Source organism: Acanthopagrus latus, chromosome 6, assembly GCF_904848185.1.
Source record: "Acanthopagrus latus isolate v.2019 chromosome 6, fAcaLat1.1, whole genome shotgun sequence".
NCBI classification, from domain to species: Eukaryota; Metazoa; Chordata; class Actinopteri; order Spariformes; family Sparidae; genus Acanthopagrus; species Acanthopagrus latus.
The window spans coordinates 12,989,754-13,114,759 of record NC_051044.1 but is presented as its reverse complement, the minus strand read 5'-3'; the positions used below and the strand labels follow the sequence as shown (position 1 = coordinate 13,114,759).

The 125,006-nt window shown below is 40.1% G+C and overlaps 3 protein-coding genes across 7 annotated transcripts; 1 reads left to right on the top strand and 2 right to left on the bottom strand.

Moving 5' to 3' along the window:
• Positions 1 to 294: 294 nt before the first annotated feature.
• pparg (peroxisome proliferator-activated receptor gamma) lies at positions 295 to 33,130 on the bottom strand. Of its 5 annotated transcripts, none has more exons than XM_037100874.1 (9): positions 32,844 to 33,130; positions 15,338 to 15,634; positions 14,865 to 15,031; positions 10,724 to 10,862; positions 6,437 to 6,636; positions 3,575 to 3,692; positions 3,084 to 3,244; positions 2,722 to 2,965; positions 295 to 1,727 (listed from the first exon to the last, which is right to left on the bottom strand). In XM_037100874.1, exons 2-9 carry the CDS (start codon positions 15,627 to 15,629, stop codon positions 1,480 to 1,482), a joined length of 1,569 nt encoding a protein of 522 aa, XP_036956769.1. In that variant the 5' UTR covers positions 15,630 to 15,634; positions 32,844 to 33,130; the 3' UTR covers positions 295 to 1,479. The 5 variants fall into 5 exon arrangements, with proteins under 5 accessions (XP_036956769.1, XP_036956770.1, XP_036956767.1 ...); XM_037100875.1 differs by having other exon boundaries at positions 15,338 to 15,631; XM_037100872.1 differs by lacking the exon at positions 32,844 to 33,130 and adding an exon at positions 32,296 to 32,428.
• A 6,396-nt stretch (positions 33,131 to 39,526) lies between these two features.
• Positions 39,527 to 124,483, bottom strand: syn2b (synapsin IIb). The gene is made up of 13 exons (XM_037100797.1): positions 124,035 to 124,483; positions 78,036 to 78,093; positions 75,383 to 75,474; positions 70,199 to 70,355; positions 69,867 to 69,956; positions 55,829 to 55,891; positions 54,174 to 54,316; positions 52,797 to 52,871; positions 51,056 to 51,158; positions 48,221 to 48,397; positions 47,951 to 48,017; positions 42,843 to 43,725; positions 39,527 to 41,728 (listed from the first exon to the last, which is right to left on the bottom strand). Exons 1-13 carry the CDS (start codon positions 124,481 to 124,483, stop codon positions 41,575 to 41,577), a joined length of 2,511 nt encoding a protein of 836 aa, XP_036956692.1. The 3' UTR covers positions 39,527 to 41,574.
• Positions 57,408 to 69,536, top strand: LOC119020971 (metalloproteinase inhibitor 4-like). The gene is made up of 5 exons (XM_037100798.1): positions 57,408 to 57,852; positions 66,031 to 66,128; positions 66,493 to 66,607; positions 67,012 to 67,136; positions 67,425 to 69,536. The coding sequence occupies exons 1-5, from the start codon at positions 57,714 to 57,716 to the stop codon at positions 67,620 to 67,622; spliced, it is 675 nt and encodes a 224-aa protein (XP_036956693.1). The 5' UTR covers positions 57,408 to 57,713; the 3' UTR covers positions 67,623 to 69,536.
• Positions 124,484 to 125,006: the final 523 nt, after the last annotated feature.

The window sequence follows — 125,006 nt, the reverse complement described above, 5'->3', positions numbered from 1 at the left end:
ACACCTCCCTGCTTGCTGATCAAATCTGTATCCACAGACTTTGGCCTTCTGGCGCAGTTCAGCAGAGTTCACATGTTGCAATTGTTCCAAATGGGCGTGTTATGTGCATTTGTGTGTGTGTGTGTGTGTGTTTGGTAAGAGACACTGAGGACAGCTGATGTAATGACTGCAAGACAGATTTCCAAGAATTTGGGTGACTGGAATGCTTTTAAGACAAGACGTTATTAAGACATGCTCCTTTTGACAGTACACGTGTTAAGAAGGCCTGAGACAAGAAAAGAGCCAGAGATCAAATAAAAAGTTAGAAAATATTTTATTTACATCAAATTTATTTTTCTCCCCTCGCTGGTATTCACCTGTTCCCTTTTTGTCTGCCGGAAAGAAGTAGATATTTATACAAAATAATTTCATAGTAAAGTTCAACCACTTTTTCTGCAAAGATTTGAAATAAAACTTAGACTGATAAGTCAAATGTGTTTGACAATTTCATCCATATAAAAATTATGTACATGAATATATATTTTACATTATACATGTGTAATCTGATGTTTTTTTTAAATGGCATTAATTTCACAAAAAGAGATAAAAACGGCAAAAAGAAGAAACAGCTCTTAAAGGCACTATATGGCATATACTGCTCCGTCACGGTAATGTGCCTTGTTGGCTTCACACTTTCTCACAGTTTCTGCAGGTGACCGACAGCGAAATATGTTACAGGCGATAATCTAATTTTTATCTTTGGATAAAGCTGATTACAAAGAGATAGCACCATCACCCTGACGCCAAAACAGAAAATGTTCTGTCGGTGTTCATTGTTTTGTGTATGCGTGAGCCTGCGTTTGTGCGTGTTTGCAGAGGTATTGAAACACGTACACACTGCTGCTGCCTGCGACCGTTGTAACTCAGCGTGTAGATAAGCTGCACATGAATAACACACACTCTTGACACACTGTTTGACACATGGTGTAAGATATTCACAGTGATACATTTCTCCTTTTCGCTACTTGAAGCAGGCTGTGTCGAGCGCTCACAAATTTAAAGCTCTAGCTCGCCAATCAGAAAGTCCCTCGCACTTTCAGTTAGTCACAGCCGCTCGTCCCCGATTGTTGCAATACGCGCTAGTTTCGTATTTAAGTTGGCAGCCCACTTGTTCACAAAATGTCCAGGCTCAGCAGTGGCTAAATGACTGTGCACCGCAAGTTATTCACATGCTGCTGTCTAGACAAGATCTAACACTGAGATTCTGGCTTTCTTTCCTTGATTTCTCTTTTCCTGTTCTTTCGCATCTCTCTCTCATTTTCAGTCAGCCTGTCTGGCTACCTCCCCTTTTCTTTTTAACACACCAGCAGCACAAAGTGCTTTCTCATCTAATTTCACCAGACTTGATTTCAATAATAAAATCTCTCTATTCCCTCTTTCACACTTTTCGTGGCTTGTCCTTTTTTTTTTTTTTTTCTTTTTTTTTGCTCTTGTTAAAGTCTAATACAAGTCCTTCATGATCTCCTGCAACAGTGGGTGTAAGCACATGTCAATCTCTGTCTTCTTCAGCAGCTGGATGAGGTGGACGTGGTCAGTGACGATCTGACGCAGGTCCGTCATTTTCTGGAGCAGCTTGGCGAACAGCTGCAGAGAGTCTGGGTGGTTTAGCTTCAGCTGCAGCTCCAGAGAGTGAAGCACCGTCTCCTGAAGCTGCTCGATGGGCTTCACGTTCAGCAGGCCTGGACGGTCTGGATGAGTGACAGAGACATGGAGGACAAATCAGTGAAAAAGGATGTGAAATTGTGAGTGAGAGGTGACGACTACTACACATTTAATATCTATTGGCTGAAATCCCCTAATTTAGCCGTCCTTTATGACCAAACCAAGCTGCAATATTGCTATTTATAAAAGCTTTCTTATCTTTGTTTCAAGCTGTAATCTCAGTCATTTCAGGTTAATTATTGACTTAAATGTCTGATTTGAACCATCATCAGGTCAAGGCCAGACTTTTATCAAGTAGCCACATGCACACCGGCAATATTAGACCACACAGTTTGGATTTTAATACGGGAGTGCGTGAGAGAGGAAAAAACATCAGCGATTACATCCTGTGCCTCCATATATAGCCACCTGACAACACATCATACTCACAGTGAAATGATGCAACATGACACGTAAAATGGGGTATTGATTGACAAAGGAAATCTGAAAATCTTTTAAGCCTCTGTTAACTCCACATCCTGTTTCAGGCATCTAACCAAAAACTCATTTTAAAAAAATATTGACTTTGAGAGCTGGAGGTACAAAAAATGCGAAGTCATCGCTGTGTTTTCGGGTTCATTCTTTCAGCTTTTGTTATGCTTTCCAAGAAGAAGGAGAAGGTCTACACCAAGCTCAAAGTTTCCTTTCAGTAAGAAGATGAATCCAAGAGATGGTTAACTTATTAGCTCAAACACCAGAGAAGACTAAATTTGCAAGACTTATTTACTTAGCACACTAACATGTTAGCTTGTATGTATGTTGTTTGTTTAAATCGTACAGAGTATAAATGACAAGCTGCGGTTTTGTTGGGGGGGGTTTGTGCCAGTTTATCGGATGCTGTTCCCCAGTGTCCACTCTCAACGCTAACCTTAGCTTACTACCACATGCAGCTTTGTAGTTGACATTTAATTACATCTTTATTAAGACTCTTCCTCGGCTACTATGATCTATAATATCTATAACACACCCTACAACACTTACCCCCGCTGAGGATAATGACAGCCAGAAACAGTGCCATGTCACTGTCGTCCAGCTCCAGCACGTTGAACTTGACTGAGAACTCAAACTTTGGCTCCAACATTTGACAGAAGGGTTTCCTGAGACTCTTGAGGAACTCTCGCGTCATGAAGATCTGCCCGTAGGAGATGAGGGTCCCGTCTTTGTTCATCAGAGGCGCCATCATGATGATTAAGACCTCAATCACGCCGTACTTCAACAAAGTTACCTGTGAAAAGGATTAAGGGTTGTGGTGAGGAGCTGATGCTGAAAAAACAAAAACAAAAAAAAAACGACAGACTGGAGCGAACAATGGTAAATCCAGCAGCAGAATTCATGCCTCTCACCTGATCATTGAGATCCAGATCGATGAATCCTGGGATACTCTTGGCGAACTCAGTCACTTCTCTCACCGCTTCGGCTGAACGTGACTGACAGCTTTGGAAGAAACGCAGCTCCAAAGCGTCCATACCGCTATGCTCCAATCCCAGGTATGCTCCTGTCACACCTGAAATCAGATGAGACATGCAAAGAAAAAACTTAATATTCCCAGTGAGGCAGTTCAGTCGCAGGATTAAAAACTAGATCAGCTGTGTGTATTATTTTAAATATCTTCAGAAATTTAAAGCCCATTCAACAAGGAAGGGAACTTTATGAGATGATATGTTGATTTTAAATAAAGAAAAAAAATTGTGTTTTTGCATTTGTGACTTTGATTCCATCAAATCATCAGGTAATCTAAAAACATGTTATAGTATTTATAGTAGCTATAGTAGATAGAATGATGGAAAGGAAAATTATGCAAAAACAGACATCAAGAGTATTATGCACTTCTAACCTCCATGTCCAAATGTCAGAGCGGATGTTTGTTGGTGGTGCTCCGGGTTGGGTAGCTGCTTGCAATTAATAAACTGCTCCCCTTCCATCAGAGACTTCATGTCATGGATGACAAAGGGCTGCAGGAGGGAAAAAAGAATATGGCAGAATAAAAAAAGAGTGGGCAGAAAGAAACGGTGTAGACAAAAAAAAGGAAAAAAGAAACAGCGTCAGCTCCTCGCAGGTCCTCTGAGGACAGGTGAACTAGAAATGTAATCACATATACTGTGTGTGTACTTGGCTCATTCGTCAGACCTGCAAAAGCAAACAGTGCACATCCCATACGTCTGATGGACAAAGTAAATAAATCTTAGCTGCAGGCCGAGGCAGACAAAAACACCATCTCCAGGTAAGTGAAGCTTAACTGAGTTAAAGTCGCGCTCGCTGTTAAAACACGGGCACAGACATGCACCGGCCTGAACGATGAATGGACCCATTCACATGCCTAAATCTTCCTTTTTCATACTGGTAAAATGAATAATGAGAGATCCTACAGGGCAGTAAAGCAATTCTCAGCAAATGTTATGATGTGAAAAATCACTTCTTATGTAAGTGATTCTTTTTTTTTTTGGTTCATGTGCTGCCTGTGCAACAATTTATTAGTCTCAGAAGGAAGTTCGAGGTTGCCAATTTTAAAATAAACCCATTCATGTGCATCATAACACACCCATTCTCCATTAATTACACTTTTGTTGCTATAGACTTAGTGAATAGTAGAGAACCTCTGGATTATATTTAACTACCCAAACTCGTTCTACTCAGTTCTCATTTTGGATCCACATTTCCCCCCCTCTGTGGCTCTACCTCAGGTTTTTCAAATTTTTTCCCCCCGCTAAGTGTTTGATATTTAGGGAGATTCTCCTTACTCAAATCAAGGATCTACATCAGCAACGTGATTTCTGATTTTGAGTAAATCAAATCAAATTAACTTTACTTGACTTGACATCCATGAGCACATCAGTACATTTTCTTGCTTAAAAATTAACCATTGCTACAAAAGTTGAATCAAACACACACGTCAAAAACACTTTCCTACTACTGAGTTATCTGGCCAAGGTTGCCATATCTCATGGCAATTAGGCTTGTTTATCTAGTGAGTCAAATGATAGTTGTCTGGTTGAAGGTTACACGTGATCAGGCAAATCACAGAAACATGACGGTTATCCACCTTTAATTGCTAATTCATTGTACAAAAGAAAGGATTCTGGTCAAACTAACTTTTCAAGAAATATGTCATTATTTAGAGGAAGAACTGTGAAAGTTTTTCTTTATTTTTTACACTCTGATGTTGAGTCTTGAGTCTGATTGTACATCGACTGATATTAAGGCCCCACATGTGTTCGACAAAAGATAAAAATCATTGACTTTAAATTAGTTTCAGGAGGGTCTTTGTGGTTTTGTAAATAATCCAGAATCAACAGAGGATTCAGAGCCATTTGGCTGCTCTTGGTGTGTCATGAACAGTCATAACAATCAGATGAAGGAAGCCTTGAACTCATCCGACCTAGCAGAGAGAAGCAGGAAACAGTAGAAGCAGGGAAAACGCTGCTTGCACAGTTGGTCTTCAGATATTGGAGCACGCAATTGACACCTTCATTTGAAATTTTCTGTGCATATGAGACAAATTAACATGATAATTGATTTAAATGTAAATATATTTTTAAGCGCTTGATCCATGGGCTTGGATGTACCTGTCAAATGTCATGACATTTCAAAAGGGTCCAGTTGGTCATGTGAGACAGTTATGTAGAAATAATCCCATATATTTATTTGAATCAGATGTTTGATAACATTTAACAGATCGCTGAATTATCTGATCACTTGCTACTTTCAGATTGAGTTATCAAGTTGGAATAACGACGACTATATTCCGTGTTGTTCTTATTGCTTGCTTTTATACACACTGTAGGTCATTATAATACATTCACTACAATTTTCTTTTATCTGCCAACTGTAATTTACTTGATATGAATTTCTTGATTAAATGTCTTTTAAACACTGAGATTCAATATCTCAAGACTTTAAGTACAAAAACAAAGATACAGATGATATCTCACATGTTCATGGTTTTGGCCAACACATTCGCTGACAGTCCACTTGTTTAAATTACCAAATGTCTTAAAAAATTAGCTTGACATTTTAAGTCAGAATGTTGAAGCGATTACTGTAAATCAGACTCCTGAGAGGTCGTATTATTCTGTTGCATAGCTTGACCACTGTAACCTGAGATGTTTCTAACAGCCAAGACATGTAAAAACCAGTCAGCCTACTTTTCCTGTTGGAGCAGCAATAAAACACCTCGTTTATCTAAACTAAATGCAGTAACATGAAGCCAATGCTCGCAAAAAATACAGTCATAGTATTCATGGTCAATTTGTATTGTTTACCACTAAATCCCAAATTCTATCTCTGATTTAATGCTTGTGTACATGAAGATATTGTCATTTAACATAATAAAAAAGGTATTTGTGTAATATTATTAGAGTCTTGGAAGCATTAAAAACTATGTGATTTTTGCTCTGCTACATAGCTCTTTTTAACTGTTATATTTAAGTATAAATGGGCAATATGTGCTGTCTTGTGGTTGGATTACTTGTGATATTCTAAGACTGAAAATCATAAAAAACATACAGATTTGCACAGTACACATTTATAAAGGTGGAGAAAAGGCCAACAGGGTCAACAGCCAAGAAGAGTCTAAAATGTGTTGTACAGTGCACACTGTACTGACAGTATCCTGTGAATATAAGAACTGTGCAGTATTCTCCCTCATTATACATACAAAAATATAAAAGTAGAGTAGAATTAAGGCAGTGCTGCCTACCGCGTTATCTCCGGTCTTCCCAGAGAGGATGGCCCTGGCCTTGGCCTTGGTGAGGGGGAAGTATTTCAGATAGGCCTCGTACAGATGCCGGGACAGAGCTCTCAGATCTGCTGCCTCGGGGTGCATGTGCTCCATGTCGGACGAGAACTCAGCCAGCAGTTTCTCCTTCTCTGCCTGGGGCATCCGGCCAAAACGAATGGCTGGGAAAGGAAACGGACAGACAGAAACAACACACATTAGTGCACGGACGGACACAGGCAGGCAGATACAGTAAAAAAAGAGCACATGTATCCTAAACACGCTCATGGACTACATGCCCACGACACATACAAAACATTAAACAGTCATGTCCATCTACTGTGAAATTTTACAAGACTCCACTTTGGATTTTTAAGGTAAACAACAAAGAAAAGCAGTGATTCATAACAAGTATTTTCTGAACACCTATGCAAATTTGATATATCTGATTTTAAGAGAACATTGAGATTCAGTCTCCAAAGTCCCATAACAGCAATCTATTTGTGAATTAACAGCAACTATTCTGACATCAGTCTTTCAAGCAGAGACGTCATGCCTAGCCCAGCTTTTTGAGTGAGACACTTTCCCTGTTTTACTTAGTTATAGGTGATACCAAACTGAATGTCTTTGGATTGATCTACAACTTCTACCAATGACTCACACGGCTTTTTCCAACATACCAGTCAATCAAAAGGGAAATTGCCACCGGCACATGACACATTTTTCCACTTGTGGTTTTATGACGTGTATCTTATGAGGCAATTACAAGTTGTACTTTCCTCTAATAATGCCTTTACGTATCTAATTAATTGGTAAAATTCGCAAAACCTGAAAAACAATCTCATACATTTTAAAGCAAAGTTTCTATTCTGTGTTTTTTTTCCACCTGTTGTGCCTGGATTTGTTACATTTAACTCACTTGTACATTGTTACATCACTTATACTATAGCAATGTCATTGTTTTATGAGATGTGAAACACTTTCTCTGTTTAGCTGCTGCATTGATCATTAAAGTAGATATGCCACTTTAATTTGTGGTTCTAAAGTTGTTTTACTTCTTCCGATCAGAGACAATAGGCTACATATTATGTTATTTTTCCAATTAGATTCATTACTCAGGTTTATCTTAATTTATTCAAGTAGTATTATACTTAACAAAAATCTAAATCTAATCTAGATTTTATGGTCAATGTGGTGAAAATGTTCTTTATAATCTGACTGAAATCTGATGCTAAGTTACAAAATGTTTTTTCCTGTTGGTGGAAGTCATTAATTATCCCTCCATTCAAACCTGCACTCTGCATTTACTGCAGTGTTGACGTGGTTGTGTAATGCTGACTGTGTGATAAAAGCACACCTTAAGCAAATGAATACAAACTAAAGTGGACCTACCACCAGCTGGCAATGAGCCCGCAGCAGTGACACAGCAAGTTGGAGAAATCAGTTGTGGTCTATGTACGCTGAGATGTCAATCATTGATTAAATAAAAAAAAAAACCCACACAGAGCTGACCTACAAAGCTGAACCTCGTGAAATAGCTTTAGAGTGACATGGGGGGAAGGACGAGGCAGGGAGAACAAACAATTAAGTGGATTTTTGTGAGATAGCATGCTGTAGATACAAAGCCTCCAGTGGATACCACAGAGCCATAATGTCCCTTGAAGGACTAAAATAGCAATACTAACTTCTCAGTAAAGGGCAGAGAATGACATGGGTACACTCTATGGATAAAGCACAATTTTCGCATTGGCAATGATTTTCTGAAATAGATCTGAAAAAAAAAAAACCCCCCAAAAAAAACAGTTGTTGGATGGTTCAAAACTGTCAGAAATTCCAGTTGATGCTCATGATAATGAGACCACACACTGTCAAATACACAGGTCAGCAGATGAACAGAGCACCTTAATCTGCTGAACATTTTGACAATTAATTGATTACTTGTGAGAAAAGTGTTGAAAAAGGCTTGTCAAAAATTTCAGACCACAAAGTGATCTCTTGAATTGCTTTATCCATTCAACAGTCCAAAACCCAAATATTCTTTGTATACACGTATTCTTTCTTTGTTTGCTATCATAAATAACAAAGAAAAACAGCAAACCTTTGAAACATTGATGGAGCTCCAATCAGAAATGTTCAGAAAATCACTAGGGGATTGTCAAAATCGAAATGACAAACTGTCACTCTGGATTTCAATCTTCATTGCGGAAAAGTGCGATTAGTAGGTGTTAGTTCCTGTCTAACTTCCCTTCAGCAGGCTGAGTAACTGAAGTGAGTAGTTGCAGATTTAAGTAGCATAAGAACATAATTGGCATTGGCATCTCTGCAAATATTTTAAAATAATTTAATAATTGTCTTTTGCTAACTTTCTCTTTAAATGTAGTATGTTACAGACTGTATGAATGTGAACGGCCAGCCAATAGAAACTGTGATGCACCGGAGATTTATGATGTCAGACCCATCCACCAGATATTTCTTTAGTGCAGAGTAAGAAGCACTTTTGTTGAACGAAAGGTAAATATGAGTTTCAGACTCAAGTTGTGCAAAGCTATGCTGATCATTTTCAGAAATCCTTCAATGTTTATGCATAAAGAGTTAACACAGTCCCACCCAAACAGGTGTAACAAAACTAACAGGCGAGTCAGGGAGATGTCAATCAACCACAACATGTGCACGCCTACACAGTTGAGACATTCATGATGAAACTCACCTGGGGAGGATCGTCATCAAGATATAAAAACAGACTCGAGTGGACAACAAAAGCTAACAACTTATTCTGCAGCTGAAAAATCACGTTTTTTAGGAAGTAAAGGAAGGGAAAGTTTAATTTGAAGTCATCAGAGTTAGCCATGATTACTTCAAACTAGAGGAGGAAGACACAATGTATGATGGCAGGCAGTGCAGAGGGAAATGTTTGAATAATTTCAAATAAATACATAATGCAGTTATAATCACATCAGAGCACATACAAATACTGTACATATAAAGTGCAAAGCTACTGAAAACCTTAAATACAGCTATTGATGCTAAACAGCAGTAAAGCAACAGGAAACTGCAGATGGATTGATGGCACAAATGATCATCCCACAGGTATGTGAGTGTGGGAGGTCACGGCAGCCTCGCAGTATTTGGCGCAGTTCTACCCAGCCATGCTGTATTACTGTAGGTGAGAACATCTGTGTGGGTGCATCATGGCTGAACAAGGTTTCCACTTTTGCACTCACAAATTGCATTATTTATTTGTTTTTCTGGTCTTGCTTGTAAACTTTAATTGAAATTTACACCAGTGTATATTAAAACAAAAAAATGTCATGGACAAAGAAACTTTTGGGATTCTGTGAAGTCCTGACCACTTCTGTCATATGCGACCTGTATAAATTGTTCCAGCACACTCAGGTTGTAGTTATGAAATTTCTGACAGGTCCATGAAGGCAGCACAGTGAGCATTTGACCAGAGATTACATCACTGATGCGCAAACTTATTGTAAACAATAAGCGTATTTCTTGGGTGCTATCAATAACTTTCCACACATTCAAACAGCAGTAAAGACGAGAGCGCCTTGTACTTCATTCATGAATATCGCCATATCCACCATCATAGCTGTCACTACACTCCAGATCTATATATCTTGACAATGTATTGATTGAAAAAGGATTTTAGCTTAAAATATTCAGGTGAAGAAAAGAGAACCAGTCTAGTGATTACTGTGGCTCGATTGTTCAGTTCAAGAGGTTTACCAAACAACTAAACACCTGCTGCCGTTTCGATTCTGGTGGTCTGAACTCTGGAGAAGAGGTCTTAAAGATAGCTCTAAACCACAATTTAATTTTAAATCTGTTGGCGGGGCAGGAGCATTGCACATGTGCTGGGAACTGAAGCACGAGGAAGCAAATGACAACAAATAAGGCTGTGGTGCACTTGCACGTCGTTGCATTTATCAACACCACACCTCAAAGACCAAATTGGCAGCAGTGTGGTGAAAATGTTGCTGCTGTGCCGTTCTCAGAGGGCATCAGCAGAGGTGGTCTGCAAGGAGGCGTTTCCTGAGCCTCAGAGAAGAATTCGTCTTAAACAGCATCTGCTTATTTATAGTGAGCAGGAAGACACCTGAATGTACAGAAACATTTCAGCTTTTCATGGCCCAACTGAAACATGTTTTATATGCAATGTACATCTTCTTATCTTACTACAAATGAATCAAGCACAACACACGTATGGGATTGTACATCGACTGTTTCTTAAAGGTGTGTGCAACAGTTTCACTATCTTACCGTTGTGTGACATGCCGACATTGAGGCACTTCTGGAAGCGACAGTATTGACACTTGTTGCGGGACTTCTTGTGAATGCGACAGTGGAGATCACAGTGATCGTACACCAACTTTAACCTGATTGTGCGTCTGAAGAAACCCTACGAAGAAAAGAAAAAAGAAAGAGAGAATTACTTCAGATGTTGCCACTGAAAACATTTGCTCTACACTGCTGATCATGCTCCTTTATCTTGGAACTGGTAAGCGGTTTCTGACACATTTCAGCAGGAAATATGCATTTTAATGTTTAACTATTATCTATAATAAAATGGAAAAAATATGATTGAGAGACAATTTGTGTTGGAAAATAAGACAATTAAAATATGATTCATTGATTTCACTCTTCTTCTCCTAATGCTGTACAAACCTTCTAAATACTTAAAATAAAATTTTTTATCTGTATTCGGAGAAAACCTAAAGGCAAATGGGACAGAAAAAATAATTGATTAAATGGAAAACTAGATCCACGTTCTCTTTAAAAGCAAAACAAATAATTTTGGTTTGACATGCTCTACTTCAATATTCATCATATGGTTCAATTTTCTTGTTAGCTCCATGCATCATCTACTGACTGATAAATGCAGATTAGATATCTGGCTCTTTCTAATCTGTTAGGAAGTCAATCAGTCTGTTTAAAGGTAATTGTGTTTCAGGGTGGATTCGTGCTTTGATGTTTTCAACCTTAGGACCAAAGGAGCCATAAGACTTGCGCTTATCTCAGCTATTAACTATGCAGCCCTGGTCAAACTCCCAACGCTCACTCCTACGCTGCACAGTCACGAGTTTGTTGACAGCTGCAGTGTTTGTCTATGCTGACTAAGAAAGCTAATGGGGAGATGAATTGAAGACAAATAGACTCAAAAAGAAAAAAACTGAGGGCTGTGAGCTTTATGAGGAGAGTTTTTTCCTGTCAGCGTACAAATCAACATCTGGACTCTATGTGAACACTGGTGTGTATGGCATCTGCATTCCTGTGGTCCACAGATGCTCCTTTTTTTAATCGTAGGTTATTTAAAGAAAGAGGAAGTTAAAGGGGGTCAAGACTCCACCTCAATAAAGAATGTTTTCTGTTTTGAAACAATTAAGCGTTTGCCTGCTTGGCTGACCCCCTCTTCTGGTGAGTCTCCCCTGAGACTTCAGCAGAACAATGACTTCTGTACCTTACCTTCATTCAGCCTCTGGAGGTACAGTATGACTTAAACTGAGTGGACAAAAAAACCCCAGAAACCCCTGTGCCTTATAGTAAATCCAACAACACAGTCCCTATAGTGTCAGAGAGGTGCTAACTCTGTTGTAAAGATCAAGGCTGTGATTGGTGTTGTTGTATTTTGTTGTACTAAAAAAAGAGATCGGTGATTATTTGAAGGGAAAACAAATAGAACCCGCCCACCCTCTGGAACTCTTCCCATTCTCCCATTCATTTCGTTTCTACTCTCATTAAACCATTCAATGCCTGCTTGTGTCCTGTATGAAAGCATGTGCACTTCTCTTTCTGCTCAGTCATTCAGGCTTTCCCTTTAATTTGTTAACTTTTGTTGTGAGGTTGTCACAATCTTAAGAAATTCTTGAAATGCAATGCAGTCCATTATAATTCCAACACAATATAAAGCTTTGAAACATATTGTGTAATTGAGTAAATGCTCAAACAAAAAGCAATATTTTTGAAGACAGTTGAGCATTATAAAGGGATAAGTTGGTGTCCTGTTTATGACTTATCTCACTTTTAAACTTCCATGTATTGATCCCTGTGTGTGGCTCTCAGCAAGTGAAGGTAAGTACATTTACTCAAGTACTGTACTTGAGTAAAATTCTGAGTTCCAATACTCAGAAAAAAAAGAATATCAGTTCTGATAATCGACTGTATAAACAGCACACACGTGTATATATTTCTTTACTGTAACTTACTGGAGTCCGTTTATTGCCAGAAAAATACTTCTGATACTTTATCACATGTATTATCAGACATTTATAGACATTTATTCTACTATTTGTGTGGATGACTTTAACTTTTGTTATATATCATATTTGAACACAAAATCTTTACTTTTTACAACAGTGGTCTCCTCTTCCAGTCATAAACACATACGCTCATTTTCAAAACTAGGCTAAAAGGTTGCTCACTCTATTTTTGAGAAACTGCTCCTTAAACAGGAGTAAATGGCTCATTTGATAATAAGCATCACGGCAGAAGATTGGTGTACGTGGGACAAAAATAAAGTCCTTGTTCATGGTGAAACGTGTCGTAATTATTTCACTGAGTTACATCATGCAAGTGTTTCTGTTTTTTTGGCCCCTACATGAATATCACACTTTCCTATCTCTTTGATGATATCATAGTGAATGTTTTTTTCCTCCAGAATGCAATGGAAATTTTCATATTCAATTATTAAAAACAAACTGTTGTAACCTTAAATAATATGTAATGTAATGTAACTTGTAAACATGTAATTAAGTTGTCTTGTAAAAATAAAGTTTCTAATCTAACAAAATCTACTGTATTGTATTCAAAGTCTTAACGTTTTCTTATGCTGCAGAGACTTGCTGAATGAGACAGAAACAGAGCATGTGCTTTTGTTTTTGTTTATCATCAGTCTGGAGTAAATTCACACTTGTGGAAAAAAAAAGAAAAAATTCGTAGTAGCACTGCTGCTTTTGAGAATCCATCTCATATGTCTTCAGAAGACAGTGTCATAATTTATAGCTCCTCTTCTTATCATGTCTCAATATTTCAAAGAAAATGGAAATAAGTGTGAAACTTCACCCCCACTCTATTAGTTATTTATACTCTGTACTGACAGACAGATAGACAGACAGACTGAGGGTTGCACATGAGCCTTGATGGGCTCTTGCAGAGTGGAAAACAATGTATGGGTCTTGTGGTTAAAGTGACAGACATCAAAAGGATGAAAAACTGTACCCTTGTCTCCATGCAGTATAGAATTATTTATTCCACCAGCATGTTTCACCGAAGAGTGAAACACGGTGACAAAAAAAAGACACTGGCAGTAGAAATGGCAACACCCTTTACCATTTCCTGACATGACTCTGAAGTGGTACGACTGTCAATTGTTTTCCCTCTAGATCTTGAGCATTACTTTTTGAGAGTGATAATCAAATTATTTTCCACTGCTGTGCACTGCATTTTAAACCACAATATGATCTCTTAACTGATCGGTGGCCAAAATCAATCAAACAAAGAGAGAAGAACTGATTTTGTTCATAGACATATATGTGGAAATAAAATAACACTGTGACAGCGGAGCTCTGCTTAGGCTGGCTGTGTGATTTCAAAACCAGGGCACCCAGTCAACGGAGACAGTATGGGGCCAATAATGTTGGATTAGAACTTTTGGAGCGGAGCGGACTGCACCAGGTGTTGAAATGTGTCACTGATTGTTAATTGAGGAATATATAAGCATACACGTTCAACTTTTAGGCAATTTATTTTTATTTACTAGGGAAACTGTGTTTTGGTCAGAGTTATTAAATGATACTGTTGTCAGTGTTCTACAACAAAATCCTATGAAACGACTTTTAGGCAAACATAGCTAAACATAGGCTAGTTCCAGGCTAATAACTGCAAGGATTTCGTGCTCTTGTATTTGTATTTGAGCACAGGTTGAAAAAGTACTCAGATCTTGTAGGAATTCTCTGTTACAATCATTTATTCACATTTTTAGTTTAGTAGGAAGACAAAAGTTTAAGCAGAAAAATAGCATAAGTACCAAAATAATACTTGTACAATTACAAATAAATAATATCACATTATAATTATTGATTCATTTGCCTCTTAAATGTAGTGGAGTAAAAGTATAAATAAAAATAAAAATATCCAGGAAATACTCAGATAAGGTACCTCAAAGTACCTCTAACTTGAACTCACGAAGCTCCTTCATCACTGCTTTTGAGAGAGTAAACCGAATAACTCTAGGTTCTGAAGTGATGTTCACCTTCATTAATTGAGGACATAATCTGCAGATATATTGATAATGAAAAAATCATTTGACGCTGCCTTCTCCTGGTGTAATGCAGTGTTTAAACACTGGCTATACATTCTCCCCCAGTACACCTTATTTACACCACATGATACATTTAATTCTTACCTTACAGCCCTCGCAGGCATGGACGCCGTAGTGAAACCCTGACGCTTTATCTCCACACACACGACACTCGATGTTCAGCGTTGACGCTGGAGTATCGTCCTGGAGCTTGGAGAACACAGGACTGTCGGAGAGCTGTGGAGGTGATTCCGGCTCCCGTTTAATCGTGTCTGATAAAAGAAACATCATTGGGTAGGATACTGAGTAGGTAGAACTTTCTTACTTGACCTCTTATGCACAGGTCCTCAGCACAAGTCAAGATCTTGATCGACTCTTCTCTAGATTATAAACGTGATGCATTTTTGCATCAAAGATCTCTTGTGCGAAGACTTGATGAACTGAAAACAAGTTGCAAATGACTCATTTTCCACCCCTGCAGAAGAATTGAGCTTTAAAGCCTGGTGTACGTGCATATAATCACCATAAAAAAACAGATTAAGCTCTGGTTGGCCATCAATTCCACAGACTGGACTTACTGTGTGTGTCCAGCTCCGTCCTGTAGCTGTGCATGTTTGTGTAGTCCATGTTGGTAAGGTGTTCTTCACCCTGTGGTGGACTGGGGTCATAGGCCACGCCGGCAGGGGACATGCAGGATATGACCGAGGGAGACAGCGATGAATGGATGGAGGAGGAGGAGATGGAAGTGTAGTCCAACGTGGACAAATGCTTCATGTCAAGGGAGTGGGAGCTGTCGTCCAGCTCTGACAGGTCCACGGCGTTGAGACTGAAACCGACAGGCCAGGCGAGGAGCTGCTGGGTGTCCACCATGTCTGCTGTGGGGAGAGAGATGAAGCAGTGACGAGACAGCTGATGCAATATCCTCTGTTGACTGTATGTGGCCTTGTTAAAAGAAAACAGCACTTAAAAGATCTTGAGAGATGAGGGGAGGAGGAGGAAGAGTTAGAGAGAAGGGAGGATGAGATAGAAAAGGAAATGTGAAACATAGGAAGAACGATGACTGTGAAAAAACTCATAAACAAGCCAACATGCTGAGTTTGTCATAATGTTAATGATTAAACATGTCTGCTCAGAAACGCCCAAAATATAAACAATGTATACACACATACACACAGACACACACACAACACCGGACCCCCAGCTCATTCCTGCAGTCTCTTATCTAGAAGGAGTCAGATTGTGTCACAGAGAGTACAAGATGAACCCTGAGGAACGTCTCTTTAGCTCAAAACACTGTCTTCCTCTGTTGCTGTTTGGGTGGCACGACGTGTGCTTGCTCAACCAAAGCACCCAGAAAGCAGGGACGGCTTGAGCCTCCGTCTGTCAAGCCAAGGATGTCAGAGATTCATGTCACACTGAAATGTTTTTCAACTCCTAGGGATTTTATTATTATTTCTTAGGAAGGCTGTAGTCAGCATTATTAAATGATTTACTTAGCTAGCGACCAACAACTTTGATACATGTCAGTGGCTATCAGATGCAAGCCCATTTATTCCTACTAAATATATAAATCTTTCACAATTATATATAAAAGATGGCTAATTTCCTCAAAAAGCTTGGCTTTTAGTCAACGTTACTCAAGTACAAGTCAAGTTGCTGGGGCCTATTTTTAGCCGTGGATTTGGAGAACTATCAAGAATTTACAGCAGCAGGCAATGTTTATGGGATAGACAGAAAACAAATTACAGGGCCTACATATATTGAGAAGCTCTGATCACACTGAGACTCATCACTTCAGGCACCGCTGCTTCAAAAACGCATCAGATGTGGCTACATGTGCCAGAGGGCGGTCAAATTTGATTAATGGGAAAAGCAGAGCAACTCTGTGCTTTGTGCTGAACACTTGGGACTATTTTATTCACTTCATTACCACAACAAAAATTAGCTATGCACACTTGTCTTAAGGGTCAATTTATTGTTTGTTTTTGTGTTTCAATCAATTCTGTTGACAAAAATACATTATTATCATTCACTACTATTCTACTTCTCAAATACAAATGGATGAATGCTCTACAGTCATTATAATGTGTAACTCTGACATTGGAGGAGAGAAATCTAGCGAGATGGTCAAAGTCCAGTCACCATGAATGCAATCCACACCACACACACAGCTCTTAAATCAGGGTTTGTTTGGTTTTTTTTTTGGTTTTTTTTTTTTTATAATATCTTGTTCATGGGATGTATTTAATTGTTAATGTGGTATTGGAAAACTACAGGCCTTACAACTAAGAGTGTTTCAATCTATTACAAACTAAAGGCAGAAAAAGATTATATTCTTGAAATATGGCAACATAAAAATTACAAATGTAATATCAAAGGATAAAGCATCCAGAAAAATACAATCAAGAGTCCAAAACCAACACTGTGTCACCCAATTTTTCTATTTTCACTACCCTACTAAAATATGGCAATAGAGTTCTGCTTTTTTAGCAAACTTTATACCATTCATATTAATGAGTATATTTCATACATATCTGATGCAGAGAATTTACTGCAGCAGACTGGTTTAGGTGGATCGACTAAAATTCACCACAGTGTCCATGTTTGTTGTTATGACAGAACGACTCACCCAGTGCGGCAATGTGGCTCATTTTGTGTATTTCTAATAGTTTATGCACATAATTAAGATGTGTGGAACACTGAATAAGCTGTATCAGGGTTTGGATACTCGACATCAGCTTGTTGGTTCTGATCTTAGTTGGAATTTGTTGACAAGAGGAATAAAAAACATCACCAGAGATATCCTTTAGACACATCAGAATTTTTGCTCTCTCATTCTCAAATCAAAACTCTTTTCATGTTCATAGTTTCTCCCCCGTAGCAAAGGAAAGGCTGATCCATTTGTTTTCTAAATATAAATTCTGGGAACACTTCTGTTTTCCCACACTTCTTTTTTGTATTTTAAGAAGGCGAAAGCCATTCCTGAATTCTGACCTTGTTTTAAACTCAAGAAAAAGGAAGAGACAAACCAGCAACAGTTTATAAATAATCAATAGAGTAAAAGGTCTTTGCACTGAACCACCTGGCCTGCCAAACAACCTTTTGTAACCAACACTGATTCTTAAAATAAACCTCCGCTAATCAACCTCAAGTACCCGATTTGGAAAAAAAAATGTAACAAAGAATGCGATGAATTATGCAACAGGACAAAACTAAAATAGCAATACTCCGATGGCACAGTAGCACCAGGTATAGAAACAGCTTGACTCGGCTCCAAATTACTTGGCAAAACATCCCCGCGGAGCAAACATCCTCCTTTTCTCAACTACTTATTGTTTCCTTTTCACTTGTTTGGACTGCGGCAGTGAAAATTAGCGGGGGATCCACTTAAAATTCGACTCTGACATTGTTTCAGAACAAGAGGGAGAAAGAGGAGTGTGTGCTCATATCTGTGTATGTGTGTGTATCTGCGTATGTGTCAGCCAGCTGTAGCTTCCACTGCCTTGGAAGCTGCTACAGGGGAAAATGCTGACTATTTATAACCAGAGAAACCTGGTTATTTTTCCGTGTGTTGGCCGGTAGCCAGCTGATCCGAACCTAATATAGACGGAGCATTGGAGCAACTTGTGTGCTGGTTGGCATCAAGTACATCTGGAGACAGAAATCAAGTGGGAGAGAGAGCTCTAGAGATATAAAGTGAAAGGGGGTGACAGAGAGCGAGTCCCCAGACCACTTCAAGAAACCAAAGTGCACCCGAGAGGCCTCAAGAAAAACCCCTTATCTTAGGAAATTCATGTTCAGTACTCAGCAGGCTCTTCAGCACAACTTAGAAAGAGAAAAAAGGAAGGCAGCTGCAGCCTGGCAGTTAAACCATGGTGCTTAAATCATGTCATTAAAACAAGTTTGTACTGTAACTTGTCCTTTAAGCGTGTAGTACCGACTCTACTGAATTCAACATGTTTGTATCTGTGAGTGCTATGTGGGCAAACAGCCTGTCAGACATTATAAAAGGTGACAGATGATTAGTAAGGTTTAAGCAGTATGTACTGTGTTTGCAAAGGTGTGTGTGTGTGTGTGTGTGTGTGTGTGTGAGCACGTGCGTGACAGTTGTGCCGGCGTCTCCTGCCGGGTCGGATTTCCACAGGACAGAACTTGTCTTCCAGGTGAGAATACAACGTGTAGGAGGACTTTCTATCAGCTCTTGCCTCAATAATGACATAATAACAATGGGCCAACGGCAAACGGGCAGGCAGGTCTGGCAAGCTACTGCACCCACAGGCCGGACCGACAGTGTGTGTGTGGGCCGACACACACTGTAAAGATCAAGGTTGTCACAATACCAGAAGATCTGGTAACTTCGCTACAATACTACTGTGATGAAACTCCTCTATCTCGTTAGATATCAGCGCAAAAGGAAAAAAGTCTAAAGAACACAAAATAGCATATACAAGTGTGTATATATATTTCAAAGAAACAAGCTGCACACAATGGTATAGAAAAAAGTCACATAACACAACATAACACATTTGTTATAATGGTGGTATCTCTGAAGCATGGAGTTAAAAATCTTAATTTTAGATCAGTTTTTTTTTTATAGCTTCCATATTTAAGCAATTAATTAACTGAATGGACACAGGGGTGAAATGAACAAAAGTACGGACAGAACCAAAAAAGCTGGAATATTAAAAGACAATGTAAAAACTTCAGGAGAGAGAATGAAGTTGCTCTGATATTAGGAAAGCAGGAAAAAGAGGTGAAACTGGGAGGTCATTCAGAGAGATGTGAAATCTTTCCTTCGGGGACAAAGTTGCAAAACCAGTGAAATATGTTTTAGTGTTCGTGTTTCTTCACAGCAGCAACATGTCGGTCCAAAATGGACTGAAGCAAAGCTGGGGTTGAGATTGCCTCACAGAAAGTGGGTGAAGTCCTATTAATACCTGGAGTTTAATGCATAAGCTTTTCATTAGATTCCATGCAAAGAATTCCAAAGAAAGAAATACAATTGCGGAGCTCAACAATACTCAAAAAAAGACTATGAAGCTCCGAATGATTAAGCGGAAAATATTTGGCATCATCAGAATTTTTTCTATCGGTGTAGAAGCCTCCTCCACCCCTTCACAGTAAGTAAGTCCAACAAAGAAAATACACAAGGTGAGAAGCAGTTCAGGAAAAAGCAGTCGTCACAGAAGCATGCCTGGTATACTTATAGGACACAAAAGGCAGAACCTGCCCCACTGCATTCAGAAGCATTAACACTCTTATCTTTTTTGTTTGAATGAAAACTATGCTCACTGTCTGAGGGTGAGAACCACAACACTTATGCAACAGCAGAAAAAACATTCAATCAGAAGCACTGACAGAAACATGTGCTGATATTTGACTACATTTTGTCAGACACTAATTGGGCTGCTACATGAGAACTACATTCATAGAAAATGGCGTTTGAATGCAACTTATTTATGTGTCAATATGTGCCCTCTTGCAGAGCTGTGCATACACTTAATTTAGCTCAGTTCAACACTTGGCAAGTTTCCTCGTAGTTGCCTTTAGAACATCCTTTATGCTGCTTCCTCTCTAGAAGAAGGTGTGTATGTGTGTGTGTTTTTTTTTTTTTTTTTGCACAGTAAGTCATTTTTAAGATGAAAGTCATCTCATGTGTATGACTCTCTGTGTGTGTGTGTCTGCGTGCGTGTGTTACAGAGACAGAGGGAGTAAGTGCACAGAGCTCTGTGACTTCCTGACCTCTTCATGTAAAACAGCATGTGGTTCTGTGTCACTGACTAAAACAAAAAGCTATGCCCGCCTGCACTTCTGCCTCACAGTCCCCACAACATTTTTGAAAAAAAAAATGAAGTGGGCCTGGTTCTCGTCTGGTTAGTCCAGCATGAGGAAACTGTGGGATATATGGTGGAAAGATCATGGGTTGTCATAATGCTGTTCTTTGTTTCTACAGAGCTGATTTAACACATTTAATTGTTGAGACAACCACACGACACACTACTCACACCACACTGACACGCGGATGTCACTTTATACTTAAGTAATTTATGCTGCCACTACTTGTACTTGTACATCTCACTTATTACTACTTGTGTGTAACCGTACACATCACATGACATATACTTATTTTACTCCATCACACTATATATTCATCCTGTTCACATACACTGTATATTTATGTACATACATAATTACCCCATGAGCTGTTCACATTATAGTTCATTTTACAGTATATTTCTTAATATTACTCACCTGGCTGTCAAAGTATCAGCCTATATTTTACATTTTATCCCTAAAGTGCTGCTGCTCTAATTTGAGTCTCAGAGTCTATTTAGATTTTGTTCCACTTGCATGATTTTTCTTTCTCCATATTCTCTATATGTATACGTAAATGAACAAAATGTCATTATATTTTCATTTTGCTTCATTGTAATTGTTGCTTAAAAGTGAAAGGGTCTGAGCAGTCTGTAAAAAGTTGCATGAAGTGTTGAAAAGCTGAAAAAGCAGCCATCCTCCCTCACTCTTCAGGAAATTAGCACTTTTTTGGTGTTTGGTGGTGTGAAGCCACTACAGGCACCTGAGAGGGCCTTCCCCTTTCTGCACCTAAATGATCAAACAGGAGAGTGATGGAAAACTGCGTGCACACGAGGTGTCAGCTAGAGGTTTGGACTGCCCTCTTGACAAAAACGAGAGTCTCCTCGTGTCTGAAAACCCACTTGCTCGGTTGGTAATGAATTTACTCACTGAACTTCAAAGCTCGACACAACAGGAGGTTAAAAACCACACAATCTCTGTCTGCTTGGCACAGCTCTGAGTATGACAGCGCCTAGACAACCTCTTCTTTCTCTCTGATTTCTATTTGGTTTATCGACTAATTTTGAGCTTCAACTTCCAGGAAAGAGGATCACTGAGAAACATAAGGTGAACCTGAGGTCAACAGGACACTTCTCATTAATGGGACTCAAACTAAAGAAAATGCGCTTTTCTGAATTTTTGAAAAAAGCACACGCGGCTTTGATTTCTTCTTGACTTAATCCTAAAACAATCTGAAGAAGGCTATGGCGATGCCTCACATGACCTTGTTTCAGATTTTCAGTTGTTTGGCCCAATTCTATGAAATGCATGTTTTTAACCTCACTACAGCCAAACTACAACACAGGCTAGCTTGTGACCTGAAAATGTATCTGAGAAAAGACTAACTGCATATCAGACAAGACTGGTTGGCACACAGTATCTCACTGATAAAGCACTGATGTCTGCGCGTTAAAGACTAAAAGTGGAAATCGACTCACCACACAACTTTTGGTAAAAATTCAGTTGTATCACTGCATCTATCTGACAACCTAAAGCCTTTAATCAGATGTAGCTACCCACAGCTCATGCACTGATTCAACGTGATGAACTGAGCGACACACACACACACAGGACAGTCCACTCACCCTGTTCCTCCTGTTTCAATTCAGAGTGTTCAGTGTCAGCTCACTGAACAGCAGCAAAGTGACAGTGGCAGTGACAGTAGATAGAGACAGTGTGTGTGTGTGTGTGTGTGTGTGTGTGTGTGCGCAGGCGTGTGTGTGGTCATGCTTTTCCTCAGGAAGTGATGACCGATAGAAAGGGAACTACACACATATTTTCTCTCTCTGACAGAGTCTGGGCTCAGCAAAAGTTCAGACAGCTAACTATCATGTGGTCTGCTCGTTTGTGTGTGTGTGCGTGTGTGTGTGTGTGTGTGTGTGTGTGTGCGCGCGCAAATGTGTGTGGTTTTCATGACTAATTTCTTTTTTAGGTCTAGATATCTCTTCTTAATCATACAGTTCAAAGTTATGTATGTATGCCAATATGCGTAAAAGTGTATTTATGCTCTCTCCAGTGTAAGAGTGTGTGTGTGTGTGTGTGTGTGTGTGTGTGTGTGTGTGTGCGTGCGTGCGTGCGTGTGTGTGTGTGTGTGTGTGTAGGGTGGTAGACATCAGATGCAGATGATTTCCTGTTGCTTCATTCTGACAGGCGACCTCATCATGCCTCTCTGGTTGCACTTCTCTCCCCCTGTTCAGTCACTCAGTGTCGATGTGACAGCCGTGACGCACTCACTTCTGCCTCCTCATGCAATACCAACGCGATACAAGCATGCTGCTTCTCTGATTTAATTACAGAGAAAATCATAGTAGCTACTTTCTAACTAAAATGTGAGAGCTGCTGGTTTAAAAACTGGAGAGGAATGCTCACCATGTCCCTTATTATTCTAATTTTATCTGAGAGTGATCAGATTTCAGCAGTTGTAGCAGCAAGTTGATCCTTCTTGATTTTATTTATACAGATACAGTAGAATAGATACTGTAGAATCTGTCGAGGGCTATTTATAATCTCACATGATTGATCATCTGGTTGTCAGACAACAAAATTGAGTCTCTTTGGCTAAGTCTGATACTTCACAGTGATGTTGATCTATTTGCCTTATCCTTTAAAAATAAATAAGGTTTTCAAAGGCACAACATCCAGTAAAACTCTGACTGTAAGCCTCTTTCCATAAAAAAGGTTCAAATTCTACTGAAGCAATGTTCACTCATGTTTTCAAGTCAGACTAGAGAGAAGTGGTTTCTTCTTTCTGGACAGTGACAATGTGAAGATTCTGCTTGCATTTCAGTTTGTATTTAAGTTACGTGACTTTGCAGGCATGCACAAAAAAAAAAAGGCAAAGTAAAACTAGTGTCACAAAAGCGCTTCCGTTGAAGGTCAAACAATTATCAAGGGCATGAGATGAAGGAGACGGACCAACTGAAACAAAGCCTCCAGGAAGAGCAGCAAGCTTTAAAGCTAATTTGACATAGTGGCAGAACCATGTAATTGCAACACTGTCACATGATGGACACTGGCCAAAAATACATCAATCAATAAGCTTCCATTGTAAAGGAGAAGCTGTAAAACAGTGGAAAGATTTTTAGCTTTTCACTGTCAGAATTTCATCCATTTAGTCTGGTTAAACACATAATCAAATAATTGTATCCCCATTAAAGTCTTTAGAGTGCATGCTGGACCTTACGATGCAGAAGCTGTGGGGAACATCCGGTTCATGTTCTACTTGAGCTTTTGTGACTTCATGTGCCACTGAGCAACTTTCATAGTAATGCAAACCTGTATCCAGCTCTCATCACACATCCATGGTCTAAGCTTGCCTGCAAACGTCAATGATTGACTCACCACTGTGTTATTTTGGTGGTAAAGGTTGGACAGGTAGGGTCAAACTTTCAATCTCATTCCACATATGTGCACTTAGAGAGTAACCAATCCCTTCAAACGATGCAAAGACATTTAGAAAAAGACTGAACAGATGAAGTGACTGCTAGGTATCTGATATGTTGCCCCAGCGCTCCTGAAACTGCTATCAATCCCTACTGTACAGACATAAATCTTCATATGTAAACAACTTCTTGCTTTGGGACCGTTTCAAAGCCATGCAAATGTTAACTTAAAGGCTCACGGAAAGTGGCAGTCCACACCATGACAAATCTACCACCATGTTGAACAGTTTGACAAAGATACAGTAGGGTACTATAGGTTGAAAACCTCAGGTTCAAGTTGAAACTTCATCTGGAAAACCTCAGGTTTGACAAACTGACTCATCAGATCATATCATACAGTTTGTTTTTCAACATAACAAGAAACACGTTTTTTATGTTGAAACTGATCATGCGCCTAACATTACCCATCATCAACTTATCCACAGTGTGAGACCCGATAGCCAACGAAACATCCTGTAACAAGAGCCAAGAAGCGATTTTCTTCTGATCTGAAAACTCAGCTGTACCAAACGAGCTAAACTCTTACTTTAGTGTGTTCTCACTAAAAGTTTCATAAGTGGGAGCGCTCTAGCTGTTGTCGCCAAGGGGCTGCATCATGTTTTTTCAGTGAGCCAGCAGAAATGTGGAGCAGTGACGAATTGCTAAAGCAGAACAGAAGTGAAATCTGGCTGAAAGGTTTGATAACTGAACAAACCACACATGATGACTGTTTCAACCAATGTCAAGAGTGTTTTAATACTGACAGTCATTCTAAGCAACTGAGTGAATAAAGAGATAACACTTAAATCTATGATCACATATATGTGATGAGATGATCAATTTCTTGTGACTTTGCATTAAGTATGGAGCTAGAACCAAAAGGTAAAATGGTGACATGGCTTAGAATAAAAACTTGGAATAGCTAATTTATAACTTTACTTGTCTTGCACTCCCATTGGTTTTAGGTCATCGCTGCTGTCATACCTGGTCAAAAACGAATTTCACATTACAGTATTTGGAGTCACAGGCAAGTACACATACTAAACCTGCTAGATCTCATCGGTGTCTACAATGAATCCTTAAATCTCAAACCCAGACCTCTAACTTGTCAATATACAATAATAACAAAACGACAGGCAGAGGCCAAATAAGGAGACCAATGACTAAACACCACACTGTATGATTTTATCTTCAAACTGTCAACAGTGTGTACAGACTCAGACAGCCTGAGTTTGTTTAGTCGTCACACCCAAATCAAAGATATAATCAGCTCAACAATCAGAAAGTGAGTCCCTGCTCTAAGCTAGAAAAAAAACCAAGCCAGAATCACTGCCTTGTGGTTTTATACCTCTGTGCTCAGGTCAAGCCATGGCATTGCCAGAACACTTTTTGCGAACACATTATGAGGTCCCAGTGTAGTTGACCTTTGTCACATAATTTAATGATCCATTGTGATTGTGATGGAATGGCTATTCTTGCCAGATTTACACTGAAGATCAGGATATGTTCTACACCGCTGTCAGAATCATAATGTGAATGGGACGTGAGGTGGACCTTGTATTACAGGCGGCATGGTGACAGAAGTCCAGTGAACAGCACTCTGGGGAATTGTAAAAAAAAACATATCGAGCCCTTTCATGCTAACAAAGACAAACATTTAATGACAAACACACACATGCAAGGGCATATAAGTACACTGAAACTATTCAAACTCAGCATGAGCAGGTCAGTATACAGACGCATGTAAAAAGGGACACTGAGGGTAAGAGAAAGCACCCACAGTTGTAGTATATTTTTATGTGTGTGTGTTTGTCTGCGTGTGTGTGTCTGGGAATCTGCCGTTTTAACAATAATCTGAGGACGTGAACTCTCCCCCAATTCCTTGAAATAGTTATGAGTTAATAGTTGATGAGTCTCTCGAGCTTCAAGAGCTTCCTTGCTGGATAAGGGGAAGGACCGCTGCATGCTGTCAAGGCCTCACACTTACTTGCTCGCTCACACACACACACACACACACACACACACACACACACACACACACACACACACACACACACACAGATGTACATACACACTGTCACACTGAAAGACACGTGTATGAGGACACATGTGTACACAGCATAAACAAAGCAGTATTCGGGGCACTCCTTCCATTTATGACAGGAGAACCAAATCAAGCCAATCTATCTTTGTCTCACACACCCACATACATTAACGCAAACATGCACACATCTCTAAGCCTGAGAGGTGTTGCATTGAAAACGAAGCATGTGGCTAGAAAGACAAGGAGAATGATTGTCATTTATAATGATGTCTCCTAAGTTAATGATCATGTTGCTTGAAGATGACCTTAGGAGCTGAGTGAGAAAGCTCTATGGCTAAACTTGTGTTTGGACAGAGATGGGGAGAGGGGAGGAGGGCAACACGGTAGGAAGAGGGAGAGGTACGGAGTGGGAAGGGTCATGCCCTGTTCCTCGAAGCGGAGAGGAAAAGACCGGAGTGTGCTGCCTTCAGCTGCTGTTTAGCAGGACAATAACAATACAACACATGACGTGACTCTCATTCACAGAACGTACAGTAAACACGTATGTCAGGAAAGGTGTACGCAAAAGAAACTGACTTGGAATTGACCTGAATGAGTGCCAGAGTTGGCCCAACAATTGACCGTTTGCTCACTCCCTCCCTGTCATTGTCAAATCAATTGTATTCACACGTTAAACACAATTTGCACGGGGCTGTAGTGAGGAAGATGAGGGAGTACATGTTTTATTCCTTTGCAAACCACATTTACCTGAGCTAAGGTGTATGGAATGGATTGAACATTCAACATGTCTTTGTAAGCTGTAATGTAAGTTTCAGCTGGGGATGGGCAATATCTTAACATTTTCCAACTGGCCAACATCAGCTCAACAACTGACAATTCTTGAAATATTCATAGAGGTATGTCTGCAGCATGCACAGGGTGGCGGAGTCCTCTCTCCCCACACTTATACTATAAATTGTGGTTATTCAAGTAATCCAGTTCATTTCGTTACCTGCCCCTACCTGCAAACTGACTTGTGAACTACTCCCACCGCAGATTCAACAGGGGGGTGTGAACAAAACAAGATGTCCAACAATCAGCTCTGATTTGGTTGAAATACAAACTTGATTAACTGAGTTAGATGCTGAAATATTCTGGCTCTACACACTGACATCCTGCTTTTGGATACCAGCAATGTCACTCTTTGGCTCAGGGGGTGTTCACTGTGCTCCTGAATTAGCTCACTCAATGAGACTCTGCTGCCGATTTGTCTCTCACTTGCTCTTCAGCAGAAGACCGTCAAGCTAGTAAAGCAAAATGATGGAAATCCCCCAAGAAACCAGCCATCACTGGACTCTAATCGCCAAACCCTAGCTGCAATCTTTAGCCTCCTAGCATTACCTAAAAGCCAAGAAACAGCATTTTGCTAACTATTTACATGACTTGTAGGGTTGCAGTTTATGTTAACAAAGGAAGAACCCTGTTAATGACTAGCATATCTACTGTGTAGTGGTCTCCTATTGAGTGACAGCTGGGCCTGCTCGCTACTATATGAGTGTTGATGGTAGTGTTAGTAGCCATGTCGTGTTTGCAGAAGTCAGATCTGACATTTTCTCTTCATCATACCGTATGGTACTAACTACCTCTAAACTGCAAGGACAATGTTGTGTCTTTATTTTCATGTCCTCTGTGTGGACCATCCTTCAGTGAGGATGCAGACTTTATGCCTTACAGCTTAATGTGAGCCAGCTGTAAACAATAATAATAATAATAAAAAATAAAAAATAAAATAAAAAGCCAGTGTTTATAATCAACCAATGGACTTGTGTGAGCTTAATTAGCTGGCTACAACTGACAAAATCTGTCAGCGACAGTTGTCATTTCAGTCGGAAAGTTGCCTGTTTGAAATCAAGGACCTTTTGCTTCAACAATGAACAGGAATATGGAAACGTAAATCTCCCGCCCTATCATTATTGAAATAATATCGGTGTGAGAAAGGATAGTTCGACAGGTGAAAGAACAGCAACTAAGGCAAACGGGACTGAGAGATCTGTCGAATTATCTAAAATCATTAAAGAACAGCCAATGACAAGAAGAGGTACAAAAAGTTTCCAGGAAGAGTGAAAGCTATTTATAGTCACTGTTCCTCTTTCATTTCCAAGATCATTTGGCATTTAACCATAATTAACCAATTTGAAATTGAGGGGGCAGATTCATCATCCTTAGCAGGACCTGAACTACTAATGTCTCAAGCATTAAACCCATGGAGAACCTTGTGCACATTAAGTCTGAGTCAGTCTTAGTTCCCATTAGAGACCGAGGTTTTGACCTAAGGAGCTGCTGTTTGCTCCCACATGTTTCTAAAGGGGAATTTAGGACAAAGGTTGCTCGATATCCCTGTCTGTTGAAAAATATATCTATGTTAAAGTGCATTGGCAAGGAAAAGTCTTCATTTTAGTGTTTATTTGTGTCAGTTGACGTGCGTCTTTATGTTTGTGTGAGCATGGGTGAAATCACGACTAGGGAGCTGGCCCAGACCCCTACAGGTCCTCCAAAGCTTCAGCTTCACTGCGTGTCGGTTGTTTTTCAGTAATTCATTAAATTGTGAATTGGTTTGGGAGGACGCAATACTGAAGCACAACGGCAGCTGAATTTTGGCCATCATTTCTTTTAGTAACGATAGAATTTTACTCACATAAGATGCTGCCATCTCAAAACATGATGAGATCGATACGACAAAGTCTGACAGGACAAAAGGCCCAATTTGGTTAGATGGTCACATGATTTGTAACAGTTCAGCCAAATTATCTAAACCTGTTTATTTGAAGGTGGAAACAGGATGTGTTGTATCTCAAATGATGGCAATCAATAATGGTTTACATGGACAATTACAGTAATTAAAAAGTTGGAATAGACTTGTTTACTCAGTAAGTAATTAAACTATATGATAGCAAACACAATTTCATTTATACAACAAAAATGATAAATCAAATTACTTATCAGTGTTGACTTCCAGTGTATATTGTATACCAATATGTATAGTGTATATACACATCACTTTATTCCTCTAAAAATAAAAATGCATTGACAGAAACTTAATTAGCAACTGTTTTGGATTATCAATCACTTCTAATTTTCAAAGAAAAATGTGGAATTCTCTACAACCAGCTTCTTAATCTGATGACAAGATCAATGTCACCTTAAGGAAAGCGTTATGGGCTTTTCCCACTATTTTAAAGACTCAAGAATGTTTTGATTCGTCCATCAAATCCAAGTTAAAAAAAAAGAAACATGCCTGAGAAGAAGTCATACTCACACCTTGCGTTATCGTGTGCTCTTTTCTCATCAAGACTGCATTTAATACAAAGTGTGAAGGGGTGAGAAGTGAAAATGTTCTTTGATGTTGTCATGAACATGAGTCACTTCTCAGATGCCAGAACGCGTTTGTGACAAAAGCACTTTGTCTCCACCGCATCTTGTCATTGTTGAGAAAAAGAGAAAATGTGATCAGGTGTAACAGTAACAACTGATTCATGTTGAAAAATGTTACGTAGGCTCTGTTGACAATATGTAACTAGAAGAAAAAAACAAAACATGCGGCAGTCTCAGCTTTTGAGTCAAGCTAGTTGACACACATTTGCCCAAGAGAGTATTTTAAAAGCTAAAGATAGAATTAGAATAGGATCCCTTTGTTCAACTCCTACTCACCATTACAGACTCTCCAGTTTTACTGGATGTGAGATCTAACGCTACAACAACGCAAAAAATAAACACAGTGAAAAGATCTTGTATCTGTCTTAATCCCACTCATCATTAATTAAAATACAATTTACATAAATCCAGGAGGACACTTCAAATATGATATTGTGCTTAAACAGAGTACGATGGAGACAAGATTACCTTTTCATCAGCAAACAAACTGGTTTATTTGTAGTCAAAATAAATCCAAGTCTGCAGCAAAAAATGTTGCTTCCAGAATTAAATGATGAAATGATTAGTCTTTAATAATTAATAATTACACCTAATATACAAACCAAATTGATGACCTTAAGGCTAAACTGTGTCAACATTGCCCCAATGTCATCTGATAAAATTCAATCAAAGGTGGCCTTTTTGAAAAAGTTTGTGTTAACCATAAGAAAAGCTGAGTAAAAACACCAGGATGTCAGCGGTGTAGAGGCAAGAGTGGTTAACTATCTGTGGGCTGAACCTAGTGCATCACTCTTTATATTTCTCTGTGCATTTGTAATGATATAAATGTGCATTTCATCTTCCTTCCTTTCATGCAGTGATTATGTTTAGCCCTTACAGGGGTTTCATATACATAACTTTTTAAAGCCGCTGCAGACAACTTCTCAGAAGACTGGAACCTTTTGCTTCCTGTACTTTAAATAAACAGATTTTCAAAACCAAGACAAATCCTGCAGTGGAGGCGTCTTCGAAAACCTGACTTCTGTCTTTATACCAACTCAAACAAAGCATTGCGTGGAAGCGTGCTGTCTGTAGAGTTAGACATCGTTTTTGAGTCATGCGAGGGACAACATAAACATAGCATGGTATCTCGAGACACTCCTTCCGTTTATGACAACAGAGCAAAGTCCAAATCTGTCTCAGTCATTCACACACACTGCTATTTAGCAATTATATAACTTGATCAGGTATAAATCACCAACTGGTGCTGTATCAACACTTGGTCAGACAGTCAGACTTAAAGCACCTCGTGTAGAGATTACAAAACACATATGATATGTGTTTTCCTGTCTCAGAAGATTTTAATCAGATATTGTGCTAGACACAAGTTTCTACATCCAGTCTGTCAATGATCAAAAACTCAAACAGCTGCCAAAAAATTTGCAATTGATCTACACATATATGGTAAAGAGCACACAATTGTGCCCAATGCCACATAAATTCGTACTTTAAAGTATGAAAAGGATATTACGACATTTATCCAGATGAGGACTGTAAACCAGAGAAATGACCTTATTTAACTTCTCCAAACCAGAGATTATTTCTCAACCACAAATAAATCACAAGTTCCCCAACTCTAAAATAGGCATATAACATTTGTGGTGACATTTTAACCTTTAATGAACCTAAAACACATGATATCACTCTGGCAAACACTTAAACATTCATGGCATTGGTTTGATGAGTAATGTCGCTGCTATCAAATCATTATGGTATCATCTGTAAAAACCTGTTACTCAAATTCAAAAATTCAACTTTTAAGGAAGTGTGAACAGTTGATTTGTACAATTACTTTCTCTTTTTTTAATGAAATTTATTTTCAGCATCTGGTCAGCTTTTGGAGAGCATCAGAAGATGAAAAACTACGATTTATCTTTTGTTTATCTGACATTTTGTCAATCTTTTACATTTTTTGTAATACACATGTGGCTATTGGTATTACAGATTACTGCATGTCTTTCAAAGACCACACAGTTGGTTTGGCATGTCTAAGCACATTTATTACGAACAGCGTTTACTTTACGTAAGTGGCAGCTTATTTCAAAAGATGCTGATTGGGATAGATAGATAGATAGATAGATAGATAGATAGATAGATAGATAGATAGATGGATAGATAGAACATAAACAAGCAAAAACACTGCATGATTCATAAAGTGTCAAAAGACTTGTAGGACCAATGAATATCAAGAGTCAAAAGTATCTTACATAGCTCTATATACGGTATGTTAAAATATCCAAATAATTCCACTTAAGTTTTCCCAGATTGTTGATGTGATATTCACACAAAGTGATCGAGACAGACGTCCACAGATTTGGTGCACATCCAGACCCACCATCGGTAGTGAAAGTCTGAGCCTTGTACAACTAATATTTGGTGTTTAAAATTCGCCGTCCGAGTGCCATCATTACATCATAATAAAAAAGCTACAGGCCAGTTCAAATCAGCCACCACGGAGCCACAAAGCAACTCTCACACAGAAGTCAGTGTCTGGCGCTTGTGTCCACATTAGTGCTGAGTCACGACCAAGACTTTCCAGTCAATTCACAAAACACAGAAGTGCCTGGGCGTTGTGCAATATCTGATGTTCCCCCACAACAGGACAGATGATCGAAAAAAAAAAAAAAAAAGTCACGAGAGAGGAATATATAAAATACACAGATTAAATAAAAATCTTTGTAACTCATACAGATCCACCTCCTTAATGGGATTGCTGTTTAAAAGTGTGAGGCATGATAACCTCAGAGGGAGTGCGCTGGTCTCTTACCTGAGCAGTTGTGACCATTTTGATGGCTAAAATCTCTGCTTGGTGTTTGCATGTCAGACTCACACTCACACTATGGCCCACAGGCACACTATGGACCAACACCTGACTGTGTGCCAGTTGTCAGTCCTCTGACAGCAACCCCCCCTCCTTCCCTCCCCTTCCCCTCCACCCCAAACATAACCACCCCCTGACCGTGGCCACTAGCAGCCTGTCACTCTCCACAAAGTGTCCACCTTAACAAGATGATCACATCCGGCTGTGTCAGGGCTGACAGGAACATTTGACATTTGATATATCAATACGTTTTCAGTTTGAATGCTTTTCACCAACTTCAGATAAGTTATTCGTCATTGGTGGTAAATTTCCTAGATAGCCTGTACACTTAAACAAACAAAAAAAAACCAAACAAACAAAAAACAAACAGACTATAGTGTTGACAGATTAACTTAGTTTACGAGGCGGTTATTAAGCGCGTTGACATCCAACCAGCAGCCACAACACTGACATCGCACTCAAGCACGGTGTAAACCGAGAGGAAGGTGACTGACCTGATCAGTGTTTTGAAGCGGAGCAGACGGAGTCCGCTGGCGGTTTTTTTTTTTTCTTTCTTGGTCTTGTTTCTTTCTCAGGGTTGACGCGAATCTGACAAAAGTGTGTCAGCCTCGAAAAGCTGTGGCGTGTCTCACTTCCACAGGAGCTGCAGTGTCACACTGGTCAGGTCTGTTTTACTGTGGAGGTTTCTGGTCATGCTGCTGCTGCTGCTGCTGCTGAGGTCGGTGCCTGCTGGCTGCCTGCTGCCTCTCTCCTCCCTCCTCTCTGCACAGTCCTGAGGACACACGCGGAGGCATCGAATTACCGTTTAACGTCTTCGACAAGCTAGCTGTGCTGTAACGTTACTTCGTCTGAACTCTGGTTTTCTGGAGGAAGATATGGTTCAAAATAAAGATATCTTTGTTTGTTTATTTGTTTGTTCGTTGTTAAAACACACAAAAATAGAGTCTAAAGCGAATTAAATGAAGGAGTAGTTCAACAGAATGAAGCTAACGTTTAGCCGTTAGCTAAGATGTCGTTCTCATCCCCTTTAATGTTTTGGTAAAACTAAAAACTAACACTGGAATATATCACACAAGCTACAGCTTTAGCCTTTAATTTGAGCCAGCTAGATTTTTAAAAATTACTATGAAAAAAATCCAGCCAGTGTTAATAATTATCCAAGAGACCTATCTGAGTTTAATTAGCAAGCCAACTGACAAACCAGCATGATGTCCTCATCCCTGTAACGTTATGGTAAAACTAAACATAACACTGGGATAAGGAGAAAACTGCCAACATTGTGTAATATATCTGGTTCTGTTATATATCTGGTTATGTAAATGTATGAAACTGACCTACCAGCACGCCCAAGGTTCACAAAATAAACTGTTAAGTCTTATTTGTTTCACCCATATGTAATGCAGTAGCCTGTATGAGTCACTAGGTGGCAGTGTTGCACAGACTGTCTCTTAATAATACAGCAATTCTTGTTGTTTGTACTTCGCAGTATGCTGTAGTTGAGTTATGCTAGTTCTATATATATATATATATATATATATATATATATATATATATGTGTGTGTGTGTGTGTGTGTGTGTGTGTGTGTGTGTGTGTGTGTGTGTGTGTATATATATATATTAGATTATTTTACGTGTCTTGCAGTGATATCAACTTTGACTTTGGACTTGGCGTTGGACTCCATCTGCTGGGTGCCAGACGTTGGTTGGCAGTGGCGTATTCCTTTTCGAAGCTAACATTTGCCAGTGTTGCACACCGTTGGAAATATTTGAGAGTGACGAGTGGCAAGCCGCTCTTGAGAAAGCATAAACTTCACATCCTTCTGATTTTACCTTTACATAGACATAGCCTAGAAGTACTCTGGAATCGTTCATAGGCAACCAAGAGATTCGGGAAAGGTTTTCATCTTTTTAAAATTCCATTATAATCCCTTAACACATACAATGTTAATAATACATCAAAATTCTTGCATAGTCATACATGATTTTACCTTTCAAGATGTTAGTTTGTATATTAATGATAATTAATGAGGCTATTACAGTCACAGTTACTGGTATCACAGTCACATTTGCAGACATGCTTTGGGCTCCTAAGGTGTGACTAAATATACCTGCTGTGAGACAGTGATAGTGAATGCAGCACAATTAAGTAGTTAAGGAAACATTAGAAGATGGCATTGATATACATTTTTGTTGTAGACAGAATGATAATGTTTTTATTAATTTTCAAAGTAGTATACTAAGTTTAAAATAAAAAGGAAGTAATAATTATTTCATAAGATTTCATCTGGACTAAAAACCAATACAACTCCGCTAACTATCAGGTGCAAAAAAATGGATTCACAGCAGATTGTCATCTGAGTTCGTGCTGCTTCTCTTCAGTCTCATTGTATAGTCTGTAAATTGAAGGACCTTGGTCTAACCCCAACCTAAACCTCACTCTATTTTTAACCCTTAACCAGACACTCAAATCTGCTGTGTATTTTCTCTGTTGACTGATCTTAATCTTATTGTATTGTGTTTTTTGTTTCTTCAAATAACATCTTGTAATCTTGAGGTACTGGATGTTTGTTTTAATTAAGCCTACTAATATCGTTCTCGTGAAATAAAATGAATAATTGTTGTTCCGAAAGATTACAGATTAAAATGTTCATCGTTAAACCTATTTAGGTCACTTGAGATGTAAATATTGATAAATGTTCACTAAAACATGAGACTGTGAGGGTGTGTACATTTGAGAGGCGGCATCATGTGAGCCCTTCTGCTCCCCTGACTGCTGACAGCTTGTGGTAAGATTAGGGTTTGAACTTCCGGTAGCACACAGACACATGCAACGGGCAGCATGTCAGCCTGGCAAAGAAACTTTTCCACTATCAAAAAGTTCAGCCCATGAAGAAATAAATGTTCCTGTTTTTAACTTGACCTGACCTCCTCTCCAGTCCAGTGATACAGCTCCTACATAATATGGTGGCCTGGTATGTAGGTGAGAGGACTTCAATATTCCTCTTCAGTTTGGATTTTTTTATACGTCATGATTTGTATCCATGGTTTTGACGCAATTTAATCTCATAAGAACCGGCTATTATATTTCATTCACCACAGAAACCTTTGTTTAAAAATGACATCAGTGTTGATGACCTAATTATGCTCCATGGTTTGGTGGTAGCAGTGAATGTGTCCTTTGATTTGCAACAAAGAAATATTAAAACGTGTATTTTTATACAGACACAGACTCCACCTTTTGGAGCAACGTTAAGATTCAATTAGTTACATAAAAATATCCAAAAGTGCCAGTTAAAAACACACAATACAAACGAAATAACTGCAGAAATCAGTAACGATGTCAGTGGTACGTGTGAAAAATCCAGGCAGAGTTAAGCTTTTGCATGTAGCTCTTCAACCCGTTTTTTTAAGCATTGAAACACAAAAAGACACAAAAATCCTGTTGCATGTGTGATCATCACTTGTACAAGCAGTTAAGTGTAGTTCAGTTAGTTCAGCACTTTGACTGTGCAGCAGTCTTTTCACCTGCCTTTGAACTCGAGACCTAAACTAAGACAGCTGGCACACTGACACACACACACAGACACACACTCACACACACATTTTCCTGCTCTCTCTCACATGCTGAAACGTCCCCCCCACGCAAAATTTCTATGTGCTCAACAAGAAAAAAAATGACGCCCAGGAGAGTTTTGCTGTAACAAACAAAATGAAGCAATATTTCCTAACTGTTTATGCAGTTAAATCCCAGGGGACGGGAGCTCTGGTATCTGAAAATGTTCATCATCAAAGCACTTGTGTCTCTTTACAAGACTCCCCTACACGGTCACGGCATGCTAATTATTATAAAGTAGAACTGAAATAACCATTTTTCAGGCCTGTGAGGAGAGCAAGCTGTTTAAAATCGATCAAAATGGCTTGATATCGCCCTCAATCCTCAAACATATTCCATGAAACTAAATCTGGACATTATAGTGTTTAACCAATGTAATGATGAGCCTTCACACGTCCTCCCTCTGTCTGGCTCCAGAAGGGTGGGATGAGCACCAACACAAACAGGGTTTGGCTAGTATAGGCTTGCTTTGGTGCGTTAGCCACCCACGTCCATGTCCCTATGAGCAATCTAATGGAGACGTTCCCACAGATCTCCAGTGACGTGGTCATCCCGTGGACCAAGAATCAAAAGTAGAACGTGCTTCCTCTGCCTCAGCTGTACATTGATGCATATGAAGAGTTTGCGTGCGAAGTTCTGTATACGTGTTTCACATCATCTGTCGCGGCAGGCTTTGTTGGACAAATGGCTCCGTCTGTCAGATTTGTGGTATAAAGTATAAAATCTCTTATACCTTTTAAATTTGGTATTAGTATGCATACATATGCACACACACACACACACACACACACACACGCACACACACTGTTGTGAGTGTTGTGGTTTAAGTTAAAGATGTTGAACTGTTAGAAGTACATATTGAAAGGGCCTCTTTCCTCACACTTTATATAAACTTTCATGAAGTTCGACATCAAAGTTAGGACATGAAAGAATTTGAGTGACAAAACATGAGTGAAAAGGTTGAATCGAAAAAAAGTAACCTAAGGAAAAAGCTGTTATGTGCGGAGTAAACTAGATTGTTATTGTGTGGATGTCTAAGATCTATGTTTGTAGGTTCTGTGTGCCTGTGTGCATGAAGGTGATGTTAAGTTAAGCGTGTGAGGGGTGAGCAGTATGACATGAAGGAAAGAAAAAAACAAAAGTAAGAATCATTACTAAGGATCATCATTACTGTCTCCACCTTGTAGATGTCATGATCAGCACCTCACAATCATAATCACAGGGCCAGTAATGACATCACTGATGGTTTGTGCCTCATACATCCAAGATAGTCTAAAGGGTGTAAGCGATCTCTCTGTGGTAAATATGTGTGCAACCAAACAAATTGAATGGAGAGAGCTGTTAGCTCAGGGCTCATGTGGCAGCCTTTAACAATGACTGGGAGCACTGGGCCAAGGTGGTCCCAGTCACCAGAAGTAGACAGCTCTTCCAGTTTAAATCAACCTGCGAGAGAAGAGCAAATAAGTTTCATTCAAATGAGCCAGAAGAGTGTAAAATGTATTTAAATGCTGCTCAACAAGCACCAGTCATTGCAGATGAGAAGCTTTCTCATGTATAGTGTTTCCATGTGTCTATAGTGCCATCTGCTGTCTCAGCACAGGCAGTTTAACTCATCCCTCATCCCTTCATTAAGGAACTCATGAATGTATATTTGAGGCGTTTTTTTTTGCTTTAACTTTGAAAGGTACAAAGTTATGACTTTTCCCTCTCTGTATTATTAATGAAATATATTTAATATGGAAAATGATTTAAAACCATATGGGTTGAGAATACAACAATTACTAATTTCTTCATGACCATCCTGTGGCCATACAGCCATGGATGTCTTCATAATTGTCAGAATGAGCATCGGCTTTATCGGTGTACTCAAACTAAAATAGGAATTTGACTTTGGTATTTGTATAGACTATTCAAACAAACAGGGCTGCCTTTGACCTTACACTGTAAACTCTCGATAAAGCATTCAATGATGCATTTAGTAGATGTGATGACATCTTGAATTTGTCGGCAGCTCCAGCAGTTTTCAGCTGGGCTAATGATGTATCAGTTGAACATTTAAATGTGTGTGTGTGTGTGTGTGTGGAAGCCCCTCCTTTAATAGGTAGACGCCGCTGAAGGATGCAAGTCCCCTCTTGGCAATTTCTTTTAAAAAAATCAAAAGAACACATTTGAAGTAATATTATGGTGAAATACCTTAAAATAAGCTTTTGTACTTATTTTTTTTTTTTTTTTTTCAAAATGACCAGAAACAGAGGTCCCCTCTTAGATATTGGAGAAATCAAGTGCCCTGTTGGCAATATTGATGTGTATCAGTGTGTCCTCCCTCATGACACTTTAAAGCTGGAGTGGGGATCTTTATGTTTCTTTGCCTTTTTTTTTTTTTTTTTTAAAGTACTTTTTTTTGGTTTTTGGCTTTATTGACAGAACAACTGAATAGGACAGGAAACAGGCTGAGAGAGAGAGGGGGAAGTGACATGCAGCAAAGGGCCCCAAGCCAGGACTCGAACCCAGAGCTGCATTGTGTAAACTCTTTGGCAATTGCTTGAATATAAAAGAATTTCATTTGTACTTTACACTTCCATACTCAAACTTTTAAACTTTTTTGTGACTTTACATTACCTTTAAGTTTGTCCACATCTCCGAATTTGCCATTGCAATCTTAATATGCTTGTTGTATAGCATTAGCAACAGGTACATGTATGTGCTATATAAATCAACAGGGTACTCAGTATTGCACATCCATCCAATCAGGGGCTATTCAGAAAAGAATGGTCATAATTGAAGCAGCAGAGACTGAGATATCTTTACTTTCTGTCCCTAGTCTGTCATGCTACGAAACACTGAACCCTATGTTTCCCATAATATAACTCAATGCACTCTTTTCATAAGCTCTTCCTTACGTGGTATGTAACCATATCACTCTATGTCCCAAGTCAACTTAGTTGTCAGAATAAATGTTGGCAATGTATGTTCTGCATGCTGTATGTTGTACTTCATGTTTCTTTACACTATTTTTTTTCTTCTCTTTTCTATAATCACAATGCTATAGTTAGGTTATTGTGTTTTGGCATTAAATACCTGTTTGGAACTCTGCAAACTCAACTGGAGATGTCCCAAGGTGTCACTGAAAGCAGCTGTTGTTGTCACCACCAACACGGCTCGAGATGACCCGTCTTCCCATTAAAAACACCCTCTTTGGTTCTCCACAAAATAGTGCGAAATTGACAAAAATATCCATTTGTTTCACATGCAAATGTTTAAATGCAGCCTTGAAGCGCGGCCATTGGCCCGGCAACCTTGTCACCTGTAATTCCACCACCATCCCCTCCACTTTATGACATGAGAGTTAGGTCATAAGCATGTAATGTGAACATGATATGACAGGTTTCATATGAATGTCAGTAAGTAGCACATGACGTGGCCAAATGGTAATATATGCCCCTGTTTGCAACACAAGCTTTCTGTTATGTATCATGCATTCGTCAGCACTGATAATGTTATTCATTGCTTTCACAACATCTTTATGCGTCCCTAAAACGAAATGCACAGCCGCCAGCATGAATCTTACTTAGTGAATCAGTGGAATGATGGAACCACATCTTTATTAACTTTTTATCTGTACAGAAAAAAACCAAAAACATTACCAGTCACCAGATCATGCAAAGCAGTATTGCGTTACAAATAAAAACACAATACAAAACAAACAATATATATACTGTACCATAAATATGGAGCCTCAAAAAAATAAATAAATCGATCAATATATTACAAAAAATAAACTCCTGAGATGACACATACATACATACGTACAAATACAATATGTTATAATTTTACTTTCAACATAGTACTGGAGGTGGATAAGCAGACAGGTTGATATGCGGTTTTTAAGTTGTTTTTTGTTTTTGTTTTTTTTTACTTTTTACTTAACTTGAAATGCAGCAACTCAACTGAAACTGACCAGTCAAGGTGCTGGGTTCATTCCAGGTTGCCTTAAATTCAGTCCCACGATAAAAACAAGGTCCGTCAGAAAAAACCAACAGCTTAATATGGCGTATTAATCTGAAAGTCAGCTTCTGACTGCAGCGCAAAGCAACCTGGAAAGTCGCCACTGAACGGAACCTTAAAGGGAATGTAAGAATAAGGTATTTAACAGATACACATGTCCTGTATGTATGGTCATACTTATATTTATAATGGGGTGACAGCGCTCAACAGTCATGTTGAGGTGTTATTGCACTACTGTCTCAATGTCTTTTTCATGAGAATAATCAACAAATTACAATACTGTTGATAGATCTACACAGAGGTGAAACAAGAGATCACCAGTTACAGCGACAGACATGAGTCTTTTTTACTCTTCGAAATTGCATTCACTTACTTTTAAGGATTGATTTATTCAGTCTGGTGCTCTGGGCCAAATCCCCAATGCACCCAAAGTTACACGATGCAATCAATACTTCAGCATTCAAACACTTGAAGCAAATGAATGGATTTCGAGTTGTAATCGACCCAGGCCTGCACAGCTAACACATGTAGCTGTGATTTGAAAACATGTTCACAATAAGGCTACAACATCTAGAGAGAGAGAGAGAGAGAGAGAGAGAGAGAGAGAGAGAGAGAGAGACAGAGAGAGAGATAGAGAAGGAGAGAGAGAAGGAGAAAGAGGCAAACGGAGGGAAAACTCAACACTGATAGAGCTCCCACCTGCTCCAAAAGTCACACCGAGCCACTTGGAGGAGCCATGCATAACAATTGAACACAGAGGAACATACACATATTTCCAACTCCCTCACACGACAATGAACTTCAAGGCTTGTAAGACAGAAAAAAGGGGGCAGCAATGATGAGCCCAGTAGACAGTGGCCAAGGACCAGACACACAACGGCTGGATTTACACAGGAAAGATTGTTTTTTTTAAACTTTTTTTTTTACTCACATACTTTCACTTAATGATCAAAATTGATTCACTGTGGGAGAAACCATCAAATGTCAAATATCTAATATATTTTTTTAAAAACGTGTATGAATCCAGCCACTGAATGAAAGAGTTATGTCACTGACAACAGCTGATTGAAACAAGCTACTGGATTTTTTAAATTATTATTATTGGCTTATTTCCCATTTAGTTATATATGCTTGTATTTATATACTGTATATATATATATATATATATGTATATATACTGTATTTACATTCCATCTATACTGTTATACTTTCCATATACTGTGATTCTTAAAGTGTGCTCTGGGAAAAATAGACATTTTTTTCATCCGTTCTATTCTATTCTATTCTATTCTATTCTATTCTATTCTATTCTATTCTATTCTATTCTATTCTGTTCTGTTCTGTATCAATGACGTAACTCCTTCAGTCCAATTACTCTGGCACAGCATCATTAGCTGAATATCCCAGCAGGCCTCACTGTTACTCACACAGTGAGGCTGAAAAGGGAGGAGAAGAGGGACGGGAATGGAGGGGATACAGTACAGTTAACACACAAAGTTTAATCTCAGACTGGTTCACATTTAATGTCAATCAAGTCATCACTGGCCAATAGTTAAATGGGGGTGGGCCAGAATCAGTAAGGAGCTGACTACGGGTTTCGGCTGTGACTAGTCAGAGAAAAGGCTGGCGAAGGACTTTCGGAGGTTGCGGATGGTCTCGGCCTTCGCCTCTTCTTGGCCATCACCTCCGGAGCTCGAGACCCCGCGGAAGAAAGAGGAGTCGCTGAAGGCGTTGAAGGCATTGGTCAGGGACTGGGACTTACTGGGGAGGGAAGGGGAGGAAGAAGAGATACAGGAGAACAAAGGGGGGGAGAGGAGGGAAGGAAGGAAGGATGCAGGGAAGAATGAAGGGGGGAGAAGAGGATTTTATGAATGTTAGTAAAGGAAGTTAGGGGGAATGATATGGAAGGAAGACAAATAGGGAAATGTGTAGGGGGGCCAAAAAGTCACAAAAACTTTATTTGTACAATTATCTTTGAAAAACATCCCAAATTGTCAACATTGTTATTCATACATAAGCAGTTTATGAACATAGAATAAATGGTTTATAACACATCTGAATGTAGTAATGTAGTAATAAGCAGATATAAGGCAAAATGGTCATTAATGTACAGTATTTTAAATAATTCAGAGTTTCCTATGAAGATATGTGTTTCATAATTAATGTTATGTTGTCATTTATTATTGATTTATAGTCTGGTAGACATTAATATCATCAATGAACACATAAAGGGTAACTCCACCTGTATTAAGTATTAAAGTGTGTGTCAGACAAAGCTAAATGTACTCTTACAAGTGATGTGACTCAGTGGCTACATTGCATTGAGGGTAATGTAGGCACACTTGTCTAACATTGCACTCCTAGTGCTATTTGACTCATTATGTAGAGTTTAAAAACAAAACGTTTTTCCACATATCTTTCCTCCTTTAAAAACATGGGGCCTACATTTCCCACAATGCATCACAAAGCATATTCCATTCAGCTTCCTCCGGAGCCACAAAAGGCTTCGTACTACTTTTTTCACATATATATGGTAGTACTTGAGACAGTTTAATGGGTAAAAATGGTGGCGTTGCCCTATAAAATCACTGTATATGTGCCACATATCTGCTTACAGCTACATATTAAATGTTTATATACTGCTTATGAATGCTAAATAGGGAGCTTTAATAAAGTGTTACCCAAAGACTTAGCAGTTGGACTGACACTTTGAAAAAAAAAAATCTATTGATCATGATTGGAATTAAGTGACAAACATTATCTTTCTATAGAAGAGCTGATCTTGAGCGTAATTTTGTATCCTAAACACAAAGTATGGCCCATTGAAATGCATGTCGTTGCATTATCAACAGTGGGTTGATAATACGGCTCTTACTTCAGCAGAGGATGGGTCTTCTGCTGGGATCCTGGCTGTTCGTCCACAGGGGCCTGACCCTCAGCGGGGGCAGCGGCTGCTTCAGCTGGGACAGGCTCGGGGTTTGGGGAAGGAGAGGGCGGCTTAGCCTGGGGCTGAGCCTTGGCTGGAGACTGGACATTAGGTGGGGACTGGCTGACTTTGGCTGGGGACTGAACCTGTGCTGGGGCAGGGGCTGAGGCAGCATCTGAGGCCTGAGTGGGTGCTGGGGCTTCGACGGCAGGTTGAGGTTTGGGCAAAGCTTTGGGAAGAGGTGGGGTTTGTGGCTTTGGCTGGATCTGTGGCTTTGAATTCCTGCGTACCGGAGGGATTGGTTTTGCAGGTGGTGTGGGTTTAGGAGGCAGCTCTTTGGGTTTGCCAGGAGCTGGGGATGGGGAGCCCTGAGGCTGGGGCTTGGGCTGCTCTGTGGTAGGAGCTGCGGCTGGGGGAGTAGCTGCAGCTGGTGCTGGAGCAGGAGGGGAGGCTGCAGGTGGTGCTGCTGCTGCTGCTGCTGGTGCTGCTGCTTTGGTTGGGGGAGAAGCCGGAGCTGCTGCGGCTGCTTTAGGGGATGATGGTGAAGCTTTAGCCGGGGATGACGGTGAAGCTTTGGCTGGGGCTGTTGAAGAAGCAGAGCCCGGGGTTGACTTTGTGACGGATGGGGCTCTTGTCATTGGGGGAGGCCTTGGCACTGGAGGCTTGTTGACTGAGCCGGCCCTCTGGACTGGACCCGGCTTCTGAGCCTGAACTGGTTTCTGAGCTGGACCTGGAACAGGTTTCTGGGCCTGGATGGGCTTTGGTACTGGTTCAGATGCTCTCTTAGCTGACTCTGATGATTGCTCTACACTCTGTGATTTCACTGGTGCACCTAAAAGATTGAGACAACACAATTAAATAAGATTACAGTTCAATCGCTATTTAACAAATAAAGGCAAATAAAGCTAATAAAAAAGCAGAAAGAAAAGTAAAGAAATAAATAAGCATAATTATTTCTTCAATCTAGCTCCTGTTGTTTTAGTGCAGCGTTTAGAAAACCAGCCGTTTGTAACACTCACCAAAGAACAAAGCAGAACATGATACAGATATGAGCGTCAGTCTAGACATGCCCATTCACATGATGACCTCTCACATTCATAGAAAAATCCTAACCAACTCATCTGGTGCCAGGGACTACAGTGACCAGCAGGGGGCAGCAGACCGACAGTTAAGAGAAGGTGTGGTGACTCGCCTATCATGCCAAATATCAAGTGTTGGTTGCTTTTATGCACAACAGCTCGTGATGTAAGGATGACGTGTGCTGATAATAAGAGGCAACGAGAGGAAAGTAAATAAAGAAAAGGAAAGAAAAATAAGAGAAATTATATAATCAAGAACGAATATGAAACAACTTAGAATCTCAAATGCAGGCAGCAAAGCAACTCATCACGCAGCACAAAAACACTGATCACACATGCTGAGAAGGAAGAGACTGGGCAGGGATGAGTTTCCAATGACTCATTATTCACTTTCCAGGATGCAGGATTATAGTCTTATAATAGTTATTAAAAAGGAAAAATTCTGCCATTATCTGCTCACCCGCATACCGAAGGGAAGTCTGGTCAAGTATTATAGTTCATTTAGCATTTTTAGAGCTTTGAAGCAAAACGGTGCTGCAGCATTCTCTTAAATAACTGACGTAGACGTGGACTTGTCCGATGTTACTCAAGTCACCGTAACTCCAGAGGTCCGAAATATATTAGATGTTATTCACAGCCTCAATGCACGGTTGAGCTTTTGCTTCGATCTCCGACAGGGTGCACGTTAACCCTTTTATCTTATCAGCCACAGAGAAGATAGCAGCTGCAAAAAGGTCATAAATATATATATATATTTTTAAATCAATCACAGGGCTTCCAGGAGATGTGATCATGTTGGACGAGCTGTATGGAACCATTAAATGTGTGTTTTTAAATTGTTTTTTTTTTAACCTTTTAAACCTCTATCCATATAGGGGTTGAGCAAATAAGGACTGAATTTTCAATTTTGGCTGAACTTATCCTTTAAAGCCTTTTTTAAAAGATTTTTTTGAACAAAGCTTGGAAGGAGTACATTAATTTATGATTAATATACATTTATATTTAGAGTTAAGGATATTCATGTCACTATATACATGATCTTGTTCACATTCTATGATCACTACAAAAACCTTCACGAAAAGTCATCCCAGATGTATCTGTAGGGTGGCTAAATGGCTATGAGTCTTACGTTTTTATCAGCTTTGTTTGAGAGTTTGTCATAAAACATCCCAATGGTTGCTTGGGACTCACGGCACATAAAAACCAAAGAAAATACCATTTGTACAAACACAATTTGTCAAAGGAGACAAAGAATTTGCTTGGATACAAACCTTGAACTGGTCATTACGTCAAGCTATATTTGTTTGTACATTTCTCATAATTACACGTTTATTAAATGCTTTTCTGAAGAGGCAGTTCAGCTATGTAAGCGAACACATTGGCCTTTTAAACCTGTGTTTCTGTTAAACTAAACCTCTTCATCTTAAACAACTAATATTTACAGCCAGATAGTGTGTTAAGATCAAATATCAGACATTCGGTGGTTCAGAGTTCCAAGCAAATTAGCAATGACCATGCACAGAAAGAAAAAGATGCATATTTTCTTTAAGACTTTTCATTAATCACGTCATCAGGCTTGAAAATTGCCGAGAAACATATGCATTGTGTACCGTATGAAGCCACTTTGTCTTGTCTCAGGTATTGTAACACAGAACATTTAGGGTTAATTTACAACCAATTTACAACACTGAGCAGTTATTCACAAAACATTCAGGTCTTGAAAAAGGGGATTTGTTGCTTGACAGGAAGTTTTGTTCATCATAAACTTGATTTTCACCAGAATAATAAACATGAATTAAAGATGGCAAGAAGGATTCAAAAGCCGAGCATTAATCATCACTAAGACTAAAACATGACTGAGCTAACCAGAACTTGCATAGTGATCATGTGCAGCATATTTAAAGGGTAACTCCACCATCTTTACAAATTAACGTGCGTTTACAGGGCATGGGGAGTATTTATGCATGTGAAAAAAGTAGTAGGAAACAAGGAAGCTGCATGTAATCTGAGAAATTGCCTCCGGTGATGTCACTCAGCAGTCCACTGATCCAGCATTGTACTCCAGTAACACTGCTGGATAGCTTAAAAACAAATGATCAAAATTGATGCAGCAGAACTACGGATATCACACGTGTTTAATTACACACATTCTTCTTCCTTTTCAAAACTTGGTGCCTACATTACCCAAAATGTAACTTAGCCACTGAGTGACATCGCTGGAGGCAATTTATCAGCTTCCTCTGGAGCCACAGAAAGCTTTATATTACTCCTTTCCATATATGTAGCAGTTATCCTCAAAACCTGTAAACACACTTTAGTGTGTAAAACTGGTGGAGTCGCCCTTTAAGAGGGGATCTTAATTACTTTTACAATCAAGAATGCAGATAAAATAAGACATGAAACAATAAGCTCATGTCTGCCACTGTCGAATCAGTAAGATTCAAATAAATTAAACTTGAAATCTGACTTGCACATATTTGTCTAACTATTCCTGTAAAACATAAAAATCTGGAATTTCTTAAACAACCAGCAGAAAAACATATCAAACACGACATGGAATACTGGCACATCCATGCAAAATGACAAAAAAAGGAATTCAAGATAATGAACAAACATGCAAACACACACGGAAAACGGTACAACAACAACAACAACGACAGCAATAATAATGGCTTTGTTAATTGAGCATGTTATACCACTGCTTTTATCAGGCACATTTAGTTTTAACAGCCCTGAGCACAAACATCACCACACTCACACAAACACTATGGCTGCAATTAAACCCAATAGGCTGGATAAATGCACCGCACTGTACATTTGTTTGTTAAGTCAAGTGGTAAAAGTTCAAAACAGACAGCAGCAATCTTATGCTTTTCTTGGACCCAGATTTCTGCAGCGATCATCACTATCTACGCTGAATCCATGAAACCAATGTGTTAGTTTAAGGCAATGATGGCGGACAGTGTTACTTTCAAGGAACAGAAGTAAGGATGCAGATATAACACAAACTGCTCTTACTCCTAAAGTTATCATTTCAGAAAATACACATTCATTTGCAAAAAATTAGATGGGAAGATTCACATCACAGCAGGCCATTAGCTTAGCTTAGCCTGGCTAAAAGACTGTAAACAGGGGCAAACAGCAAGCCTTGCTCCGTCAAAGTGAGAAAATTCACCTACAGGAATCTCTAAAGCTCACCAAATAACATGTTATATCTCAGTTAATTTAATCCCTCTAGTAAATAACATTTTTTTCCGGGTGAGGTTTTTTCTCTGATGGCAGTGCTCCTTTTGCATACCAGTTGCAGCAATAAAAAGGGGGCAGGTAATATTTCTGCAAACCACTGATTCATGATGTTTCTACAACATGTGTCATCACATGAGCAGCACATGGTGATGACCTGACTTTTAAATCAGGAGGTGAATTGGATGGTGATGGAGTTACAGGCAAGAAGGCTGCCAAGCCACTGACAGCAGTAAGACTGAGACTGCGTTTTACCATTTGTGAGTGTGACACCACTGGATAACTTTGACAGGATGTCATGGCAATTTCCCGTTGTTTCCGTGGTGACAAAAAAATATATATTTTTGACCAGAAGTCAGGACACCTCCGGCTGTTTGTGGCAACCAATGCAGGTATTTTTTAGCCCAAACCATAACTAAGTTGGTTTTGTGCCTAACCCCTAACCAGATGCTAAGCACAGCATTGAAACACAAAATTAAAACCTGAACTAAAAGAAATATAAAGTTGATACATATCCATGCTTTGCAGAAACATACAGTGCCAACTTTTATTCTGCTGATCGAGCTGTATTTTTAGGATGTTAATTATTTTCAAATAGTAGCTACTTCGTTTCAGAATAATCTCTTAAGATGTCGGATAGTGTCCTAGAACTGTTTCAGAGAGTCTTTCCCAAGACATGCTTTGGCCCTACAGTGGCAGCACTTGTATAACAATGGAGAGAAGTATCAAGACAACCTTGAGGTTGAGGGCGCTGGCCCGAGGTCCTGTTTGGATCTGCCAGTCCTTCCTTCAGGGCAGCACTCTGGGGGAGAGTGAGGAGAAAGGGGAGAGAGAAAGACAAATGGAGGGAGAGAAAGGCGAACATGGTCAAGAGGGTTCTGGTAAAGAACATCTTGGGTTCTGCTTTTTCTCATAAAAGAATTGAAGCAAATGTTGTTTGAACACGTGACATTACAGATTTTAATTTTAGGACATCGATTCTGTGGCGTTCCACACAGCCCTTACCTGTTGGGGCTGCACAGTAGTTGGCTTCTGGCCTTGAGGGGAGCGAGCAGGTGAGCGGGAAACACTCGCTGACCTGGTAACCAGAGCTTGATTCATCTTAGCCTGCACCACCTCTGAGATGAGCTGGCGGTCCTCCACCTGGTGATCACCAATCAGCTGCATAGATGAACCCACAACCTGGACAAAGGGGGAAAAGGGGGATGTTTTTATTGAAAATTTTACTCTGTTCAGATAGAGGGTGTACAGAGGTACTGCAGCAATAAAGAGCAGGAGAAAATGTGTTTGTTTTTTTAACATTAAAGCATGTGAACATTTACAAGTAGAAAATGAGCATGTGCGACTTTTAAGGAGCAATCAACATCCATGTAAATGGATATCCACCCAGCAATTTTACTGCAGCATTATAGAGACCAAAACACTTTACAGAACAGTAGAGATGACTCATGGGGAGACATGTTTTTCACATCTTTCCCACTTCAGTGCTTAATCTACCTTCTACCAAACTGCTGACTATTATGTTCTGACAGTCAGGCTGTTTGAAAGTGTAAGTGGGATGTTTAGCTTATAACTGCATAGACTGGGTGTTGGTGTCACTGTGGCTCCTGTATTATCTCCCTCTCCATCCTCCTCAGACTTCCCGACTGGTCTTTGGCATCATAATTATCCAAACCTTGTCATGCTTACTCCTCCACTCATTGTCCCTCCTGGAGTTTCCCACTCAACAGCCTATTGTACCAGTTTTGTCTGTATAAAGCTTGGTTTACTACTGGCTTTGAGTCATTTGGCTTGCCTGCTAGTTATCATCTGTGAGTTTTAAACACCTACCTGTCTGTGTACCTGCTGCCCTGCCTCACTGCCATTGGATTTGTTTGCCTGTGTTGACTGCCGGTCCATGAACAAACCTAAGCTTATTTACTGAATTTCAGCTGTTTTGAAACATATGTGCAGTGTCACTTTGTCCAGCTATTCATTGTCAGCTGCCGGAGGATTAACTAAAATTGACCAGTCAGCCCAGCTTCTACCATGGACCTACACCATTGAGTTACACTGCACCTACTGCCAAAATGCATCCAGAGGGAAGCAGCTGCCTCTAGAGCACTCTAGTTTGTGTCCTACAAACCCGGGCTCGTTGAGTTTCTCTCTGAGCTGGCAGAACTCTTGGCCACTCAACACTTCAATCCTGTGGCCAAATAAGTCCCTGCTCCAGATCCTGAGTCTTTCAGTTCTTCTCCAGTATCTTTCAGTTCCAGTTCGGTTACTTCTACAGCTTCATTTCTAACTAGCTCATGTCCTGCACCCCTTACGATAACTCTCTCCTGGCTCTTCTGGAAGCCGCCTTGCCACTGTCCTCTCAGTTTCTGGTCCTCTCAGTTCCCTTTGCCTCAGCGTCCCAAGAAAGGATCATTCCTAGGCTCGTAAAATTGGGTGCAAGTATATTTCCATTAGTTCTCATTGTGCATTCTCCAGCCATCCTACCGCCCAGCACTCCCTAGGCTTCACTGTTGTCCACCAATGCAGTCAAAAAACATGTCTGGGTGAAATTAACGTGTACTACATTAACAGACTCAAGGGGTTTCTTCCTTAATTTTCCATTTCTCTTTTCACCAGAGCGATTTCCCTCACAGACGAGCCGCCGCCGATTCTACATGCTCAATGGTCCTAAAAACCACTGACAAGGGCTGTCCAGTGCCAACAGTACAGGACACACGAGCCACAGGCGCTCGCTTACAATTCCAGGCGGTGTTAGACGTCAGCACGAACCCGTTTCTCTTTCTGATCCTGACCCTCTGTCAAAGCCTGAACCAGTCTCAGTCTCATTCCCTGAGGCTAAGCGTGTCTCTGTATCTGAGTTTGAGCCAGTGTCTCTACATATCTGAGCCTGAACAATGACTCTCTGTTTGGGCTTGAGTTATTTTCTGTATAGAGCATCAACACACACTCCTGCCCACCTCAACAGTCCTTCTCAGGATCTTCTCCTGGCTCTCACTACGCACCACCAGCACCATCTTACATCTGTGGCAAATAAGATTGGTTGGCCATCCGTGACCTGCCACCTCTGATTTGACTGTACTAGCTGTTCCACAGTGTTTGCATTACACAGTGTCTGCTTTTCGTGACCTCGAGCCAAAACTATATTACCTGTGTAGAAGATGACCCACTGAAGAGCGGCGTGTTCTCAGTCATAATATCATCGTGTGCTGTGTAAAATCTCCTACTGGCCTTTGCAAGCTCATTTTATTCAATCATTCAGTGGTGACGATGGGATCAGAGTAATTTTTCGATATTTTCCATACTGAGTCTTTACTTTAGGAAAGATATTTAACAGAAAAGTTGTAGTGTTATTTACAACCACTGCGGTCATTACTTCAAGACCAAAGACTGTGAAACATGAAACCGATATGCTGAAAAATTGCTGGAAAGAAGAAAGCGGAAAGAGTGTCACAGAAATCAACCCAGCAGAAAGGTCTGTTGAAAAAAAGAGCCACGGACAAATAGAATACAGCGGATACCACAGAGATTAGCAATACTTACTCTTGAGATATTGCCAGATGTTAGTTATTAGACTCATAATGTGTATTCAGGTTAGATTCAACCAGTTAATTCCCAGCCAGACATTCTAAGGCCCCAGCAGTGTAAATTAGGCCAGACATGCTAAATTTAAGACTCAAAGACCTTATTAATACTCTGGTGAAACATAACTCCCACAGGCTGATGTCAACATGGTGAAAGTCTCCAAACAAAAGGCAGTGATGTGTGTGAAGTGGTGGTGAAGTGATAAAATCAATGCCACAAAATCTTCCTCCCTCCCTCCTCCTCTGTGTGGGTGTTTCTCACCTCAGTAATGTAGTCATTACCATCCTTGCCACAGATGGCTTTGACGGCACAGATATCCAGCCCTCCGAAGATCTCCGCGCAGGTATCAACCCATAGCTTGTACCTGTCACAGAGGGAAATGGATTAGGTCCGCGAAGAACTACAAACAGCATACAGTAAATAAAAAAGTTGGGTGCCTGGGTTAAGAGACGTTGCAGGATTCTGTACAAAAAACAGCCGCAAATTGAAACTTTTCCCACCTAAGATCATCCTGTGTCAGGAAAAAAAATGAAGTTGAGCTATTGCACACCACTTTCTTAAAATTATTGACTTGTGTATCACTGCAGCACAGTACATCCGTGAAAATGTTGCTCTTCAGAGAGTTTATCCTGACAGCGAGCCTGTTACAGAACCTCTCTCACCCTAGGCTGCATCAGCTGGAGACCACAAAGGTGCTGCTGCTGGCTTCTGTAAAGAGCATCTGTAAAGAGCTTCACTGACTTACTGTCTGGAAAACTGCATATAATCAGACTAGGGCAAAAAAACAACACATCAATAATGGCCAAAAGGATAATGTAGCTGGACAAGGGCAGGTATTCAGCTTTTTCTGCAGCTTCGAAAAAGGATCATTAGCTCACAATTGTGAGGCTTAAAGTCTCTGCATTCTGTTGTGTTACTTGCTGATGCAGATTAATGAAGCCTGTTCAGATTGTTATGTTTTTTGGTTTTGCAGTCTGGCCATAAGGTCATTTTATAATCTATTTTGATGAGGAAAAGTGGGGAAGCGACATTCTGTGTGGGCTTGAGGAAGTGGCAATGTAAAGAGAGTTGAGTTGAGAGTTCAAATGAGCAAAAAATTGAGCTGCAACTGTGTCACAAATCAGAATCTGAATCTGAAGTTTATGTTTTCACTCGCTTTTGCAGAAAAAAATGCAGTTGTACCTTAATATCAATGAGTCTCTTTTCCATTTCAGTGTCTCTGTTAGCCATGCTAGCATCCATTATTATTGTTTTTAATTACACCTACGCATTTCCTGCCATGACAGGTCAAAATAGATGCAGTGAAAAGGTGTATAATTCAGATTTTTAGCCACGAACAGAGCAGCTCAAATTGAAAACATAAAAATGTTTTTTCATTTACCCTTTGATAATGGAGAACCCTGTGTTATCACAAACCACTTTATTTTCTGTCTTATCGTTTTAAAATATTACTCTCATATAAATAGTTCTTGGGTAAAAAGTCTGACAGTATCTGATAAGTACAAACAAAAGTAAATTATACATATATTCACACATATCTTTATACTGTGTTATGGGTCGACTGTTTATCGACCTGGCTGATTACAAGATCCAGTATTCAGCATTTTGTTTATCATCTGAATCAGTGTTTTTCTTTTTCTTTTATCTGCCAATACATTTAAAAATGCACATATTTGGCTCTGATATGGCAATCTGCAGAGTAACTAGTAACTAAAGTTATCAAATAAATGTAGTAGAATGAAAAATATAATATAAAGTACAATATGTGCCTCCAGAATCTAGCAGAATCGAAGTATAAAGTAGCAGACAATGTCAATGCTAAAGGGAAGTAGAAGTACCCCCAAATTTCACTTCTGACTTAATTTACTTATGTACTTGTGTTACATTCCATCAACTGATTACCAGACCTCTGAGTGTGCTAACAGTGACACAACACAAAAAGAGCGGGACACGTGTGACACCAGGGCAGCCTGAGCGTCACTAATGCAGAAGGAGTGCTCACTTGTCAGTCATGGCTACTTGTTCCAACATGGCAGATCCAGTGTTGCTCTTCCAATTACCAGAGATGGATGTTCGCCTGGAAGAGGAGGAAATTATGTGTTAAATTATTACAGACACTTTTAGAAATGACAAATTACAGGCAAGACAGATTTAGACAACCTTGTAGCACGAGGAGGAGGAAAGGGAGGAGGAGTGTCGTTTCAGTGCTAGCTTGAGAAGAAAATTTTAAAAGAAGAATTCAAAAGAATACAGCGTATACAGGCAACATGCACAGCTGCAGCTTATCAAGCAGATTAGCATCCTGGTAAATTGGCTAGTTAGCACCGGCTCTTTGTTTTACAGTGGATGTAGCCTGCAGGTTTGCACGTAACAGACCAGGGACTACAGCGCACCCTGGCTAATTCATTCTTATCATTAAATTAAACACACACGTTAATCCTGTTCTGGTGTCCATTGTCAAATAAGGGTTTTAAACAATTTTCGCTGTTTTGTTTTTTTTCTGAAAAGGTCCACACGGTCACAAAGACGCAAGATACGCAATAGCGTTACATTTTTATTCGAGGTTTGCTAGATGCAGATATTTAGCATGTGTGATGTGCTTTACTGCCTGAAGATGGCACTGTTGTCTCCCTGTTATAATACGTTTGTATTAGTTTACTGTCACAAAAATATCATGTTGCAGCACCTGTGTGTCAGCTTGAGAGCACAGCAGCATTTTCTATGACATTGTAGAGTTTTGATAACAAGCAGCTCAGGAAATAGTGACGTACCCAAGGCTACTGATTTGTTTTTTTTTGTCTCTGAGCTCTGAATGGGACAACAATCATGACGCCGTCGAATAGCAGTCAGTGAGGGACCCTTATAAATCTGTCTCAACTGCCTCAACCTTACTTAGTGCTAAGTGTTTTTCATGGCCCAATTTCCACCCTGGGCAAGTAATTTGTGGTAATTGTCCTGACTAATTTGGGCTTGGCTGTTGCCAGTCTATGAGTTACAGCAAACTATGTGTCAGATGAAATATGTAAGGCTATGCTGAGATATATCCAAAAATACATTTTTGCATGTATGTTATTGTTAATAATTTTCTGAATAACTTAACAAGCAATATCATTTTAATATATGGCTTTTCTAAAATATGGATATTTATATAAGAGCCAAATCAGGACGAAAAACACCCCTGTATTTAAAGGTTAAATGAGGATTTTACATGTCACCTTGCTAAGCTGATGCTCAGACATATGTACATTAATCTGTGGCTCCTGGTGCACTTGTCCTGAGCCCAAAATATCATTTACAAAGCCAACATGTCCATATTGTACAGTTCTCACATGAACACACACAATATAAAGAGCAATTAGGGAGAAAGAGCAACACCCACATGTATGCTTTATAGTCAGCGCCAATCTTCTGGACCCTGATGTCGTACTTGGCGTCTATAAATGGCTCTGTGGTGCAGTAGGTCTGAGTGATGGCCACCACACTTGCAATGTCCTGGAAGTCGCTCACGTTGTCCACTTTGACCTACAGAGGAGTAACACATGGAGAAACACCATTAGCTCACAGTAAGGCTGGCCTATATACCTTATGTTCCAATACAGGGATATTTTTTGATGAAAGTTTGATCAGCTTGCAACAATGTCCTCAAACAGGATTCTGTGTCTCATAGCTGTAGGAATTAGCTCTAGCTTTAGAGAACATTTCAAACAGAACACTTACATACTGTAGCTTTAAGGATAAAATGACAGTTGCTTCACTTGGTCCTTTCATCAATACTTTTTTCGTTGTTTATTAAATAACTTGTTTATTAGAAAGATGCTTCTGTGTGGGTTTTCTTTCTTAAAGTTTGCTGAGAAGATTGATGCCATTTGTATATTACATGAAGATGAACAGCAAGGAGACAGTTAGCTTAACAGTTAGCATAGCATTAAGAGTAGAAGAAGGGGTAACCAGCTAGCTTGTCTCTGTCCAAAGGTAAATAGCTACTATAGTTCTTGCTGATAGTTAGAGGAGAAGATTGCCACTAGCCTAACATTAAATTTGGACACAAGGACACAAGGACACAATTTGGACGCAAAGAGTGTGAATAGTTTGAATAATATAAGGGCTCTTGTCCTTGAGTGACATCCTGCTTGTAATTTGCATTCGTAGCTAGTGTCTAAATACTGTCTGCAGATGTGATTAATGACTACATGGATGAAACTGTGTTTTGACAGTCACAGCAGTGGCCACTGTCAAAGACCTAGAAGTGACATGGCCCACTTAAATCGAAAAGTGGAAATGATTGTACTTGTGCTCTGCCCCTGTACTTATCATTAATGATTGTCTGCTAAACTCTTCTGCTCGGAGGGAGAAGACATAAAAGGGGGATTTTTGTGGGACAAAAGCAACATCTGTAGCACAAAACAGGTTGTGACAGAGATGGGATGGCTGGATAAAGGAAGGCGAAAAGGACCGGGCTGATAAGAGGCCCCGGTTAGAGGGAGAGAGTGGACAATAACAAAATATCAGATTTAGCAGGTGGGGGGAAAGGAGTGTGGTGGATCGATGAGGAGTGGTGGACAGTGGATAAACACTTCAGCTTGATTCCACCCAGAAAATATTAACACAGCTGTCAATCAATGAGAGGAGCAAAGGAGTACGGAAGGAGAAGAAAAGATGTGCAGTAGTTATGCCAGAGCAATCATTACAAACGCTGTAGTTCAAGACAGTTCTTACAGCTTAATATAAAGAATTCAACTATCTCCGGGCACACAGAAGGACTTTAAAGCACTTCCCAATGGCCATGTGTCAAGTAATGCAACAGTCTAATGGGTGGGCATCGTCCATCACGCAGCTATTTCCCCCCACTTTACTAAAAGCAAAAAAGTGTCTTCTACTCAAACAAGAAAAAAACGGTGTGATGTCTCTATGATTTGATCAACAATTCTGCATTTACCATTAGCTGATATCAAGAGGTCAGACCCTTCATGTACCAGCACTGTGAGTCAGTATGAAAGCTGTAAAAATGGCTGAGGAGGAGAGGAGCAACATTACCTTTCCCATTCCAGAGTGGGCATGTCCGATCTTCACCACTACTGGGAAACTTGGTGTTGTAATCTGTGAAATAATAGAGCACAGAGTGACTACAGCTGTTGCGCCAACACATCGGCACACTGGAAAATCCCTGCTGTGAAAAACAAGTGTTTATTGGGAGCATGTTCACAGATCTGTGTAGATAATGTTGCCTTCATGGCCTGATCACTGAAAAAAAAAAAAAAAAAAAAAGATCACTGAAGCTCATTATTTAAATTAAATGAATATCCTCTTATTAATATTCAATTTCCTTAGTCTTTATCTGCATATGTTTGGTGTTGAGGTTATCCAAAAGTAATGGTAAGTAATCAAGTAACAGTTCTTTTATATTGTGAAAGAATTTTTTAGGTAACTCTCCCCGCCCTGCATGTGTATAACCTTATGAAGTCGATACGAAAAGCTTGTTTGTGTACATGTGCCTATTCACACACTCCGCAGACAGTGAGCATCATAAGCATGTATTCGCCTCTAGTCAGTTGACAAACTTATTCAGTCTTGCTGTCATCATTGCTCTGTTTTGGCTGAGACCGACCAGCCATGTGGGAAATATCTTGCTCTAAATGCTCCACTGTGTACATCAGCTAGTTGCTAACTTTGTCATGAAATTTGGTTCTGAGCAGTCGGTTCAACAACTGTCAGATGCTGCACACACCAAATGTGAGAGTGAACCAAATCAGTCAACTTGAGGGCGAAAGTCACTAAAACGCTCCATATAGCTGAAGGAGAGAGAGATGGATCAAACCGCTACTGTTTGTAGCTGTTTTATCCATCACTGATAGTAAGATATGGATAAGTGGGTGTGTTGACACTGTAAAATGAATATGAAGTTCAAAAATGGATGTAGATAGGATATTTGTATTAACACTGCATGACCTCTGCTCTGTTTGGTTCTGATCCACAAATGATTAGCAATTGTGTTTTTGTTGTACGTTTTTTCAAGTTTTCTTTGTACTGTAGTTTCTTTGTCTGCGCTGAAATGCACTCAGATATGCGGCCTTGACGTGAAACTGCTCAATTTCCCACTAAAAGGGTGATAAATTACCCACGAATCGACAGCACCTTTTAAAATCGTGATGTGCTTTTATGACTCAGATGCTGCAAACACGATCACAAGGCTGCATCTGAAAAGCACAGCAGCGCTCTTGAACGCTCTCCAAAAAAGCATTTTAGAAAGCGTTGTTTGAGCAGGTAAAGGTCATCTTTAATCGTTGCTTCACAAACCTGTCCAACAATACCTTAATAACTCATAGTTTTCATGACTAACTGCATGAATACGCTCACAACAGCCAATGAGAGAAGAGGGAGGACATCAAAAGAGGGTACAAGAGGAGGCAAAGGATGGTAGTTTTTTTTCTCTCTCCTGCGTTTGAGGAGGCTGTCCCTAAATTGTTGAGTACATAAGAGGCTCCCTGTGTGCGACCCTCTCAGCATTCAAGACCAGAGTGTGAGGGGATCCAACTATTGTAAGTTTCTCTGTGTGTTGTCTACAGGGAGAGGGGAGGCGAGAGAGAGAGAGAGAGAGAGAGAGAGAGAGAGAGAGAGAGAGAGAGAGAGAGAGAGAGAGGTGGCAGCAACAGCAGCAGCAGCAGCTTCCCTCCAACTCAACTAATTTGCTCCAGCTTGAATTCAGAGGTGTACTTTAAACTTATGAAAACATTTTCTATCCACAGCTGCCTTCCAGCTCGGCAGAGCTCATCTCACTACTTCAACTCAGCTGTCTCACCCCCCCACCCCCACCCCCACCTTGTTGCTGACTGCCGGCCTGATTTGCCTTCCCGGCGGAACTTAACAGGATCAGAAGAGGTTTGCTGAGTGTTTATCGAGTGCTGGAGCGGTCAGAGTCGTCATGGCCATGTCCCAGGAGCGGAGTGCGTGTCTGGGGCTCTGGGTGCTCCTTTTGCTCGGCGCAGGCATGGAGGAAGTTGTGGAGGGATGTAGCTGCCTCCCAGCACACCCACAGCAGCTTTTCTGCAGCGCCGAGATCGGTAAGTAAATAACTGACGAGCAGTTTGATTTCTGTTGACTCAGATGAGAAATTAAAGAATATTAAGGCTGCTGAATCAAAATGACTTATTATGCACTAACCCAAAAGGGTGTTTTATAAATGGGAGACGTCTTAATGATTTGGCTTACTGATGCACTTAATTATGTTTTCTGTGATTTTAACAGTGTCAGTCTACAGTGCAAGGCTACCGTGACATGAACTAATCAACAGAGCTTCAGGACTGAGCTGCATGGATGTTAATTGAAAAAATTTGGATTTATTATTGTGTTTTGTTCCAATCAAATTCATAGAAATTAGAAGTTTTATGCAGACAAAAGTCATTAAAGCACTTTATAAAGTACATACAAAATTAGTATGTTGGATTATTAGTGGATAATGTACCAAGATCAAAACAGGCTAGTCTGCTATCTGTTTTTCTGTAGTTGCATAATAGAGTCTTCTCGCTCGCCATCAAAGAAAAACAAAACCTGAAAAACAGTCAGCGCCAACTGGCCCTGGCCTACTTTCTATCTATCTGTCTGTCTCTCTGTCTGTCTGACACCCCCCATCATCCAGTTCTTTCTTGTCTAAGCACAGGCCAAAACCAACACTCTGCTCTGACTTTGAGTACTTGGCTGCAGACTGTGGAAAGCTGGAGTATGTGCTTCTGTCAAAGGTTACACTCCAGCAGAAGAGAGAGAGACAGACAGAAAGAGGAAGTAGAAGAAGAAATCGCATTTAGGGGATTTAAGTCTTGTTCTCTAATTGGTTTGTATCCAGCTTACCATTTAGAGAGGGTCGGCACCTTCCAAGTGCTAAAAAAATGTGTCTCAGAAATAGACAGTATGAAATGGAGGCTGAGGCCTGTTTTTGAAACCGTCGTAACAGCAAATTAGATCTGGGTTATGAGAACACAATGAGCATATTTGGGCCAGTGTTTTTAGGACAGAATCAAACATGTGAAGTGTGTCATAAAAGAGTGCGATGGAGGTCCTGCAAGTATGATTATTTTTGTTTTCTCCACCGTCAAGGTATAGTTACAGGACTGACAGTGAGTTGGCCTGAACCTGGACCAGATCTCAGGCCCACATGAGAGCTAGACTACACTTTCTCAGTCTAGACTCAGTCTAGACTTTCTTGTCCAAGCTGGTATAGCAAGTTTCATGATCATCTTTTGGTCTTTTGTTCTGTTGTTTTTTTATGCATTACACAGGACACAAACAAAATGCCTGGTGCATGTTAGTCAAATGTAGGCCTAAATCGTGCAGTCAGCATCAGAAAACTGGAAGTTAATTGTACAATATGTATGTATATTTTGTTTTCAACAATTCAAAAATTCATCAACAGAATATGAAGAATTTATAGTTTTGACGTCAAGTTAATGGACCAAAATGTATTGCGTTGCAGAGATATCTACTGAAGTTAGCATGCTAACAATCTAGTCCCGGCCAGTCCCGTCTCATAATACCACTCTAGCATGGCTAACTGAGCTAAATAGCCAAAGGCAGCTACAGTTAGCATAAGTTACTGTGGTAATGTGTTGCTCCCCCTGCGTGTGGGGTGACAATAGCTACCTAACACGCATGTTCCAAAAAGCTGATCAACAAATGTTGATCCATTTTTTTCTCCATTTGCCTCAAACAGCAGCTGTCCAATCACAGCATAGCAGCTGTTCAGTAGCTCTGTCACATGGTGAATTTCCCAACATGTTGAAGCGTTGAAGAGGGCCTTTTTTTGTTCTCTACTAAACCAAAACCACAAGAGCAAACATGTGAATCAAAGATTTAACTGTGTTTCCATTCTCAAGTGAGCAGCAAACATTAGCATGTTTGGCTTACTAATGTACATCCCACACTGGCAACATTAATGAAGCATTACTTTAAAGACCAAGCAGAAGGTTATATACTATCTACGTCATTTTGTGGGATTACAGGTCTTGTCAGTTATCAGTGCTACTGTCAGACGTTTCAGCTGTTGTGTCTTTTCAGTGTAACATGTCCTGAATCAGATCAGGGAAGTAAACACAACGACGAGCCCATCATAGGCAGTCGTGCCCCGAGACAGTGTTATATAGCACTGAGAGTCACTTCAAAGATGTCTTACAATTCAGCTTGAAATGGCAAACAATGAAGCATAAATATTGGAACTATCATAACTTCTGTGCTGCAGTTTGGTGTTAAATTCCCCCTTATCATGTACTAGAGTTAACTACTTCTACTCAGTGGCACAAAGGCAATGGTGCTTCACCTCTGTCTTTTAGCATGATATCATGCATGCTGCCACAAAGTCCATATCTAAGACTAGAAGAAAATGACATCAGTGCACTCATAATTATTAATGATCTCACACATCTTCATCTGCCTTATAACCTTGCAAAAGAAAAGCTTTCATATTGGCACACATCAGGCAACATGCTGATACAATATATCTGTGATAATATCGAGCATGTTTATTGTCTTAGAAACAAGTCAGCCCAACAAGAAGTTTTCAACCAGCTCATGGAGGTAATCATAAGTAGCTAGCTACAGAGCAACAGTGGACCCTGCTAGCAACAGTTTCCATCAGCTGAAACTGATAGTAACTACCTAGAATTTAAAATCTATTTGTCTTCCTCTGTTTGAATTCAAGGATTTTTTTTTTCCATTTTAGTGGTTCGTCTTTCTCAACTGCATATGTTGTGTAAGAACCAGCAGCTTGAGAACACCAGAGGGAGTTCACAATTAGTCAATTAACCGCAGGGTCTTCAGTAATTAGATGCCATTTCCTCGGGGTGTGCTCGGGTTGCTCGGGTCTGTGTTTTTAGTTTTAAATGTATGAGTCCACCTCTGAATGGACACAAGAGTCACTGGCCTCTTTCAGGTAGGATGAAACTTATTTAGGCCCATGAATAACAAATCAGACAAATCCCTCACTTACAGTAAGAGCTTCTGTGATTAAAGTGGTTGTTTTCTAGGCATAGGCTGGTGGTGGCCTTCAGTTGACCTGACAGTGCTGTCAGAGTCGATGAGCCCATTGAATAAAGCTGTACATCTGAGTAATAACCCATCTGGACAAACCTTCGACGATTCCCTTGCCATGTTTGTGTATTTGAGATTGTGTGTGTGTGTGTGTGAGTGTGTGTGTGTGTGTGTGTGTGTGTGTGTGTGTGTGTGTGTGTGTGTGTGTGAGTGTTGGACAGAGGCCAAGCCATGCCAACACAGCCTACTCCATCTCTCTCTGTTTCTTTCCCTCTCTCTCCCCACTTCATTTCCATGTCTATAGGCTTGGTCTAATGGTCTGCATACTAACAATATCAGTGTGAAAGCCCGCTGACAGTCCAGCTTTGTGAGCATGACAAGGGTGCCGATTCATCAGGGAGGGGGGGAAGTTACTTACTACATCAGTTCTCATGGTACAAGTTTGCAATATTTCTCTTTGGTTATGCAGCTCTGAGGCAGATGCACAGCCACTTTCACCCCGCAGGCGTGCCCTGTCCTTATTCCTGCTCATAACACAGCTGCAGCAGCTGAATTGAGCGGGTAACCTAGCCTGCGCAGTTCAAAGATGTCGAGGTGGGGGGGGGGGGGGAACATTTCGGAGAATCTGGGCCAAGAGAAGCATTTTAGGAAGAGACAGCAAACTGGAGCTTCGCTGCTCAGTTATTTCATGTTATTTCTATGATAAAATAAATTAGAAATGTACAGTTATGCTTGAAAACTACACTGCCTTGAAGGTGATCCAACCCAGATTGTTTCAGTTTCATCTGGACCGGGCATAAAGCTTCTCAACAGATGCTTAAAACCACTGATCTGCTGTGATTAACTGTGCTTGGTTTATTTACTATATCAACTTCTGTCCTCCCCCATGTTGCACTGATCTGCAGCCAATGCTTAGACTCCCAACTTTTTGATCCGTGGTTATGTGTTGGTGTTTTCATTATCATAAACAACCCACATACAGACTCATTATTCTACTCAAGAAGAGGAGATTTAAGTGGGGCGGCTAATTTGCCAAAGCACTTCATCCACTCTCAGATATGATTCTTCCTGCCAGAGGAAGAGCAGATCAGAGAGCTGAACCAAACAAAAGAGGGCAATAATGTGATAGCCATCGCTTGTACAGTGTACTTCTGTGTCAGTCAGTCGTGAAATCAGAGTTGAGGAGGAGAGCAAAAAGATACTGCTGCATTTTTTGAATACCATTAAGCAGCAGTGGAATGTAGGAGAAAAAAAAAACAAAAAAACGATGTAAAAAAATCAGTGTGTATATATTCGGGTGGGGTTATGCTCAAACAGAAGTAATTTCGCAGTTCTTTCAGAGTCTACTTGCCTATCATCAAATTAATCATACTGGTTTATATGTCGGCCAGTAAGAAACAACTTAACTGCACAAATGAAAGTTTAGTTTTCAACCATAAAATGTCCTGCTCAGTACATTTTTTTTGTCAAAACTGTTTATCAAGATATGTTTGTCAAATAAGTTTATGTTGTGATTTTATGAATAAATAAATCAATACTTACTGATTTATTGCTTTTTAAACACAAATATCTATTTTTGGCATCAGCTTAAAATACCCAGTATCAGTCAGGCTCTAATTAGATGAAAAATGGCAATCAGGGAAGCAAAATGTATAATAATTATTGTAAGCATTGAGTAATAAATGATCAGGGCACCAGACCAACTTATATACTGGTTTCACAGCACATGGTGCAACCGATAATGCATTTTAAGTTAACATGTGACCTTAATGATTGCTGTTGCTGTGAAATGTTTTTTCTTCATTTAAATCAAAGCACACATGACAATAAACCACAAAAACTATTTTGACAGGCTGCATATTTATCTTTCATCAGAACTGCTAAATTTCAGGGGCACCAGTGAGGCCAGTGAAAATGTTAAGTTGCACCTCAAAGATATTTGGGGCGCATCTGCAACCAAAACAGTCTCACTCTGGAGCCCTGATTACTGATGCATCGTAGTTTTAAAAAGAAAATCAAACTCAGAGAGGTAATATTTATGATAAATACAGTAAAAACAACTCAGTCATAACTACTGCAATACTACTACCTATTATACTAGTACTGCTTAATAGCAGTAAGATGATATGCATGTGTTTAGCATGTATGAAATCTTTTAGGAGTAAAAAGTACACTTCTTTCAGGTGAAGTATGCTGGATGTATAAAGTTGCACAAAATGCAAATACTGGAGTAAAATGCAAGCAGCTCAAAATGTATTTCGGCACTTTATGGCTGCAGCTACACTAATGTCAAATTTACTGAACACAATGAGGATTAATACAGATTCATCTGCGACACTGCATTGTTAGGACAAGTTAATGGGAGTGAGCTCCGACTCTTTGTCTGGATATTAAAGGTCACAGCTGCGTGTGTGTAGGTTAGTTTACAGGCAGGTGTGTCCTTCTGAGGTCAGACACTGTGATGTGTATTGTAAGACATTACATGTCATCCATGTCCACATGCAAGTTTTAAGTGTACTTGTTCTTGTAACATGTAAGAGGTCAGGAGAAAAGATGATCTCTACTTCACTTGGATCTCCATTTTATCCACAGCAGTATTGTATTTCTCTTGGCTGCGGCTCTCATGTTTTCAGTTGTCTGCCACGCTCTTGTGGAGCCTCGGGCTACGAATAATGCAGTGAATGAAGTATATTAAAGTTGTATGAAGCAAGCACTTTGTGCTCTCTGACATTTTGTATAATATGAAGATCCGTGGACGGGCTGTCTCGCTGTGGGCGAAGCAGCAAATTCAATTTCTGCCTGCATTTATTTGTTTGTCTGCCTGCCTTTCTATCTTCTGGCGTGTTTGGTTCTTTTTCTCCTGAACCAATTTCACAGAACCCAGCGAGCTCCTCCTCTTCTTAACAACACAGAAAATTGTGGTGTAGTTATGTGATGAGTGAAAATGCAAAAATAAGTGGGTGGTTTGTGTAGCTGTGTGAGAGGGTGAGGGTTAGGCAGGGTGCTGGGTCACACTTTCTCTCTCTCTTTCGCTCTATTATACTGTAGCTTTTCTCTGTCTTTGTGGTGCATCTACAGGCGGTCGTTTTGGCTCTGTTAGAGAAGAAGTGACAGTTATGCAGCAGTGTTTATGGGCGTTACAGGCTTCTTATTGAAAATCGTCTCTGCTCACCAGGTCAAACAACAACTCAAGCAATCAGCAAGATGAAAAAAAATGTGATTATTACAAAAGCAACCAATTTCACTGGAAGACTCCCTTAGTTACTGTTGCTGTCAAGCTTAACCTCTTCACACAGTAGTCCACATAACGCTATGGGTTTTCTTTCACTTTGAAATTGTTAGTAAGCCTTTCTTTTGAGTCCGTGATTTCATACACAGGTTGGCAAAAGAGAGTTTTTCATTTCTGGCCAGAAACGTTCATTTCTGTTGCCAGCAAACATAATTAGTTTCGAATGGCTAGCTTTAAGCACACAATGTTGGTTAAAAACGGTTTGTAGCTGACTTTTTAATGTTTCCCACTGAATCATTTTGAAATGAGAGCACTGTAAATGTGCCTCACATGTGTATTTGAGGGCACAGACTAGGCTACATGATACTGTGCTAAAACACTGCGTGTGTATCATACAAATGTTGGAATCTCTGTCTGTTAATGGTCTGTATTGGAGATTGGGAAAAAAGAAAACACTGCTCTTCTTGAATTTTAGAGCTATAGTAACTAGCAGCCTAGTTAGGTCTGGTATTACAGTAGACTGATTTATGCTAAAGTAGCAACTTAGCTAACAGAGACCTACTTGGACGTGTTACATTTATGCTTTATTGTTCATATATCACAATAATGTTAATGTCATGAGGCTTTAAGGATGAAGACTGACCTATGAACGTAGCAGATGGCAAGTTAATTTTGAATTGCAAGAATGTAAACTTTCACAAATCTATTAAAGAGAACAGAGATGCTAATGTTACCATAAACCAATGACAATACATTAATATCTGGAAACCTTCCGGTGATAAAATTCCCCAGGTTTTCCTCATTGTGCGGCCCATAGAGAGACCTCTGCTGTCTGAGCCAACCAACCCGCAATTTAGCACCCAGCTAACTTGAATAGAAATAAAGTGATCTGATCTTGTGGCTCGTCTAGACTTTTTGCAGGGTTGTGACTCTCGAAAAATTATCCACTGTTAAATGGCAGCTTCTTTTACAGTGGAGGCTTATATCTGACATTTCCTGTTAAGTTTCTAATGTGGCGTCACTCCTTTCCTGTTGGCAGCACAGCTGTCTGCCATGTTTCAAAGTCACTGTGTAGGATGTTTTGATCGGAGATATCAGTTAACCTGACAGAAAGCTAGTATAATAATAAACTTAATCATGCCTGATTGCTGGAGCTGCAGCAGTATCATTAGTTTAAAGCAAATGTTTGACAGGGAAATTAATTTCTCAGCTAACATCATGAATAATGTAGATGTCAAGTGCAAATTTGATGGAAGGAAAAAAGTCGTTCTGAATCAGTGAAGTCTGTTATCATACAGTTTGATTTGGCACAAGTGTGGTCAATGTGAATAAAACGTACAACATTAATGATGCGGTGTCAGCCTGATAGTCCTCTGACTCTAAATGAAAGGTTGTACAATTATACAATTTCTTGATGAGACCCAGAGACCAGCTATCCTGATACATCTACTTGATTTACAGTATGGGTGAAAAATAATGTGAAAGTAGCTCCTTTGACAAACATGGTGTGGCTTGAGTAAGCGCGTGTGTCGTGTTGTAGTAGTGCCGTATATACTGTACAAATATGTGCGTGTGTGTGTGTGGAGTCGTTTAATGGGAGTGTGCAAGCAGAGAGCTACTTGATATTCCATGTGGGTTTTGATTTCCCTCCCAGAGGAGAAGAGGGACACATCCGGTATCACTACTGAGAGGGACTGCTACACTGTCTGTGTGGGGAGAAAGACGAGTGACAAGAGAACTGACAGAAAAGGAGGGAGGAGGAGTCTATCTATCTATCTATCTATCTATCTATCTATCTATCTATCTATCTATCTATCTATCTATCTATCTATCTATCTATCTATCTATCACAGGCATAATTCAGCATGTCTCCATTGTCTCTGCCAAGTAAATCACCTCCTTATCGTGCTTCATGTACCTATTTGTCATTTCAATTCATCTTAATCCTCCTCTCTCGTCTTCTTCTTTTTGTTATTTTTTTTGTTGTTGACAGTGATAAGAGCAAAGATCTCTGGAGAGAAGATTGTGTCGCCTAGCAACAGCTCTTCACCTTACATGAAAATGATCCAATACGAAATAAAAATGATCAAGGTGAGATCTCTGGACAGCTGCTGCTGCAGACATGCATATTTTTTTTTCTTACTGTTTAGGCTGCAGCGTAAAGCTGGGTGATACATGTGTGTATTGGCTGATTTATCTTGGAAAAGTACAAATTCTGACCGGCTGTGTCAGCCCAGATGCCTTAAATCCATCTAGGCATTTATATTTTTAATTCACAGCCAGTTTTTTTCTATTTTTTTAGTTGGTTTCACACTTATTTGAGATTTAGTGTTTTTAGTTCTGCTAGTATTCTTGTGTATATTGCTGCAACATATACACTGGATGCAATTTATATGAGACATGACTAATACCCTCCCATCTATACTCTCCTCTCTCTGAATGTCTCTGTGTGCAGATGTTCAAAGGGTTTGACAAGGCCAAGGACATCCAGTACGTGTACACTCCAGTCTTCTCCTCACTGTGCGGCGTCAAGCTGGACTCCAACAATAAAGCAGGCTATCTGATCTCAGGTACGATAGAGTAGCTATGGCCAGTTTTTATATTGCACTTTCAGTAGCAAAAAGCAACAGAAAAGTAAGCACGTAAAGTAATGTTAACTTGGTACTTCAGTGTTGGAATATGCGGCAGAGTGATAGTGGCAGTCATTTCTTTTTTGCCTGAATGGCTTTTCTCTTTTAAGGAATTGATCGACACTTTGGAAGATAGGCCTATTTGCCTTTTTGCTTAGAGTTAAGTGAAAAAATCGATATCACTCTCATGTCTCTCAAGCTTAGCTTAGCACAAATGATCAGCAGGTCAAGAAAGAAAAAACAGTCTTGTTGTAATATTCATATAAGCTGTTAAATACAGCAGCATTCGATTTGCAGAATGAAACTTGACATTTGGGTGGCTGTGTTGTGATGTCCTGAAACAGGAAGTATGTGGAGCGATGGGAGAATTTCCATTGGCCAGTGTGACCTCGTAGAGTCCTGGGACAACTTGTCACTGTCACAGAAGAAGAATCTCAACTACAGATACCAGATGGGCTGTGAATGCAGAGTGAGTAAGAGCTGTTCATTCCCTATTCATACATATTTATCTTTTGTCCCGCTCTGTCTGTCTGAGAGACGCCTCAAGAAACAAAACAGCGGAGCTCATAATGCAAAAAAGGTCACGTCTCAACTCATCTTGTGCAAAATTTTCTTCCCATATTGCCACAAAACAATGGCAAGTTTGTTGTGATCTCTTTCCTTCCAATCTTTTCCACCCTGAAAGTCACATTATTCACAATACAGACGAGGCTAACTTCAGGAGTACCAAATGAACCAAAGACTCTTTTCTCCTCAGATCAACACCTGTTACACAGTGCCGTGTGCATCCACAGGAGAAAACGAGTGTTTGTGGACTGACTGGCTGTTGGACAACAGTCTAAATGGGGAGCAGGCTCGGCAGTATGCCTGCATCCGCCGCTCTGACACTACCTGCAGCTGGTACCGGGGTGGACCTCCACCTGAGAAAGACTTCCTGGACATGACTGACCCTTGACCTGTGACCCTGACATTCATTTTACTGCATTTTACTCCCGCAAATTCAAACATTTCCTGCTTTTGCTTTTCAATTTTCGGCGCGCAAAGTAGCAACATATTTTCATTGAAGAATTGGCTGATTCTGACATTTGACGGAGCTAAGCCCGACTTTAAGCTTCTGTTAGCAGATTTCAGATGTTTTCTACAGCACTGATCATTTTCATAAAGTGCAAGGGGCTTTCAACATTTCTCCAAGTCTTTTATTCACTCTTGCACAGCCCTCTTCACTTTTCCATGGAATAAGAATAGTTTTCTTGTAAATGCATACCCTTTGGCAAATACTGAGGCTCATCTTTGTTTATGCATACCTTACAGTAGGTTATGTAGGAATTTAGGTTATGGATTTACCAAAAGGGTTTTTAATTAACTGTAAAACAACAGGAAGAAAACTGAAGAAAAAAAGCTGCCAACACTTCCACAATAAAATGTACTCTACAATACTTTAACATAAAACATCTTCTGTGTGCTAAATGTTTGCAGGTAGACATTAGGACCGCCACCTTCCACCCAACACATGCTTGTGTTGAATTTTTACCTTTATATATTATTGAATAACTGTCCCATGCAAATAAAAATGCACTGTACATAGCAAAAACAGATATTCCCCCAATTAATTGTATTTTGACAAAATCTGACATATTAATTATATTTGACCATACTTCTTGTACATCTAAATCATCACAGTTTATACACTCAGAATGTAAATACTGTACTTTAGTGAGAATTAACATTTTAAAGGCTAACCGGATCTTGTTGTATAGCGTAGAATGTGTCACCCTGTGGTTCTGCGTGTTTAGTTTCCTCGGTTGAACTCTGTACTATTTCCTGTGCCAAAAATCTAATCCAGCGCTTAAACAACAGCACTGCCACCTGTAGACGCCAAGCCACCTCTCCTTCGAGGAAATGATGTAACAGGACAAGGTTCAATTCCCCTTTTTATTTTTTAACTCTGTGAAAACAGGAAGTGGAATCTCTTCAACTCTCAATTCTCTCAAAAAAAAAGAAAGAAAGTAAAAACTTTGGCACAACACGTTAACCAACACAAAGAGAGATAACTGATGTTCATGGATGAGCTGTTATTAGTGATTTAATTGTTGTTTTATAGCCGTCATTTAATATAATGTTTGAACATTAATTAAAAGACACAAATCTGAATTGACCCCTGTCTTGTTACTGGATTACTTCACTGAAGTCATACAGATTATACTGCATTAATTATCACTTAAACCATTATTTAAAGATTATATCAGGATGATGTTCGACAATAAGATAATACAATTTAGCAGCACAGTGCAGTTATTTGACAGGTTTGACTCATGTTAAATATATTAATAATTTAGACTTTCATGACTGATGTGATAACAATGCATAACAACTGTGTGGCTTTAGTGAAGTTTTATCAAACAATTTCATGTTTGTTTTATACTGAAAGAATTGTTTGGGTTTGTATTTATGTCTCTGTTTCTGTCTAAATAGAGTTTTCTATTTCCATGTACCAAAAAAGATTGTATATAAAATGTCTCAATGGAAAAGTGTGGCTCTTTGATTCTTCTTTCTTTGAAAATAATACTCTTTGCTGTACATTTAGTGAGATCCCAGGGGTGACAGCAGCATGGAAAAACAATTGAATGAGGATTTTTTTGAGGGTTTCTGCTGCGACAGAATATTTCTAACAAGACAGAAAAGTAGGAGCACATTTTTTTTTAAATGAAAAGGACTCTGATGTCTACAGAGAACAATATATATTTCTAATACTTCATATTTGTATTAAACAGTACCTTGAAAATGATCAAGTGAATATAGCAAATAAGCGACAACATTATTATTTTTGTATTATTTACAACTTTTTCACTATTTTACACGTCTTATTTTGTAATCTAACCTCAATAAGCAGCTTAATCTGCTCATGTAAACAATAAATTACATTTTGGAAAATAATTGTGATTAAGTTATAACTTCTTGCACTTCTTTACAAGCGTCCTAAAACTACATTGTCTCCTGCTTTTAAAGAACATTTCACTGCCCGAAGACAAACAGTTAAACTATCAGCAATATAAACAAATAAATTCTGAGAAAGATCATTAATTGAGACATTTTGTCGATTGTTGAGAAGCTGGTGTGTTGGAGGAGTGATTTTGTTGCAGAGTAACTGAAGAAAACATTAAAACGAGAAAAAATTAAAAGAGAAAATAAAAGGTCTTACCATGTCTTTATAGTTGGGGTAGAAAGTCTGATCAATGAGAGGGAACTTATCTGAACCCAGCCTCTTCTGATTATTGATCAGCTGGGAGAACTGGTAGAACAGGAAGAGAAAAAACAGCACAAGAGAGTCAATGTAATTTGCACAGACACATTGTTTATATAATCAATGCCATGTTCCTAAACTGTGCTTGGAGCTGTAGAGAGTCAAATGAGAATAACAGAAAATCCTGGAAGTTAATTAAAATGAAATGAACAGCTGCAAGCTCCATTGAAACATCTTTACAGATTTGCGGGTTGTTGCAGGTGTAAATTAGTTTTGCAGAGACTGCTTACAGCCCAGGGTTTGTCACAGAGGTTGTAGATGGAGTCCAGGGAGTTGACTGAGGGGATGCCTGCATACTGCAGACCGATGATCAGGTTCCTAAAATCCTCGTTCTGGGCCATGCTGAAGGCGTGCTGGCGCACCAAGACAAAGTCGGGCTTAAAAGACCTGGTGTGAAAGAAGAAGAGGAAGGATAGAGAAGAAATAAGAATGCATTTACATTTCTGGTTACTTACAACATAGTGTCTGTCATGTCATGTCATTATCCGTAACCGCTTATCCCTTTCCATGGGGTCACAGGATGTTGCTGCTGGAGCCTATCCCAGCCTTGTCTCAGGGCGAGGGCAGGGTACTCCCTGGACAAGAACATAGTGTCTGTGTGCACAAAAATGCAAATAATGTATCTGGTTGGTGTCACTTCAGGGTGTCAGGTAAAAGGGTCAAAGCGCGGGTATTTGATTTGAAAACAGATGTTTTTTACATGATACTTAAATGCAGTTTTGCATGGATGAAATAGAATGGATGACATTAGAGGAAAAACCGATATGGCCACAAACGAAAGACAGTATACTTGTCTTTTCCACTGAGGCTGCTGATGAGAGGATACGCCTCTCTGGCCTCATAAATTACTAAAAGTGGACGAAGAAGAAAAATAAATGTTTTTTTGTCCAAGAATAGATCATCATCTGTGAAGGATTTTCACTAAGCACTTTGCTTTGGATTGATAAATCAGTTTCCCTGGCAAATCAAACACATGAAGAAATGTGATGGTAAGTAGAGCTTTAAGTGGGTTCTTGATGATGCATTTTTACCACATTACCTTCATTTAAAATGACAAAACTATTACTATACATTATTATAAATGATTTAGCAAGCATTGGTATCTCACTAGCAAATGGCAGGATAGCGTCATTCATGTAGGATTTTTGGAGGTGTTTTCTTTTAAAATTTGAAATTCACCATTTAAAATTGATCTGAGAAACCAACCACAAAGATTGTCAGCCCAGATGATGGTCGTACTTTTCTGTGTTTAGTTTTAAATCAAACAACGAGAAGTTGACAGAGAGCTGAGGATCTGGAACACAAAACTGAGTGAAACGAGTAATGAAGGAGAACTAGTTTCCAAGTGCTCACTGTTGCAAAAGTCATAAGCATTATGCATTATTACTATAAAGGGGAATATGGCAGGTGAAAAATTGGAGTACTTTTACTCCAAGAGAAGTAAAACTGGCTACGTTTGTTGTAAAGTAAATCCTTCTGATTAGGTTAGCATGCCCGTGCCCTGTATGTCTCATGGTTTGGGTTTTTACTTCCTGTTTTATTTTGTAGATATATCCTCTTGTGTCTTGTTTTCACTTTCTACTTCCTGCCCTGTCAAATCACGACATCACTCTCTCCTACATGACAGTACATTAGGAGACTGTCTGGAGCTTGAATCGTTCCAGCAAGCTCCTAAAAGCGACATGTGTATACAAGGGACAAGGCTCTCCAGCAGCTGCTGTAATTATGACTGCATCAGAGGAGGAAGTCAGGGTGGATGGGTCGACAAAACACATTTCCTGTTTGTTTAGTGCTTGACCAATTGATTCACCTTAAGTGCACAATTGTTATCACAAACATGACCCTGAACTCTATTGGAGAATCTGGAATTCAAATCTTGGAAAATGGGAAAATGGGAAAGGAATCTATATAGGTTTATAGATTACAGCCAAATAGAAGACAATAAAAGGTTCAAAGCTCGAGGTTTTATGTTTTTTTCTGATGTTTTGCTTTAAAATGTGTCGGCCACCGCAGAAAGAACACCGGCAACACCAGGTCTGCTGCTCACAGAAGCTATTAGTGACCAGCGGGTTGGGGGCATAACGATATTCAGTGTATTTCAGCTCAGTGAAAGCATGACGGTGATATGGCATGACTCTTGTTATTTCTGCCTTTTGTGTCCGAATGTGTGCATAAGAGAGAGGGAATGCGAGGAGAAGCAAAGAGAGCGAGGGGAGAGGTGTGAGAAAAAAGAGACTGAGAGAAAAAAAATAGAGTAAAAGAGATGTAGAGAGGAGTGAGAGAAATGAGACAGAGGGAGAGAGAGCTCTGGCACAGTGTGACCACCACCAGCTCATCATGCACCGAGAATACTAATCAGACACTCCAAGAAACTAAAAAAGACTCTGCTGGAGAGGACACAGCAATTAATGTGACTGTAATCTCTTCATTACTGACAGGAGGCTGGAAAGATCAACATGGTCATGACTCTCAATGTAGTACTCCGGAGAGGTGTTGCAGCAACGCCACAGTTATTTTATCTAGCTTTCACTTTGGATTTTCAGCCGTGCACTTTTCACCCGACGCCCCGAAGAAGTCGATGAAACAAGACTAACAGCCTACGGCCATGTTAGAGGATCCGTCAGGCTGGACTCAGGCACAGTGATTCTTTAAAGGATAAGTTCATTATCAAGACATTACCTTTAAACCCCTTATGCTGATGGAGAAGTTTTGTGGTCTGCAGAACATTTCTGGAGCCTCACAGCTACAGTAAACAGTGTTGCAGCATTCTCCTCAGATGGGGTCCTTTAAATAATCATAATAATAAGTATAATCTGAGTCTCTGGAAGCCTAGAGATGATCCCAAATTGATTAGGAAAGCATATGAACCCTGTCTGAAGTGGGTGCATGAGCTCGAGTGCTTGTCGAGGGTGTAAATGATGTTGGTTTTAATCAATTTGGGATCTTTGGGCTTGTGAATAATTGGACTCCCTCTGTCAAGCTGTATGGAGCATTTATACATTTTTTGGGTTGTTTTATTAGATTTTAAACCAAGTCTCCATCTACTTGACCTGTTTAGGAGAGTGATGCAACACTGTTTTGCTGTGAAGCTCACAGACCCTGCAGTTTTAGGAGAGTATTTAGCTTTTAAAAACAAATCTAAACTGTGTAGTTCTTACCAGTTTCCCAAGAATTATGTTTTCAGTTGGAACAAATGAGCCACTGCCATTTTCAGACAGTATGATACTATGGGGATTTACTGTACTTTTTTGCTGTTCACTGTTAATATTTCTGATAAATCATAGGTCATAGTTCGGTTTCATCATGTGATGTTTTTTTTTTTTTTACAAAATATTTGTTCTTTAAATTGTAGTTGGTCTAAAAAAAGAAAAAAAGAAAGTGATACAATATTAGAATACAGCTGCAGACCCCGTTGAGACAGGAGTGTGGCTAAGATAACATATTCTACGGGGTGAGGGTTACTTAGTGACATTAGCATTCAGAGCAATGAGCAAAATCACTGCTTTGTCTTGAAATCGATGGACACGGTGCAATTACTGAGACAAGTGCAGAGAGTTAAAAAAAAACATCCAAGTCTGAGAAGCCTGCAATGAGCTCAGACAAGAAGACAGACTGAGAATTATGTTGTGAACTCATTACTTTTCTCCACGGCGAGTTTATGTTCGGGTGAGAACACGATGCAATTTTGGAGGTCTACTAGATAAGGAGCTCAGACGAGACACGTCGTAAAAGATCTCTGTGGACAGAACAGCGTCATGCCAGGTGTAGGTGAATCACTCTGTGCCCTGTGATGAATCCAAGTCACCCTGAATCCAGACTATCCTAGGCAGTGGTCACTGCGTGTTTGTGTCGAGCATGTGTGGACCAACCCCTCATAAAGTGTAATGACAGGGCAGAGATGTTGATTGTCAGGCTGAGGCTGCCGTCTTCGTTTCCTGTTGGTGAGCAGTGGGAGTTACAGTCTTGCTTAATCACTGCAGACTTCAGCTGCGACACTGGTGCCTGTGTCACTGTGGTCTGTGGTGTGTGAGTGGGTCTGTGTTATTGTCTGACTTACAGTCCATTCGTAAGTTTGGATGCAGATCCACTGTGGCAGTCAGTGGGTTGTAATGGTTGTGGTCATACGCCTCTGCCCATTTTCCACTGATCAGAACTTGAAGTAAACAAGTGCTTTTATTATTTCCAAGAACGTTTTGAGGTTTTTCCGTCTGAACTTGCAGAAAGGTCTTCAGACTCTCATTAATTGATGCACTGATGCACAGACATGGTTCAGCAGCACTGTGCTGGGGTTTGAAAATTGATGCAAGTCTGTTTGTGCCCATGCCAAATGTCCTCCGACGTTGTTGTGAGGACTCTAAGCTAATCCAAGGGGTGAGTTTCAGGTTTAGAGTCAGATGCTGAGAGCAGGTCTGTAGTTCTTGGTTGTGGATTTTAGATCATAGTAGTTTATCTCAAAGACTAGAACAATTAATTTCATACAAGTGTACTATGATGATTCATCTCCTGTATCTTTCATCTACTCCATGACGACAAAATGTCCTCAGCAAAATATTCTGATTTACTTTAAAGGCAGGTTTGGGGTCAGGGGATTAGATAGATAGATAGATAGATATACTTTATTAATCCCAAGCTGGGAAATTTTGGTTACACACAAATTACACTCGCCTGATCAGGAGCACTTAACTGGGCTTTTAATATAATTGAAACCAGAATAGCATATGAGATTATGTTAGTGTTTTAGGATGAATGTTACTGTCTAAAGGTTAAAGAACTGTAGTTAAATTAGTATCGGGGGTTTAGGAAATCAATGAGTCACTGCATCTTTCTGTCTGAGTGTGTGTACTTGTACAGCTATTTTTATGACATTTAACCGATTTGAGTTTCAAACCTGGGGAGTGAGTATATTTCAGACATTCAGGGGGCTGTTTGAGGGTTAAAACCTGGTACAGTGGTATAGATTTTAGGTAGGTATTGTAATTAGGATTAGGGTTGGGCATTTAGTTGTGATGGTGAAGGTTGGGAAAAGGAATGCATTATGTCAGTGAGGCTCAACACAAGCCTACAAACGTGTGTGTATGTGAGTGTGGACATGTATAACTCATATTGTGGGGACATAACTCTGTATACACAGTCACATTGTGGGGACCCACTTTCCTTATGGGGACGTAATGCAAGTCAGACAAACAAATTGACATGGTCAAGATCTAAGTATGACTGAAACGATGTCTTTAAAACTTCTGTGGCCTGGTGTAAGTGTGAAGGCATTACCTTCATAATGCCCATAACATAAATCACCAACTTTAGGGTGAAGACTTGGTTCAAGGTAAGTGTAAGGTAAAATTAAGGTTTAGGTTGGGTTTAGGTATGGAAACATAATTATGTATGTATAAGGGTGTAATGTATGAGGTACTGACCTGACCACTTTAGTCCCGCCCCTAATGACCTGCATGTCCACGTTACAGGTGCTATTTGAATGTGAGACGAGGTTGACCTCTGAGAACTCAGCCTGTGAGGATGGAAAGAGGACAGAACACAAGCAGACAGCTTCATCAGCTGTTCACATTAAGTCCTGACACAGAGGTGATCAAATACACATTAATCCCATTAAATGGTAAATTTGCATTATCATAAAGTGCAATATTGTAACTGGTTCAGGAAGCAGAATATCAGATGATTATATTATCAATTTTCAAGCATACTGTAGAGGATAATGTGTAATATGTCATAATTACAGCAATTCTTATACCAGTAACATCGTCATTTTTGATGATTTGAAATGATGACTTGTACTTGAAGCAAAACAAACTGTCAATACATAGTTACTTTCTTCAAACAAATGTTCCTTGCAGGAGCATGAGAGACAGATCGCCTTATAAATAATATAAATGATGACCACAATTGTATACACAAGGCATATGGTTTTTCAAGTAAAGCAAAGGCACGTATGCCTGTCTTTGGTGTGGTTCAAACATAGTGAGGATTTCTCTGTGACTCATAGCTGCCGACTCCTGTCTCCTCTGCCATCTATTCTCATTTCTGTGGTGAGGCTTGAGGTTGTAATTTAACTGTCAACATTCATTAGGTGTGAAACTGTTCAGTGTGAAACCCCACTCAACAGTCATCTCAAACGCAATAACCAAGTACTTCAGAATTATTTCCTTGAAGAGGCACTTCAACCAAAATGAAACCAGAGTGTCACATGCTGGCAACATATAACTTAACTATGTACAGTGACTCGAACAAGATATCAAGATTGTGGTGTAACTTGACATTGAAGTAGCTCTGGTTTTCAAAGTGTGGTTGAACATTTATACTCGGTTAAATATAAACAGCATAAAAATAGTGTTTGCTAAGGATGACAAACAGTTTCTACTTGGCAGATGGGATTGCAAACCAATGAAACACAAATTCTAGACTGAAATTATGTCTTGATGAACTTCCTGTCCACAGCAAGTGCCGACCCACTGTGACATCACCCACTGGTTTATGGACTAACTTTTTAAAGCCTTGATTTTGGCATTGTAGCCATCGCCATCTTTGATTTTTGGAGCCACAAGTGACCATATTTAGATGTGAGGGTGGTGCTAGCTGGCAAGGATATCCTGATTAGCTCTTTAAACGAGACAGTAATATACAATATCAAAATTGCAATTGAGATTATAAACTCATTAGGAAAGTGTATACTGAGGTAATAAATTAAGTGAGAAGTAGGGTCACTTTTATCATAAAATTATATAATATCAGACTTATTTTTGCTACCAGTACAGTCACCCCAGTGTGGTCCACAATTGCTCAACCTTTCAGACCTGAAACTGCCGTCCATATCTTATACAGTCAATGGACTACAGCTGTACAAGCAGGTGCTTTGAGCTTAATGCAAGTGTTAGCATGTTTATATGCTCACATAACAATCTTAGCATGTTGGTGTTCAGCAGGAAATTACTGCGTTCACCATCTTGGTCTAGCCTGTTAGCATGCTCAAACATTAAGTACAGAGTAATGTATGCATGTAATGCCCTGATTGCACAAGAAGAAAAAATCAGTTTTATTAACTTTGCCCTTGATAACTATTGACCTAGAATACCTGTAATAAATTTCCATGACAATAAGACATTTTACTTCAAACTAAATACGTATATCCCATTGTGACAATAGAATAACATTAGGAGTTTATTAGGATTCATCCTCGATTCATCAGAATTCATCCTATGGGGACCATTAACGTCTGTTCCAACTTTTGCGCTAATCCATTCCCGTGATGTAGAGATATTTCAAAGAATAGGTGAGGACTTTGACTTGCTGTTGGAACCACATCAAAAGAGGTCAAAACTCCTGCAACACTTAAAAGTACAATCATATAGACCTGCTGATCCCCTGACTTTTCATGTGGTGCCAGAGTCTGGATTTCTGGCACAACACCAACACCATCCAGCTCTTTTCGGCTTGTGGCCTTCATCAGGGTCAAGCTGAAACACATCTGTCTAATAATAAAGATGTATACTAGAAGCAATGCTGGAGCTTTTTGACTTCTTTTGACTTTTCCTCTCCTCATTGCTCGCTGGAATTAGGTGCCAGAAACCCCTACCCCGGCACCACATGAAAAGTCAAGGGATCAGCAGTCTATTGGATTTTAATGTGTGAAGCCATGAATATGTGTACACATTGCAACGAGAAACCATCATATAGTCTAGATTTTAATTTAGGAGACTGGCCAAATGACAAATGCACGCCCTGGAGAACTTGTCGCAGCTGCACAGACTTGAAGTTTTTTTTTTTCCATGTTATCCACACTTTTCTAAATCAAAATCTTTAGCTTCTTTTTCACTTTAGTTTCTGTCTAGGAACTAATAATAAGGAGGAAACTAGTAGATCTTCTCTGAGAGAGTCTTTTGTTTTCATTATAAATGTGGTCAGGCACCAGTGTCCCAGCTTGTCTGTGAAAACCTGCACATTTCCATATCAAAAGCAACTATGGTGTCAGTTCACTTTCATCTCCGCTCTGATCCCTCTTGACCTTTTATGAATGATTCTGCTGAATCATATATCTATAAAAATCAAAAATGGTACCTGCTCCACTTTGATGTCATAGTCCCCAAGGACCTTCTTTCCCCGAAACACTTTGGCCCTGAAAGAGGGAGAGGAGAAGAGATTTAGTTTTTCACGTGTTCACTTTCAGTTGTCAATGCTGCCCTCTGCTGGGCATCACTCTCCCTGTGGAGCAAATGAAAGAAAGAAAATGGATGCCTGCTAGTGCACTTTAATGGCCAAACTTGCTCAGCTGTAGGAGAACGTACATTCTAATGAGCTTTTGGAACAGCTTCAAAAGATGCAGCAGATCAGTGTGGCCATACCAAAACTGCAATTAGTGTCATCTCATTGGGTGGTAATAACACATTCTGTTTGGGGGCTGCAGTTCTTCTGCAATATTAAATGCCGTCTTGCAGTTTGGATGATGAATGTATCCAATAACAGTGGGGTTTAGTGTTGAATTACATAATATCTCGACTGCCACTTGCTCAAAAGCAATGTAGGAATAGATTGCATGTAAACACATGCGGATGGGCAGGCAGATGGAGAGAAGACAAAGACAGACAGACAGAGAGGACGAGACAGGCAGGGAGGCTCAGGCTGCCAGCCAATTCACAAACAGACAAAGTGCTCCGGACGTCTCATCTTACACAACATTGTAAATGGATCGCAGATGGTTCACGCTGCGTCCATCAACATACACCAAGGCTAAATTAGCATTAACCAAGGTTTTTAAAGTCCTGAAAATAGCCCTACAACAGATTTTTCTCTAGTCTTACCTTTTTATAAAATATAGAATATTTTGCGGAATATGACAGCTCCTTAAGCACCCTTGAATACTGAATTGAAAAATGGATCTCCACCAAAATCTGTCAACTTATGCACCATAACATGAGGCTAAATCAAATCATATGTGCCCTTGTGGGTCCTTCTCCGTGCCAAATTGAATTAAAAATGGATGCAAGAGTCCTCCGATAGAACCTCACAGGACTGTGTAGTGCAGCACGGAGGCATCTGGCTTGTTAGTCTAGTTCATTAGGTTCAGACCATCTGTGAGGGAAACACTCTGAGGGTATGAAGCTGTAACTTCCAACAATCAATAACCATGCCAGTACAATTAGTGGCCTCAGAATTACAGCAATACATCTTTCTCATCCCTGCGAGAGGGTGCAGTCCTGTTGGAGTTTGTGTATTTATTTTTAAGAATGGGCAGCCGCTTGATCACACTGCGATGTTGCTGTGATGACACTGAAACCGTTCTGAGATCATTAAAAACAAACACAAGCAGAGCACATTTCTCTGACTGGAAAATGTCATCAATCCCTGCAGCTTTCGGCATGTTTTCAGTAGCTGAGGTGCACAATGCAAAACAACACACCAAGATATGACACAGGCAAACACAGTAATGGACATTACATTGTTATACAGTGAGGCTGCTGAGGAAGCTTACTCATTTAACAGCGCAATGTAGCTGCAACACAGCAAAACAGGCCAAATTTTTGCTGCATCTACCAGAGCTGTGGCTGTCTGTGAGATGCCTTTACAGGATACACATGCTTGTTACAAAAGAGAAAAAAGGACAATCCGTATATTTAATTTGGTTGAAAGTCAAAAACCTGTTTTAGCAGAAATCTGTGTAATGCTTCGATGCTTAAGGGCTGAATATAAAACTCGGTTTACTCTTCAGGGTTTGGAAATAGGTGTTTCCTCTGGTTGGACATATTGGCCTGGTCAGCTTTGTATCTTGCACCACAAATATTTAAGCATTTTTGTCTAACGTGAATTGGTTCCCGGCAGCAATGATGTAATTTGGAGTTTGGTACTGCTCAGTGTTATTATGATGTTAGGCACAAACACTTACACATCTTATCTATGATTTATAGGATCCGTTTCAGACTAAAAAGAGGACTGTCTATCTTTTAGAGACTTTACACCCAAAGTCTGTATATCACACTTGGCTTTGAACTGAAAAAAGTAGCACTGCGGAGTGAGGCTCTGTCACGCACCAACACAAATTTACAATCGCTTTTGCCCCTCAGGCCAAACTCTCACTCCAAATAGTGTTAAGAATGTGGGATTTGAAGTGTTTTTCTCATATTATCCTGCCTCTTTCTTCTCTCATCCATCCATCATTTCATTTTCTGGTGTGTAATGAGCATTACAGCCTCACCAGGAAGCTAAAATGGCAACAGACTTAAGTCCTGTTAGGCTAAATGATGCCGCAAATGTTAAGTTGTAAGCAGTGTGTCATCTCTGACAGCTCATTCCCACTGTATTCAATTTCTAGACCCCAGTAGTGGCTTTTAAGACTTTAAAACGTCAGCAATATTTCCCTCATGATCTGATAAGGACATAATTAGTTTTTTTTCTCTCGTTAGGACAATTATTAAGCCAGCACAAGTACTCTGATTAGGAGAGAGTTGATACATCCTCAGAGACAGACACTCATATGTTAAGCTAAAACATGCCGGTGTTACATGTGGCACAAGGCTTATTATAATATTTATGCATTAGCACACACCACTGAGGTTTGCTGCGGCAGAGGTCAGCATCTTGTAGAAATGTTTTTCTGTGTAATTCTCTGTATCACAAATGGCTGGGAGTCCAATCTTATGTGTGAAGGATTAAAAACGAATGGAGATACTGTCAATGCAAGCATAAATTCAAGTGTGATTTAAATGGATTTTTAAGATGGAGCCAATTCCATTTTGTTGGCACCACCACCCCCAAACCGCACGATGAATGCCTCAGGCAACATAATCCTTTTTGTAATCCCAAATTGCAGATGTAGCTTGGTACAAAGTGGAAACCACTTAAGTTTCTATAGAAACTGCAGCACATCTGTTGATTTATTTGGGCATTGTGTGGGTGATATTTATTTGGGTAACATTTAGATCTTATTCTCGCCATTATCCGAATGCAGCTGGAAATACTTAAAGTTAAGAGAGAAAGAAATGAAGTTGAATTCATATCTCATGGAGACACATGGAGATGGTTTTAGTTTTGAGGATGAGAAACACTAACTTATACATACAGAATACGTAGGAATAATACAAGTGATAATGTTGATTAAATAAGTAGTAGTAGTATCCAATACTAAATAAATCCTATGCTGGTGTTTCTGATCATTCTTGCCAAGCATCCCAATTTACAAGAGAGACTCCAGTTTTTCTTCACTCTCTCCCTGTTCCCTCTCAGGGTCACACTTCTACCGTATTTATGAACACATTTTTAACACTTGTTCCTCTTTCAGTTATCATAACATGTTTCTGACACTGTACCACTTGTTATCTGCTGTACTGTTGCACCTCATCCTCCTCAATGAGTGAGAAAGAAATAAAGCCACAAATGTAAACATTTTCAGACCACAAGACAAAGTAATATCTGTTCTACTCATTCCACCACAGAACAATTACAGCTCTAGAAATCAGTGAAAATTAAGACCACCATGACATGCATGCTCTTTATGAGTGCATGTAAACGTTTGACAACGACTGTAACTTAGTAACAGCTTAGTAACAGCCGTGATGCAGGTTGTGGCGCTAATGAGGATGCCGCTCTGTGCTGAGCTAAATTCATCAGCTGAGCTCTGTTGACTCAATTTTCTTCTCAGGGTCATCTGATGCCCTCCCACTTTCATCATTGATCTGCGGAGTCAAAGAGTCTGAGACAGGCGTACAGCCTTGTACAAATTAAGCCTTTCAAATCAATGCCAGGTAATGACGGAGAGGAAAAACTGACACAGAGAGGTAGAAAATAGAAAAGAAGAAAAATATAAAAGGAATGACTGAGGTAAATAAAAACTACAGAGATAAAACAACACAATATTTATATTAAACATATAAACCACTGACATATATAAAGATGGAAGACTTAAGTCCAGTTTCGCTTCACCAGTGATTTAACATCATAACTGGTGACGGGCGGTGCTCCTCACAAAGCTCTCTCCAATACCCACTTTGTATTTATATGCATATTTTTTCCCCACCCATCTGTTTTTCTGTCCCTTCTGTGATTATCATGATCGATTCCATGCAAAGACGCATTAATGGGACGCATGCATAGAAATGAACTATGCATCATAGGTGAGCGCAGTTTAATGGGTTTGGTGAGACATCAGTGTTTGTGCAGGGGCAGTTAGCGTCGTCATGGTGTTTCAAAAACGATCAGCAGTTCCTATTGTCAACAAATGGAAAGACTCAATGACGAGATTCAAGAAATTCACATAAGCCAGCATTCTTTTTACATAACCTAGACAAAAAACAACCATCTTTCTCTGGCACTGAACAACAACTCTGGTTACACTTGACTGTACATGCCCTGGCCTTTTCACCATAAGTGGCGTGAAATAAGACTCTGACTACCGGGGGTGAAAGGGCATGGAAGGTGTTCGAGCGGTCCCGTCAGCTCGAGTGCAGTGGGAGGAAACGGGAGCGTAATTATTTGGATAGCTGGCATACTGTTAGTGTGCAGGTGTAGTCAGACGGAGCGAGGGCAAGAAAATGAGTGGAAGGAGAGACACAGGGGCTGCAGACTCTGCTGGCTGCACACCAAGAACTCATTTTCAGTCTCTCTGGAAGCTTCTTGACTGGATGCCACCATGCACTGTATTTGATTTATTCAAGGTATTCTTGTTAGTGGATGCCACAGCAGTTGAAACTGCTGCAATTCTAGCAGAGGTGGCAAGAGTACACGCGTTGTTCACATAAGTAAAAGTTAGAAAGCACAGGCTCTGAAATGCACTCAAAGTACAGAGGTAAGAAGTATCCCCTCTGAAGGACATTGTGACCGGCCATTTCTGTGCAAAGCTAACTGAACCTCACGCCACATAAATATAACTCAAAGGACTATTAAACCTCAAGTTAGAATCAGTAGGACTTGTCAAAGGTGTTCATCAGTGCACCATAAAGAAGGTCGAGTGTTGAGTCTCAGTCCTGGGGTGTCAAATCCCAACGATTTCGGTTGGTAAAGCGTCCTGAGCACAACAATCTTAATCTTGAGAATAAGCAGTTTAGGCAGAGGGCTGCAGGCTCTCTGCAGGTATGAGACACAGTAGAACACTGTCTCTCCACATTTGAGTCTTCCTCTCTGTCTGTTTCCGGCTTTTCGTCTTGTTACGTATGCCGTGCGTGATATGCCCTGATTGAAATCAGTCTTGTGATGTTGGGAAGACGGGGAGCAACGATGCAAAATAAAAAAATATATATGTTGATAATTCCCCATAAATGTATTTAACCTGAAGTCATGAGCCTCTTAAAATGTAAACGAGGAGAAAGTACAGATATTGGTGTTAAAATGTAGGGAGTAAAAGTAAAAATGATTTACCTTACGTAGTGACAATGTTGTGCTCATGATCTGGTTAGGTTTAGGCACAACATCCACTTGGTTAAGGTTAGGAAAAGGTTATGAACAGATGTAAACGTATTAGTGGTTTTGCAGAAACATTAACTTCCAACATTTTGTCATGGTCTGCTCTTTAACCACTAGTTGTCATGTGGCCATGCAAGCTGATCATCTCACTACATCATGTGCTAAATTACTAGAAGAATGATTCTAAATTACGAATCTGATAGAAGACAAGAGGAAGGAAAAACTGAGAGTAAGAAAACGGTACGCTGCATACTAAAGAGGACTGGCTGTGTTTTACCCGGCAACACTGATATTTTACATGGTAATGCCAAAGTGATGTGGTGCCACAACACAGGCTGAGAGGCTCTTCCTTCATGTCGGACTACAGGAGAAAACCTCAGAAACAAAAGCTGTTCAGTAACAGCTGTCTGGTTTGTGCTGGACTCAGTCTCTTCCCCGTGGGTTTGATGTTCGTATGAGGATGACTCTTTTTAAAGTGTGTCTGGTGCACTCTCTTCACCAGGTCTCCCTCGAAAAAGCGATTTCACCGTCAAGGGACTTCCTGGCTGAACAAAGGTTAAATAAATAAATCAATAAACAAGCCAGCCATCTGATGACACAGAGGACCGCAGTAAATTCGTTCAGAGACTCATCACATCACATCACACAGACTCTGAGTGCCCCAACAAACAAACAGAGAATTTTCAATCATCCACTTTGCGGAGGATCTGTGTTCAGTCTGAGATTTGTCCTTCGGTGTCTGTGAGTGTCTGAGTGTCCTAAGTGGACGTTACAGTACTCGTGAAGAAGAGCTTCCGCTCCAGAGCTCTGACTGGCTGCACCGACCAAACACACACAGCATACAAAACTTCAAGTCAGAGGTATCGGCTCAATGTGCAGTGCCACCACGACGGTATTAACGCGCTGTGCATAGGGCACCAAATATCATTATGAAAAATCAATTATAAATTTAGATATTACTGTTAAACATTATCTATGCATTTTACAAGTAACTGACATCAGCTAGCTGTTACTTTACTTTAGATATTGAGCAGTAGTTCATGGTTTATTTCGACATGACGGTGGTCAATACTTTCTCAGTAACAGTTAGCAGTCAGTGCACAAGGTAGGCTAACAATTCCTCTTGCTTCAGACCATTTATTACCATGTAGCGTGCAGTTAATTTTTTAATGCTTTCAGTTTTAAATGTTCATTTTTTTTTTTGGAATAAGACTCTTTGTTTGAATATTTTGTCTCTTTCTATACTGATCCTTTTTCTTATTCTCATATTTCTAAATTAATGCAGGGTCAATGCTGAGATATGTACAAGGAGGAACACGTGGCCAAGAGGAAGATCCAGATGATGAGCAACCATCTACAAGCAGTTCAGGCACACATCAACCCCAGCTGGGGCATCATAAAGGAATTATGCTTAGGGCACCAAAATGGCTAGCAGCAGTACTGCTCATGTGTTCTGCCCCCGAGGCAAAGATGCCCCCTGAATTATTCAGCTGCAGCACAGCAGGCTGCAACACCTAGCGTAACCGCCTCTGTGTGCTTCTGAGTGTCACGTCAATGTGTCCAACAACAACAACAAGTGTTTATCAGGTGCTTATAGTTACAATTTAGAAATGCTATATAAAGGGTTCCCTTTTTGGAAAGAAGTACATGAATACTAGTGCAGAAAAAACATGCTGTATTTTCACTTTGATTGTCCTGAAAATAAATAATGCACTTATAATATTTAAGTGTTCTGGCTGTCGAGCAGTTTTGCTACATCACTGAAGAAACGAGTGTTAGCACCGGGAGACTGTGTTGGTGTTGTTGTGGCGGAGGAGGCATCAGTTTGTTTGTGTGGCTTTATTACATTACTGTGATGCTCTACAGGCCAGACTGCACTTTCATGAAGATACACATGCACATTTAGATGCTGTTTGTGTGTGTGTGTGTGTGTTAGAGCACCCACTGACAGCACATCTGGTTCACTGGATAAAGCCTCGTCGAGGGAACATCTTGAAACTAACAGCAGAATCGATTGTTTTCTTGAGGTTTCACATCTTGAGTCCTGCCTGCAGATACTGAGTGTGTGTGTGCGTGTGTGTGTGCGTGTGTGTGCGTGGGTGTGGGTGTGTGCATGCGTGTGCATGTGTGTACGTGTGTGTGTGCGTGCGCTAAGCGTGGGCTGGGTTTGGGTGTCGGGGAGAGCGTACTTATTGTGCTTCTTGTCCTTGGAAAGCAGGCAGGAGTGACATTTTTTTTTAATCTTGTCTCTGTAATTTGACAGCTTTGTTTTTATTTCAAGCTGCAGATTTCTTCTTCTTCTCTTGTACCTCCTCTTGTTCCTTGCCCACCCTCACTGCCTCACAGACATTTCCTAACATTCACCTTGTCATACTTTCACATATTTATCTGAGCAGAACGACGTTACGGTTAGATTTTACTCGTTTAAGTGCATACGCAGGTAAAATGTTTTAGTTTTTTTTCTTTTTCTTATTGTTTGGGCTTAACATTCTGTAACAACTTGGTTGGTTAACAGTATAAAGCCTTTACAACAATGTGTAAACTATTACGGTTATATATCATTGATGTTTTATGGTTCCTTTTACGTCTTCACACAGTGGTGGAAAGCAGCAAGGTACCTTTACTGCCAATACTGACATTTCAGAGGGAACTGTTACAATATATGTTTTTATATTTCTATCACTTTATACTCCAGCTCTGCCAAGGCGGTTATGTTTTCATCTGTGTCTGTTTGCTTGTTTGTTTGTTTATTGGTCTGTCAGCAGGATTACACAAAAATGACTAAACTCCACGAAACTTGGATGGAGGACGGGCCTCAGCCCAGAGCTGACCCCATGAATTTTTGGTGCAGCTCTGGAGAAAGGGATGGATCTAAATAATTTCTCTAGGAAATATGCATGGATCTTAGTTGACCCCTGCATAGAGCCCGGTTACTATTTTGAATGCAGCACTGACAGGATTATTTTGACAAAACCCAATACCACCACCTTTACAACAAAACACAGTAATTTTTTGACAGGAGTTTCCACAGTCAACTTTTGAATGCCATCTGACAGCGGCAGCAAGTCACCAGAAATGATTCACTCTACGATTTCCAAACAACATGACAGCTTGAGCGGAAACAAAAATCTCTAATTCCGCTTCCACAAAAGGCTGGTTCGCAAAACATTTCAGGCGTAAAAAACAAGCTGTGCATCTGCTGAATTTTGTGACTGAATGTAATTACCATGGCTAGACTAAAAGTTTGTTCACAACATTTGGCGGACGTGCCAGGGACAGATTATAAACTGATCAGCTGTGTCAGCTCATTATGGCTTTCAGTCATTAATATTGATATCAAAATGTAAATGAGCATGAGGACAGAGAAACTGACAAACTGAGCACTCCGCTGAGAGCAGAAATGGTAATTAGGAAATATTAATTGATGCCCTTATAAAAAGAACCAATAGTGTACACCTGTTGGATGTTTTTGGAAGTTGATTGAAGACGAAGCCCTGCAGCTAACAAGTCAATTAAAGTGGCTGCAACAGCTTCAGATAACATGTTTTGGATATATACAGTTATTTCTGGTGCACTTGAATCTGCTTTCGTGTCACAGTCACATCAACATTTTGCTATCATCGACTCTCATCAGAGCGTGACTTGTACAACCAATTAGCCAGAATCTATTCAGACAGCCTGCAATGGTATTTGGCTTTCAGTTCACTAATTAGCGGGAGTGACAAAGCCAAACAATTATTGGCAAATATGGGGTGTGATGGCTCATTTCAAAATGAGGTTCTCCAGGCAGAAGATACCAACCTCCTTATTACTGCCGATTATTGGCTGAGTCACAAAAGCCTCTGTGACTGTGGTCAAACAGTCTGATTAAGCCTATTTCGTTTTCATACTGTAAGAGGAACCCGCAAAGGAAAACAAACAGCAAAGGGCAGGATGTGCTCTCGCTGAATTTCTAATGAACACACACAGCAGGTGAGGGTCGCAGCGAAGGATAATTTCATTATCGACTGAACTGCTGATTTTATTCCTGGTGAACTGCTTCATATTTTTATCTAAATGATGAATATCGTAGACACCTTCATGGCAATCCACCTAGTAGTTGTTGAGGTATTTCAGTCTGTATCGTGCAGTTGACTGACTGACAGCGCCTTCCAGATAGAGCCAAGACATTACTGAAATGGCTGATCGTTACTCAGAATAGTTGGGAAATGTCTTTTATGTTTATTGACTGATGTATTAATTGCTACAGCAGACACCCAACAGACTTAAATGCATGTACAATACTTCCCCCACTTATGTCACTTTTAAGGCAGGTTGAAAGGTTGTACACCAATGATCCGTCACAGCAGGTCAACGGCGAGTTACATCAGACCGATTGATTCTGTGTTTGACATTTATGTTCAATTCCTGTTGTCATTTGCTTCCAATGTGAAAACATGACCATTATTCCTGTTAATTCCAAGGTTACTACAAGTTTTGAGGAAGTGTTAAACTGGTTCAGCATCAGAGAGAGAGGGAGACATAAGGATTTGACAAAAGCACTCTGGTTCATGGGATATATCCGAAAGAAAGCTTGAGTACAACTGGTTAAAAGTTCACAGGCTAAACCAACATTCAAGTCACCATCTTTTATCTGTTTCTCTACCACCAAAGTAAAATATATGCCCTGGTAGGATAGATGCTCTTCAGTCACTTGGGCTTTCACAGTTGAGAGACATTGTTGCGTTCTCAGTTTTATATTTGGGCTCTTCACTAATGCTGGATGTTTTATTTATTGACTGAAAGCCCGAGATGGATACGGATCTCAGGAGAGAGTAAAGAATTTTCCACAACTCATTTGTGTTGGAGAAGCCATGCATCGGTCTAATCAGGTCCCTTTGTGATGGAACAACTGTGAGACAGGGTCCTCTTTTATATTCTATATTCCCCAGCAATTGTACTTGCAGGACAATTCGATCGCATTGCAGCAGAGAGATGTATAAGTTCTAAGAGGCAGCCACAATCTCTGGCACAAAAGTGCCCCCACACTTTACAATAAGATGGCCACTCTTGAAAGGACAGCCGCAAACTGAATCCTCGCACAGCGAGGTGAAGCTCAGGTGAGAGCTCTTCCTGCTCTGATGGCGGATTGAGACAGAGTGTTTGTCTGCAGCTAGATGGGGAGCAGATAAATCATCGCAGACAGGCCTGCCGTAGCTTGGCACAAATTAGACTTTATGTGCACTCTATCCAGATGTCCGTCAGGTTAACGTCTTTTTTAGTCCCGCTCAGATGGGCATACAAACACGCCTGCATACACACACGTAAACACAGTCTCATCGTGACAAAATACACAAGAGGGACTATTTCAAGGCTGAGAGAGATTTTGATAAAAGTCAGTCATGACATCACAAATGAGGCAGCACTGACGTTAAACTGCAGTCAGCTCATTCTGGAGTATCTTCTTGTCACTTGGATAAAAACAGGATTTCAGGGCCCAGTCAGGTTTCATATCTAATGTAACGTCTCAGTTTGATGATAAGATTACCTGGGCCCTCCAGGAGCACTGTGTACAGGAGCACTGTGTACAGGAGCTCTGGGAAATGTCTATCTGTACTTAAAGACAGGCAGTCAGCAGTCATATTTCTGTAGAAAAGACTTCTTAAAGAAAACAGCTATATTCCTACAAAGCTGTTTAGACGGCTGATTAAAACAATCATTTCGCTAATATTCTCTTGTTTACATGCAGCCGTGCACTGAACTCAACATTGCTTACCGCTGCCTGCTCACATTACAAGCATTCAGCTGATGACAACAATCGTTTTCTGGCCCTGACGGTGGAACAATTTTGGAAGCTGAACGAGAAAGAGCAGCCACAGTGATTCATTAGGAGGAGCTGCACACCTCCAACTCCTCAGCAAGGTAACCAGCTCCTTTATAATGTCAATGTGCTGTTGTGTGGGACAACAGCCTGAGCAGCGTGGAGCATGAAATCAGATTGTAGGTGCTCACTGCATGAAGAACACAGCTGAATAAAACCACCAATGTGTTTGGCTGCACACCGGTTACTCCTGTGTTGTATTCATGACAAAGTAGCTGCTCGGTGAGACTTCTAGACATCTGAGACTTGCGGGATTAACTGCACTCGCCGTTACTCAGCCGCACAGAAGAAAGCTGCTATAAATACACTGGAGAGCACTCTACGACCATTACAACTGAAGGGATAAATTCACCAAGTGGACGTCCAGGGAGTTTCTCTCTGTTCTGAACTGAACATGAATAGATGCGATGGTATATTACACAACAACTGTTTTGTGAGGTGAAGCCTCCTTCCCCCTGTTTCTCTCATATTAATATTAACACATACAAATGAACACAGCACACACCTACATATTACTCATCACTGTTCAATTAACACAGTCTAATTGTTTACAAAATCATCGTCGCTTCATTTATTTGTTCTGCTTCGCCTCGTACGGCGCAGCGCTTGTGTGTGGTTTTTCATGTGTGTGCACGCCTGTTCGTCTGTCGGCCATGCCGCCATTGTCGTGACAATGCTCGGAGCACAGTGTTTAATTTTAGAGGGGTGAGCAACACAGACGGGCAGAGGACAGACGGACAGAGGACAGAGACCGCTGATCCACTTAATGGCCCTTAATGCCAGAGAGTCACAAATGAAAGGATCCAGGTTACAAAAGGCAGCGCAGATATATAAAGGTAATGATGCATTTACAGAGGCGGCCATCGCTCCCTTTAAAGCGCCACAGCAAGTGCTTTGTAATGATTCAAAGCAAGAGGCACATTTACTGTAATCTGAAGTTGGTTGTAGTAGTTGTGGGTGAGCAGCCATTGATATTTCGGATACTACTCAAACACTTATCCACTCTGTGTTAAGTTTGACATTTAAGTCACAATTATAGATTTATCGGTCAATATTTAAAGCTGCACAGTACATAATTATTTAAACAACTGCTCAAAGGACTGTGTCAGTGACAGGGGTCATTTTCAGTCACTAACCAACAGGTAATTTCCACCTGAGTGTGCAGTTTCTCTCTGGTTTAAACATGGTTTTAGCATCTTTCAGCCCACTGTTTTGGTTTTTACGGCCTCTGTTCAGTCTCACTCCTCTCAACAACTTTGCTTCTGGCTGATAACAGGCAGCTGTTTTTTTTTAATGGCCTCTGATGAACCCACAACCTGTCAAGCACCACATGGCAGACAGAACACATCCATATTAGTGTCTACTGGTGTAGCAGCTAAAGAGACCCTGAGGAGTTAGAGGACACCAAATTTAAAAAGGAGAGGGAAATTTGGACTCACATTCATTAGTCTTGCCTAAAAACACGACCTGTGATGAATAATAATGTTGCTGTTTGTCTGCAGGATGTGAAAATAGTCAGCCACCTGCTAACAGAGAGGAAAAGTCACGCCTCTCTATTGCACAGTGTTAAATGGTGATTCATTTTTTGATCCTGTTTGAATTGTGACATGAATTACACATACGATGCGGTGTTGGCGAGAACATGTTGTTCACTGAGCACTTTCAGCTGATACTAGCCTTAACCTGATACTGAAAATTGTGTTATTTCATCAAATTAAATATTGTGTCAGTGATACACATGATAATATTGTGGAAATACTCTAGCAACTCCGCAATACTTTCCGTTCCCTTCTTAATGCACCTTAATGCCGGTTGCCACCTGCGACAGATGCAGAAACTGCCTCCTGGTTGCCAGAACAAATAAAGAACGTAAACAAACAAACAAATTAAACAATTGAGCTTCATCCCCCCCCCCTCATTTCAGGGATGACACTAATTTGTGGCTCAGCTCAATAAGGACAATATCAGGCTCTGTTTTTGTGCTAAAAAACAACTGCTGTCTTACCACATTATTTTTTTCAATTCTGCTGATCATGGACATAAGAGCCTTCTTGGCTCAGTGTGGTGCAATCTGAAGAAGTGGCTAGAGCGAGATTAATGCTTTACATCGTTAGTAGGAGGGAATACGTTATCAGCAGGTGGAGCCGGGAGACGGGCATCCAACCATGCCTGATGACATCAGCTCCATCTTTGGAAGCAGCAGACAGTTTCATAATGGGCCGTGTGGGGAGTCCAGTTGGCTTTGCCTCAGAGAAAACTGAGTCCCAACGCTCAAATATACAGCACTCCAAAAGTGCGTCCAAGGACAATGCTGCTTCTACAATGAGATGTTTTAGATGATACTGAAGTTCCTGTTACCACATTTATTCTAGACAACAGTCAGGTGATTGCTACAGCACAACAACCTATGATAAAATATGTGTTATAGATACAAATTATTACTGGCAGATGCATATTTTTTACTATACTATATATTTATACCTCTCTCCTCTCATTCTCCTCATTTTCAATGTTATCAGAGACTTAGAGTAACAATCTCAGTCTGTCAGTGACAACTTCACTTATCCCTCTGGAGTCAATTTATGCACCCCATTTTTTAAACTGAAAAAAGGGGGCATACTACATTTTCAATAATGTAATAAAATGGTTGTGGTAGATTCAAGCACAAGGTTCTTCACGTTTCTGCATACAGAAGATATGTCCATGTTTGTAGTGTCAAGGGCCAGGTACTGTTCTGACATCTGTACTAAATGTGCCATATCACGTTCATGTTACATGTTTATTAGCTGACTTTCACATCTGGAGGTTAAGGGGACGGGGTATTTTAAGTCAAACCATGATGATTTTTCTGAATAATAACCAAGTGGTTTTTGTGCCTTAAACCTTAGCAGAGCATAAGCAAAGCAACAAAACCAAGCCAAATTAGCAGAGTGAAAAGTGCCTTTGCTCACTCATTGCCATCACCAGTTTGGTGCCTGAAATGTGCCCACTTGTCCTCGGTGTTGAAATGTAAAGTTATTGCCTGTGTTCTCTCCCTGTCCTGTTTTCATCTCTCCCGACCGCTCAAACAAACAAAACACTCAAATGTCCTGTGCTGCTGAGTCATACATTACACTGCAAAGTAAAAGATATTGATATACTCCAGTGCCACTCACACACCACACTACACGAAAATAAAGCAAACAAAGCTTTGGCAATTTACTGCTCTGCTGCACAGAGGGCTATCAATCCAATGTCGTTACCGGGTTCTGGCACTACACCGGGCCTTAAACTAGCCTGTTTTTGAGTCAATACCTCACTTACTGTTTTCCAGAAGTATCGATGACGCCTTGTGTGAGTGAACCGTCTCCAAGACCTCCTCCGCCAGAGGCTTCTCTGTCTAAACGGTTTATTCAGGCACAAAGTGAGATACGCCCATACATTTTCAAAGGTAATTAGTATGGATGTCATGTTGGGAAAAAAATAGCTTTCAAAAGGAGGCATTATACGTTAGCATAACATTATATGCAAAAAAGAAGCTGTACTCAGAAGTTTAATTAAAAAGTATTAATGTTGTGTGAGTATATGAAATATTAATAAAGCTACTGTGGATGAATTAGCTGCTAGCAGGTGACTTCATATGAAACATCCAGTTATTTTGTCTGGTTATTGACAGATATGTGGACTCGAGTCCCTGTTTCAACTTGACATAAAATAAACAACTTAAGTTTCGACGTGGCTTTGGAAGTTAAAGACTTGCAACATAACTCGAGGTGTGATGACTTAGATGTCTGTATTAATTTTAGTTTTCCATATAAATATGAGATAGTAAACATGTTTACCCTTGTCAGTGTTGTGAATGTGACGTGTTACCTGGTGTGTGAACACATGGTGGTAATGGGTTTGTCCTGATTGGATAATTACTCTGTCAGATGAGCCCCTCACGACGTTACCTGATGGTCTATGGATCAGAAACAAGCTTTTCTTTCTACTTTTTTTTACAGGTTGGATAAACTGGCCAAATATTTGAAAATGAGACAGGTACTAAAACCTCATCACTCTCTTTGTAACGACTTGACTTCATGCAACCTGCGTCTTTACTTGACTTAAGAAGAAATGCCTAAGAAAAAATAACTCAGGAGTCCAACTGGCTTCAGACACATGGATGGTGCCAAAAATCTGCTCCAAAAAATGTATTTGCTCTGTTATTATTATATTATATTATTATAGATATTATTTACCACAGTCTGATTTATGGAAGACATTTTTAAGTTATAATAGAGTTTCTAAAGCTGTATAAAAAACATTCAGTAACGATTTTAGACTCTACCAAGAATCTTCATTTGGAACCCCTCCAAACTGTTACGGTTCAGTTATTTGTTTTGATATTTTCCTGTTTTTATTTTGTAGTTTAAAGTCTCATCTGTCATGTTTCACTGTCCACTTCCTCTTTGTTTGTTTTTCCTGCTCTTATACACCTGGGTCTCATTAGTTAATCACTCCCACTGCAGCCTTCCCTCTTTTCAGCTTGTCTGTTGTCGTCCTGCTTTCATCCAAGTGTTCCTGTTTTGTTTCCCATGGTGTTCTAGTTTGTCTTCGGTGTTTGCCTTTCCTTTGCCTGTTTTTTTTGTTACTTGGACTTATGTATTTTGTATTTTGGGACCGTGGATATCAGCCTTTCATTGAGGCATTAACGTTCTTTTGCCTTCTTCCCTTTGTGTGTCTCTTGCCTTTGGGTCCATCTTTTGACAAAAACAAAGCAATGTCAGTGTGACCTCATCAATAAGTCATCTACCAGTTGACATGATTTCTACCAAAGATTGGTATTTTTCTGGTTTCCTTGTTTACACTAGTACAAGAAAATGATTTCTATTAATAAGCCCCCTAAAATAAATACTAAATTATACAATACCCAAAATGAAATTAAACTCTGGCGTATATAAGGAGAAGGGACCTATGGCTGCAGCACTATTGGGACTGGGTTTATTGAGCGTTGGAGCCACTTTGCATATGTTTGAATTAGGACTGTGCTCATATGAGAGTCATTCAAGAGTCCCTCTCGTTATGTAACTACATCATCATCATCAGTTTTCTAAAGGGGTAGCTGAGGATACCTCTGTTCCAATAAGCACAGGACCAAAACCAAAACAGACCCCTGACTATCGTTAGTGTTGCATGTCTGTGAATGCTGCGCAGTAATTGCTGCTGTGCTCAGAGTTATTACAAAGTCTCTGAAGCTCAGGTACAGTCTGTGCTTACTTGTTGTGGCAACTGTTTCCCGAAATACAATTTGCATGTCTAAGCAGTCTGTCGTGTATGTGCCAGGATGAAATGTACTGATGGATTATTCCTTGAGGCTACAGATATCACATCCATCTCCTGATGGCAAGATAATCCTGTCTGAAATGATAAAAAATCTGAAAAAAGAAAAAGATCTAAAAAAAAAAAAAAAAAAAAAGACTCCATGATGAATTTGTGAATGTGCCTCACTGAAATTATTCTTTTTCTGCCGATTTCTGCAGAGAACAACTCCTCATCCTTTTCAGACATTATGCAGATGGATGGAGAGCAGCGGTGCTGTTTCATCTGGATCTGGTGTTTATATTGATGACTGTCGCGAAATCACAGAAAACACAAAAAATACAGACCTGGTGAGTATCATAAATTCAGTGTAAAGATGATCAGGTTCGAGTTCAGTTTGGTTTCTGAGCCAATGATTTTTTCATTTTTAATCAGCTCACCTCCCTAAGATCATTGACTGTTATGAGGATAACAGCAGCAGGCAATATGCACTCCAGCTGCCTGGGCAAACCTAGCTGAAAGAAATATCAGTCCTCTAAGAACCTGCCTTCATAATGGTTGTAATATTCAGGCTGGACACCATTCCCAATTTTTATACACCTCATTTTCGAGTGCCCTCTTTCCCGCTCAGAACATGGGGAAGTGGTTGAAATCTTCCCCTGTGAAATAGAAACTGTTCAAGACCCTCAGATGTCTTCAGTTATCGTCGATAGTGTTCACGTACACAGACACAATGGGACATTCCCAATAAGCTGTCTTCAGTTGTGGTGATTTCTCTTGCATTACTGCGGCAATCCTGGTATCATCACAACACCATTTGCCACTTATATGATGGAGGTGGGCTTTCACAATTAGTTCATGACTTTGCACTATTAAGCAAGTCATCAAATACAAAACAACATTGCTTCATTAACTTGCCATGAGCAGTTCTATAGGCTAACTCCCTCCTAGCCAGTGTGCAGTGATATGAAAAGAATGGTATAAGTGACTGCTAGACTTTACTTAAATGCTAGCATTCAAACAACATCTAGAATTCATAAAGACAGTAACTAGCTAATAAACTATCGGGACAACTCTAGCCTGTAACATTATGTACCCATCAAGCAACTTGCGCGTCGAGGAGAAGAATGATCAGGTCTGAGTCAAGTTGGAGCCCTGTAGCAGCTTGTAGGTCGTAACTCAAGTGCACTAACATTGCACACGTGGCCAACCCGGCTACCAAGACAAAGGACCTTCCTGTCTGTGTATGTCAATGTATTGCAGGTCATCTGTGCAGAACAGCTGCTTCTACTAATAACATTTTTAAACCTGCTCCACTGGGCATCTGCAGCAATCCACGCTATATCAGTCCAGTGTTGGCTCCATATCATACCAAGCTTTATAGCTTATACAGTTCAGCCTCCGAGTTACCGATTAAGTTACCAAACAGATGACTGTGTTTCCCTTCAGCGGTTCCTTCAGACTCTCCAACAGCGAGAGAGAGAGACTGAAGGTCATAGACAACAAGTACGGTACAAGGAGCTTTTAACGAAGGGGGGGGGTTAGATGGAAAGAAACCGTGAAAGAGTTGTTTTATAATTTCTAACGGATTAATCATTTTAGTCTGATGAACCGATGAGAAGTGGAAGCAGCGTGCACCGGGGTTAATAGAGATTAAACCTGAACTGTAAGTTCCCATCTATCACTGCGAGATAATTAAAATACTACGCACACACACACACACACACGCAAATAAACACACACACAAAGCGCTGCAAGAACTCAAAATCTTATTAAGTATATTTGTCTAATTTTGAGTTGTTCAATTGGCAGATTTTTATGTTATTGAGAGCAAGAAATAGCCTTTTCTTCATTAATTTTTTTCTTATTTTAAAGTGCCATTATAACGGGGCTTATAATCAGATCCCTGCTATCATCTCCTCGTATGACGTGCGAGGCAATGAGCACAAAAACAGGATCATAGTTCTTCACCTGCAGCTGAAATTGTCACTATGGTTACAGCTGAAATGTGTACCTTTACACACACTGAAACACAGGTGTGACCTGATAACAACAAGTTAATCTACCATCTCCCCCCCACATTACAGAGAATATTCAGTCATGATAAATGTGTGTGTGTGTTTACAAGTCTCTGCCAGACAGAGAAGGATAGATTAACGATTTCTCAATTAATCTGGTTTGGCTCGATCGAAGGCAACTGGCAGTGTTTGTGGGTGGGAAGTCTCGTCACTGAAGTAGTATTATCTCCTGCTAGTTAATCAGGTGCCTGGACAGACTTGGCCGTGGGTGTAGTGTGCAGATAAACCTACAGGTGAAAAGCCATAACTGATGATGAGTGTATCAGAGGTGAACGCAGTCTGCACCCTCTCTGTGTGAGACAGTGCTGACCATACAACATTAACCTTAACCTCAACGTTAACGACTGACTTGTTGTGGTTCGGCCAACTGTCCTCTTTCAGAAGCAAATGTGGAAGCAGCATTACTTCAGCGCTGAGGATGATGTGGAAGCTTTGGGTTTGACATCTGCATTTGAATGCCTTTCTTCAGGAAGTTACATCTTGGTGCTTTAACCAACTACCATTGCTAACTAAATCTATCTGCATGACTCAGGCAGACATTTTCATGGACAAGATGATGCTTTCAAGTTTATTCATGTTGAGTTCAGTCCTGTTCGGTGACTTCCCCTCTCACTCTCTGACTCTCTTTCGGAAGTATTAGTGAATAAAATGATTGTCACCTTGAATAAAATTACAAGTTTCTCTGGGATTGGACATTACTGAAAACATTTGGAATAATGTAAGTACACAATAACAATGTACACAACAATGGTTTAGTTGTTTTAAGATATATTTTAAAGCAGAAAAGTTACATACTGTATCTTTAAAATTGCTTTAATTTAACCAAACTTTTACCATAGCGATGGTAATCAGAAAGTTATCTTGTTGTCATGCAACGTTAAATTCCTGCAAAGCACTTCTTTAAAACTATTTTGTGTAGTGTTCTTTAGGTTTAGTGGTGCTAGTTAGCAACTTTCGTTCACCTCGGACTGAGACTGGCTAGCTGTTTCCCCTCTTTTCATGTTTTTATGCTAGGCTAAGAAAACTGGCCGCTGGCTCCAGCCTTTATTTACTGTAGGGTACAGACACCAGGGTGGTATCGATCCTTTCATCTAACTCACAGCAAGAAAGCAAATAAGGGTATGAGGAACATCCCAGGGGGAAATAAGTTCCTACCAAGGATGCAATATTAAGTAAAATACAAAATAAAAATCACCTTTTCTCATCCTGACCCAAAATAAAAGTAATATCAGTTGTCTCAGAGTCACAGTGTGCAGGTTTTCTTGCCACATGGAACCATCAGAGACAAGCCAAGGTCCCCCTGATTCATTGTGCACGAACATGGAAGACTCTCAGCTGAATGAAATACACAGTTTGTGACACACACAGTCTGTTGTATATCATCCTCGGAGCTCGGATCCAAAGGAAAGAGCACACTGGTGTTTGTTCAGCTCTGCATGTACGTGAACACAAAAAGTCCTTTAATGTGGTTTCCTTCTTTCATTGTTCTGTATAATAACTTGTGACATAAGGGCAACACCAAGGACCTCTGCTTTTCTTTAGTCCAGAGCAACTCCTTAATTGCATCTTGAACCCTGTATTCTCAGTGCGTGTCGGGGAAAGAGTTTAAAAGGAAACTCACACTGAATGTACAGAATTTCAATGAGCTGTTGCTAGTGTCCCCCCTCCCTGTGAAAATCTGCTTATAGAGAATTATGTCACAAAGCGCTTTAAAATGTTCAGTTCAGGGCTTGTAGTGACGGATAAGAGTCGGGGACAGGGTGCACTTTTAATTAGACCACGTCAAAGGTAAGTTAAACAGCAGTACATGCAAGAGGCTAGAAAACAGGATGTATACTAAAGAAGATAGATGATATAATTACATGTAATAATGATAACAATGATAATATATTTCGGTAACAGCAATTGTTGAATTAGATTTCCAGGTTTTTAAAGGCGCCCTGTGGAGGTTTTGAGCCGTGCTATGGAGCCCATTTTATTCATCCGGTGAACATGCACGTGAATAAACATACATGTGCGATGCAGGTGATGCACTACGTATGCCTTAATGGTTTCACTCTATACCTCTGATCAATAAGTGTCAAGATGTGCTGCAATGCACCAGCAAATACAGAGAAGAAAAAGAGTGCAGGCTAGTGAATGTGGATGTAAAGTCTGCTGCGTTTGTAATATGTTTGTGACTTGAATGTTTTATGAGGAAATAAATGCACTCAAGATGTTTGTTACACCTCAAGGATGCACACAATGCTCTCAGCTCAGTAACACTGATGTAAACATTAACTTCACACTCCTTTAAGATGAGATATAAAAGCTGCGACTGATTTGATGATACGTGGAAAGCGATTACAGACCAAAAGAACCAATAAAACAGAGGCTTTAACTTTTATCACCGAAGCTTTTAACAATTCATATTTAAACTCGCGGAGCAGAAGGATCTGAGGGGCCTCGAAGGGCCATTAGCAGTCAGAAAAATCAGTAATATACTCAGCCATTAGACTATGAAAGTGATTAACCGTAGTTTTGCATCAATCCTAACAGAAATGAGTGAAAGAAATTCCTCATCACGACTCGGGTCTAACTGTCCCCATGACTCATTAAAAAGGGCGCCCTAGTCCAACAGGCATTAAAACTATGTGACACTGGAACTGCGTCCATTCACCCATCTTAATGACTTCTCATCATACTCAATAACATCTAGTTAAATGTAGCTGTGTCCTATCTTAAAACCTTGCGACCATAGACATCTTTGCACAGCAATGAGTATAAGATCTTTCTGGCTCTAATCCAGGATCTCTAGCCGCCTCTTAGTAGCACTCCACGTTATGCAGAATATGCGTGATAACAAACAAAAAATTCCCAAGCTTGTTCGCTTAATATGCAAAATACACAAGAGGGCAATATCCTCAGAAATACAAGGACCTCATGCATGATTAGAGTTCAGTTATGTTGACCGTGGAGTCGCTAGCACTCCCGAATGAGCTCCAACTGATTCCAAGTGCTACTCAAATTCAAAACCATTGTACAAAAGGTATCAAGCACATAGAGGATAACACAATTGAGCCTTCCGTAGATCAACAAGCCACAGGCAGCAGCAGCCCCACTGAGACTCAATGGCCTTCGCCTCAGAGGTCTGCTGTACTCTCATTACTCCCACCAACACAGTTTCTCTCCAAGTCACAAGCTATTAGACGAACTTGAGCTTTAATTCCTCAGGACACTCCGGCTCACCTGTGCACAAATAATAAATGAGTCAAGGGAGCAGATTAACACAGCTGCAGCATTTTGTACACATTCGAGGGCACAGTGGATATTTTTTTTTCTGCAGCTGAATCTGAAGATTCTGTGACTTTCTTACTTCCACTCCTCCGCCTTATCTCACTCCTTTAGCTGACATCTCTCCACACCTCACTCTCCATTTCCTGTCTTATGACCTCTCACTCTCTGTCTCTCTCTGTCTCTCTCTCTTCCCTGCTCGTTCACCCTCTCATCCTGCTGTCAGTCTCTCCTCCTTTGTGTGTGTGTGTATGTGTGTGTGTAAGACCGTGAGACCGTTGAGCCATGACATGGCTGAGTGCAGCAGCCCTGGGGCAGTCATGCGCCGTGGTGAGCATTTGGACTATGGAGACACGTGTCGCAGATCTTTCCGGTTACCATTCAGCACTAACCTGTCTCACTCTCTAACCCTGCACACACAGTCTCTCTCCATTCATGTATCCTTAATGTTAATGTCCTTCAGAGCCCTTTTTTTTTTTTAAACTTTGCTCTTTGTTGCTTTCTCAGCTTTTTTCCTCCTGCCTCTCCCCATTTACCCCTCTGTCCATCTCAGTCCGCCATTTTCATGTCTCAACATGTTTTTTCTCCAAACACCTCGGTTCTCCGACCTAATCCTTTCTCACTCTTTAGTCTGTGCATGTCCAGGCAAATTACATTTGTCCTCTATTCACTTTCATTCATACTCCAGTCCCATCACAGACAGGAGGTGAAGCCCAATCCTTCCCTACTGCTGCTGCACACTGGTTATTCTCTCCTCTGAAATTTAACTATACACTATGTATACATATCGGCCAAAACACAAGGCCATGCAGGGCTGCTAAATATTCTGCATTCGCTCCTGTTTAAAAGCCGAGGGCTTCAACAAATAAATTGTACTATTGTACAATTGTTCTAGCGTCTATTGCCTCTGTGTGCTGTTGATCACATATGAAAAATCATCTTCTGATGACGAATAGAGAATTATATCTATCCCACGCCAAAGCAAACGGTTACACTTTCATTTCAAGACTGCGCAGAATGATCTAGAAATACATTCTTTGTGTGTGTGTGTCAAAAATCACACCTTTTGTTGTATTATTTCATCAATATAGGGGAAAAAATGAATGCGGACACCTCGGATGGTGTCACTTTTCACATTATCTTTTCACAGTTCTTTTTTTTTTTTCACAGACCAAGGACTGCTTTGTGTCCTTGCTTCATGAAGGAAATCGGAGCAGAAATTAGTAGCAGCATTTTAATTGGTGCTTTTCCCCTTTTTCCCTGAGGCTGCTAAGAACTGAATTCCTATCAGCTAAAAAACCCTGGAAGCATTAACTGACTTAACTATTTTGATGCACATTAGCCTTGATAAAAAAAACATATATATACATGTGTATATATATATATATATATATATATATATATATATATATATATATATATAGATATATATATATATAGATATAGAGATATATATAGAGAGAGAGAGAGAGAGAGAGAGAGAGAGAGAGAGAGAGAGAGAGAGAGAGATCCAGTAGCCTACAAACAGATTGGCAAAAGTAGCTGTTTTAAGAGATTGTTATCCTATGTCATAGCCTTCCTCAGCAGAAAGAGTTTAACAAATTATTATGAGTTCGTACACCCCATCTACATTATCTTAAAAATTGAGACAGAGTTAATTAATTCCATTTACTTAAGTAATTGCTTGCTTTTTATAACTTTTATGTTTTACTTTTTATGCAAAAAGTTGACTGGAGGCTTTTAAATGTGGATTTTATGATGCATTTATATAAAATTTATATAATATTCATGGATATCTTCAAAATGACTTTCTGTTCAGTCAGTGATATGATGATTTGGGCCTCTCGTGACAGAATACCCAATAGTGTAATATGATGCAGAGGAGAATCCACTAGCCTTTCCTAAATGAACACTAATAAAACAAAATGTCCCGGTGGATCAAACAAGATTAATTCTCCCCTGACCTCTACTGTCTGTGGAGCTTGTATCTCTTTTAATTGCCTTGTTAATTACCACTTATCTGAGTCGTCTGAGGACCTGAAATTGGTCTGAGGAATTCTGTAGGTAAATGAGAAAGGTGGTTTTTCTTTCCCTCTTTCAATCTTTGTCTTTTAAAAAATCCTTCTCTTAGAGTTCGGGTTTACTCATTGTTAATTTTAAATTTCTTGTTGGCCTATAAAATGTCATAAAATAGTAGAAAAGGAATGTCACATGTTTATGTGTTCAAGTTGGTTTTGTCCAATTTGTTTTTGTCTTCGCCAAAGACAAAGAAAACCAGCAAATCATTTAAGGGAACTCTTAAATGATTTAACAATTATACAAAAATATTGGCCAATTAAAGGTTAACTCCACAAATTTCATACATTAAAATTGTGTCACAAAATTGTGTCCCACAGTGCAACGTGTGGCCACATTGCATTATGGGTAATGTAGGTACCAGGTTTTGATAAGTGAAAAGGAGGTCAAAGCCGACCACTGGACTGCTTTTCAAAACCTGGCATTTACATTGCACATAATGCAGGAAAAGACACTATCGCGTGTTACATATTACAAGTGATGGAGTTACACTTTAAGTTTATGTCAAATAAACCACTAATATTTGCATCTCTAAAACAGTTGCAGCTCATAGTACAAGACAAAGAACTTTATTCAGAATTTAGAGATTGCTCTTTTCTCACAACACCAGGAGCAGGGAGGAGGAGGTGAAAGTGGACTGCTTTTCATCTATCTCTAAATTATATTCCAAAAACACCTCCTTAACATGAAAAAAGTAATAAACTGCCCCAAAATGACTTACAGTTCCAATCAAACCCATCCAAAAGGCACCCCAGGAGAAGACTTGAAGAACAAACCACCATTCTGCAGGCAAAAAGAAGTCATTTTTTAACTTTGATCGATGATTAACTCCCCTGGGCGGCCTCTTCTTTTTTTTTATTATAGCTCTTTGTCCCATTGGCACTGATTTGGGAAGGATTAGATGGGTGATTGGTAGAAAAGGATGAACGAAGTAGGCATGAAAAGAAGCAGATTATGGATGATTTATAAGGCACAGTATCTGGGTCTTGTCTTGTGGCCGAAGGTGAATGACCTTTATCCAACCCCCTGAGGACGTCCTCAAACCCGGCACCCCCATGATAAACTGCTCACTATCGAACTCTAAAGGGTTAAAGCAGATGATGTGGCCAATCAAGCCTCATCACTAGGAGTTGGGGCTCTGCCAGTTGGAAATCGACGTTCTGAGGATTCCCGTGGCCTTGGAGAGAGTGAAACACGTTTACCACAGCTTCCTATCTGCCCTCTGCTCCCGCTACACCGTACAGTAAGACAAGCAAATAACATGCACGACACTGTACTCGCTGCAGCTCACTATCAGCAGCAGCAAACCCTCAGTGTGGGTGTTTGAGACATGCTCAGGGAGGAGGATATTTTCTGGTCACGACTCAAAGGCAGCACACTCTGCACATGCAAACACACGCACACACACAAGTTTAGACAAATGTTGACGTTTTTTCCTGCCGTAATTCTTTTTGCCATGTGACTTTCCCTGCATGAGCGTGAAATGCAAACATGTGAATGGTGGATCCATACGCAGACTTCAGCATGAGAGCACACACAGTCACTTGCTGGAAAGCCACCCACGCAAGCTCACACCTACAGTGAAAGCGCATATGGAAACACACACACACGCACGCACGCACGCGCGCGCACACACACACACACACACACACACACACACACACACACTTATCTACAGAGGACAGAAAGCAGCCGACACAATTAGTTTTCACATTTAAAAAAGAAAAAAAAACAGAATCTTTGGCTAGTCCCTTCATCTTCTCCTGGTAATTATTCCTTTAGAGGACAGTTTAGGTGTGGTAACATTGGCTCCCCGCTATCACATACAGCATTTCAATTACTTAAGCATTGATTTATGGGACCTCTGTTTGCAAACGGGATGAATAACAGTTGCAGGAAGACATCAATACAATGACTGTCAATTAGAGAGATGACTGAAAGAAGCAGGTGGACAAAGAGGGTTGGTGTGTGACGTCTACAAGCCCAACAGTTCACTTTGATTTTCGCAGGGTGTTATGAAGATGTGCAGAGTTAATGTGACGTAAGAGACAAGCAGAGCTCAAAGCATGGACGAAATGTACGTTTTTCAGCTTCCACTGAATCATAGCAGTAGCGGGCTAGCTAGTTAGCTTCTACAAATGTTGACATGAAGAGAAGCGTGAACGAGGCCATAAATATTGGCTCTAAAAGTTGCTAGAGGAGGTTGCACATACATTTGCATATTGATGATGTCATCACACATAATTCTCCTTAAGTGGGTGTGTTGGTTGAAGCCATATACAAGGCAGATGGAGAGATCTTTAGCAGAATAATCACAAACTTACTACAGGGACATCTTACATTTGAAAAAATCTCCAATGGGGTGGAAGAATAAAATGAACTATTTACTCATTTATAAGATCAAACACACAAACTACTACTACTAAAGATTTACAAGCAGATGGTAGGAATTCCCTAATCCAATGAGACGTAGTATTTATTTTAAGATCAAGCATGTTTACATAATAGAAAGTCACTACACCCCAACTCCCACTTCTGCAGTGAGCAACACCCTCCTGCGAGGCCCACATGCCACACCCACCGACTGCCTGCACACGGCGCAAGAAGAACAGGAAAGACACCACCACTGCTGGCAGAGGAGCAGCATGCATGGATATTAATTACAATATTTTATTTATTCTAGCCTATTCCTTGATGGTCTGAATGCGTCATCTTTGGTAAATAAAGTCGCTTGGAGGATCTGCAAATTCGCCAAATCTAGCGAGACAGTTGCCACAGTCGCAGGACTGATTCGGACTGAAGTCGCTCATTGAAACAGGGAAGTGCAGTGGTGTAGAAACAAACTTATACATAAGGCCTTTTAGATCTGATATGAGCAACCGGGTCACTTATTTCTCACAGAAATTTGTTCAGAAACAGATCCTGGCAGACTGAAAAAGTGAAACGTGAAGGTTTAGTTACCACTAGCCTACTTAATATAACAGAACACAATTATTCATTCTCAAAGGCTGAAAGAATGCCATATCAAACCCAAGACTGTGTACACTGTCAATATAGCATTGGAATATAGTATTGGAAAATCAGTCATGAAATATGTCTGAATGGGAGGGTATCCTGACGCAAATGAAATATGAGCTTGCACATTAATTTTTTCAGGCAAGACGTCTACCGCAAATATCTAAAAAAAAAAAAAAAACAAGAATAATTTCATACAGAATATTGTATAATTATAATATCATTATGTATAATTATAGCTACAGTATGTATTTACACATTTACTCTAGAATTTCACTGGATGCATGTCGGAATGGTTTTGCTCCATTGTCTGCCAACCCCCACCGACATCTTTTTCAGTACGGCACCGTGCAGCACAGTGCCGGACTGTGCTGGAGTTGTGAGGCCAAGGAGTTCCCGCGATAATTATATAATCACGCGTGACCACAGTTGTGCGTATCTGCTCCAGAAGGGACCGGACTGCCGGAACTGCAACAGAGCAGGTTTGCAATGCAGCGGAACCAGTGGACACATATGCTGTGTCCCAATTCAGGGTCTGCATCCTTTGGAGGCTGCATTTGAAGGCCAATTACATCACAGCGCTGCGTGATGGCTGTCCCAATTCGAAGGCTCATCCAAATGCAGCCCACAAATGCGACCTTCTTTTCCCTCTTTTTGGAGGGTGCACCGTTACTATCCTTCGTGGACTCACATATCCCAAGATTCTTTGCACACCAGAAAAAAGAAGAAAGACAGGGAGAAAATGGCAACATTGCACTTTCGCGGGCCTGGGCAGTAGAAATCGTGACGTAAGGGTAAAACATCTAATGATGCAACCAGGAAATGCTCCAAAGGCTAGACCATCCCATGTAAGGTTGACATGGTTAACAAGGTCTCTCTGAAGGACTCACCTTCGAAGACCTCAAAGGCCTGGTCCTTCGAAGGATGCAGACCCTGAATTGAGACACAGCAATAGACACATCAGCTACGCTGCCGTGACGAAGCTGAGCCGGACTGAACACGGATCTGGTGGAATTTAGGGAGTTACAGTCTTTCAGTGTCACCATCTCATGTTTGCTCTCAGCCCATCTGTGCTGCAGAGTTATAAAATCCCTGAAGACATCAGTCTTGATTGGAAATAATTGCAAACACAAAGTTGGAGTGCCTTTTGATTCATCTGAGAGCAGGTGTGAGCTTACACAGCTGATACATCGTGTGTCAGCATAATATAGTGTGACTGTATCAGTGTTTGTTTTGTGTACTGTTTAGTGTGTGTGTTCTGTTTGTTTATACAGAGAGACCACAGGAAGCGATCTCCCGCTCGGCCTTTGCAGCTTACAGTATCTCCATATTGACAGTTTGACACTTACACCTACCACAGGGCTGCATGGCATGAGCAAGCTATGCACCATGTGTTTGTGTACATATGTGAGGGAGAGATCGACATAGAGTGAGTGAAATAGATTTATTCTCTGTCTTTGTGTGCTGGGAAAGTGATAATCTTACTTGATAAAACAGCCGTTTAAATGTTCAGACAGGTTCTTGATACAAGCTTATAAAGACCAAATTTTAACGATTTAATACATGTTCATTTCAAGTAAATGGCCCCGTACTTTCACCATTTCTTCAACTCTGGTGATCTTTGGCACATGTATTTGCACTGTAGACCACTCACAAATCATCTTGACAGAGGTGACCTTTGTTGAAGCAGAGAGAACTGGAGAGCCTCCATAATGGATGAAGTTATATATCAGCTGTGTCAAACTATCCTCTTCTATATATTCCTGTTCTGCCAGAGTATAAACTGTTCCACAAAAGCCAGACAGAATGCACTGAAGTCAACCATGAGACAGGAGGGTATGTTACAAATTTGTTAGCGGTTTTAGTTTAGGCCAAGTAATGTTATCCCTGGGTTTCAGGGTTAAAAGTGGATGTTTATTGACATTGTGTGAGTCTGATTTGCTAGATTCGTTTTCCTGTGAACAGTTTATTGCTCACAAAGCTAGCCATTACATAAGTTGTCAGAGGAGATGTGCTGCTATTACTGTTGGGCGCATACTGAAGACCTCTGTCATTTTTACGTTTTTTCCAACAGCTATTATGCAACTACAGTACCAAGACTGTTGATCACTTACAAAACACAGATACGTTGACATACCAACAGCGTTACACTACTGCCTGACAAACCTTGTTAGAAGAATTCCTACACATTGACAAATAAAACAATCATTTTGGACCCCACAAACATTGTAAAATGATTGATTCACAGTCATAATAATGTTTTTTAAGGAAAAGAGACACTATTATTCAAACTCTGTTGATGATTTATTTTCAAAAAAATGAATTGTCTATAAAAATATTATCAGTATTCTCTGTATGTTAAGTAGATTAATTGCTCTATTGTACCACTTATGGAGCCTTAATGACAATCCTCCACTAATAATACGTTGTGTCTTACTGGCATGAGGGACAATGTGGCCACATTTGTTTTTGTAAATCCAGTTTCCATATTACTATTCTAACTCATCACGCAGGAGTTAAATGTAGTGCAAATTTGAACCGAATCACCAGCAAAAGAGCAAACTAATTAGTATAATCATTTGAATATTAGGAGTCGGAAGCGTTGAGATAAACAGTTAGTGGCAATAATTTTCCAGTGGGGTGCCATTAAACCACGGCAGAGGATGAGGGTGAAAGAAGATTAACTGCAATTAAAGAGTGCCAGTCAAACCTCTAATATTGGTAAACAAGGATGAAAACGTGACAGAGATATATTTACTGTATGTTTATTTCATTTATGAAGTCAAGAAAGATTACAGTCCCCTCATCTGCTAGACTCAGCCGACATTTTTATTTCCTCAAGAGAGAAGAAGCTTCAGCGGACATTCAAGTCACATGCTTCATTTATAATGATTCATTTTTTCCAGCACTATGTTCATTGAGACTGTTATGTACAGACGCACTGAGGCAAATTCCTTGCAAGTGAAAGCCTACTTGGCAATTAACCTGTTCGTGTTAATGTGCAATCTCCTTCAGCTGACTTCAAATTTAACTTACAATATAAGTGTTTTATTGTAGAAGCATTTATGTGTTGTATTTTTCAGAGATGCAGAAAGTGAGCAAGTGGAAAACATTCTGAATAAAGTATGGTCCCATTGTGTACCTTCCCTCTCAGAAGTGACTGTACACCACACTGTGTGTGTAAGTGAATCTTGTTTGCCTGATACTTTTTGAAAATATGGTGAAAGAATGGACTAAAGACTCTTCAAATATAGAAGGCTGCCATTTGTTCACCTTGTTTATCAGTGTTATGAGTTACCATCTGAAAAACAACCTGTGTGAATATCTGAACTGAAAAGATGACGATAAAATGTAAGCTGACCAATTTGGATGATGAAATGAGCATGACGGTCGCTGGACCAGAGCAGGTACCAGATGCATGTACTCACCATTAACCTGCCGGAACCCATTTAAGCAGAAACTGTGTTTTTGTGCAGTTTTTTGGTATTTTACCTGTCAAATGTTTTTTTTTTTTTGCCTTTTAAGGGGTACTTGGGTTTAAGCTTTTTCAGTTACACAGTCTTTGTGATGCATCGGGGAGGACTGTCATTTGCTGTGTATAAATTATGGCAAAATCACTTTACTGTATCATGACACCACTTTATAGTGGCCAACGCATCGTGATATTATATTGTGAGTTACTCTGTCTTTTCATTGTAGACAGAGTAATGGGAAACTGAGCCAGTGAAGACCACAGAGAATTACTATTTGACGCTACGCTGCAGCTGGCTAAAGACCTAAAAGACGGGTTAGCCCATCAGGCAGGTAAATTTTGAATCACAGCTAGATTCAGCCATTCCCACTTTCCATTTCATGTCTTCAGTGCTGCTGTACTGCGTGATTACAGTAAAAATCAAATCTTTTCGTGTCTGCTTGCTATAGAGAAACAGCTTCAGTACAATGTGACATTTCAGTTTGGCCATTAGAACAACTGAGAGAGGCACAGGTTTCAGCTGCCACTAGATTTGGAAGATGTAGGGTGGGAGACAGCTTTTGTGTTAAATATCAATATATGTGTGGGGTCTGCAGTTTCCATGTTGCTGTGTGGTACTTCATGTCCTCACTGTTGATGCCATGTATCCTTCATGCTACAGAAAGTGATGACTGCAGGACCAAGGTCAGAGCCTCAACCCCATTATCTAAACCACTTCAGCTTTCACAAAACACTTCATCTGATTAATATTACAGTGCACCAGTAGCCACAACCTCGACTTTTAAATAGCGTTGAGGCTTAGAATTTCCTGCTGCTGGTCTCAGTGAGGTTTGGGTTAAGTGACTGTGACTCAGCCTGGAGAAATTTTATGAAAGTATTGAATTGTTTCATCAATACGATGAAGTATCTCAATTTGGATTAAGCAGACATCCCCGTATTGTTCAGTTCAATCATTCAGTCTTGCAGAAAACTACCAAATTTCAGCATACAGTATGTCTTAATAATGATCTGACATTATGCACGTAACTGAAGTTATGTTACACATGTGTGTCAGCTACATTACAAAGTTAAAATAAACCTCCATCCAACCTCGTCCCTCTGTGGGATTTTTGCTGTCTATTCTAATTTATCTGACTTCCTCCTTTGCTGCCAGAATAATTACTACAGCCACTGGGGGTCGCTGTGTAGCAATAACATAAGTATGGACCATCATGAGCTGCTTTCATGGCCGAATTAATTTTTCTGATGAGGATGATCTGTAAATTAGTTTTATTTATTTCAATTTTATGTGTCGACTATTCTAGGCTGCCATTGTGACCAGCTGTCTGGTATAACAGATAATCTATGTCGAGAACCTACTTGATCAAATACAAAAATAAATACTAGGCACAGGGAACGTCTCAACCATTTCCATCTTAAATCGATGGCAAGTAATGCGTAGGCAACACCGCGAGTCAGTAGTGATACGAGCAGCCAGTGGCTCAGACTGGCTTTAGGCCTATCTGATCCTTTGATGGATAGGAGCTTCTCATTATATGGATTGAACTGAGACAGTGAGAGAAAGAAAGAAGAGATGTGTGTGAGATCAACAGACACTGAGAAGATGGTTACCAGGGGAGAAAAGCCGCGAGCCCCATTCAATACAGCTTCTTGTTATACACCATAAGCAGCTAACGGTTATGGATGGACAATCTTTTCTTCTGCTGAGCTTATTTTCATGTTCGCAGCCCCCTTTCTCACCAGCTCTCTCTGTCTACGGTCTGGCTTCTCTTCTCTCTCTCTCTATTTCCCCAACTTACTCCTTACATCCTCAACCTTTCAGATACCCCTGATTTCCTGCTGACTCCAAAACTAACAGCACTTCACATCGACCATAGCTTAATGGTGGAAAAACCAAGGCAGGCCGAACCTACTCTTCTGACAGCTCGAAGACAAAAAGGGGTTCACCGTGCAGACTTGACTTTCCTTTTAAGTCTTGCGAGAGGGAATCCACAGAACCTCCATATTTAATTTGGGAAGCCTTGCGCTTAATCACACAGCAGACTTATATGCCATTAGGTGGATGCCTCTTCCCAAAGGTCTGCACAGCTCTCTGAGTACGTGCAGGGCCGAGGGAAAAACCCTCGTCCAGTCAGCTCATTGCACTGAGTTACTGCTGAGCTGATCAAATTATGTGTACTTTCAGCACAATTACAGTATAAACTAACTGCATGGACTGCTAGCCATAAGGAACACTGGGGCTCATGTGAGATCCACTGGTATGAACACATCTGTAAGTGGCAGTGCTAATGATTTAAAGCAATTTTATGGCATTTACTAATGTTAGACTTCTCTCTCAAGTACAAATTAAATTCACAAGTGGTCTAGTTGTAACTATGTAATCTCTTTGCAGCGTCTTTTTCTAGCTTATGGAGGGCTGGTCACATCTCCTGCTTGTCTCAAACAACTAGCCATTGACAGAAAGGTGCATAAATTCTATTGAGTGATGTTGTGTTAATTCTGTTATGATTTTCACTAGTTTTGGATGAAAACCTGGCTTGTGAATGTTACAGTGCAGTGCTGCTCTGATGACACGTTGTTGACAGCTGTGCTATTCACATTTCTGACAAAGGATGGGTCATGATTATGGAACAGTTCATGTGACTATGGTTTTGGCTGAAAAAAATATGTTTACCACTTTCTTCACCAAGTAACATGTTATTAAAGGCCTTGGTAGAATCGTATTATTATTACCAGGCTCAGGTAAAATATGCGTTGCATGATCTTTTCCACATGAAGACAGTGCAAGTCCATGCCATTTAATGGTGAAGTACATCAAAACAACAGGTCTTTGAACATCATGTCTTGCTCTATGTTGTGTTTTTTGTTTTCCACTGCCTGTTTTATTTTGTAGTATTTACCTTTCCTCTCATTTCAGATCCTCTCTCCCTGCCCTAGTGAGTTCTCCCTCCACTGTGATTGTCAACCCCCCGCCCTGATTACATTCACCTGTTCCCCATTACATGTATATACAGTATATACATATATATAGTCCCTGTGTTTCCCCCTGTTAATTGCCAGTTCGTCTTTTGTCTCTGTGCAAGCTTTCCAATAATTATTCCCAGTGATTGAGTGTTTTTTTTTTAGGGTTTCTGACTCCTGCCTATTCCACCGAATTTGTTTGCCTATCTCTGACTGACCTGCGTGCCAAGTGTACCGTGCTAAGTGAAAACTTTTACTTTGACCTGAACTCTGTGTCGAGTTGCGCTCTTGACTCTGTACGTTTGTCGTCACCAGCCGTGACACATCCGTACTTCTGACTCTGCTAGACTTTATGTCTGCTGATGGTTGACAGCAGGTCTCAGAACTAACTCACTAACTCAGAAGTGAAATTCTTGCTCACACAACAACAGTCAGGTTTGTACAACAATTTTAGGGGCGATATATGACAAGTTTGTCCAGCTAAAACCAGGCTCACGAAATCAGCTTGCTGTGTCTGGTAATGTCAGAGGTTTACAGATCGAGTCTTAAAATTCCCAAACTACTTGCAGATTCTTCAGGGCTGACCTAATAATTTGAAAAAAACATATACTGTTATGATATTGACAAGTCTGTTCTATCCCTTTAGGCGCTAACATTAGCTAGCATACCACTGTTGACAGATATTATCACTGACAGATAAAATCTCACCTCCAGTTCATGCTCCAGTCTGTGGTGACCTCATCTCCATGTTATATTTATTTATCACATATTTTAGCTTTCTCCTTGGGTTGTGTCTCACTGTAAAGCACCACTACAGCTAGTAGCTGCATTGCATCGGTCTCCATTTTGTTTCTGCTCATGGGATGTGGTACATTGCTCTCTCCAGCATGATGATCTTAATGATATTCTGTAGGGTGTGATGAAGTATTTTCAAATCATGTGGTGGCTACATATTTGAGATTACACAAATATTAGCATTTATTATGATTATAAGTGCATGATGTAACCTGATTTTTAAATTGGTTAGGATTTAAAACTCCTGAATGCTGACATATGAACAAATGTCATAGAAAAGAGTAAGAGAGAAAGAGAGAAATTGTTCTTGCATGAGCTCATTGTGAGTATAAATACATGGATAAAATGTGTTTCTATGACATTCAGCAATGTCATAGAAACACATTTCCCTCTTAACCTAGAGCAGTGCAGCCCCGACTGTTGTGAGTCTCAGTGAAAGTGTGTTACACAGCTTCTGCTGGCTGAAACTGTGCACTAATGATGTCAACAGTACAGCGCATATTGTTCAGTATGCCTGCCTGTTAATGGAAAACAATTTAATTAGTACGTTTTCATGGCAACAAGGAGAGAAAAGACTGACTATGTGTGTCGTTGTGTTGCTGTTAGATCTGAGGTAAAGACATGATGAAAGCAGCACAAACATCATTGTTGTCAAGTCCCCCCCTTTTTTTTGTTCAGGGAATAAAAAACAGAGTTGTTGCCGCAGCCAAGATGGAGTCTCTCATTATCGGTGGTGAATTCCGTTAGAATTGGCCGAATAGTGTGTCCCCTAATAGTGTCAGCCCTTGGACCAGGGCTGTTCCGACAATAAGGAGGGTTTCAGTTTTTGATACTTGTTAACGTGGATAAATTGTGAACAGGACAACATGAGGAATGAGTCCAAAGTGTGTGATCAATCAGATAGTGAAACCCTGCCTTTAGACCTGGGGACAGGTTTACAGCTAGCCATCTATCTTACAAATCCAAACAGGTAGAAATAATTACTACATGTCGATAGTGTAACAGTGCATCATTGTAAATGGTGTGACTGTTATCTGTGTTTGCAGTAGTCGGCTATTGTCTGTGTGTTTATGCGTCTGTGCTAATATGACAGTCAATCACCTATGATACAGTACTTGAGTTCAATGGCAAATATACGCAAATATATTATAGTGCCAGTTCTTTCAGTTTTGTGCATGTGGTCCACTGCTATTGAAACTGGCACTGAATGTAACTGCTGGCTACTTAACTCAGTTGCAATTACAGTCAAAGGAGAAGTTAAATATTTGTGTTGCCATAATAACTCCTTTTCCTGTGCTGGGGATATTATCACAGCAAGTGCCTACACTGTTCTCTCACATTTGCTCTCACAAGAAAAATATTACAGGGACAGAAGCACTCTTATTCCGAAGCTTAATGATTATTAGTATGAGACAACATACATATATTAGACATCAAGTCCGTTTTGCATTTGTTGAAAAATATCTAATTCTCATCAGTAGCAGGAGAATGCTTTGAAGGTTGTTACCATATCTTACCACATCCCACATTTTGACAGATTCATAATAATGTTCTCAAAAAGCTAAACACTTGACTCCTGACTCAAGAATGGTTTTAGTTTGTGAATGAGTTGCAAGTGCTATCAGGTGCTTTGTAAAGTCTCCATAAAAAGGCAAAATTACATGAGTGGACATTCATACAATCAGGAGAAAATGTCCACTTTTTCTGCAGCCTTGAACATATTATGCTGTTTTCATGAGCAACTGAAAATTACTCAGTCTTCATGGAGATGGATCTGTTGACCACGCTGTTCACACACACATTTCTCCAGATAAGGGATGTTTTGTGTCTTCATCCCATAAGAGTCAATGTTTCCCCTATATATCCCATAAGAGAAAAGCCAAATGTCAGCGCATCAAATATTTCAAAGGCTGAATCACAATTAATCTCACAAACTGCTGCTGCTTCTCTCTCTATTGACCATACACCGCCCACTCTCATTATCGGCTAACACAGCCTGCCATACATTTCTCAAGATTGGGAATGCGCATCCACATCTTTGAAGACTTAGACTTAGATGACTTTATTAATCCCTTTGGGAGGTTCCCTCGGGGAAACTGAAGAGGTTTGACAGTCCAACACAACCACATCCAACACAGATATCAGACAATTCTAAAGAGCTCTAATGCTTAACTTATCAGTACAGTGACGTAAGAAATTTGGAAACATTATTTGAATTTTTTCCCAATCACTGCACCAGATAACTTTTGTTTTGTAATGTGGGTAATATGTAATATATATGGGCTATTGGTAATATCATTTTAATTGTTAGCTTGTTAATAAATCAAAAAATATCAACGCATAAGCTTTCTTGCTCCTGCAGTCCTTCACGCTGGACCTTATCCAGGGACTAATGACTCAAATTGAGCATCTATTAGTCAATATGTTCATGATGGTTAGGAAATAACTGAGTTTCTTCTTCTTTGTTTTGTAATGATCGTGCATTGAAAAGACTGTTTAAGCCAAACAGTGGCTCATATGTATAGATTCAGTATTCCATTACATCAAAATCACCTCCTGAGGGTTCATGGGGCCAGCTTGCGTCAACAGAAGGACTTGTCAGATGGGCTAACAACTTCAGAAACCCCCCTCTCCCTCACCATTCCAACATCGGATTTAGGGGAGTTGTGTCAAAATCTAATTGTCCATCTGACATTCATGCCCACTTCACACAGCCATTGGCCAGGTGTGTGGAGGTGAGAAAGCTGGCAGAGTTAGAACTCCTTTAAGCCTACCCTCCTCTCTCTTCTCCCGCCACCAGTGGCTGTCTGAAAATGTGCCCCAGGGGGTATAATCACATTTAAATGATTATCACGTCTTCTGCCTCTCTATGATGGCAGATTTGTTGTCCAACCTCAGTGTGAACAGTTTTGTCCTCTTACATGGTTGAAGGAGCTGTGAGGTGATTTTGGCAGTCATTTTACGTGGTGTCCAGTTATGTGGTGTCAAGAATCTTTTTTGTTTGAACTCAAAATTTGAGCCATTTGCTTAAAAATGTAAAAAGTCCCAAACATTCCTGTAGTAGGATGTTTACTGTTGAAGTACCATTAAGTAATGTCAGAAGTGCAAGTTCTTACTTGTAAAAACATGAAATCACGGATGAATTGACTGATTAATCATTAGCATTGTCATGGATCCTGACTGAATTTAATACTTCTACTTGTTGTACTTTGTATTTCATGCTCATAAACAACTACAAAAGCAAGAAAGAGAAGATGAGACGTGACATAAGAAAGCTTAAATTCTGTGCAATAACAGGAAAACTAAATGTAAACTGTACGCAGTTCTTTATGGCAAAATCACGTCAACGCCTCTTTTGAACCATACATTTTAAAAATTATTGAAGAGGATTAGGTGTTGCCATAGCAACAGAGGGCTATTTCACCAGAGGTTGGGATGCTGATTGGTCTCCTTTATGGCCCTCCAAGGTATCTGTATGCCTCATGCATAGTAACAGGTTTATCTCTGGTATACTGCAGAGGACTCAGAGTGGCCCCCAACATAAACACAATCAGCACCACTAACAACGCAATCAATAGAATTCTGGTTTCTTTGTGTTACTGAACACATTGCGTTTCCCCAGTTGCCCTTTTCTATGTGACTTTATTTATAAAGAGCAGATAGTAACGGTAATTATGTTGGTCAGTCAGTCCATTGCGGGAAAAAAGCTATTGGACAAAATGAGCCGTGATGGCCTCATCACCTGTAGTTCATCTTGGTTAATAAAGCTGGAGGTTTCCCACAGTAGAAGTCAGAGTTTTACCAATCTCTTCTTAAATGTGGATCTAAAATTTGAACTATTCACTCAATGCAAATATATTATGAATAATATTCACAGTTCACAGATTTTTGCAGGACCTCCAATAGATGCTTCTATACAGATGTGCCCTGGTAATGAGCTGCTCATTAGTGGAGCCTCCTCATCCTACTGAAGAGGCCATTTCATAGAATGGGATTGAAGATTTCAGTTATTTTTACGATAAGCACATGCTGCAATCAGACTGAAGGTCAAAACGCAAGATTGGATTAAAACAAAATTGGAAATAGCCGGCATGTATACCGGGCCGTGCCCTTTTCATTGGGGATATACTGTGAGTTGATGTTTCTATCATTCACTTTCACTTATGTGCAGAATTCTAAAATGTGTCTTTTGTGATGGTGGTCATGGTTAGCTAACCAGCTAGACCGGCCGACCTCACCGACCTTTTTTTTTTTTTAATACATATACATGTATTATTCTAATGAATGGACAGTTTTATTTGTAGCTGTACATTGCTTGGAATGAATGCCATAACATCTCTTGGCAGTTAACCCCTTTGTTCTGTTGTGACAAGAGATCAGTTAGTTTTGTTTCAGCATTGTTCGATTAACCATTAAACCACCAACCTATTCTGCTGCCTGTGGCTCCCTGGATAGATTTAATTTTGTGGAATAAAGCCTCTCAAGCTGTTTGGCTCATTTAGCTTAACAGCATGTTGAGGTGTAAATTTATGCAGATAGGACAGACAGTTGCTAAGTACTGTGCTTATGTGTTTGTCTTTATAAAATGTCTGCCACCACTGACAGCGTGAAAAATAAAAGAGCACAGTCACGAAAATGTAAAGGGAAAACATACGTAGTCATTAATACACAGGGGGGATGTCTTTCCTCCTGACGCATTTAAATTAGCTGCAGAGCTAACCGTTTCTCGAGTGATCTTCAACCCTCCCTGGGCCTCAGGGGTAAAAGCTTCTTATTACTCAGTCAGTATTGACATAGACAGTACCACAAATCTGCATTCACTAACAGTCTGGTCTCCCAGGGGCAGGCACAAGCCCTCTGTTTACTTAGGTATTCCACTCAGAGACAGTATATGATATGTACCATTTTTAGAACATGATCATCATGAAAGTCGCACTATGAAACCAGCTCTAAGAACAAATTACTTTATGGATTGATTTGATTTTTTTAAAGAACAATAACTTGAAAATTGGGTCGAAATGTTGATATGTCGTTGTTTGTTTCTCTACATACTGTATACATGGCCACACATTCAAAAAACTTACTACTACATTGTTTTTACACTTTATATGAGGTAGTCATTTTTAAGTATAAGAAAAGACCAAAAGTAGTTTTTTAAAAAAGAAAGAAGAAATGGCAGTTTGAATGGTTAACTGCTCTTGAGTCAGTGGATTGTGAAAATTGTTGCATATTTACTGTCTGTTTATAAAGGAACAGATTGACTGACTAATTGTTTCACCTCTGGTCAGAACTACTTGAGATCAAGGAAAGAATGCAGCAATTGCAGAAACTAGGAAAGGGACAGTGTACTTTGTTTAACCATCACCCGGCAAAGAGGTTTTGTCATATCAACATCAGGCTTCATAGCTCACATAGCTAACAACCTTCTAACTGTCATTACTCTGTGATTACATTGCTGCGCGCGCAATATTTACAAAGGCACACGCTCAGCTCTGACATAAGCAATGGAAATATTCACAGTTGTCATATCCACACGCAACCGCTGAAACACCCTGGACCCCGGTTTCAAAAGACCACGGTTTCAGTGTTCCAAAAGCACAGTTGCATGTGGACAGAACGTAAAACCAGGAACATAACTTAACGGTTGCAAAATTAACCAGGCTGCTGTGAACAGCTCCTTAATCACTGCTGATGGGCAGATGCATTCCAATGTGTTCCTTTCTCCAAGTGCTGGCACAGCAGCAAAATGACCTATTATTTCACGTTTAATGAGTGTTGGCTTATCCAAAGCAAAATTAACCAAAACTGACATCCATGGTTTCAAGACAACAACCAACTTTTTAAACTATAAAACTATCATGTCGCATTTTGCTTTACAAGGTTGCACATCTTACCTCTGAGTTGTTTCTCTATCATCCCTCACAGACTGGAAATGCCACCGGTCTGGTATGACAAAGGCTGAGGGGTACAAGACATCAGGAGGTTGAAACCAAGAGGACCTCATTATGTCAATGAGATTGTGGCCTTCAGCTGTGAACCATAATGCGACAGATAATTCCTAATCACTGTCGGCAACATCCAGCCAAAATCGCAAGCACCCTTGACAGTGATCTCACCTGTTTGCTTATTACAGTCTGTACTCATCTGTGTGTGGGTGGGTCATGAAAAAGCGCATTCAGAGAGCAATGGAAATATTTTAACAATGAGTAGCTTCATTCCCAAACCACTGTTTTATAGTGAACTCGGTCAGCAGAAACAAGGAACAGCACTGCGTATCTAACACTTCTCCCCCGTTATGTTTAATCAGATGACAGAAAATAGAAGCAGAGAATGCAGGTGCTCATCCATGAGTGTGTGTGTGTGTGTGTCTGTGTTAGATGTTGATGGAGATAGGCAAAGCTCCACCTCCCCACCTGCTCTCACTGTGTACTCCCCTCTCCATTGGCATGAGAGAACACATGCATGAATGCAAGTACACAGACATAAACTCACTCAACACCTTTGTGTACATTTAATTTAGGCTGTTGTCATCAAACTAAATATGTGTTAATAAAAATAACACATTTTCTGTCGTGTAACCACCAACAAACAAGTAATGCCAACAGAAAAACTGTGCTTTTCTTCTCTTACCAGTTTTTGTTTGTTGGAAAGAGGACTGAATTTTGCGAGTGCTTACGCAAAAAACATGACTAATTAAAATAATGTTTATACCCCCAACACTTTTGTGAAGCAGCTTCAAATGTTGGTGCTAATCGCTTTGCATATATCAACCAGTTAAAGCCCTAGTTTAAAGTTCGAGCTTTGTCTTCAGGGCAACTGGGTTGACATTCACCATCAACCCCGGCTCGTCAGAGAACCGTGCGCCAACCGGCAGTCGAACCAACAAAACCCTCTGCCATGAGTCATATCGAAAAGTCAACAGTCCAAAATAATCTCCTCTGATGGGTATTTATGTAAAATAGATCTTAAAAATGCTCACTTGCACTCAGGCAGAAGCTGCATCCTCAATAGATAAATAGAAATGCAGGAAGGGAGCGCAAATAAAGGGAGCGGGAGAGATGTAGACAGATATGGAGAGCAAAGGAAAGAGAGCAGATGTGGCCTTTGGGCTGAAACTGCTGAATCACCACGTCTCTTCTCATTACTTCATCACATTGTGAACCCAAGGCACTTTCTCTGAAGCCACGCACAGAAAGACCGTAGCGCTAAAAGGCAGAGAGAGGCAGCACAGAGGACAGTGGCAGAGGAAAATAAAAAAAGAGAGGGGGGGGGCAAACAGGAATGAGAATGCCATGAGGGGAGATTCCCAGCTCTTTGTCCTCTATCTTTCGCAATTCTCCCCTCTGTGCTGACATCACCTTGAAAGGCCCTGGAGGAGGCTGTCTCTTCCCTCACCCACCTCAATGGGCTTGGGTCTGTTACATAAGGACTACATCGAACACACTCGCAATCTGAGTTGCTCGCAAAATACATTCACTCTTTCATCTTGCAGCTTTATTGCTGGATGCCCATTGATGTCTTTTTTGTGGCTCAGTCAGAGAAAGCCATCAGGTATTTGATAGCTCAGAGAATGAGATGTCAGACGCCGAGAGTCGTGATACCTGGGGCTGCTTATGCAACTGCCAGCTATTTTAAAGGGGATGCCAGCATTGTTTAGGGTTATAAGAGTGTACGTGCTTGTTTGGTTTCCATCAAGTAGCACAGCATGCATAATGCTAATTTTGTCTGTTTTTGATGCGAGGTAAGATGGATGTGGAAAGGGAAGGTTAAATTAGGGAACGGAAGAAGACTTTGAGGTTGGGAAAAAGGTGAAGCAAGGTTCAAAGAACCTAAAAAATAAAGAGAGAGTAAAAGCCTCATTGCTTCACTTTAACAAGATCTACTCTAAAGGTATCAACAAAAACCACTGTGAATAATATTTATGACAATGTTATAGTTCATCATAATTGACAGGCAGAATTGACCAATACTAATTGTGTGCCCATCCCTTTTAGCTCCTCCATCAATCTGTTCATCAAAATTTGCTTTCCAACTAGATTTGGTGTAAGAGGTGTTCAAAAAATATTTTGGCTGATAAAAATTCCTGATACCAATTTCTATCTGTTGTTTTAAAACTACAGTTTTAAATTTGTATCATATCACCACAGTAACCGCTAATTGCTACTAACTGTAGCTAACTTTGGCTAGTTAGTTCAATTGGCACTGCAGCAAGGGCTTCAAAAATACTTCAAAGGGCACAGCTAGCTTAGCAGTGGTTCGAAAGTAAGATGTTTCATTGATCCTTTATTGATCCTTTGTTAAGGGTTTCCCTATACAGTAAAAATGGAACAGGACCTAAATGATAACACTGCCAATGATCCTTGATTAAGTTAGAAGATGGTTGGGTCTGGACAGGTTTGAGATACCAAAACACAAAGTAAAGGAGGTTAAAGACATCAAAGTTTTGTGATAAAATTTTGTTTGCAAATTTCTATAGATATTACAATAATATCGTTAACGTGAATATGTTTCGTGATAGATATTGTGACAGTCCTACCTGTATCAAACTGGCATAAAGATGCTGCCAACTGGCATCTTCAATCTAAGTAATCAAACATGCTCATTTTGCAAAATAACTTTCATGATTTCATTGAAAATGAAATGCAGGATAAAAGCCTCTTAATAAGGATTCATCTGAAGCCTGGCTTCAGGCTGATGCTTTCCATTCAAAGGTTTTCATGCGTAGAGATACAAGCAATGTCAAACTGACAAGCATGTCCTCTAATTACTGATTAATCAGAACCTTGCATTGATATGAACCTCATATACAATTAGAACAGAGCAGAAATTTCCACTGATATTTTTTTGTTTCGAGTTATTATTACTAAGAGCCTCTGGCCTGGCTCTTTGCTGAGTGGAAAATCAATAACATTTAGCAGAATGCCTCTCTTGCCCAGATGCTTTAAGGGAAGCTCTGTCTGCTCTAGCCTAAAGAATTAACATTAATATTTATGTTCAGCTCTTTGGGTGAAATATTGTTTGCAAACAAAAAAGTGTCAGTCAAGTTGCAAATTCATTGCATTACATTTCTTAATTGATAAATTATATTACTTACTTGGCATCATACAAGTTGCCCTTGCTTGCAACACACTTGTATTTTACTAAGCCAAGGACATTTACAAGGGCATAGGCATGTATTTTTACATCAGCTACATCTATCTATTATATTTTAAAGCATTCGCTTGCACACATTTGTCTGTTGCCAGTCCTTCCTATTAACTTCTGTGGATAGTAGATCCATAGTCAGCTGACTTTTGTTGTCCTGCTAACAAAAATAAACATGTAACAGTTTTACCAGACTCCTCAGATCACGTTCTGTGTTGGTTTGACTCATCCGTCTACCTCCATCTCTACCCTACATGAACTTTCCTCATATTTTAGATTTCATTTTTTTATGCGCGGTATATATACTGCTGATGTGTGGTCATTACATATTTTGTAATAGTATGATTACATTAAGCAAAACCATGCATTTAAGTGCAACTATCTGTAGACTGCAGTGTCTCTCACCCAGACATCCCCACATCACAACGGTGGCAGCCGTTTAATCATGAGCCACCAAAACAATCACAGCGAGTGATACAGGATTATCATAATGTAGAGCTGCCATTCACATTCAGTCAACATGATGGAACCTCAGACACTCATGCATGTATGCATGCATAATACACTGTTTTGGAGATAATCCTGGGCTCACTGGGTTGGAAATCCTGTTCACTGCACTTAACAGTTATAACAATTCACAATTAATTGTATGTTCCAGTGTCTGTAGCTCAAACCATACTTAATCAGCGGTACATGGTACCAGTTTATTTTCAGATGCCAGTATTAAACTAGGTACTGTAGCCAGACAATATTATGGCATTGAAATGCTGACCAATACCTCTTCAAAGAGATTGGAATTAGTGCCAAAATGTCTAACAGTGACACTGCATTAAGTTACATTTGCATTTTACATTTTGCAGACACTTAAATCTCAGGTTCAGACACCAGAATGGCAAAATCCCAAGGAAGGATACATCCATAAATGTTCTGTGCAGTAAAGTTGTTTAAATATATCTATATATCTATATGACAAAGATTTACTGTACAAGAATTGGAAAATCTATTTTAATATTTCTCAAAATGCATTTTCATGGAAGCTTGACAAACAAATCTCAACTCACAGTCCACTTGCACCCCTTTCACACCGGACAAGAAAAACCCACTAACTCCAACTAACATCTGGCTTTGTCTTCAATGGGAAAGGGTACAATCTGCTTTCATTCCCAGTTCAAATGACTCTGCAGTGATCATCTGTGTTAATAAGCTTCAGCTCCAATCAGAATTGATGGAAACATAACACAAGAGAAGCAAGACTGCTCACTGTTATTGTTGACATCATAAAAACTATTGCAAAACAAGTTTAGATGTCCCCTGGATGCAGTCTGATTAACTATATCTGTGTGTTTGCGTGTTGTCAGACTTACTGAAAAATGTTTTCCCGACAAGCAAAATTGACATGAATGCCAAGTATCAAGTTGGAACAACAAAACACTTAGTGCAAGTTGCTAAATGTTACATGCAAGAAAAATGAAAGGCAAACTTGTCTACTGGCAATGGGGAAGGAATAAATCACATATTTTTAGCAGGTTTACTTGCAATTTAAATATCCGCATACAGGCACAGAACTTGTGGTCTAAAATTGGTTTTAGTCACATGTTGTGGGGCTTTTGAATCACACTGTCTTTACTAGACATATTCAGATGTCACTTAACTTTAGACTTTAAACTTCAATCTTGACCTTGGAAACTGCGACAATTTCCACTCAAGGTCTACTTACTCCTTTGCTTTGCTATGCACTGGACCACAGCACACATTTTTTTTCTGTGAGAACACTCCATTTTACGTTAATACCAACAATCATTGCGGTCTGACAATACTACAGAACGTCCATTAAATCAAAAAGGTAAAAAGTGTCTCCTGCGGCCACCGCCGCTTTATCACAGTCATCCAATACAAGGTTGACAAGATAAAAACCAGACCGAGGTAATGACAGCAATGACTGGCTGTAAAATCCATCATCAACATCCACACAGAAAAATCTTTACAGCCTGAAAATGTGATTTGCAGGAACAGAAAGCGGTGAGTGGGTTAGCAAGACTATTACAGAGCTGAGGGCTTAAATTTCACTTGTAGAAGTAGATGTTTTATTCAGGGCTACATGCTCCTGTATGACAGTGTATGACGTACAAGTTGATAGCGTAAGGATAATATGCTGTTGGCTAAGTTGTGCTGTCAAGGGATCGGAGCACTTACTCATTGCTCTCTAAACACCCACACATTCACATTCGTATGAACATGCTCGCACACATGGCGTCATAGAGGCTCACATAAAAATATAAAAACAGAGGCAGGTGACCGGGCTGGATGGTGGGATGTGTGAATACAAACCCTGGAGAAAAGCTCCTCTGTCTGTTCAGATTATAAGAGCTGTTTTCTATTTTGGGATCAGCTTCGGTGAGAGGGGAGAATACAGTTTAACAAAAAGACTTAGAGCACAGACAAAAACACAGAATAGGATATGAGGATGAGAAAATTAATCCAAGATCAAATCAATCATAATTATTTGTGTCAATCAGCATAAGGCCACTTCACCCACGCAAGAAATCTTGTTCCTTCTTGCTGAATATTTATCAAACATCTTTTACGCCAAAATCTGTAGCTCATCCCAAAATCTCAGGGACAGTGTGTCAACACGACCAGCGAATGCACCAACTTCCATCAGTCGATTGGACTAAACTCAACAATCATTAATGTCACTTGCATCTGACACTTACCACTCATGCTGGGGCTCATCGATGACCAACAGGATCTTGAACTTCTTGGACAGGGAGGGAGAGGGCGCCGACTGCTCCACAAACCCGGCAGCGGATGCAGCTGTCTGTTTGACCGCATTGGTGATGGAGCTGAAGGAGCTGAAGAAGCCAGAGGAGCCGCCGGAGGAGGAGGAGGAGGACTGGGCCTGTTGAGGCTGCTGAGCAAGCTGGCTCAGGCGGCGCTCCTGAGTTGCGGGCGAGCTGGCTGGAGCCTGGGCTGGTGCTGGAGCTTTGGTCGGGGACTGGGCAGGGGCAGGCGCCGTGGCTGGAGGTGCCCCCTGCTGGGAAGGGGAGGTGGCAGTGGGGGGAACAGGAGCAGGTGGGTCAGGCCTCTGGAGATCTGTCATGTATCCATTGGGCAGGTTAGACATGAAGCTGCTGTCCGAGAGACGGCGACGGAGGAAGTTCATGATTGCGGTTGAAAGGTTGGTCTCTCAGTCGATGGGTTTGTGTGTCTCTTGATTTTTTTTTTTTTTTTGGCTGTGAATGGAGTCAAAGCAGCGACAGGCAGAGATGGGTACGGAGAGATCAGAGGTCAGGAGATGAAAGACAGAGAGCAGATCTGTCCAAATGATCGAGGAGGCGCGGGACGGAGAGCTGCTTCTCTGTTGGAGCAATGAAGAGCAGGGGGGGACAGAAAAACGGATGTATGAAGCAATGGATTCAGCTCTGGTCCAGTCTTCAAGAGACAGCTCTCCAAAGCGCAGCTAAGCCAGCAGGACGGCGCGCGTGTATGTGGTGGTGGTCCTCCTCGAGAGCCTCACGCCTCCACACAAAATGTGCGTGACGTAAAAGAGTGTGTGTCTGAGAGAGAGAGGTGTGGTGTCGCCCCCTTCTGCGAGGTGCTGCTGCTCTCCCCCCTCTACTCTACCTTCCTGCCTCCTGAGCTGCTGCAAGCCGAATGCGCTCAAGAGATGCTGCTCTCTCTCTCTC

Bases quoted from the DNA above. Each gene is read 5' to 3' on its own strand.
- LOC119020971 (XM_037100798.1), top strand. From the start codon at position 57,714: ATGGCCATGTCCCAGGAGCGGAGTGCGTGTCTGGGGCTCTGGGTGCTC. The intron at 66,129-66,492 runs GTGAGATCTCTG...CTCTGTGTGCAG, and splicing joins ACGAAATAAAAATGATCAAG to ATGTTCAAAGGGTTTGACAA. The intron at 66,608-67,011 runs GTACGATAGAGT...GTCCTGAAACAG, and splicing joins AGCAGGCTATCTGATCTCAG to GAAGTATGTGGAGCGATGGG.
- pparg (XM_037100872.1), bottom strand. From the start codon at position 32,347: ATGCAAACACCAAGCAGAGATTTTAGCCATCAAAATGGTCACAACTGC. The intron at 6,637-10,723 runs GTAAGATAGTGA...TTCCTTTCCCAG, and splicing joins TGTCGGCATGTCACACAACG to CCATTCGTTTTGGCCGGATG. The intron at 2,966-3,083 runs GTGAGAGGCATG...TCCTTTTCACAG, and splicing joins ATCTGGATCTCAATGATCAG to GTAACTTTGTTGAAGTACGG.
- syn2b (XM_037100797.1), bottom strand. From the start codon at position 124,483: ATGAACTTCCTCCGTCGCCGTCTCTCGGACAGCAGCTTCATGTCTAAC. The intron at 55,892-69,866 runs GTAAGACCTTTT...ATTATTTCACAG, and splicing joins ACCCCAACTATAAAGACATG to ATTACAACACCAAGTTTCCC. The intron at 51,159-52,796 runs GTGAGCACTCCT...CCTCTGTGACAG, and splicing joins CAAGTAGCCATGACTGACAA to GTACAAGCTATGGGTTGATA.